General features: G+C 35.8%; 4 protein-coding genes across 5 annotated transcripts in view; 2 read left to right on the plus strand and 2 right to left on the minus strand.

Annotated features, from left to right (window-relative positions):
- Positions 1-18053: 18053 nt before the first annotated feature.
- LOC149426601 (polyamine-transporting ATPase 13A3-like) lies at positions 18054-60647 on the minus strand. The gene is made up of 18 exons (XM_089632084.1): positions 60456-60647; positions 54014-54250; positions 53443-53671; positions 52842-53046; positions 50484-50688; positions 50006-50136; positions 49699-49881; positions 48509-48697; positions 46963-47172; positions 46482-46730; positions 44742-45015; positions 41576-41890; positions 40073-40234; positions 33372-33526; positions 25514-25737; positions 24133-24281; positions 23851-24038; positions 18054-23344 (listed from the first exon to the last, which is right to left on the minus strand). Exons 1-18 carry the CDS (start codon positions 60481-60483, stop codon positions 23192-23194), a joined length of 3486 nt encoding a protein of 1161 aa, XP_089488210.1. The 5' UTR covers positions 60484-60647; the 3' UTR covers positions 18054-23191.
- A 10739-nt stretch (positions 60648-71386) lies between these two features.
- On the plus strand, positions 71387-78148 carry LOC149426602 (uncharacterized). Its single transcript, XM_089637659.1, has 4 exons — positions 71387-71623; positions 71972-72090; positions 76972-77228; positions 77936-78148. The coding sequence occupies exons 1-4, from the start codon at positions 71459-71461 to the stop codon at positions 78037-78039; spliced, it is 645 nt and encodes a 214-aa protein (XP_089493785.1). The 5' UTR covers positions 71387-71458; the 3' UTR covers positions 78040-78148.
- Positions 78149-81361: 3213 nt separating this feature from the next.
- On the plus strand, positions 81362-96633 carry LOC149426603 (uncharacterized). Of its 2 annotated transcripts, none has more exons than XM_089637676.1 (11): positions 81362-81613; positions 82010-83249; positions 83335-83527; positions 83655-84328; positions 84671-84848; positions 85612-85747; positions 86993-87170; positions 87889-87977; positions 88973-89173; positions 92594-92714; positions 93270-96633. In XM_089637676.1, the coding sequence occupies exons 2-11, from the start codon at positions 82150-82152 to the stop codon at positions 93460-93462; spliced, it is 3063 nt and encodes a 1020-aa protein (XP_089493802.1). In that variant the 5' UTR covers positions 81362-81613; positions 82010-82149; the 3' UTR covers positions 93463-96633. The 2 variants fall into 2 exon arrangements, with proteins under 2 accessions (XP_089493802.1, XP_089493794.1); XM_089637668.1 differs by having other exon boundaries at positions 82060-83249.
- A 15001-nt stretch (positions 96634-111634) lies between these two features.
- LOC149426604 (tudor and KH domain-containing protein homolog) overlaps positions 111635-144179 on the minus strand; it is a 34183-nt gene continuing 1638 nt past the window's right edge. The window contains exons 2-12 of the mRNA XM_089632095.1: positions 138742-138955; positions 136530-136754; positions 135931-136091; positions 128192-128363; positions 127569-127726; positions 126779-126850; positions 120556-120792; positions 119588-119720; positions 117574-117721; positions 116765-116883; positions 111635-114105 (exon numbers count right to left, since the gene is read on the minus strand). Coding sequence (XP_089488221.1) covers positions 113687-114105; positions 116765-116883; positions 117574-117721; positions 119588-119720; positions 120556-120792; positions 126779-126850; positions 127569-127726; positions 128192-128363; positions 135931-136091; positions 136530-136754; positions 138742-138916 — 2019 coding nt within the window. The 5' untranslated portion in view covers positions 138917-138955 and the 3' untranslated portion in view covers positions 111635-113686. The remainder of the gene's footprint in view (positions 114106-116764; positions 116884-117573; positions 117722-119587; positions 119721-120555; positions 120793-126778; positions 126851-127568; positions 127727-128191; positions 128364-135930; positions 136092-136529; positions 136755-138741; positions 138956-144179) is intronic.

The raw sequence follows: 144179 nt of genomic DNA on the forward strand, positions 1-144179 counted from the left end.
CATGAGGACGAGTTGGAGCTGTTGGAGCAGGACGAAAACCCCGAGGAGCAAATATTCACCTGGTCCGAGGATTTCTCCACATTCACGGGTCAGCGTGAACATTTTACCGTCCCTCAGCCTGGCCCATCAGCAGATGTGTTCCCTTCGACAGTCGCTACATCTGCCTATGATGTTTTCTCCAAAATATGGGACTTGGAAACAATGTCCTATATCGTGGAGGAAACCAATAGGCATGCATGGAGCGTACTGGCCCAGATGACCACTGAAGATGGAGTACTACATGTGGCCACCCATTCCAGGCTGAGGGAGTGGCGAGATGTTACGGTCCCTGAACTGTATGTATTATTCGCAATATCTATATACATGTCCATTTGTTACAGAGCTAAATTATCAGAATACTGGACAACAGACATATTAGAGATGCCTAAATTTAGAACTCTAATGACTCATGATAGGTTTTGTCTGATAATGCAGTTCCTACACTTTGTTGACGATAATACTATATCTAATGTCGGTTACCAAACAAAGCTTGCAAAAGTTAAACCACTATTGGACATGATGAATGAAAAGTTTTCCAGTTTGTATACTCCCCATGAAGACATTAGCATAGACGAGTCCCTGTTGTTCTGGAAGGGTCGCCTAAATTTTAAGCAGTGCATCCGCACTAAGGCGGCTCGGTTCGGCACCTATGAGCTGTGCGAATCGTCAACAGGGTACTTGTACCGCTTTATAATGTACGAAGGGAAGAATACAGATGTCGAAGAGAACCATCTTGGGTTTTCGAGTAAAACTGCTAAGGTTGTACTCAAACTCATGGATGGGTTGTTTGACAAAGGATACTGCCTCTACATGGACAATTTTTATAATAGCATGCCATTGACTAGGTACCTGAAACAAAGGAATACCGATATTATCGGTACCCTTAATCGCAACCGAAAGATGGTACCTGAAATCATTAAAAGCATGAAGAAGAATGTGCCACGGCATTCGATTATTGGTAGACACTGTGGTGACATGTCAGTCATTGCTTGGAATGATATTAAAGTTGTCACCATGGTGTCTACCTACCACAATACCGACACGGTCATGGGTCAAAGAGCATTAGAGAGATACCAAATGCCTCAATCTGTGGTCAAGTACAATTCCTTCATGGGGGGAGTGGATACCAAAGATTCGCTGTTGTCCGCTTTCCGCATGGAGAGAACGCGGGGTCACAAATGGTACATTAAGGTATTTCTTCGCCTGCTCAATGTAAGCATTGTGAATAGCATGGTGATATATCGGCACAATCACCGAGACACTGTGCCAATTCTTCACCGTGTATTCAGAAAGCAATTGGCATCTGAGCTTATAGCGCTTCACTATCCCTCTTTGCCAGTTCCCAGACCGACCACTTCCAACTCCGATCACATTCTTCCCGCGCATATTAGGTTACGTGGCGTACACTTTCTAGGTGAAAATATAGACAGAGACAGTAGGAATCGACGCTGTCGCAAAAGGTGCGTACTGTGTGCTATGCGTAAGGAAGATAAACAAGTTGATACATATTGCAAAACCTGCAAATTTTTCATGTGTATTTCTTGTTTCGAGGAATATCACTCATTACGACATTTAATTTAATTTTTTTTTACCATAACCGCTATCAAATCATTTTTTTCCGTTTAAATTATTTTTTTTGTTTTCTTTTTTCAAACAAATCTTTAAAAATTGCCATGAAGAGGAAATTCATTATTTCTACTAGTGGCAGTCCCATAATTACAGTTCAGGGAGTGCGTTGTTATTTGTTACTTGGATGTTTTTATTTGTTACTTGGATCTTGTTATTTGCTACTTGGATGTTGTTATTTGCTACTTGGATGTTGTTATTTGTTACTTCGATGTTGTTATTTGTTTATGGATCCTGTTATTTGCTACTTGGATGTTGTTATTTATGGTTTTTTGTTATTTGATGCTTGGATGTTGTAATCTGTGGTTATTTGTGTATTGTCATAAATATATGGTATGTTATTTGTTGCATGGGCATTTGGTATCATTTGAATAAAAGTGGTTACTGAAACAAGTGCATTGTGTATCTTTGCATTGGTTGATGTTCCATGTCAATGCATTTTATTTCCACTGTTGAGGAATATAGAAACAATGTCTAAAAATTTGCATATTTTCCTAATAAATATGTATGTGTGAAATGATTTTTTTTCATAGTCCAGGGCCATGCCTTTGGAAAAAAGTTTAAAAACATGTATATCATGCAGTATAAAACTGAAATAAATACGATGAAAAAAAACCTTTTTTTACAAAACTTTTTTTTATTGAACCCCAAAGCACTTGAATAAAAAAAAAATGTATTTCATGTAATATAAAATTGAAATAAATTTAATTTAAAAAAATCAAAATAAATTGTTATTATTCATGATTTTTTTTTAACCAAAAAATCAAAATAAATTGTTATTATTCATGATTTTTTTTTAACCACTCTGTACTTCCTCTCGTATATCGTCGCATTAATTCGTAGACTGCGTAACTCCAAATTTTTCTAAAATACGTTTGCCATCTGGTGTTAAAATTAGACCCGCATCGACTAGTAAAACTCGAAAATTTAAAAAAAAATAACCTTTTAGATAAACACAAAACAAGAAAAAATTCCTATCTCCCAAATTTTCCGCTAGGTTGTTCATAAAACTGTTCGCAGAAAAGTATGTATCTTTTGTAAAATGCGTATCTCCATTCTCGGTTTTTACGTAAACTTCTTAACTCCGATTTGAAATAGAAAGCCTTAACTTACAAAAGTTTAATGATTGAAAATAAATTTCCAAATATATTATATGTTCGAAACATAAATAAAAAGAATAAGCCGTCTTTCATTTTTTTTCACTACGAGGTTTTTTGTGCCTCCTGTAAAATTTTACATTTGGGAGTTACGCATTCTACGAATTAATGCGACGATATGTATAAATGTTTGGCGGCCATCTTGTCTGTTGACAAGTTCTACTATCAAAATACAAGATGTGAAGTATCATTAGAAAGGTAATTTTATCTAGTTTATTTTGATGCAATTTTTATAATATTTCACTTAAGCAGAGTGACAAAAATTGGTTCGTAAGATTCGTGTAAAAAGTCAAAAAATTTACGTTATAATGAATAATTATATTTTTAGCATTATTTATTTACAGGTCTCTAATATAAAAAAAGTATTATTAGTTACAACAATTGTATAAACTACCAAAACCTGGAAGAATTGTTATCATAAACTTATACAATACGACACAAAAAAATTCTAAAGTGCGAGCTTGGCATACGAGTTTTTTTTTGAAAAAATTAAAAATTTTGCATTTTCAAAGGAGTATCGAGGTCATTATTTCTTTGAAAACACCTTTGAATAGTATTTTTTATATAGGGTATGTATTCAGGTTTGTGTAGAAAGCATAAAATCAGTTTATATTTGTAAAAATATATTTTTTTTGACAATTGTTTCCGAAATGGGAAATATTTTTTTTTTTTTTTTAGCAGAAGTCAGAATCAAGTTAGCCTCAAAATCTGGGCATACAGTGCCTGGTCTGAAGCCCCAAGGTACTTGAAAAGAAACGGGCAGTCTGTTTGATAGATCCTTGGATTGCAATCTTTAGATTGGTTTCTTCAAACCCATGTTCACTCCTTCAAAGACCCTTTACATAGCATCCTCAAAGATGACATAAGCCTTGATGAAAATTATATTCCTCATGGCCTCTCATGTGTAGTAAATATATATATTTTTTTAAAAAACATATAGGTATGTATTACTTTCCAGAGTATTAAACTGGTTATACAGAAAAACTTAACTTAGCCATGTTTATTGACTATATCTGAAGAGCCAAATCTCTGGGTAGTTAGGACTCTTGTGCAGTAATCACATAAAAATATATTTCCATATATACCCCAGTTGCACCAAAAATCATTTTTCTTATCTGTCCTTTTTTCTAAGGACGGGTTGTTTCGGAGAATTTGAACAATTCTTCAAATTTTCAAGTTCTGTTATTATTTCAGTCCTGTCAAGCAGCTAGCCTATAATGATTCGATAACAGAACTTGAATGGGACTTTCACAGAACCCGAAAATGAACGTTGAAATTTGAAGATTTGTTAAAATTCTCCAAAACAACCTGTCCTTATTCATACTAGTTGAAGTTATTGTTTTGATATGTAATAAATTAGTATATTTCTTTATTTACTCATACAGTTTACCATTTTGCTCAATGTGGCTGGAAAGAAGAATATTGAACAAAGTTGATTGGGTGATGGTATGGTACTCTCTTTGAAGTATATGTACACATTTGTAACATTTTATTTTATTCTTCCATTATTATTAATAATGTTATCGATTAGTCACCGAACCTCGGAAGTGTGCAGTCGTGTTTACGTCCAGTGCTCTGTGTTTGACGGCTTGCTGACGGCACGGCGTACAGATAAGCTTTATTTATTGTTACCTTTTCGTATTCATTATTTTTGTTTGTGTTATTGGTTTATTATTTCTATCATTTATTATTTCTAAAATAATAATTGTTGTTTAATTTTTTTTTTTTAATTTGTTGAAATGGAGGAGGACGAAAATCGACCTCCGGACCCTGAGTCCATTTCTAATATTGTAGACGACTACTATTCTGTTGATACCCAGACTTCTGTAACCATTCCTTCCCGAAAACGACGACCTCCGCTTTGCCTTAAGGCGAAATAGGTAGACTTGACCTGAAATTTGGCATTTTTGAGGCCAGTTTTAGACGTATGGACACTTTTCTAGAGAAAAACACAAATTGATTTCGAAAGATCGTTATTTTATCTATTAAAGTAAGATGTTAAATTTTGAAAATTAATATTATTTTCATACCATAATAAAGTGTTACCGTTGGACGATGCGCAGATTTGTTGCATTTTCAAAGGCGAAGTTGTATTATACAAGAAATATTTCAAATCATATAATAATTCAGTATAAACAATCAATAAATTATATATCATATGTATGTATAAGAATTTTGTTTTTATTTCAAATAAAATTACTAATAAATAAATCCGAGGACGCGTTTTGTGACGAAAATCCCTCAATTTGACTATTTATTTATGACCTTACAAATTGGTATAGTTGAGATTTTTTTACAAAAATAATTTACTATGATATTATAGAAACATTAAAAATAATTTATGACCAAGAAATATATTCTTAAAGTATATAATAGTAATTAATTTCGATTCGCGTTTATTGTTTGTTCGTTGTTTCTGATTACCTCGGCGCAAGCCGAAATTTTATCATTCCCCGCTGCGACAGGGCGGCGAGCGGACGTCTATTCCACGCCAGTCTACTTGACAACATTTTAACGAAATTCCTCGTTTAAAAATGAAGAGAAAAATACTATCGGACAAAAGTTTTATAAGAAAACAAAAATTTCGTCATCAAAAACGTACATGGGAGAAATATTTGCAGAAAAAAAAGGGTTAGTCATATTTAATTATCCTTGTACATTGTACGTACTCTATATGCTACAGGGTCGTTCAAACGAATCAGTCAGAATACGCATATATTTTTTATAACATTTAGCGATAATTTTGTGTTGTTTAATTTTCAGGGAAAATAATCACCTACCGATGAATGATTGTGATTCTGAAGCAAAAATTGTCTCTAAAATTCCGTCGGTATGTGTAATTTACATTAATATTATTATTATTTTATTATGTAAATAGGTAATACCTACAATATATTGTGAATCATGGATATTATGGTGACCGAAACCGTCAATATCGGGGTATTTATAAACTAGCAATTATTCCCGGCGTTACGCGAGTTACACGCACAAAACCATACCCTTGTATACATGGTGTCGGGAAACGCGTAGTATATTACTGTGACCGATTCAACTCTAATTACCGCGGTAATTATAAACAAGCATTTACTACCCGGTGTTGCGCGATTTACGCGCATGCAACATTACCACGTGTACACGGTGTCGGGAAACTCGTGGTGAAATTACGGTGACTGAAACCGTGAATATCGCGGTAATTATAAAATATCAATAATTCCCGGCATTGCGCGAGTTACACGCACAAAACCATACCCTTGTATACCAGCGCCCTTGAGGTGATTTCAGCGCCCTTGAGGTGATTTTGCACAAAAACGGCGCTATACAAGTCATCCAATTATTATTATTATTATTATTATGGTGTCGGGAAATGCATGGTATATTACAGTGACCGATTCAACTGTAATTACCGCGATAATCATAAACCATAATTTACTACCCGGCGTTGCGCGAGCAATACGTATGCAACAGTACCTTGTACACACGGTGTCGGGTAACTCGTGGTAAAATGTTTCCAGTCATGGATTCAACGTTGGGATAAGTATATCTCTAGTCAAGCACAGTACTTCGAAGGAGATTAATTCCATTTCCATGTAAACTTATTTGTAATAAAATTTTCTTAGTTACACATTAAGCTGTACAATTTCTGTTTCGAAATCTTCCTCATATAAATATATTTAACTGGCTACAAAAGAGCAGGAAATGCCGCATTTTAGTCTATGCGTATATGATTCCCGTCAAAATAACGGTTTTGATTCGTGATGTGCGATTCAAATCATGTTTTTGTTAATAATTTCTATTCTATTGTCCAATTCCCTATTACATTGGTATAATTCAACATATTTAGTATTTTTAGTGTTACTTTTTGTCAGTTTCATAATGTCATATTGTGAATTGAGCTTCTTGTTTTAGAAGAAAAAAAACGAGGTTATTTTGATATACTTACTTTAAGTATTAGAAATAAAACTTACTGGTAATACCTATCTTACAAACGGATAAATATGTAAGACGAGAGATTTTTTACAATCAAACTTAATGTTAATCACTTTTGTAAAACCTATGTAAAATAAAATTTAAAAAAAAACAAGTGAATAAAAATATTTGAAAAATTAAAAAAAAATGTTTATTCAAATACCTACCTATTTTGTACCTACTATGTCAACGCACTGCATTTGTATTTATTTATGTTTACGCACTCCGACGTATAATTTACAAATATGTATGTAACTACTTATTAGGAAGAAAGCTACAACCGAAAATTCAAACACAATAATTGTTATTTCTTCGGAACCATGCTGTAGGTTTCGACCGCCGCGCGGAGTGTCCGGCTGGCAGTGGAATGAATATGGTATTTCTGTCTCGTTCTAAAAAACGTCCGATCGCGAGACTGTCTTTTGACGAAATTCGAATTCTCGGTCGCTGGTTAATACGCCTTAATATACCTCCTAAAATTAAATCTCTTTCACAATCAAACGAAGCCCCAATCTCTCATAGAAGTTATAATGATACCATTCCTCCAGAAGCAAAAGCCATTGAGCTTATGTATTCTATTTCATCTTCAGCTCCATTTATTGTTAATGTCCAAAGGACTGAACAGGGGAAAATAATTCATCCCCTGAATTTTGGTAAATTTATTTTTAGCTCAAAACTCAATAACCTCTGTATTATAAATGGTTCTATAAAACCGGAAGGTCGATACAAACTATCCATAGAATTTAAATCCGCCACATTAGCTATGATTTTGTAAAAAAATAGGTTCTCTTTCAAATAATAAATTTAAATCTTTCATACCTACTTTCAATTTAACCAGAATGGGTAGAGTAAGAGGTATCCCAACTGATCTGATCAGAAACAGAAATAGTAGACGCTCTTAATGACTCTCAATTAACTCCAAAAGTTTTAAAAGCACGTAGTTTGAATTATTATTTTTTTTTTCTTAGGTTTGTCAACAGTGATTCATATCAAAGCTCTCAAAATACAATTACATTAATTAAACTTGGTTAACATTAACAAACACAACATTGATGAACACAACACTGTAAGTAAAGAATAATGTACATGTATGCACCTACATGCATACATGTATACACACATACATACACTTACATATACATTTCATAACAGCAACAGTAATTATTTTTAGATCAACACGATAGGTAGCTTTAAGTCTTTTTTACGTTTGATTTGAAGGTGGCCAATGATGACATTGACAAATCAATTGGATGACTTTTATATGTCTCGTTAAAATAACGGCACATTCTCGGTAAAGGTGAGTCATACCCCAGCTTAGTTTTATATTTTTTAATATGTAACGGAATATAATGTTTAAGTCGGCAACCAATTCTAGGAACGTTGAACATAATTTGATAGAGTAAAAAAGGGCAGTTTATTAGTGCATTAACAATTTTGAAAAGAAAATTTAAATCAATATATAGGACGGGTTGTTTCGGAAAATTTGAACAATTCATCAAATTTCAACGTTAATTTGCGAGTTCTGTGAAAGATATTTTCTAGTTCTGTTATTATTTCAGTTATGTCAAGCAACTAACCTATAATGATATAATATCAGAACTTGAATAGGACTTTCACAGAACTCGCAAATTAACGTTGAAATTTGATGAATTGTTCAAATTCTCCGAAACAACCGGTCCTTAGTCTTCTCTGTTCAAGGGTGCGTACATTGTAGAAATTTAGTCTATCGGTGTAATGAGGAAGTGATCGAGCTCGCTTATCACAATACGCTAGGTGGTACATAAAATGTTTTTGAACCCGCTCTATTCGCTGAATATGAACATTGTAGGTTGGACTCCATATAGAACTTGCGTACTCCAACACGTTGCGGGTGAAGGAATTGTACAGCGTTATTTTTGATTTGGGATTCTGAAAATTTTTACTATTTCGTTTGATAAATCCTAGCATTTTCAGGGATCTAGAAATAATGCTGTCGATATGAGGTGTGAAAGTTAGTTTTTTATCAAATATTACGCCTAGGTCTCGAATGGTTGTGACTTCCTGGAGTTTAGTACCATCGATAAAATATTGAGTTGAAATAGAGTTGCGTTTACGTGTAAAAGTTATGTGGACACATTTTAAAGAATTCAGAAACATTCTATTGTCAATGCACCACTTAGAAACTCTGTTGATATCATTTTGAAGAAGTATTGAATCAAGTAATCTGTGGATAATTTTAAAAATCTTACAATCATCGGTGAACAATAAAATTTCAGAATCCAAAATAACATCGCACAAGTCATTTATAAAAACAAGGAACAAGATCGGGCCCAAATGGGACCCTTGAGGTACTGAGACGGCACATCTAATCCTCTTGACTCATAACCATCAAATACTACTCTTTGTTCACGGTCAGTTAGATAGGAGTAAAACCAGTTTAACAAGGTACCATGAACACCCATGCGTTTTAGTTTATGTATTAATAATCTGTGATTTACCTTATCAAAGGCCTTGCTAAAGTCAGTGTAGATGCTGTCTATCTGTTGACCTTTATCGACAGCTTCGGTTAAGGTAGTGACATAGCAAAGGATGTAGATTTCTGGGAGAGAAAACCATGCTGTTTTGGAGTAATAAGATTTTTGAGATGATAATTCAGACTTGGACAAATTATTTTTTCGAAAATTTTAGCAAATGAACAGAGAATGGAGATGGGTCTATAGTTTGTGACGTCGTGAAGGTCGCCACTTTTAGGTATAATTTCAAGGATACTTCCACCGGCACCACTATATGGAAACCTTCCCAATCCGTTGTTATTACTTTCGAAGGTCAAACATTACCATCCCGTGTATTTATTTATTATAACGCTCTTCCCGTTGAAATATACAGATTCCCGACTATCCAATGTTTCAACTGTTGCCGTTTTGGCCATTCAAAACATATTTGTCGTTCCCCTCCTCGTTGCTTCCATTGCGGAGAGGATCATCCCTTTGAACAGTGTCAAAATACAACGAATAACCCTATTTGTATTAATTGTAAGGGCAACCATACTGCTGTTAGTGTGGCCTGTCCAGAGTTATCTAGACAGAGAAATATCAAACAGTCAATGGCTGCAGACAACATTTCCTACCTCAGGCCTCTAAATTATTCCCTCCTACAAAAAAATCTTTTGCAGAGATAACGTCTAACGCTTCTCTCTTTCATTTTTCTTCCCCTAAATCCCCTCTATCATCTTCCCACAAAGAAATAATTTTCAATCCGATAAAATTTAATCCAAAATTTATTCCTTCTTTCGATAAAAAAACTACATAATGATCTTTTACTTAACCCGAATGGGAATAATAAATCCCAGGCTCCCAATGGGACTGCCTTAAAAAACTGTTCCACTTCCGATATCTTCCCTAAAGTCATGATTGAAAATTCTTCTTTTATTCAAACTTTAATTACCCTATTAATTACGATCCTTTCAAATAATAATAAAGTACCGTCCAACGCTGCCGATTATATGAAATCTTTACTCTCTAGCCTTCCTGATGTATCCGCAACTGAGCAAAATACTTCAATGGAATAGTAGAAGTCTATTCGCTAACAAAATTGATCTTGTACAGTTACTTGATGAACATAATATTTCAGTTGCTGCCATCTCCGAAACGTGGTTAAAACCCTCATATCAATTTAAGATTCCTGGATATCATTGTCTAAGACATGATAGATTGGATGGCAAAGGTGGCACTGCTCTTATTATACATAATTCTATCCCTTTTAAACAAATCATTTTCCACACTCTCTCCAATAATTTTCAGATAGTAGCAGCTGTTGTATCTGATATTACACTACTATCAATATATATCCCTCCCTCTACAATTTTTGTTGAAAACGAATGGTCAACATTTATATCCCAGATTCGTCCCCCGTATATGATACTTGGGGACTTCAATTCTCATTCTCCTTCTTGGGGCAGTGACTTAACAAACCGTTCTGGCCATAATCTATTAGATTTTATGGATACCTATAATTTATGTATTCTAAATTCTTTATGTATTCTATCTCCAACTCGTTTCACTGCCCCTCAACATCGGAAAAGTGCAGTCGATTTATCTCTTTGCTCATCTTCGGTGATTCCCATATGTTCTTGGAACATTCTTAAAGATCCCCTTTCCAGTGACCATTTTCCTATAATAATTACCTTCCACCATCTATCTTCCACGCATTCCTTTTCGATAAACAATAGTTTTAAATTTAAAACGAAAGACGCGAATTGGAGAAATTTTTCTTCAGAATTAGACTCCATTGTTCAAGCATCTAAGTCTTCCCTTGTCAACACTAGTTTACAATGTGAATTATTTCCTAACATTATAATAAAAGCTGCAGAAAAAACACTTAAAAAACGTAATGTTAACATTAAGATAAAACATTCCACCCCATGGTGGGATGAAGAATGCACTAGTGTCGTTAAATCCAGAAGAGAAGCAATTTCCATTTTCCGTAAATGTATGTCTTTCGAAAATTACCTTTCTGTGAAACGCGCCCAGGCAGAAGCCAAACGCGTTTTGAAAAACAAAAAGCGGTCTGGATGGCGAAAATTCTGTGAACGCTTGTCTCCTGAATCTCCCCATGTATGGTCCAATTGAAAAAAATTCGGTTTGTCATATACTCCGCAGCGTTCCAAACATATTCCAGAAGAAATTATTATAGGTTTTGCTGATAAGATAGCTCCTCCGTCAGTTGCCAGATGTGAGGAAATGCCTTCCTTTATTTCTTATCCATCTCACTCTAGCTGGCTGGACTCTCCTTTCTCAGTAAGTGAATTAAATCGAGTAATCAATTCCCTTCCAGACTCTTCTCCTGGCCCTGATGGAATCTTATATAGTTTCATTAAAGCATTCCCAGACATGTCGGTTGAATATTTTTATCTCTAATTAATTACATGTTCGAAACAGGATTTATTCCGGAAGTCTGGAAAGTTCAAAAAATTCTTCCGATTTTAAAACCAGGCAAAAATCCATCTGAAATCTCATCTAATCGTCCTATTGCTCTTTCGTCATGTTTAATGAAAGTAGCAGAACACTTGATAAAGAACAGATTGGAATGGTTTGTTGAAAATCACAGAATTGTCTCTCCTAATCAATATGGCTTCCGGAAAAAGAAATCAACCATAGATAATTTAAGTGTGTTAACAACAGACATCCGTATATCTCAGTCCCTTAATTCTTGCACTCTGGCCACATTTCTTGATCTTTCGTCAGCTTACGACGATGTATTAATTAACATTTTGAAAGAAAAATTAATTAAAATAAAAATTCCCATAAAACTAGTTCAATTTATTATTAATTTACTAACAGACAGATCCATTATTATCCACTTTTCCTCGAAAACGATAAATCGCAAACTATGGAAGGGGTTACCTCAGGGGTCCGTAATCAGTCCATTATTATTTAATATATATATAAGTGATTTAGACAGTGTAATTCCTTCATCTATATTTTAACCTCATCTAATCAAAATGTTGAGGAAAAATTTAAAAACATTACATCTTCTAAGTTTCCAGAATTTTCACTCATTTACACAGATGGTTCTAAGTCTGATAACAAAGATTGTGGAGCTGCGGTACACATTCCCGAATTCGATTTAGATTTGTCTTATAAATTGCCTAAAGAAATTTCTATATTTACTGCAGAATGCTTCGCAATTGAACAAGCTTTGAGTCAAATCCAGCTTTTCAATATTCGACGAGCCTTACTGTGCACTGACTCACTAAGCGCAGTGTTGAAAATTTCCTCAAATATCCATAAACCAGAAGACTATATTATTTATAATATAAGAAACACCCTTAAATCTTTAAATGAATTAAATTTCGAGACAATATTGGTTTGGGTCCCTGGCCATTTAGGAATTGAGGGTAACGAGAAAGCCGTTTCTCTAGCTAAACTTGGAACAATTTCTGGCTCTAATCCTTTAGATTTTAGAATTCCTATCTCTGATGTCATTCCAATTCTTAAATCCAACATGATTCGCTCCTGGGAAGAAAATTGGACTAATACGAAAACCCGAACTGGTGCTTTTTATACTGGAATACAAAATCATATTCCAAGTAAACCTTGGTTCCACGGCAAGAAAAAATCCAAAAGATTTATATCCTGTATCTCGAGAATGAGAATTGGTCATTGCTCCATTGCATCCCATTTGTTTAAAATCCGGGTCCTAGATAGTCCACTCTGCCAGTGCGGCATGGAAAATGAGACTCTTGATCATGTTTTCTTTAATTGTAAAAATCATTCATCTTTCAAAGGCATTTATCGTTTACTTATAAAAATCACCCACCAATCTCCCCTTAGTATTCCTTATTTACTTTCTCTCAACAATTCTCGCATTTTCTCAGTTCCATATAAGTTCATAGACTTGAATGACTTCAATATTTGAGATTTCCTATTCCCGTATAGATTTCCCATAAAATTATAACCATCTCCCTTAACTTTAACTGGACATAGCACTCTTTTTTGTAATACAAAAAAAAATAATAATGTTATCTTTGAATATATTTTTCTAACATTAATAATTGTGATATTCAAATTGTTATAAAATGAATTATAACTCTGCTGTTCGATATTTGTGAATTTACTAGAACAAATATGATAGAATGATGTACCGTCTCAAGTATATAGCTTTATAATGACATTACAAACATTACACACGTTATTGTCTCACAAAACGTGGCAAGCAACATACACACTTACAGTTTTCAGTAAATTGTTAATTCATGTATGACAAAGATGGACATTTAAAGAATATGTGTGTATGAACGAAATAGATAGGTATCAGTGGCGGTTGGTGACTTTTTTTAGAAGGGATGCTGGACATCAAATGTTTATACTCGTACTTACAGCGTACTTGATATCAAATATGCCCATTTAGACGCTAGCCCATGAACAAGATACAATTAGGTACCGTTTAAAATTATCTCCATAAATCCATTAAGCTCCATAACTCAATATTTCCAGTATCCAGAATAAGTTTTTCTTTCGGGAAGCAATCGAAATAATTGTATTATTTAAAATAATAAGTAATTAATGTGTATTTTCGAATGAAATGTTATTCCTTGGCTTTTACTAGTGTTTGCCGAGTAATGAAAACACTTTCTCATCACACATGAGGGCATTTTACTAGTGTTTGCCGAGTAATAGAAACACTTTCTCATCACACACGAGGGCATTTTACTAGTGTTTGCCGAGTAATAGAAACACTTTCTCATCACACATGAGGGCATGTTACTAGTGTTTGCCGAGTAATAGAAACACTTTCTCATCACACACAAGGGCATTTTGGCACTCATTTACACAGTTTGTTTAGAGATAGTACACGACTTCAAGTATTAAATCGAAGGGATGGCAATTACTGTATCTTTAGCTTGCCACTTTGAGATCTATACAATATATGTATAAGTTTTGTAATATCATATGTCGGGATATATATACATATTTTTATTCTTTCTTTATTTTAAATATTGTTATCTTTAAAATGTGAAATTTGAATATTGTTATTACGTAATTAAGAACCTTTAATTACCTATTATTTTGGTGGTTTCCTTCTAAAAGGGCCAATGTTGGCATTTCAAATTTCACAAAGCTTATGTAGAATTTACTCTTTTCAAGAATTTTTAATTTTAAGAAATCGAAAGGTTCTTCTAGAATTCGGAAGATAACCGAATTTCAATGTGAAATCACAACAAAATATCTATCGACAAACTAACATTGGCCCTTTTAAAATCAAGCCACAGATTTGTCTCCGTGGGTGTTAAAAATAAGGATATTAAATATAAACTAGCATGTAAACACCCGCTCCCTCGGGTTTTTGCTGCTAGGCCCTGAAGATATTTTTGATTGGCCTTCACTCATTGTAGGATGCGTATCTGTTAGTAGGGTTTTACCCATTTTTATGTATTAAAAAACATAGCACCTAGAAGGTGAGAAAAATGTATAACAAAATGACATTGTGACATCCTACATTTTCAATTAAAATTAAAACCATTCAAATGAATATATATTAACGCTTTGTTCATTTGATATTCCGTTTCATACTGCATTTATGAAACCTAATAAATTTACAATTTAGATTTCAGTTCTCCTCCCCCCTCAATTCTTTTGATTTTTAACTAAATTATTGCAAAAAAATTGTTATTGCATAAGATTTTGCTTTCCCCTACAGCAGGGGTTCCCCTGCGCCAAGTTTTTAACAGTAGGATCTTTTTCAAATGCTCGGGAGGGCTGTAAAGGGTGCAAGTGTTGAGAATAGCGATATAATAATATCTACAGAGTTCTGAATTATGTATTACTGTTTTTAACTATCCGTCACACCTAGTGATGTACACCCGACCTGAAATAAATTCCGGAAAACGTTTTATTTTTAATAAAATGGTTTCTACACTTCTCTTGGATGCTTTATTGAGTGTTAGCAAATACCGGTGTCATAATAGCCGAATCAAGAAATTTGGCTCTTCAGTGTGATGGGTGGAGCAATTTAAGAAATAAAAGAATACTGAACTTTGTGGTGAACACTCCAAAACCAATTTTCATTGACTTTGTCAATACAAAAGACAATCGACACACATCCGAGTATTTGTGCCAGGAAATGAAAAAGATTATGGAAAAGTTTGGCCCCAATAAATTTTTAGTTGTGATAGGTGACAATGCGGCCAATATGAAGAAAGCGTACAAGTTTTTACAAAGTGAATATCCGCACATTGTACCCCTTAAGTGCATAGCTCATACAATGCACCTATTGGTGAATGACATTCTTTCTACCAAATCAGCAAACGTCTTCATTCAAAGGGTTGTTAGTATCGTTAAGACCATCCGTCAATCACAAATACTGAGCGCATTACTAACTGAAATAAATACAGCAAAGAAATTGAATTCGACTCTACATCTTCCTGTCAAAACACGCTGGGGCAGTTATTCAAATTGCCTTGACAGCATGATGAAATCTAAAGTAAGCCTGCAAAAATTTGCAGTAAACGAAGCTGCCTCATCTTTACCTCGTAATATGAAGAACAGCCTGTTGGACGATGATGTTTACTGGACAAGAGTGACATCATTAGCCGATGTTCTGCGACCGATTGTTTCCTGGATTACACAGCTAAAGGGAGACGATCCACTAACACACAAAGCATTGTATGCTTTTGAGGATATTGAGAGCAGTCTAAGTAAAACTCTTCCAGCGTCTCTACTGTCACATGCCGAAGAGAAGCAAATACTGGAAAAGGCGGCGCAGCGCAAAGAATTTGCTATTGCTCCAATACATCTGGCTGCTGCCCTACTAGATCCAGGTTCCCAAGGACATCTGCTAAGCCACGCACAGCAACTTGAAGCACTTGAATTCATTGACCAAGTAGCAAGTCATATGGAGACTGTTGATAGTGCAAATGTTCTTGTTGATTTAGCCAATTATAGGGCTAAAGAAGAATCATGGAGCAATGCATTCCTATGGAAGTGTGTCGATAAAATCACGCCAGTGACCTGGTGGAAGGGGATGTGCGGATGTTCTGATTTTTCACAGGTTGCCATAAGAATATTGACTGCTCCCATTACTTCAGCAGCCACTGAGAGATCTTTTAGCACGTTTAGTCGCATTTATACAACACAGAGGAATCGTCTAACAACTCAAAGAGCGGGGAAAATAACATTTGTGGCACACAATTGGAAACTTCTTTCCTCTGAAAGAGGCTCTCAAGTTGCTCCCAAGAAAACCCTTTCTTCCACGGATGAGCAGATTGCTTCGCATCATAACGTTTCAAACCTATCTGGTACTCGCAAACGCAAACATCCAATTGACTGTGCTGAGGAAGAAGAAAATGTAGATAATCCTGAGTCGGCAACAACTTCGTCCGGGTCGGATGAAGAAGAAGAATATGAAGGTGAAAGTGGAAGCGAAGTTGATAGTATCAGTGTCCAATCGGTATCATCAGATGAACAGTAACGATCTGTGAAGTTGTGTCATTTTTACGATTGATTTTTTATATGTACCGTTTACTAGCATAAAGTGTATATAGGCTACTAATACTGTACAGTATACAATTATATAGAGATACTACTAACTTTAAAATAATTTTGATCGGTGTTTTTTTGTTATTTTTCTCTTGGATCCTATTCCTATATATATGGGAATAGTTTTTATGGATCTATCCTGCTCTATATGTACCATATGTGTGTATATTTTATTTTTTATTTAATAAATATTATTCTTTTTGAGGTATTATGTTGTTAAAATCATTGGGCATGTAGAGCGAATGAGCGAAGAAAGGAGTGTAAGGAGAATATACGATGCAAATGTGAATGGTAGCAGAAGTCGGGGACGCCCGAGGAAGACATGGCACGACCAAGTGAATCAGATACTTGAGTCGGGCCATGTCAAGAGTCAGAACAATAGAAGGGTATGTATGAGACGATGTATGAATGTGAATGAGGCAAGGAGTGTGTGCCAAGACCGAGTTGTTTGGCGGTCCGTCCTCTCTGCCTACCCCTGCGGGGAAACGGCGTGATGATTAGTTAGTTAGTTAGTTAGAGGTATTATGTTGTTAAAATCAAAATTCCCCGTCCAGGGGAATATTCCCCAGAAATAAATTCCCGGGAATTTATACATCACTAGTCACACCATTTAGCTCCTGTGGTAGGCAAAAACTCCAGAGGCAGATTTAACTATTCGGAGGACCGCATGACAATTAGAGAAAAAAGTAAAATGATATTAGAAAAAACTACCAAAAAGGCGCTTCCTGATTTTTTATTTACTTCTTAATCGCCAACGCTTACCTGGTGTGCTCCAAAGACACCAATCCATTTTTTACAAAATGAGATTCAACCAAGCGGACTGCCCGTTTTCTGTCAAAGTGTTATTTTTTCAGGTATTTTGGGGCTACGACCAGAGGTGGCTTCCAATCTCAACAGCATAAGGCGCATTTGCGAATGGTACATGGTCAGTGGTTGTGTACTATTATAGTATCTGGGGCTACGACCAGAGGTGGCTTCCAATCTCAACAGCATAAGGCGCATTTGCGAATGGTACATGGTCAGTGGTTGTGTACTATTATAGTATCTGGGGCTACGACCAGAGGTGGCTTCCAATCTCAACAGCATAAGGCGCATTTGCGAATGGTACATGGTCAGTGGTTGTGTACTATTATAGTATCTGCGGGCTCTGTACAATAAACCCAGCTTCTAAGAGGCTAACACAACTCGCATTCATTCCAATATGAAAAATCATTAAATTAAGGAGAAAATAAACAATGCACATCGATAACGATTTAATTTATTGAATTACCTTACTATGCACTGTACATTAATAATGGAACGTGTTTACTTAAAAATAGATGCTGAATGTTGGCCAAGAAAAACCATAAATGAACTGTTACAAAAATAGGAAGTGAAATAAAACATGCAATCATGTGTAATAAATAACACTCATTTTAACATAGTGCAACCAACTTCAGCGACTTTATTCTCAACTGCAGCGATTGCCAATTCCAGCAGTGTTAAGCGTTTTAATGGATGTAACAATTATTAGGTAAGGATTCAATGCAACATACTTGGGCAATCGTAGCAGTTGAGAATACGGCCACAGGTTTCTTATCTTAAACTGTTTTAATACGTCATTGTCTTCTTTTTTTTTATAAGTAAAATGCTAATGCTACTAATTTTATTGCTGTTGCCAAGTGGATGGATAAAATTATTGCAAATATATATTTTTTAAGAGTAGCAATAGATAAACAAAAAGTGCTATTGAACATCTACAGAATACCTGGAAACCTGGAAAATATGAAATTATTTATAGGAAACAGTTCCATTTTCCATCAAGAAATATCTGTTTTAGTTTCACACTAGGCGAGAATGTACATGGAAGTAATTTTACAAAAAAATATAAAATTACTTGCCGTAAATATTATTTAGGGAAATTGCAATAAGTACATAATAAGTATGCTTAGTTATTATTTTCATAAAATTAGTATCACATGATCAACTTGAAATAATGTTTCCGAAACAAGTTCATGCAAACACAAATCTATTGTTAGATTAGGATGTAATTCATAATAATGAAGACTTGTAATAAAATAGGGCCTAAAAACCGAAAACATTTTTTTTTGTGTTGAGCATGAGAAATTGTTCTATATGCCTACGCCAATAATCTAAATAATTACTAAGTCCAGTCAAGTTCGTCATATTGGATGGGACCCTTAGTAAGGACCCTCAATATTACAAATGTGATTCATCACAACGCTACACATTTCATACAAAATGGCTGAATGCAAAACTTGTGAGTCCGACATGCTCCTGATACAAAAGAGGAAAAGAAGTAAGTTTTAAAAAGAGAAAATAAGAAGGCTAAAAGGACAAGGGAAACAATATATATTTTTTAAGTTTTCTGGTACTTAGGCTGTATTTTATTACAGGTCTTCAATTATAACAAATAATATTGTAACGCAGTTCTAACATCCATATTTATGGTACCACCTGGACATATTTTTTCTACTGGGATTAAATATTAAAATCACCCTAAAACTTGTGATATCAGATCACTTTAACATTATTATTAGTTTCTATTATTTAATTGTAGAGATGTGAAACTAGTAACTAAACTACAAGTGTTCTACATCTATTAAGGGTATTGACCACAGACTGAACAGCCTCCTGAAAACATCTTTCTTTTCATTTTTAATGTGTTACAATTTTATTTTATGTTAATACCATAAAAAAATTATTAATTAAATATTTGCTATAAATCACTGATATTGGTTTACTGGATACAATAAATTGGCAAGGTGGTTGGTATTAATATTCCGAAATAATTAGTGGAAATCTGTAGTGTTTTAATTCCCATATTTGCCAAAGTTTTCTCCTACCTGTAAAAGATCTGTATTTGGTTTCATCTTGGAAAGAAAACCCCCTAAACATTGAATTTACAGTGAAAAGATTTGTGTACCTAATCTATAATATTGAGATAAAATTCCCTATTAAAAGAGGTACTTACTAAGTGCATTTTTAATGCAATAAATCCAACAATTTTTCTTATTTCTAGTTACATAAAAAATACAGTAGTTCATAACATTAATAACTTAAATTGGTGAATTTTTTCTAAGAGGATTTCCTCTAATTATTTCAGATAGTGAAACTTTTTGACAATCCGATGCCTGGGACTGGGCTGTTTAATACATAAAACATAATATGTATTATTATTATGATATTATATTCGATAATTCACCAGTACTGCATTAAAAAGTAACAAGAATTTTCACATACATATATATGTAGTATGAAAAATTACTCAATGGTTGTAAATTTGTATTAAAAGTTCTAAGCGCCAATATACTTATGACCGACTACTCAAGAAAGTAGAAGCAAAAAACATTTATATAGTTTTACTTGTAACATAAAGTGATTATACAATAGCCGACATGTACGGCAATTAATCACATTCCTCCCTAAATCAAGAACAAATAACTGACTAGAGTTCATTCTCATTTAAGATTTTCCTTCACTAATGGAGCGTCACATTTGAATTTCTAAATTGTCTAACATAAAAATACTAAGTGATTAGGCATCAATAAATTACACAACATATAGCATTGTTATCCCTTGCCAACGGAAATTCTATAATTCCTGACAGGGTTGGGGGGACTAGGTACCTTAAAATATAAATAATGTTAATTTTAAAATGGTCAGTTATCTTTTCCAGTCACAAGGAAGAGTAAGGACGTGTGGTTTCGGAGAATTTGAACAATTCTTCAAATTTCAAAGTTAATTTTCAAGTCCTGTGTAAGATTTTTTCTACACTTTTAACTAGCCTATAATGGTATAATAACAGAACTTGAATAGAACTTTCACAGAACCCGAAAATGAGCATTGAAATTTTATGAATTGTTTAAATTCTTGAAACAACCTGTCCTAAAAGTCCAATGGGATTGACAAAAATTCACGACTTGAATAAAATACTATCCTAAATGCAGCAATCTTGCAGAGGAAAGACTTCAAGTTTTGATTTTTTTTCTTTTCTTTTATATATTTCTTGTATCTGCACAACTTGACAGATTTAATGAAAATTTTGTCATTGAAGTTAATATTTATGCGCACAAAAAATTTCATAAAAAAACAAATCAATCATAAAACAGACTGAATGAAAAAACAATAAATTTTAAAAATATTGAATAAGTGAAAGAAAAGTGCTTGTTCTTCAAGTGATCACAATGACAGTTTCTAGTCCCAACGTTTAACACCCTGACAGAAAATTAGTAGCGGTATAGAAATTCAGATTTAGGCGATTAGGGATTGCTGTAAATACATTAAGTAAAATAGGTTGAGCTACTTTTTAAAACAAGAAATTTAAGCAAGTTCTACTTATAAACATTTTAAAATAAGGTAGCAAAAAAAACTTGTAAACAATTTGTTGTCGAAATCTATGAAATAAACACTACATACCTACATAATAATAATATTACATCTGTACCTAGGTTTTTCATTATGTACATTGTTTAAAGTTAAGGGGTGAATCCTTGTGTCCCAAATCAATAATAGAAATGTTTATTAGTGACAAAGAACAAAACTACGAATTTTATTTGTGAAGTTAGTGACATTTTCTATGCATGTATTGATTTGTTTTTTTTTTGGTCCCCCTTTTCATGATATTTTTTAATGAATTTAAGCTAATTTGTTTAGAAGGGGCAACCAAATACCTACTTAATATAACTACAGTATATTTTATAAATGTTATGCGGCAATAATTTTTTTGTAAAAAAACTCAAGTTTATAAATCCCAAGATTCATAGTACATACACACTTTTTACTATATACGGGGTGTCCAGGGGGTAAAGTGCACTAATTTCACGAGGTGATTCTACATGATGGTAGAAGTAAATAAGGTAAATAACTTTCTTCGAAATTCCATTGTTTCTACAATGGACAACCAATTCTACTTTTTTTTTTACCTGAAAACTACCTTAAAATGTTGGAATTTCGATAATTGTATTTTTTAGTCCAATAGGCAATACTGTCATGTAGAATCACCCGAATAAATAAATAAAGTAATTAATCAATCACGAAGTGATTGCACTTTACCCTGTGTATTGAAAAGGAATAAGACATTAGCTTATGTAGGATTCAAACTCGATCCATACATAGGAGTCAAACCTGTATGGACCTTGTTGGGCCACTTCCTCAAGAAATATTTTATGGTGTTTACAAATCAATCTTGGTTGGTAGTTCATTAGTACTGACAAGTCATTTTTTTACTACATTTTCATGCTGTTATCCAAAAAGAGAAAAACAACATCAATTTCAAAAGTAGGCAGCTTTCCCGAGATCAACTTTAATACTGATCATTGAATGATCTCTATTTTTGCATTCTCTAACATTTTTAAATACTTTTACAAACCGTTTTCAGACAACCCAATAAATAATAAAACCTAACTCATGCATAACATTTTTAAATCGCTCATATTCTAGGAATATTTCTGAGAATTCATATTGATGGCAATTTTCAATATATTTTCGAGGAAACAGCTAAGTTTATTTCTTAATTAAATGGATATCAGAAACACAGTTTGTTTGAAATATGTGCTATCGATTCGAGTGCTACAATGCAGGGTCATATTCTACGTTTCAAAACATTAATAATATTTTGCCTCAGAGTTGGAAAAAAATCACATTTTAGTTCAATAAAACATTCATAGTTTTACTGCTGATACATGCATGATCATTTAACAAACACAAAAAGTCTCATATATTCGTAAATGTACATATAGGTAATCTATCACAAATCAACTAAAGTCAAAACCAAGCAAAATCATTAAACAAACTTGCTGGAAAACTGTTTGAATATATACAATTGGTACACTAACCATGTTTTTACATTATAACTGACACAAAAGGTTATCAATTTAACAACAAAAAACATGGAAAATATCCAGTAATTGATATCATAACATGTTGAATAATAATTAATAAAATTTTGTGTACAAATAAAGAAATTCATTGACTGCCAGCAACAGAAGGTTTGAATTGAAAAATGCATTTGCTCGTTTACAAAGGATTGCATTGACGGACAGCAAAAGAATGTTCAAATTACAAAAAAAACTAATTTGTTCATTTATAGAGGATTCCATTGCCCTTAAGCAAAGAAAAGGTCGATTTGAAAAATGCATTTGGACATAAAAAGGATTTCATTGAATGTCAGCAACAGACGAGTCGAATTGAAAAATGTATTTGCTCATTTACAAAGAATTTCATTGACTGTCGGCAATGGAAGGATGGATTTGAAAAATACATTCGCCCATTTACAAAGGATTTCTCTGCCTGTCAGCAAAAGAAGGATTGAATCAAAAAATTTATTATGTATCTTTTGTGAATCACATAGCGCTTAACATATTGCAAGTACTTGGACAATATATGTCAGCAGACTGTGGATTCCCCCTTAAGAGACTCCATCCATTGGCTGCTCTCCATCTGTTTCATGACAGTCTTGTATGAGTCCTTGTTCCTGATGTTGTTGGGGGTGAGATTGTGGATGACCGTCTTAAACCACGCTGTATCTGCCAGACAAGTCTGAAAACAGAATTAAACCAAACTATAAAAGATATTTTTTCTTTTGATTTTCTCAATTTCAAACAAAATACGGAAATGTGTCGACACAAATTGAAAAGTTTTGTAAATATATATATATCATCAGCATAAGTCCAAAACCACGAAAGAAGCATTTTTTAAAATGTCCAAGAGAGACAAAAACTATCTAGGGATATACACGCTCTTGCTAGCTTATGTACCGGGGATGGTTCATTGGCGGTATTGACTTTAACCAGTTGACAACCAGTACAAGCAGTCTGACGTAGAAGCTAGTTCTACTGAAAGTGCCAAAAAAACGTATTTTGAAATTATTGGCTCGTACGCAGTATTGAACTTACGCAGACGATATTATGTTTTGTGTGGGACAGCAACATCAAACGAACAATAAAGAATGTTGCTAAAATTTGAATGCATAAAATCAGACGAAATTACATAAATTCACTGAATTTGTAAAAAGTTCTCCCTTAATAATGCTATAAATAAGTCACCTCAATTGCAATAGCAACCATCATGTGAACAGCCGGTATGAGCAGGATATAAATCCTAAAATAATTAATTTCCATGTTTCCGAAATCCCACTCCTTGACCTCGAAGAATTCCGCCATTTCGGGCCAGGGGCACATGAGGAGCAGGGTGGTCACCACAGTTAGCACTATCAGAGTCCCCACCAGTTGATCTGAAGAACACAAATACATATAATGTAATCAGTGAATTAGTAATAATAATCATACATACATTAGTTATTGTGATCTTTATAAAGAGGTGCTTACAGTTGGTACAGAAGGCTTCACGGAATGGTTGACCCTTGGAATAGACGCAGGCCAATATGAGGTACTGATAGCTGCTGACGACAAACACAACTGTGTTCTCCCAGCAGAGCACCTCTTCCACGTCTGGTCCCCCCACCAACGGCTCAAACCTAAAACAATATTTATATGGTTAAATACCGGTGCAGTCACATTCATTCATGACATAATGCTTTAAATTTATTTTACTTAAATAAATATTAATTACATTCAAATAATAACTACACCAACAATATTTATCAATGGTAGAGGCAAGGACTCGATCTGACATTATAAAAGAGGAAAACATTTTTTACTTAACTAAAAATGATTAGATAATGAGAACTCGTATATACTTCTGAGCATTCATTTCTGAAACACATGCTTTGAAATAATAGATACCCATAGAAGATGTACACTTATAGCTAGACTGCAATTGAACGAGGTGTGCAGATGTCGTCTCTTGCCATGCGCAGAAAGGGCGTGATTATTAGTAGTTCGCTAGCATTCGTTAGTGACTTGCCACGCCGCACTCGCTTCCCACACCGCACTTCATTCTGGACGCGCTAGGGAATGGTTTTAAGCTCAAAGCGTTTCTTGTATACATGAATTGAAATGCTGTGAAAAATTATTTCGATTTTAGCAAAAAAGAATGAACATATTCATGTTTTTTTTTTATAAAAGAGATGGTTTAAGGTAAGGAAACACTGTGTACTGGTCCCAATGCATTAAGGTAAGGAAACACTGTGTACTGGTCCCAATGCATTAAGGTAAGGAAACACTGTGTACTGGTCCCAATGCATTAAGGTAAGGAAACACTGTGTACTGGTCCCAATGCATTAAGGTAAGGAAACACTGTGTACTGGTCCCAATGCATTAAGACCCCTGGACAACTTACTATTCATATATTTTCTGTGAAAATAATGCTTAGGAACACATTTGTCACAAGCAACGCAATTCTACACCAATATTCGTTGTCCCGATCAGCGTGGGACCTGTGAAAGGTGAACGGGATGGCCTTCCAACGCATGTGACCTGGGTTTTTCTAGATTTTGTGATGTGCACGATGCGGTTGATTTGACTGTTGATTGAATCACAGTTGATTTCACACTGCTCGTATGTTTATTGCTTATTTTGTTCTTAAAGTGGGAAAAAGAGATATGGTAAGACGTTACAAAATGATCTATAACATAAAATGCATTGAGTTTCGCATTATGTAATACAGCATGGGAGGAGTTATAGTACACACGCCTTTTCTAAGAAAGGAAACGAGTCACTGAACAGAACATGTGTTGCGTACGTATCTGCGTGGATCATATTTTTACTGTTATGAGTATATGTAATGAATTGTGCACAACAATCTCACCACTTCTGGAAGTACAATAAGTGCAGAGCAATCATCTGTGCCGCTAGGCAGGCGAGCACTTGCAGCAGAAGGGGGACAGTGTTGGAGGGCCCCACGAGGGACACGGGGGGGCAGCGGGGGCACAGGGTCTTGGGGGGCCCCGCCCGACCCATGGACAGCGCCAGGGAGGTAGTCACCACCAGGTCGATGTACAGGAACTGCATGTTGCCCAGGGTTGAATACGCCTGAAAATGTCCAATAATAAATTGATATATCATAATACATTCATAATTAGAAGTGGAATGATGATTGTGGAGCCGGGTCATGCATGTCTCTATGACCGAAGGTAGGCTGAAGCACATAGTACCAAATTCAAGAAAAAAAAACATTTTGTAAAAAATGATTTCGAAATTTAGTTTTTGATGTCCCGTGAATTAACGGGGAACTACCGTATACAAGTGGATCCATAGAATTAACAATCACAATTTTAAATTTAAATATCATCTTCTGAATGTTAAAATATACCATTATGTACATATAAGGTTCAATAAATGAAGGTCAAATTTTTACTATACAGGGTGAAGGAATGCACTACATCATTTCAAATAAACTTAAATTGTGAAGGATTTGAACTTGAATTGAAAGAGCAGAACTGGATGAGGGAGTACAGAGAGCCATGTATTTGAAGGTAGCGAATGAGGTGCTGAGTGCACACCTCCCTTCCAGGGCCAGTATTATACAGGCGAATGAATGCATTCATTTAACATGAACTTACATTGTAAAGGATGAGCACAGAGAAGAACTGGATGAGGGAGTACAGAGCCATGTATTTGAAGGTAGCGAATGAGGTGCTGAGTGCACACCTCCCTTCCAGGGCCAGTATTATACAGGTGAATGAATGCATTCATTTAACATGAACTTACATTGTAAAGGATGAGCACAGAGAAGAACTGGATGAGGGAGTACAGAGCCATGTATTTGAAGGTAGCGAATGAGGTGCTGAGTGCACACCTCCCTTCCAGGGCCAGTATTATACAGGTGAATGAATGCATTCATTTAACATGAACTTACATTGTAAAGGATGAGCACAGAGAAGAACTGGATGAGGGAGTACAGAGCCATGTATTTGAAGGTAGCGAATGAGGTGCTGAGTGCACACCTCCCTTCCAGGGCCAGTATTATACAGGTGAATGAATGCATTCATTTAACATGAACTTACATTGTAAAGGATGAGCACAGAGAAGAACTGGATGAGGGAGTACAGAGCCATGTATTTGAAGGTAGCGAATGAGGTGCTGAGTGCACACCTCCCTTCCAGGGCCAGTATTATACAGGTGAATGAATGCATTCATTTAACATGAACTTACATTGTAAAGGATGAGCACAGAGAAGAACTGGATGAGGGAGTACAGAGCCATGTATTTGAAGGTAGCGAATGAGGTGCTGAGTGCACACCTCCCTTCCAGGGCCAGTATTATACAGGTGAATGAATGCATTCATTTAACATGAACTTACATTGTAAAGGATGAGCACAGAGAAGAACTGGATGAGGGAGTACAGAGCCATGTATTTGAAGATAGCGAATGAGGTGCTGAGTGCACACCTCCCTTCCAGGGCCAGTATTATACAGGTGAATGAATGCATTCATTTAACATGAACTTACATTGTAAAGGATGAGCACAGAGAAGAACTGGATGAGGGAGTACAGAGCCATGTATTTGAAGGTAGCGAATGAGGTGCTGAGTGCACACCTCCCTTCCAGGGCCAGTATTATACAGGTGAATGAATGCATTCATTTAACATGAACTTACATTGTAAAGGATGAGCACAGAGAAGAACTGGATGAGGGAGTACAGAGCCATGTATTTGAAGGTAGCGAATGAGGTGCTGAGTGCACACCTCCCTTCCAGGGCCAGTATTATACAGGTGAATGAATGCATTCATTTAACATGAACTTACATTGTAAAGGATGAGCACAGAGAAGAACTGGATGAGGGAGTACAGAGCCATGTATTTGAAGGTAGCGAATGAGGTGCTGAGTGCACACCTCCCTTCCAGGGCCAGTATTATACAGGTGAATGAATGCATTCATTTAACATGAACTTACATTGTAAAGGATGAGCACAGAGAAGAACTGGATGAGGGAGTACAGAGCCATGTATTTGAAGGTAGCGAATGAGGTGCTGAGTGCACACCTCCCTTCCAGGGCCAGTATTATACAGGTGAATGAATGCATTCATTTAACATGAACTTACATTGTAAAGGATGAGCACAGAGAAGAACTGGATGAGGGAGTACAGAGCCATGTATTTGAAGGTAGCGAATGAGGTGCTGAGTGCACACCTCCCTTCCAGGGCCAGTATTATACAGGTGAATGAATGCATTCATTTAACATGAACTTACATTGTAAAGGATGAGCACAGAGAAGAACTGGATGAGGGAGTACAGAGCCATGTATTTGAAGGTAGCGAATGAGGTGCTGAGTGCACACCTCCCTTCCAGGGCCAGTATTATACAGGTGAATGAATGCATTCATTTAACATGAACTTACATTGTAAAGGATGAGCACAGAGAAGAACTGGATGAGGGAGTACAGAGCCATGTATTTGAAGATAGCGAATGAGGTGCTGAGTGCACACCTCCCTTCCAGGGCCAGTATTATACAGGTGAATGAATGCATTCATTTAACATGAACTTACATTGTAAAGGATGAGCACAGAGAAGAACTGGATGAGGGAGTACAGAGCCATGTATTTGAAGATAGCGAATGAGGTGCTGAGTGCACACCTCCCTTCCAGGGCCAGTATTATACAGGTGAATGAATGCATTCATTTAACATGAACTTACATTGTAAAGGATGAGCACAGAGAAGAACTGGATGAGGGAGTACAGAGCCATGTATTTGAAGATAGCGAATGAGGTGCTGAGTGCACACCTCCCTTCCAGGGCCAGTATTATACAGGTGAATGAATGCATTCATTTAACATGAACTTACATTGTAAAGGATGAGCACAGAGAAGAACTGGATGAGGGAGTACAGAGCCATGTATTTGAAGATAGCGAATGAGGTGCTGAGTGCACACCTCCCTTCCAGGGCCAGTATTATACAGGTGAATGAATGCATTCATTTAACATGAACTTACATTGTAAAGGATGAGCACAGAGAAGAACTGGATGAGGGAGTACAGAGCCATGTATTTGAAGATAGCGAATGAGGTGCTGAGTGCACACCTCCCTTCCAGGGCCAGTATTATACAGGTGAATGAATGCATTCATTTAACATGAACTTACATTGTAAAGGATGAGCACAGAGAAGAACTGGATGAGGGAGTACAGAGCCATGTATTTGAAGATAGCGAATGAGGTGCTGAGTGCACACCTCCCTTCCAGGGCCAGTATTATACAGGTGAATGAATGCATTCATTTAACATGAACTTACATTGTAAAGGATGAGCACAGAGAAGAACTGGATGAGGGAGTACAGAGCCATGTATTTGAAGATAGCGAATGAGGTGCTGAGTGCACACCTCCCTTCCAGGGCCAGTATTATACAGGTGAATGAATGCATTCATTTAACATGAACTTACATTGTAAAGGATGAGCACAGAGAAGAACTGGATGAGGGAGTACAGAGCCATGTATTTGAAGATAGCGAATGAGGTGCTGAGTGCACACCTCCCTTCCAGGGCCAGTATTATACAGGTGAATGAATGCATTCATTTAACATGAACTTACATTGTAAAGGATGAGCACAGAGAAGAACTGGATGAGGGAGTACAGAGCCATGTATTTGAAGATAGCGAATGAGGTGCTGAGTGCACACCTCCCTTCCAGGGCCAGTATTATACAGGTGAATGAATGCATTCATTTAACATGAACTTACATTGTAAAGGATGAGCACAGAGAAGAACTGGATGAGGGAGTACAGAGCCATGTATTTGAAGGTAGCGAATGAGGTGCTGAGTGCACACCTCCCTTCCAGGGCCAGTATTATACAGGTGAATGAATGCATTCATTTAACATGAACTTACATTGTAAAGGATGAGCACAGAGAAGAACTGGATGAGGGAGTACAGAGCCATGTATTTGAAGATAGCGAATGAGGTGCTGAGTGCACACCTCCCTTCCAGGGCCAGTATTATACAGGTGAATGAATGCATTCATTTAACATGAACTTACATTGTAAAGGATGAGCACAGAGAAGAACTGGATGAGGGAGTACAGAGCCATGTATTTGAAGATAGCGAATGAGGTGCTGAGTGCACACCTCCCTTCCAGGGCCAGTATTATACAGGTGAATGAATGCATTCATTTAACATGAACTTACATTGTAAAGGATGAGCACAGAGAAGAACTGGATGAGGGAGTACAGAGCCATGTATTTGAAGGTAGCGAATGAGGTGCTGAGTGCACACCTCCCTTCCAGGGCCAGTATTATACAGGTGAATGAATGCATTCATTTAACATGAACTTACATTGTAAAGGATGAGCACAGAGAAGAACTGGATGAGGGAGTACAGAGCCATGTATTTGAAGATAGCGAATGAGGTGCTGAGTGCACACCTCCCTTCCAGGGCCAGTATTATACAGGTGAATGAATGCATTCATTTAACATGAACTTACATTGTAAAGGATGAGCACAGAGAAGAACTGGATGAGGGAGTACAGAGCCATGTATTTGAAGATAGCGAATGAGGTGCTGAGTGCACACCTCCCTTCCAGGGCCAGTATTATACAGGTGAATGAATGCATTCATTTAACATGAACTTACATTGTAAAGGATGAGCACAGAGAAGAACTGGATGAGGGAGTACAGAGCCATGTATTTGAAGGTAGCGAATGAGGTGCTGAGTGCACACCTCCCTTCCAGGGCCAGTATTATACAGGTGAATGAATGCATTCATTTAACATGAACTTACATTGTAAAGGATGAGCACAGAGAAGAACTGGATGAGGGAGTACAGAGCCATGTATTTGAAGATAGCGAATGAGGTGCTGAGTGCACACCTCCCTTCCAGGGCCAGTATTATACAGGTGAATGAATGCATTCATTTAACATGAACTTACATTGTAAAGGATGAGCACAGAGAAGAACTGGATGAGGGAGTACAGAGCCATGTATTTGAAGATAGCGAATGAGGTGCTGAGTGCACACCTCCCTTCCAGGGCCAGTATTATACAGGTGAATGAATGCATTCATTTAACATGAACTTACATTGTAAAGGATGAGCACAGAGAAGAACTGGATGAGGGAGTACAGAGCCATGTATTTGAAGATAGCGAATGAGGTGCTGAGTGCACACCTCCCTTCCAGGGCCAGTATTATACAGGTGAATGAATGCATTCATTTAACATGAACTTACATTGTAAAGGATGAGCACAGAGAAGAACTGGATGAGGGAGTACAGAGCCATGTATTTGAAGATAGCGAATGAGGTGCTGAGTGCACACCTCCCTTCCAGGGCCAGTATTATACAGGTGAATGAATGCATTCATTTAACATGAACTTACATTGTAAAGGATGAGCACAGAGAAGAACTGGATGAGGGAGTACAGAGCCATGTATTTGAAGGTAGCGAATGAGGTGCTGAGTGCACACCTCCCTTCCAGGGCCAGTATTATACAGGTGAATGAATGCATTCATTTAACATGAACTTACATTGTAAAGGATGAGCACAGAGAAGAACTGGATGAGGGAGTACAGAGCCATGTATTTGAAGATAGCGAATGAGGTGCTGAGTGCACACCTCCCTTCCAGGGCCAGTATTATACAGGTGAATGAATGCATTCATTTAACATGAACTTACATTGTAAAGGATGAGCACAGAGAAGAACTGGATGAGGGAGTACAGAGCCATGTATTTGAAGATAGCGAATGAGGTGCTGAGTGCACACCTCCCTTCCAGGGCCAGTATTATACAGGTGAATGAATGCATTCATTTAACATGAACTTACATTGTAAAGGATGAGCACAGAGAAGAACTGGATGAGGGAGTACAGAGCCATGTATTTGAAGGTAGCGAATGAGGTGCTGAGTGCACACCTCCCTTCCAGGGCCAGTATTATACAGGTGAATGAATGCATTCATTTAACATGAACTTACATTGTAAAGGATGAGCACAGAGAAGAACTGGATGAGGGAGTACAGAGCCATGTATTTGAAGATAGCGAATGAGGTGCTGAGTGCACACCTCCCTTCCAGGGCCAGTATTATACAGGTGAATGAATGCATTCATTTAACATGAACTTACATTGTAAAGGATGAGCACAGAGAAGAACTGGATGAGGGAGTACAGAGCCATGTATTTGAAGATAGCGAATGAGGTGCTGAGTGCACACCTCCCTTCCAGGGCCAGTATTATACAGGTGAATGAATGCATTCATTTAACATGAACTTACATTGTAAAGGATGAGCACAGAGAAGAACTGGATGAGGGAGTACAGAGCCATGTATTTGAAGATAGCGAATGAGGTGCTGAGTGCACACCTCCCTTCCAGGGCCAGTATTATACAGGTGAATGAATGCATTCATTTAACATGAACTTACATTGTAAAGGATGAGCACAGAGAAGAACTGGATGAGGGAGTACAGAGCCATGTATTTGAAGATAGCGAATGAGGTGCTGAGTGCACACCTCCCTTCCAGGGCCAGTATTATACAGGTGAATGAATGCATTCATTTAACATGAACTTACATTGTAAAGGATGAGCACAGAGAAGAACTGGATGAGGGAGTACAGAGCCATGTATTTGAAGGTAGCGAATGAGGTGCTGAGTGCACACCTCCCTTCCAGGGCCAGTATTATACAGGTGAATGAATGCATTCATTTAACATGAACTTACATTGTAAAGGATGAGCACAGAGAAGAACTGGATGAGGGAGTACAGAGCCATGTATTTGAAGATAGCGAATGAGGTGCTGAGTGCACACCTCCCTTCCAGGGCCAGTATTATACAGGTGAATGAATGCATTCATTTAACATGAACTTACATTGTAAAGGATGAGCACAGAGAAGAACTGGATGAGGGAGTACAGAGCCATGTATTTGAAGATAGCGAATGAGGTGCTGAGTGCACACCTCCCTTCCAGGGCCAGTATTATACAGGTGAATGAATGCATTCATTTAACATGAACTTACATTGTAAAGGATGAGCACAGAGAAGAACTGGATGAGGGAGTACAGAGCCATGTATTTGAAGGTAGCGAATGAGGTGCTGAGTGCACACCTCCCTTCCAGGGCCAGTATTATACAGGTGAATGAATGCATTCATTTAACATGAACTTACATTGTAAAGGATGAGCACAGAGAAGAACTGGATGAGGGAGTACAGAGCCATGTATTTGAAGATAGCGAATGAGGTGCTGAGTGCACACCTCCCTTCCAGGGCCAGTATTATACAGGTGAATGAATGCATTCATTTAACATGAACTTACATTGTAAAGGATGAGCACAGAGAAGAACTGGATGAGGGAGTACAGAGCCATGTATTTGAAGATAGCGAATGAGGTGCTGAGTGCACACCTCCCTTCCAGGGCCAGTATTATACAGGTGAATGAATGCATTCATTTAACATGAACTTACATTGTAAAGGATGAGCACAGAGAAGAACTGGATGAGGGAGTACAGAGCCATGTATTTGAAGATAGCGAATGAGGTGCTGAGTGCACACCTCCCTTCCAGGGCCAGTATTATACAGGTGAATGAATGCATTCATTTAACATGAACTTACATTGTAAAGGATGAGCACAGAGAAGAACTGGATGAGGGAGTACAGAGCCATGTATTTGAAGATAGCGAATGAGGTGCTGAGTGCACACCTCCCTTCCAGGGCCAGTATTATACAGGTGAATGAATGCATTCATTTAACATGAACTTACATTGTAAAGGATGAGCACAGAGAAGAACTGGATGAGGGAGTACAGAGCCATGTATTTGAAGATAGCGAATGAGGTGCTTAGTGCACACCTCCCTTCCAGGGCCAGATATTTCACACAGGTTATGTCCTGCACTCGGGAGGTAAAGGGGGCGGCCACTGAAAAAGAAATATTATTTTAATTAAAGGCTATTATTTGTCACATTACAGTAAGACATTGCCACCCCATAGGGAGTTTCCGATTATTTATCATAGTGAAAAAATTTTGCCAGCAAAATATTACTAAACAAACAACATCCGATAGCAACAACTATTGAGTTAATAAGAATCACTGGCATGCATTTTATAATCATATGGATAGCAGTGGCGGTCAGTGACTTTTTGTAGAAGGGATGCTGGACATCAAATGTTTATACTCGTATCAAATATTCACATCTAGACGCTAGCCCACGAGCAAGATACAATTAGTTACCGTCTAAAAAATAATATCTCTATATTTCCAGTATCCAGAATAAGTAATAAATGGCCGAGACACAAAACTTTTTCACATTAATAATTCAATAATACAACCACACAATTCACTATTATCATTTAGAACACGTTGGCGAAGTATCCATCTTATTTTGGGTATTCATTTTTATTTATTTAAATTATGATTAAAAAGTAAATCGCCGGTTGATAATATTCAATAAGAATTAGACTCAAATTCAAGCTCAAAGCTCAAAAAACTGTCAAAGCAGCGCGCCCTTACAATCCAATGGATTATTTATTTATTTATTTATACGCCCATTGGGCTTTTACATACATAGTTCATAAAAAAGTAATATTCTGAAGATTGCAAGTTCACAAAAATAATAGAAAAAATACATATAACCATATCCATATAATAACAGCAAGTAAATAGTACAAAAATAAGAATATTCCTACTCCTAAGTTATACAGACTTAAATTAGTTAATAAATAATGTAAATGCTAGGTAGTGGCAGCAGTAACATGATACAATACGACACATAGTGTATGAGGCCTTTGAGTTAGAAAGCTAACGAAATAATTATTGGTAGTATTGTTAACAGATATACTGCATTTGACTGGTTGTAGTGGCCTGCTAAATCGAGGGCGATCGGTCAGCCATTTTACATAGTTTATAAAAAAAAAATATTGTGAAGATTCTAAATAAAGAATAGTAAAGCAATAATATAACATTAACCTTTAGACATATAAAACCAAGCAAAAAGCAAATCTAAACATGATAGTTTCTAGGTATAAGCCTGTTTTGTCAATCTATTGGTAATGATTAGTAATAGAGTATAGGATTCTGTGCATTATACATATGAGCATTAAAGACGGTTTTTGTACGTTGGATGCTGTCATTAATATCGTATAAAGTTGACGAAGATATTGACTTGCGGGTCTTAGTGCGCATGCGCGGAATGAACGCACGTTCTAGCATTCTTGGATACGGTTTACAAATAGCTTCCACACCGCAGTGTGTTTTACGCGTTTCACAGTATTTGAGAATGTATGTGTATTTAGACTCGCTCGCGCTGTTTGTATAGTGTGTGTGTTGTGCGTATACAGAAATGGGATTTTAATAATGATGGAGTTTTACCTACCATTAAAACTCTTATTATGTTGTCTTGCTTATCCAGAATATATAATGTGAGATATCGCGCTTATTTCTCGCCAGCGCCGTCGCATCTGCTGCCGTAATCTTGAATTTCCCGCCTTTCTTTTTGTAACACCCTTCAGTTGTCTATTGTCACCTTAGCAGTTGGCGTCCTGAGACGCCATCTTGATTCAATTTGGACTCACCAAGCAGAGCTTAAGTATATTCTGGATAAGCAAGACAACATAATAAGAGTTTTAATGGTAGGTAAAACTCCATCATTATGTGTGTCGTTGCTTATCCAGAATATATAATGTGAGAAGTGTTTGTTATCGCTTGGTGACAATTCTAAAGCCAAAATTGTGACTATTACTGTATTGCTTGAAATAACTTAGTCAAAGACTGAGAGTGAATGGGGGGATTCAGCACCTCAACATTGAGAACTCTGATTTGCTTTTTATAATATTTCTTGAAAGTGTTTTCTGAACGCCAGTTTCCTCTTTCCAAAATGGTGTCTATAGGGCAGTCTTCCAGCCAACTCCTTGAGGCTACTGCTGATCTCAAACTCCCAGGGGAGGCGTCAATCCCAGCGTCCTTCAAAATAGTTTTAATCCATCCACCAATAACAGTTCTTGAGGCTGGTCTTGCAGGCCCCAGTGTGGGAATAAACAGACATTCAACACCAGCTTCATGTCTCCTGTTCTCACTCAAGAACATAAGTTTTCTCAACCAAAATATAGGATCTATATTACGATCCTCTGCTTTGCAAAGCTTCCAACCAGACTGTCTATGTGTAGAGGTGTCCGTCTTAGAACCAAAAATTGGCCATAATATAATGTGATCATCATTGTCAACAAGATTATCAGGAGATGTATGTAGCAAGGTCAGATCATGTACTCGTCTTCCTGACGCCAGTAGTAAAATAACAGCACATCTACGAGATGCTTCGAAAAGAGTCAGGTCCTTTGGAGGATTTTTACAAAGCCAAGACACCAAGAGTCCTGGATCCCAAGTAAATGCTCTAGGCTTCTCATTTACAGAATTCCTTATACCTCTCATCACTCGCTTGACCAAGGGATGATTACTAGTCCTCAAATCGCCATTGGGGTCACACAAAACCGACACTGCAGACTTGTGAAGCGCTATGGTACTGGGAGCCAAGCCTTTTTTCACTCTTAGGTATGCTAAAAACCGTGCCAGCTGAGATCCCGAAGGGTTATTAGGACAGGTATTGTTAATGGAGCACCATTCCTTCCAGCTCTTCCATGCCATGTGATAAGTTGAAAGCGTAGATTTGCGCCAACCCGCATTCAATAGAGCTTTCTCTTGCTGTGACCAATCGTTCAATGCTTCACTCCACCCCCAATCTTCCACACCTGTAGTTGGAGCTTCTGGACCTGTTGAGGATGAAGTCCTGTCGATAAGTCTATCAAGTTGTCGACCAACATGGGTATTATGTGAGGTTGGTCTAGGGCTCTTTTCTTTAGGTCTGGTAACCAAAACACTTTTGGCCAATCTGGGGCTACAACCAGATACACCCCTGACGACTTGTTCAGGTGTGCCAGCACTCGTGGCATTAAGCAGGGGGGAGGAAAGATCCATGCCAAGGGGAAATGCCAACTCCTGCTGAACGCATTGTGAAACATCGCTCTCTTGTCGTGGGGATCTATCGAGACATACTGATCCACGACGTGAGCCCTCGAAGAAGCGAATAGATCCACTACTGGACTGCCCCACTTGTGAAAGACAGCTCCTACCGCTGGGGGTAGGAGGTGCCATTCTGGTAACGTCATCCCTCGGGATAGATGATCCGCGAGGCCATTGTAGCGTCCCGGCAAATACTGCACTTGTAAAGAGATTCTGTGCTTGTCCAAAAGCGCGAGAATCTGAAATGTCAGATAAAGGAGACCCATTGACTTGGTGCCTCCCTCGTTCCTCAAGTAGGCTACAACTGTCCTGTTGTCTGATTGAATGAGTAACGAAGAACTTCTCAAATTCTGAGTCAGAGATGTTAAGGCATTTAAGATTGCTGTCATCTCCTTCATGTTGCAATGTCCCCCCCTCTGACTGTCTGTCCAACAACCCGACAGAGGTACATCGTCGATCAGGGCTCCCCAGCCGTGATCCGCCGCATCTGTGGTCAGAAAATGTGTTGGGCTGGGAACATGAAGAGTTGAAACATGATCTAAGTTGTTCATCCACCATTTCATTTCCGACAAGACTTCCTTCTTTATCGGAGATTTCTGCTGAGGGGTCAGCTTCAGCATTAACTGCAACTGTAATTGTATCAGTCGAGTATGGAGTCGACCTCTGGGGACCACAAAGGTAGCAAAATTCAACTTTCCTAAAATACTCTGAGCTTCTTTCAGAGTCCATCTTCCCTTTGTCACGAGGCTCTGAAGTGAGTTCCAAAGACCTTGTCGTCTGTATTCGGTTAAGGTCTTCTGATTCAGATGGGGGTTCCAAACAATTCCTAGATATTCCACTGACTGTGCTGGCTGACGGACACACTTTTGGAAATTTACCAACCAACCTAACCGCTCCAATAATTGAAGAGCTTCTCGTGTTTGACTGAGGAGGACCTCTCTGGTCTGATGAGCCAGGAGAAAGTCGTCTAGGTACACAATGATCCTGATACCCCGTCTCCGCAGGATTTCTGCAATCCAATTTGTGATGGCTGCAAAGGCCTGTGGTGCACTGCTCAGGCCTTGAGGCAGGCATGTCATCTGTAAGTGAAGGCCTCCGTAATACAATCTCAGAAAGCAACGGTGAGCTTTTGCGACCGGTATGTGGAAGTAGGCCTGTGAGAGGTCTATTTTTGTCATCCAATCGTTGGCTTGAAGAAAGTGTGGGACCTTGTGGTGAGATATCAGAGAAAACTTTTTCCAAGCTACATCTAAATTGAGAGCTTTTAAATTGAAGATTGGTCTTCTTGAGCCGTCGCTCTTTTGAACCAGAAAAAGTGTTGATAGGAAGGAGGCATTGTCGCCAGCTCTTTCCAATGTACCATCTCTCATCATCTTTCTTATTTCGAGTGTCATTTCCGGGGTTACTTTTGTTTTGAATCTCCTTGCGAGAGCTTGGCTTGGACTTATCAACAAGGGCTTTCGGATGAATGGTATGCGGTATCCCCTTATCATACGTAAGATGGTCTCTGGGGCATCTAGGGTCCGCCATTCTATCCAATAATCCTGTAGTTGACCGGCCCGAAATGGTTGATAGTCATCTGTTGAAGCGGCCACGAGAGGTCTGCCCCCTCGCGCCACGCTTCTGTTCCCTACCCCTACCCCTCGCTCGGGAGGAATACTGGGGGTCTCGCCCGTGGTCTGCCCGCCGGGGAAACGAGGGAAATGCCATCTTTTCCTTTGATGTCTGCTTGGGGGGAAAGGCAACAACCTCCTTAGATGTTGAAGGGCGGTTGTGCGCCGAGTGGCTACCCTGAGGTAGGCGCACTGGACTAAAGCACTTTGTTATACCACCCAGTTTCTGCAACTGTGCGGACAGTGCTTCTTCCCCAAAAAGATGAGTGGAAGAAGGAGGAATTCTGCTGAATAGCTTCCGTTCCACTCCAGTCTTACAGCTGCTCAAAATCTTATCCCTTCTGTGCTGAATGATTTCAGCTCGCTTTCCGCAGGTTATTTGCAAGATATCGTCAGAGCATTTTATAAACTCGGAGTCCTCTCCTAACAGGCTGTCCAGTTGTTCCTCTAAAGCCTCGCCTGACAGAGAACTTTCTGAACTGCTTCCCCATTTAATGAGTTTTTGGAGAGCCTGTTGAAGGCACTCTCTCTGCTTCAATGAGGCATGCGTTACCGCAGCCAGCATCTTTTCCATAGCCGGAAATATTGGTGAGGCGGAGTCAAATGCCAGCACCTCGCAGTTCACCTCCAGCTCCTTGAAGCCTGGATCAGCTACATATTCTTTTAAAGCGGATGCGTAGCGGACATTGGCCCACTCGCTCGAGTTGAAGCGTTGGAGATTCTCCACCAAACCCAGATGTGTTGCAGAAGGTTTTGGCGCTGCAGAACAGTAGAGGGACCCGGCATCTGATACTTCCTTTCAGGCGACAACGAGCAAACGCTCCCAGATGCATGCGAGGGTGCCAATATACTTGGCGTGCTGACAGTGGCTTCCTGCGTTGACCTGTCCATGACAAAATCTTGCAGGGTCTTGACTTGACATGCTAATCTTTTGAGCAGATGTCTGTCATTCCGCTTACGTCTCTTTGTGCGCCTGCGTCGCCTACTATTTTGCGACGCCGAACCGCTAGATTGCGAGCACGACGAACTTGTTGATATTGAACGGCGTCGCCTCTTTCGATCACGTCGTTTAGAGGTTACGTCATCTTCTACATGGTCCTTGTCTGAGGCCATTTTAACCCCGTGCACAAAATGAAGACGCTAATAACTGTCAAAAATGTTCGCACTATCACTTAGCACTAATTTTCATAAAAAATTACGACAATTTGCGGGTAGCAACAGATATTCTTTTCGTTAAAACAATCCCAAACGAAAATTACACGACCGGCGTGGGTGAAAAAACGCCAAAATTGAATCAAGATGGCGTCTCAGGACGCCAACTGCTAAGGTGACAATAGACAACTGAAGGGTGTTACAAAAAGAAAGGCGGGAAATTCAAGATTACGGCAGCAGATGCGACGGCGCTGGCGAGAAATAAGCGCGATATCTCACATTATATATTCTGGATAAGCAACGACACACATAATAATATTTGTATGATTCTTTACAGCGCCATTTTTGTAAAAAAAAAACACATTAAGATCGCTGTAGAAATACTAAAATATTAAAATTGCAGTATTGCTTGTTTACGGTTAGAAGTCCAAATCTTTTTACTCTAAAATGCAAGGAATGCGGAGCATCCACAGCATGTATGGACGGACCGCGCCTGGTGGATAGATCTTTCCACTAGGATTTTAAAAATGTTACTTAAAAAATTTTGAAACTCATAGTTTTTTAATAATAATTTCAAAGCAAATTCTAGTTCTAGAGTTCTTTGAACCGGAGAGACAACCGAAATTATCATTTTTAATAATTTGGATATTAATTATTATATTTTAAAATATTTAGTTATGAACATACCCGAGGCCTCAGCTTGAGAAAGTGATATGCCGATGTGAGCGGCCTTGAGCGCACCGCAGTCGTTGGCCCCGTCCCCGCACATGCCGGCCACATAACCCATCTGCTGCAGGGCCACCACCAGCTGTGTCTTCTGGTCGGGTCCAAATCTGCCAAACACGGTGCCTGGAACGAACCAAACTATCTTTTTAGACACAAAATTGGGACAGATCTATTTCAAAATATCATGTGGTAAAGGGTAAAGAGTATACTATTTAAGCGAGATCTCTTTTCTAAATGTGTACGTACATGTTTGATTTAACTTATACAGTAGAAACCTGTTAATTTGAAAAAATGCCTAATTCGAAATTTTCAGCAAAAAAATATACCCAGTTTTGTACATCATACAAAGTGGTTTTTTAATTCGAAGTTCGTAATTTACTTTTGTCCACGCACGAACATTGCGAAAATAAATTATATAATTTCTTAAATCTGAATCTGTTGGACAGCCGTGGCGGTAAACTGTCTTTTTACGTGGTTATATATTATCATTATGTATTATCATTTTTTAAATCTGCATCGTTTTACACTGGTATGTCGTATTTTTTCAAATTTATTTTGAAGGGCCGGCCGCGACGGTAATTGGCCGAGAAATTTCGATTTACTCTTAAATATATCGTGCTCTTATGAATTTATTTAGAATATCTGAATTTAAACGGCCGGCCGCGACGGAAATCACCGGCGTAATTTCATTTTACACGGAAACATATCATATTTTGAAGGAACGTGGGAGAAAAGATGACATTTGAAATGAATGTCATTGCAATCGTTCGTTTCAGAGATGGTTTTTTAACGCCGGTCTTGTTTCCGATATTTACCTACCCTTACTATGTCGCAGCAGGAAACAATAAAAGATTTTAAATTCATTTTACTTGTGAAATTAAAATACACATATTACGTAGTACTAATAACTATAATAATAATAATAATTGGATGACTTGAATAGCGCCGTTTTTGTGCAAAATCACCTCAAGGGTGCTGTACAAACTTATAATACATTTCTACAGTGATCTATGTTATTACTTAACTATTTATGGAGATAATATACAGTACAATACTTACCTGGTAGGTCACTTGAGATTAACACTTAATTAACATTATCTAATTGTTTATTAGCGAAATTTAGATACAGGATTTAGGACATAATTGGAAAATGGAATATAACTGGACTTTCTCTTAGGAATGGTATATTTAATTTAAGGGTACGACAGCTTAAAAAGGGAAGTTTTTAGTGTATAGTTTAGATCTGAATTCTGTTGATGCACAATACTAGAGTAAATTTCATATTTCAATTCACTTAAGAAGTTTTTTTTGTCCGGTCCCTTGGAAAGCTCCTTAGGAGAGTTTCACTCTAAACATTATATTATGTAATTACTTTAACAATTTGCTATTGTTGCTATGATGTACTTGCTAATGTATATATTTTTCATAATATACTGGTGTAAAACTGTGTTATCAGCAACTAACCTTTCGTCAGTATCCGAGGCAGCAAATCGGGATAGTGTTGTCTAACAGCATTCCACGTCCGTCCATCCAGAGCGAAGCAGTACTTCTCATTGACCAGCGTAGAGGAGATGGTGAGAGAGATGTGGGGCGCCGGATGGCAGCTGTTGTGCGTGTCCCGGGGCTCCCCCACCACCTCGAACCTTAGCGGTGGACGTGGGGCCCCCTCGGCAGCCGCCTGGGCTGCATTGAAGGTGTGCGAGATGAGTATGATCTTCTCATCAGGTGGCACCATGCCGCAGTCACGCGACACGGATATCGCTGTCATTATGTTGTCACCTACATATAAAGATACAACTTAAATTAATGGAATAGAAAAATCATTTATTGTGCTTACTAAAGACAAAGGAGAAAAACCCCAAACTATATATACAGGGTGTCCGGTGGTAAAGTGCAGTAACTTCGGGAGGTGATTCTACGTGATCGTAGGAGTAAAAAAGATAAATAACTTTTTCTGAAATTCCAACTTTTAGGTGTACTTTTAAGCTAATAACGAAAAATTTCTCCGACGTGCGTAGACGGCATTATTTTTTTCGTCGTTGCCAAATCTACAACCCGCGCCCCCCGGGTAACTAATACCCGCTACCCCCGGCACCCGAATTCAGTCGGTCAGCTGGTAAACTGTCCCCCGCACCCCCTCCTGCACCCCCCGCTATTAGTAAATCGTAATTCAGTAAACAAACGTCTGTGCTTTGAATGTAATGTGTCACCTTATTTGACGCGCGGAGTAAACAACTTTGAAAATTTAATTTATCTAGTGTTAAAAGTCTCATTTAAATAAAAACTTGTTAATTTAGTGTCTTTATCTAGTGTTTAAGTCTTACTAAAAAGTACATCTTTATTCGGTGCGTGTTTTCCTTAAACATCGTGTTTTATTTAGTTTATGAGTAACCTAACTGTTAAAACTGTGTTTCTTTTGTGCGTAATTTTAACATTGAATTATTGTGACAATGCCTCGCTTTACCAACGAAGAACGGGCAGATATTCATTATTTTTATGGACTACATGGTGGAAATTCCGAAGCGGCGAGCCGGGAATATGCACGTTGTTTTCCGAATCGTAATGTGCCCAACGCTCGTGTTTTTGTTCAAACGCGAATATTATTCGCGTTATTCGCGAACAAGGAATTGGCCGAAGATCCCGAAACAACAATGCTATTAATTTACCAATAGCGGACGAAGACTTCATCATGACTACAATTGTAAATGATCCTACATTGTCGCTTCGTAGAATTTCCGCAATGACTGGTGTCCCTAAGAGTTCTATCTGGGATCTCTTCAAGACGTACGGAATGCACCCGTTCCATTATCGGTGCGTGCAAGGCCTTCTGGAACGTGACCCCGTATCAAGGATTGCATATTGTCAGTGGCTACTTCGTAAGCAACTTAATAACCCGAACTTCATTGGGAACATCCTTTGGACGGACGAGGCCCAGTTCAACAGAACTGGTGTGATAAACCTCCATAACTTGCATGAATGGGCAAAAGAAAACCCGCGCTCCGTAAGGCAGTTGCACCATCAAGTTCAATTCTCCGTTAACGTTTGGGCTGGAATTATTAACAATCAAATTATAGGACCGAATGTGTTGCCACCTAGGCTTAATTCAATAAATTACCTGGATTTCTTGAAGAATGACCTTCCCGTTCTTTTGGAAGAAGTTGATTTAAATAGAAGACGTGAAATGTGGTTTCAACAGGATGGAGCTCCACCACATTTCGGACTTGCCGTTCGTCGCTACCTAGACGAACAATTCCCAGATCGTTGGATTGGACGAGGGAGTACTTCGCCATGGCCGGCGCGTTCTCCAGACTTGACACCGTTAGATTTTTTCTTTTGGGGTGCGATGAAGGATAAAGTTTACGCCAAAGAAGTAAATAACGTCGAAGATCTCCGGTTACGTATTCACGAAGCCGCAGATGAAATACGCCACAATGTACGAATTATAAATAATATTACTGTACGTTTACATACTTGCCTACAAGCAGAAGGTGGACATTTTGAAAATATTTTAAATTAGTAAAAAGCGATGAAATTAGTTAAGTGTTCAATTAGTTATTAATATTTTTTATAATAAAAAGTGTAGCGTGATTTTAGTGCAGTTCTCTTTTTGAATTTGGTAAAATATCAAAACATACGGCGAACTCTGTGTTGTTATTGTTTACAATTCACTTGCGGTTTCCATGGATACGCGCCACTCACAAATATGCAACGTTGCCACGTTCACACTTGCGAATTTATCGGGTAAGTTTGCACCTACACTATGGCTTTTTAGCAGGTATGTCTTTTTGTATGAAAAAGAAAAAATTGGAATTTCGGAAAAAGTTATTTATCTTTTTTACTCCTACGATCATGTAGAATCCCCCCACGAAGTTACTGCACTTTACCCCCGGACTCCCTGTATATATTCCAAAAGTCAAACAATCTTGAAATGAAAATGCCATAATAAACTTAAATGCCAAAGTACAGTTGACGTTTGTCATATGAGAACAGGTGGCTTCTACAACTTCTTGAGTTAAACAGCTCGGCTATGGAACGATCTCTGTGTTTCCTCTCTCCTACAACATGGGTCTCTACAAGACCCCGGCATAAGCCCTGAGGTAAATTATTTTCCCCAGAGCCACCCATGTGAAAAAAAATATATATCTAGAATATAAGAAATCATCTAATAGAATAATATTATGGGAATTTAAAATATGTAATAGCTGCCAATTAATATTAATATTGCTGATAATTAATATTTCACTGTGAAAATAGTGAAACATGCAAGTAAATATTATGCTCTATCGATGCCAAAATATGCACCTACAATGCCAAAATATATGCCTATATTAAACAATAAAAACAGGAACGCAAACATCTTTTAGAACCCAGTTCTTGGGGATTTTTTTCCATAAGCTCCATTTTCCAGCAAAATTCTGAAGGAAATGGACCAGTTCCTCAAAAAAAATTTCAATCATTTCTAATTTGAACAGCTCACATTTTGAAGAATAAAATGGCTCGAATACGCATTAGTGACGAAAAAGACTCAAATACGCGCTAATGACCAAAAAAGGCTCAAATATGCCTATTAATCCAATGTTTATTAATCAGCAACGGAAAACATAAATAATTTGAAAAGTTATGAAATTACCTGTAATCATCACCATTCGCATGTTTGCATTGTGTAAGTCCCTGATGATGGGAGCGGATTGCGGTTTAAGGCTGTTCTGCATGATGAGCAGCCCCAGGAAGGTCATGTCGCACTCCAGCTGCTCCCTCTTCACCCGCTGGGCGTCCAGCCACTTCATCTTCCTGTCCAACTTCTTGTAGGCCAGTCCGATCACTCGGAAACCGTTTGAAGCGTATTCGTTAAGTACACGACTGAAGTTCTCGGGTAATGAAGATGGACTGCACATTCCGGAAATCTACAACAGAAAAAAATTGACCAAACATCCAAATATTGTAACTTTTTTTTTTGGTTTTTAAGTTTACAGACAATAAATTTGTAGCTTGCTTTTAAAAGGGTCAATGTCAGGTTTTCAAATATCACGAGAATATTCAGAATTGCTCTATTAGCATGTTTTCATTTTTAAGAAAAGCGATTTTATTGTGCAACATTGGCCTCCGAAAATTGAGAAATCGTTTCTAGCTTTAAATTAAAAGATTTTACAATTTATTGACTGAGCGCAGCGAAGTTCTGTTTTAACTCGATCGTTTTGCATTTCGTTTGTCTGTAAATTTCTTTGTTCCGTTCCGTTTCCGTTTCAAGATGGTGGCCATGTTGGATACTACTGTTTTATTCCTCACAGTTTGCATGAGCGTGGAACCTTCTACGAGGAGTCAAATCCGAATAATTTATATTATTATGGTTCCTACCTGCCTTTGGACAAATTCTAGAATTCCTTATATGAAATTTTTTTAAATGTAACTTAAAATAAAATATATAGTTTACAATAAGGTAGGTGACATTGGCCCTTTTAGGAGCAAGCCGCAAATATTAGAGATGACCAACACATAACGTTGATATTTTTCAATAACATAACATTTTCCTACTATCAACCTTTGGAACGCCTAGCTTCCGCGATCTAATATTTCCGTCATGTACCGTCTTACCAGGAATTTATATATTTATAAAAAATAGTACATAATTTATTGTAAGTAGTTTCCCCAGAATAGCTACTTAGAGAATATTTACTATATTTAGAGAAATGTTTTTTTTTCACTCTCATGTTATAAAAAATATTTTAAGAAATAAATACAAAAATATTTTCATTATATTTTCCATAAAGCTAAATACATATATGTTTTTCACAATTGAAAATAAAGAAAATACACAACAAACCCTACAAGCTGCGCCTTAGGCGGGCGTGTTGAAGAATTACGCAATAGTAACTTAGTTATTATTTTTAAATGGCTCCTCTTTACGAAACTATTATCTCATTGCTTATTTTGGTGCCAGTCGATTTTTAGTAAGCTACAAACATTTTTTACGATGCAAAATCCCATGAAAAGAAAGTATGTTTTGAATGTGTCCATCGGTCACGGCGGTATTTAACGGACACAAATTTTTAGTTGGTGATAGGCACTTCTGGCACTCAGAGATAATTTTCCTATAACATAATATTTGTACAGTATATTTCTTTGTAACATCCCTCAACATCTAGACTGACAGCGTCCATTTTCTTTAGCACTGCGGTGGCATTCAAAACTGCAACCATATGACTGAAGAAGTGAAATGCATAGAACGCTATTCCAAGGAGACTGTCTATTTATCTCTTATGCCAGCTATGAAACAGCAAAACATAATGTTTAAAGCGGTAAAGGTAAAGGGTAAAAAGGTAAAGGTGTACGGATGCACATTTAACTGTAGAGTTTATGGATTAAAGTTTACCTTCTCCGGAGCCCCCTTCACGAAGTACAGCATCTGCGGCATGCCCAGCACGCGCGTGATGACGCCCATGGATTGTTGGGTGGAAGAGAAGTGGAACCTCCGCAGCAGACCGATCTCGTAGGGGATCTCCAGCGTTAGGGGGTCCAGGTCCACCTTCAGCAGCGAGGCCTCGCTGGTGCTCTGGGGCTTCACCACCGTGGGGGAGAGGCTGTCGTAGCGGGTGTTTTCTGGACCGGGCTCTTCCAAAACCTGCAATTTTTTAAATTTTAATTTTTACAATTTTACCTGTATCCCTTAGTTACTTACCCTGGAAGCGAAAATCAGACCAGTCAAAATGCATATGTCAGTTTTGGACTTTTCTGAAGCAAAGCACATTTTAGCGATTCTGCACCTATTTGAAAAACATGGCCAGTGCAAGAGGTTCAGCATGCTCATTTGTTAGAACTTATTTGAGTCATTTGAAATGAAAGAAGTTTCTCACCCATCCGGTTGCTTCGAACATCTTCAGGTCCAGGGGGTCCCCGGTGAGCTGGTTGTCAATGCTGGTCAGAGAGTGGCAGGAAGCCAGGGCCTGGGTGATGGGCAGCTTGACTGGCAGCGTAGACACATTGTGCACTGGCTCCCCAAACACTCCGTCGTTGTGGGGCAGAACAGCATACAAGTCCAGACCGTCCTCAGTCAAGGTGCCAGTCTGGAATGCAAACAAATCATTACCAATAAAGCCAGAGCTAACGGCATCTGTCTTTCCTCCATCATTTAATACAAGCATTAACAGTTTTCTTCCTACACCTCTTCCTTGACCCGCCTCAATGCTGCCAAGACTCCAGCAAGACCAGCCAATCAGGGAAAGGGGAACAAAACAAGTGAGCGGAGGGCGGGAGGCGGCTGACCGTGTCCCTTTCTGTGATTTGTCAATAAATGAATCTGAAAGTATACAAGCAACTCGCATTGTAATATCACTATTCAGTCCTCAATTATAAAAACTGCCTAGAATTACAAGTCCTTTTTACAATGGCTCGCAAATCACTGGCTGCATAAAAACTTAAGTACAAATCCCAAACCAGGTAAATAAAAGTTCGAACATATTTCCAAAATTGAATATGTTGTTGATACTTTTACAAATGCGTTATCATTTTCCCACTGACATCGCTATGCCAAGCGGTTCATTTAAAAACTAACATTAACATCCTGGGTAGAAAAGTAACACAATGTACTGCGCTTCAAACCGTTGCTTACTTTAGCAAACTTTACTTTTCAGCGTAGGGTCTGGATATTACAATGTGCGCTCTTATGTAGAACTGATGTCGTAGTTTATTCAAATCATTCTTGAACCTCCTGGTGCCAAAAAATATGGTCAGGTGGTTCGCCTTCAGCTTATAGAAATGTTACCCAGATTTTATGTCAAGGCAAGTCTATAATTTGAATGTCTATGCTCTCCTGTCTTTTCACTGTACGGACAGAGGCGCTCTTTTGAGATATAACATAAAAAAGTGGGAAATTTAAATGTAAAATCTGGGTAGCTCTGTCGATAATAATTGGATTATGATCATACCCCATGAGAGTTTTGTTGTGATCTCTCTTTCCAATACACAGTTTATTCAGGAACAAGAGAGATTACAGAGCTATCATCGGTATGCCCTATAATCATCAATGTTTCAGCACAGCTATAACGTCAGTTTTTGAGGTGCTCAACATCACAATATCTATACATGAAAAGAAATAAATCATGTCTTTTACGATTCCAGGTATTTTTGAACCGTGGTATGCGTCGACCATTCGTCTACGGAGGCAGTCATATTTAAAGGGACATCTTTTTCAACCTTCATATAAATTCTTAAAATGATCCAATTGTACATGATGTGTTACATATTTTGTAAAACTCTTAAAATAGTCTGAGATGTTTAAACTTTGTGTACATGATGTACATACCTAACTAACCATCTCACAGCTTGGGCGGAGAGGTAAACCGCCAAACAACTTGCTTTATTCACATTCACGCATCGTCTCATACACACAATTATACATACCTTATCAAAGCAAATAAGTTTCAGCTTGCCGCAGACGTTTATTCGCAGCGGGCTGATGCAGAAGATGTCGTGCTTCCGGAGGCGGCGCTGGCTGTAGACAGTTCCTGCTGTCATGGCAGCCGGCAGTGCCGGAGGAACCACAATGGTGATTATGTCAAGGGTTCGGAGGATTATTGTCTTTGCACTGCTCTGGGAATAAATAATTATATTTAGTACAAATTAATATTACATCAATTAAAACATAAGTGCCTTGCATCAGAAACAAGTAGGCATTCATACCGATTAAAAAAACCATCTCCATTCGTACAATACGTTAGACAGAATGGTACTAAAATGGTACTCTAAAAAACATTTTAGGTAATAATTTGACACTCAGTTTATAAAAATACGACACACACTTAGGGGGTTTTTCACTATCTCTGATTATGTTCTGACCAAGCACTAATCCGCGAATTAGTCATTTTTTCGTTTTCACTATATCTGAATAACGCTAACGCTCGGGTTAAAGTTAGATTTGACTAATCAGTGCTCGAACTTCACGTTAGGCGCTATTCCTCGAATCAAAGATGGCGTCAAAGCATTCCGAGTTTAACAGCTGAGAAGTGAGTCGAATTTTGTAGAATGAATTTGAATGCTTGTATGATCCATCCTGAATTATTTGATTGTGTTCAAAATAAGAAACAATGTATTAATTCGACACGAATCTATCTAAAATGACGTGATAATCAACATAACATAACCAAACAAATGCACACTTCGCGGTGTGCGGACTGTGACGCATGACAGCCGTGGCAGTAGATGGAGAAACTGCAAACATTTTGCGATGTTGCCAGACTATTTCGAGTGTTATCTATCCGGAAGTTCGAAACAATGGTGAAACGGTCGCCGTTGAATAACGAAGTTATTCTGAACTTTAAAGCCAGCCAACGGATAGCTATTCAGATATTTAGCCCGACATAGTGAAATACCCCCTTAGTGCAAGACAGTCTATAAAATATTTGTGTAACACCACATTTTTTTTTAAGGGAACAATCCCGGATTACGAATAACCTATAACTATTATTTGAAAATCTCCTACTATGTATTGCTTGATATCTATGGGGTGATAAAGAAAAAAAAAATCATAATTAGTCAATAAAATAGGAAATCTTAAAATAAAAATTTAATAAATGTGATTAATATAAACTTACTCCTCTTTCTACGTAGAGCCATATACAATAAGCCATACCAATTGCTGATATGGAAAATAGGAAGATAACAAACTTCACGGCATCTTTGTAAAACTGGAAACCCATCGGCTTGGGAAATAAAATACTTTTGACTAGTTCTCCCTTCGATGTACAAAAACCTGTACGAACAACCTTCGCCAACACCTGAAATTCAAACAGATTATCAGCACTGTAACTTCCATTCCGATTTATCGAACCCAACACACCATGTTGCCAGAGGTATAAGGCAAAGATAAATATTCATTTAACCATAAGAAATCAATCTTACCTTACTGTTCCCATAAAATCTAGTTTGAATGACGTTTGTTCCAGCAAACAGTGTGTGCCTTTTGTGTGTGGCAGTGGAGTAACATTCAGAACTTATGTTTGGTGGAGACTTCACAACGGGCACACTCTCCCCTAAACAATACAAGATAATATTATTAACTAAGTCTAGAAAACATAGTATCATGTCAGTTATAAACATCTGTCAGATTATAGATTTATTAAGGTAATCGTATTGAAAAACTTTATTAACTAATTAAAATTGTCAAAACTTTAAGAGGAGGTACAGGAGAGTGCTGCAACTCACAAATTTGAAATTTGTATGACTTCAATGTTAGCTAATCTTTGCTAGGAAAGGGCAACAAGAAGAATTGAAACTATTGATGTACAAAACATTAATATGTATGAGGTAAATTAATTTTAAATTCTACGGTAAATGTTGTTCTTCATGATTATTACTAAATTCGATAAAATGCACTAACCAGTGAGCATGCTCTCGTTGACGATGCACGTGCCTGTGAGCAGGATGGCGTCGCATGGCATGTTATAGCCTGAGGGCGGCAGCACCAGCACGTCTCCGGGCACTAGGCTGTGTGCGGCCACCAGGCACTCCTGTTGGCTAGGTCGCTGCACCGTCACCCAGTGGCAGTTGGAGCGCTCCACCAGTTCGTGCAGGGCGATGCTCAACTGGAAAAATATAGTAAAAACTAAATAAAAAGGGAGGTGGAGTCCGGCAAAGAAGAGAATGCGTTTGAGGATTAATGCGCAGAAACACTTAAAGACAGGTAAGAGAAGGGATCAACGATAAAAAATTACCAATCACAATTCTAGATTTCTGAATAACTTCGGCACAGCCGCGTAGTACACTTAGGGACGAGCATATTTTTTAGTTTGCCAAGCTCTATGTAGATATGTACTGCTTTTATAGACAATGTTCGCATTGAACTGATCAAAAATGAGGTATGTAGGAAACGTTTTTTTGTCAAATTAGAATATGGTTTCATTGGGCTGATCAAGTGTTACAGACGTCCGGAATGTTGGTGTTTGAAGCTCTCCGTGCAGAACAGGAATGTATGGAGTGGAGGAGCCTGGTTCATCAAGGCAATTGAAGTTGGGATCACCACACTCGGCAATCAGGAAATGACAAACCAAGAAGTTTAAGGAAAAAAGATTGAAGGAAAGGCAATGGGGCCAATAATTGATATTAAACACTGCATGTGCTGGAAAATCTGTGATAAGTCATTGCAATGGCCAGGACTTGATCACCGAGATGTTCTGCTATCCGCGTAGCAGTTCTGAGCAACCAGTTTTGTCCGGTGGAGAATCACCTTTATTTATTGCAAATTAATGTGGTTTTGACACTAAATCGTAAAATTTCCCTGACAGGTGGTGTCGGGAAAATTTTTTATTTCTGCTTCATTACATAATTGCTTAATTTTTTGCAATGAATAATAGTTGATAAATAATGTTGAAACATAATTTATAGTATTGTCAAAAAAATATGTATATTTATTGGCGGATCATGGAAAGATAGCCGCAATAACTCAGTTTAAAGCTGTCACCTGGTTAGCGGAAGTATCCGTTATAATCGCCACAATAATCTTTGTTCTCAAGTGATTTGATAACAAGAATTATATATATCGATATTAAACAACACTATCAGTTATTGATTGCGGCAACAATAAGTTAATAAATCACAGTCACAATTCAATCAAAATTATGAAGACTTTTAATGCTTCTTTAAGACTTTTAAAAATTTATTGTCTGTAAAGTGTTTTTTTTTTTTTGCAATATTTAGCGTACAGTCATCTTTTATTCTAGAAACATATGTTCATTATTTTAAATTTTATATGTTGGTAGTATTCCTAAAATGAATAATCTTTTATTCTGTACATATATGTTCATAATTTTAAAGTTTATATGTATGGCAGTTTTCTTAAAATGTATCATCTTTTATTCTGTACACATGTGTTCATAATTTTAAAGTTTTTATGTATGGTAGTATTCCTAAAATTAATTAATATTAATATTAAAAACTTAAAACAGAAATCTCTCCCTAAACACGAGTTACTCTCAATTAGGGAGTTATTAATTAAATTAACAGCTTAGAACTTGTTACTTTTTTTTTTTGTATTGCTTATATGTATTGAATTTTCATTTTATATTAATTCTTTTTATATAACCTGATCGTTGATTTTTTAACCAGGTGTCCAAGAATGTACCATTTTTATCATCTTTTAGACACTAAAAAATTTATTAATTCTTCGCCATCAATATTTATCTAAATTTAACATTTCTTATGCAATGCAATGAAATATTTTTACTGTGCATTTCTGTCCTTAGAACAGGTCCCACCTAGTGAGGTAGGTAATGTAAAGCAAACAATTAAATTATATAGATAATTACTTAAGGTAATTTCTAATAATGTTAATGTAAAGCAAACAATTAAATTATATAGATAATTACTTAAGGTAATTTCTAATAATGTTAATGTAAAGCAAACAATTAAATTATATAGATAATTACTTAAGGTAATTTCTAATAATGTTAATGTAAAGCAAACAATTAAATTATATAGATAATTACTTAAGGTAATTTCTAATAATGTTAATGTAAAGCAAACAATTAAATTATATAGATAATTACTTAAGGTAATTTCTAAGAATTATATTTCAATAAACGCTGATTTATCAGCATTGAAAAAAAAAATGTCATAACTTTTCAGATAGACATATATCAATGGGTTGTTAGTTTATTGATAGCAAGATTTAGAAATAAATTAATTTTAATCATAATGTGTATTATGTAAATCTGATATTGTTTGTTAAAATAATGTCCACCTTTTTTGTTTGGTACAGTGATGTCATAACAGACACGGAGGACAGTACGAAGACACAGGCTGCGTAGTGGTAATATTCATCCAGAGACCAAAGTGTGATGGAAAATACTTGGAATAAGTAAAATGGATTAAACACTTCAGTCACGAATAGCGACCAGTAACTTTTGACCTCCACTTCTATTCCATTATTGCCATATAACTTAGATCTGAAAAGAGAAAATAAATTTTCACACTTTGAGTTATTATTAATCTTGATGCTAAATAAACACATTGCCTGGGCAGAGATGAGAGATAAAAAATAAAAATCGTGATTATGATGTGAATTTGTGATAAAATTAGATTAAAAAAACTGATTACGAAGAACATTGAAAGGTATGATATGAGATTTTCATAGAGTATTATTGTTATTCATTTTTGGGTTATTATGCCGTGTTTCGCTTCCTCCTTTAGCCAACATTTCGGACAACGTTACAGTTTCCATCAATTCCTGTACAATGATGGACACTGTAAACACAATGTACACTGTATTGGTTCATCAAATAAGGAAAGCATACGGAAATACTAGCTAATTACTAGTGAAACACACTTTTTTGTTTACTTACAGTTCATTCTGTTGTTTTTTATTTAATCCAACACTACTGTCCATGAGAGTAGCTACGGTGGCTTTTTCATTGAGATTCTGGACATTGAGGAAGCAGCCGGTGTCTCGGAGCCAAACATATCTTGTCAGTTGATACAAGAAAAACCTTATCTTCTTCTCAGGAAACTGCGGCAAACAAACCTTCACTTCCTGGACAAACTCAGTCTTACTAGCGCCTTCTGAATTTGTTACTAAATTTCAAAGAAAAGTGTTAAAAAAAAGTAAAACATTTTTGCACATTGAAATAAAATAATTATAATTGTGAGACAATAATTACCCATTTTGAAGAAAGAAGAGGTTATGAGGAAAGGGATTTCGATGGTGGGAGATATTTGGATGTGTGATCAAGGTGGAGGAAACTAAAAATATATAAACAAATAAATAAATGGTAATTTATCTACAAATTGAACAAAAATCCATTTTTAATTCCGATTTAAAATAAAAGATAAATAAAAAAGCAATTTCACGCTCGATTAAAAACAATGCACTGTTAAGTTTAAACAAAAAGTATTGTTATGCCAATTGGTACTTACAAAAAACAACTTCTGCCATTCGTAAACTCGATTTAGAAAATTTGAGCATTCCATATTTGGGATACCAACTGATAAATATGTATGGGATTCCGCAACAGAGAATGGATACAGTATGGAAGAGGAGTCTTCTGAACCAATTGTGCTTGTAGCCATACACCTTCAGCACAAGTTCATCAGTTCCCTGGTGTGCATTGTCTAAGATCTGCCAGTGAGTTTCGCCAATAACTTCATATTCACCTGGAAAAGAATGAAGAGATTGTTAAAGGGAATCATTTAAACAGACGGTATTGGGACAGTTTCTGTAAGCACTCAGGCCATGGGCCATTGTTCTATCTCCCATTTCACACCAATCCCTTAAGTTAGGTCCCTTCGGAAGGGTCTTCCCATCGATAGTCTCTCCACAAGAGGGAATGAGTCCACGGAGGCGGTGTCAGCTCTCCTCTCCAGTCCCCGTTGGTTCCCTGAAGGCCCCAAGAGGGAAGAGTCCACCAAGGTGGTGTTAGCCCTTCTCTCAACTCCCCTTTGTTTCCTTGAAGCCCACAAGAGGGCAGAGTCTACCGAGGTGGTTTCAGCTCTACTCTCCACTCCTCCTTGGTTCCCTGAAGGCCCCAAGAGGGAAGAGTCCACCAAGGTGGTGTCAGCTCACCTCTCCACTCCCCCTTGGTACCCTGAAGGCCCCAAGAGGGAAGGGTCCACCGAGGTGGTGTCAGCTCACCTCTCCACTCCCCCTTGGTACCCTGAAGGCCCCAAGAGGGAAGGGTCCACCGAGGTGGTGTCAGCTCACCTCTCCACTCCCCCTTGGTACCCTGAAGGCCCCAAGAGGGAAGAGTCCACCAAGGTGGTGTCAGCTCACCTTTCCACTCTCCCTTGGTACCCTGAAGGCCCCAAGAGGGAAGAGTCCACCAAGGTGGTGTCAGATCACCTCTCCACTCCCCTTTGGTACCCTGAAGGCCCCAAGAGGGAAGGGTCCACCGAGGTGGTGTCAGCTCACCTCTCCACTCCCCCTTGGTACCCTGAAGGCCCCAAGAGGGAAGAGTCCACCAAGGTGGTGTCAGCTCACCTTTCCACTCTCCCTTGGTACCCTGAAGGCCCCAAGAGGGAAGAGTCCACCAAGGTGGTGTCAGATCACCTCTCCACTCCCCCTTGGTACCCTGAAGGCCCCAAGAGGGAAGGGTCCACCGAGGTGGTGTCAGCTCACCTCTCCACTCCCCCTTGGTACCCTGAAGGCCCCAAGAGGGAAGAGTCCACCAAGGTGGTGTCAGCTCACCTCTCCACTCCCCCTTGGTACCCTGAAGGCCCCAAGAGGGAAGAGTCCACCAAGGTGGTGTCAGATCACCTCTCCACTCCCCCTTGGTACCCTGAAGGCCCCAAGAGGGAAGGGTCCACCGAGGTGGTGTCAGCTCTTTTCTCCACTCCCCCTTGGTTCCCTGAAGGCCCCAAGAGGGAAGAGTCCAACAAGGTGGTGTCAGATCACCTCTCCACTCCCCCTTGGTACCCTGAAGGCCCCAAGAGGGAAGGGTCCACCGAGGTGGTGTCAGCTCACCTCTCCACTCCCCCTTGGTACCCTGAAGGCCCCAAGAGGGAAGAGTCCACCAAGGTGACCTTTGTTTTCCTCCCCACCCCCCAAGAGCACCTAGTTTTTTTGTTTGAATGGTCCATTTTTGATCCCATTAGTATCTAGGGAAATAAATGGCCCACCCCAACAAAATCCCGAGTGCTGGGTAAGTCTCTAAATACTCCTGTTCCTCAGTGTCATTCAGTCTTAGCACGGAAACTCAATCATTGGCTTGCGATGACTATTGCAGGTCGTAATTCCACTCCCTGAGATCTCTGTGGTTCGCCATACTTTCTATGCTACAAGGTAATCAGTACAATACAGCAGAATTTTAAATGACAACTTTTTGAGCAGAACAAGCTGTGATTTAAAAAGCTGGAGAGTGTATACTCAGTGTGTCAATGTAAAAAAAGCGACAGCCCAGCGCTGGCATACAGAATGCCTTTTGGGCTACAGCAGTGCTTTAGAGGATATTTGCCAAAGGCCGCATTTACAAATCCCTCAAAAAAACAACCAAGTGCAACATCATTTGGTACAAATCGATCCATTAACTAAGAATGGCGGTGATTGTATGAAAATTACAACTATAGAATGTGAAACAAAAAGCAATTTATTTTTTCATGGTGGTTTACGTATTGCACAACCATGGTCTTACATATTAAACATAATTTGTCATTATTATTTATAGTGCTTTTATGAGTGGAAGGGGGAGCATGTGCCAGATTTTCTCATTGCGTATGCTCATTGAGAAGTTTCTGGCAAATAACAAGAGACTTGTCTGTGAAATGTGCAGGAGTAATAAATATATGTTCAAAGCTCAAGTTCAACCTTTATCTTAAATGTAGGCCACGATTTAGTTCCATGGAGATTGTTGTAATTACACAATAAAACCGTAGGCAAAATCATCGTTTTCTCTAATGTAACTTTTTTGACTCAATTCTATATGGTTTAAGACAGTCCAACTGTAGATTTTTGTCAGAGAGGCACTGCTGAAAACCAGCTGCATTCCCGGAGAGATCCGGAATGCATAGCTGAGCAGTGACCTTTTTGTCAATAGAACTAATGTTAAAAAATATGTAAAATTTATCTATTGGCAAATAAATGTTTTTATTTTTTATTTTTATTTTATGCTTCCGATTTTGTTGTCCGGGTTAAATCTTCCCCATAGGAAAAACTAAACCCTTCCACTCACTTTTCCACAAATGATCAGCTAGTCAATCAACACTATGCAAGTGCATTATATAAGTAAAATAAATACAAAACAATACAAGAACAACAACACGTCAACTCACCAGAGATCAAATGGGACAAAAAATTCACCGACTCCAGATATTTTCATATCAGAGGGTTCGGCTCGGTAGAACTTCTAACAGGGCCTATAAATCCTACTGATCCCTTAACATAAATATTTAAAAAATCTTTCGTTATCCTACATGTATTCAAAATGACCGACTTTTGCATCTGTATATATAAATTTTTTGATAGATCTAATACGCCTAAATTTTTAATGAGAGAGCTAGGTATAATGCCAGTAGCCGAAATAACGAATGGTAATATTTTTATAGTCTGAGAATGCCAAATTCTTTTTATTTCGTTTCCTAAATCTGTGTATTTTCTTATTTTTTCATTAACAGATTTTTGAATGTTACAGGAATTTGGAATAGCGACATCAATGATATAAGTTATTTTTTTAATTTTGTCATGTAAAACTATATCGGGTCTATTATGACTAATCGTTCGGTCTGTTAGTATAGTTTTATCAAAATATATTTTATAAAATTCGTTTTCTAAAAATGAATTTGGTTCGTATTCATAATATGGTACTATATTACGGCAGTCAATCAAGTTATGTTTAATTACCAAATTTTGGTGAATTATTTTTAAAACTTGATTGTGCCTAAATGTATACTCGGACGGTGCTAGTATAGAACATTCCGATATAATATGTTCAATAGTTTCCGGAAAAGCCAAACATTTTCTACACAAATCATCTATTTGATTTGTATCTTTGATTATATGCTTTCTATAATTTTTAGTATTAATGACTCTATCCTGAATGGCAAGCATAAATCCTTCTATTTCTGCGCTCAACTCTCCAATACTCAACCATTTGTTTGACGAAAATTTGTCAACATACGTTTGGTTGAGATAATTGAAGTGTTTTGAGTGTAAAATTTTATTTGACCAGGAATCTAATAATTCCTGGTTGGGATTTATAAAAATGTTGGCATTCTCATTGTATAAATATAAAGGTGTAATATTTCTATCTGCCTTGCAAATTATTTTGTGCATTTCTGAGCTAAGAGCTTTCCTATGGAAAAAAGTTCGTAGCATTTCTACCTGATTACGTTTCAAAGAAGTTATTTTGACTATATGTATCTCTACCTTCTAAATTTCTAGGTAAATTAACTCGTTCTATAGCTGAATTTGGATGATGGCAATTAAACTTTGTTAGCGTAGTTCTAATAAATTAATCTTTCTAAGTTATCTAAATCTGTATTAGACCATTTAATTATGCCAAATGAGTATGTTAATAGAGTATTAATATATTATTATTATTGATATAAGATTATTGAAGAGCAGTTATTAATTCATACATTGGAAAGTATATGCAATATTTTATCGATTTAACCCTAGAGCATCTTCCAGCTAATGATGAAAACAGCTCGAGAAGATAATTAGTAAGAATCTGAAATCTAGACAGAGTATTATCAATATTGTTATCTCAAGTTGAGTAAACATGTTTATGAGAACGTTTCTAAAAATACAAGGAAACTTTTTCTCATTCCTCTGTAATCTGAAGTAATCCCTTGTAACTAATTTGTAAAAGAATAACCATGGCCAACTATATATTGTACCCGCAAAGTTAGTGCGTAATAGTCACATGCTTGCAAATAAATAATATTTTTAATGTAATTTCATTTTTCAATCAATAATACAATTATGCATTATTTTTAAATATCACAGCTGTCTTTAGCAAAATTAAAAGCAATTTTCAATGTGTACAAAAAATGATTTCAGTCTATGACCTCGGCAGACGCACTACAATACATAGTCCTATTTTCATGTGAGGGAGAATAATCAGGGCCGGCACTGTGCAGGTACAATTGGAGCAGTCCACTCCGGGCGCTGACTTGCCAAGGAACTGATAATACCTAGCACCTAATACAGCGCCCTTGAGGTTTTTAATAGCTCCAGGCGCCGTTTGGCTTAGGGGCGGCCCTGAGTATACCAAGGATAAATTTAACAACTTATCACATATTAATGAAGAAGTATGCAAGCAGTTTTTTGACATATTCCTATGTAATTGTGAAATTCAGCAGACGAATAACAAATATTTTGCTACTAACTAACTAACCATCACGCCGTTTCACCGCAGGGGTAGGCAGAGAGGACGGACTACCAAACAACTCGGTCACACCACACACTCCTTGCCTCATTCACATTGATACATCCTCTTCTAAGAGTATTATTCTGACACTTGACATGGCCCGACTCAAGTATCTGATTCACTTGGTCGTGCCATGTCTTCTTCGGGCGTCCCCGACTTCCGCTACCATTCACATTTGCGTCACATGATCTCCTTATACTCCTTTCTTCGTTCATTCACTCTACACGCCCAAACCATCTAAGCGCCCCTTTCTTAATCTTACTCATTACGCTTACATCAACCTTGCATTCTTTACGGATCTCCACATTTCTCACACGATCGTACATGGTTTTACCACACACAAGCCTCAGGCATTTCATTTCTATAACATTCAGCCTAATTTCATCCTTCCTCTGCCAGTTCCATGCCTCACTGACATGCATCAGGGTAGGAACTAGAGAGGTGTTGACTGCTAGCTTTGCTTCTTTGGACAATTTTTTGTTAGTGTAAACGGCGTTCAGTCCTCCATTAATGGAATTACCTGCATTTACCCTTTTTTCAATATCTCTGTCAGCCTTCCCATCTCTCGTAAACATACTTCCTAAATACACAAACTCATCCTCCTGCTCTAAATATTCATCATTCACAACTATAGCGTGCACTGTTTTCGTACTCTCTCTTACAAACACCATGACTTTAGACTTACTTACATTCATCATTTTAATATTTTGTTTACTGAACAAAATGAATATGATCTATAAATAAGCTAATATTAAGTATTTATGTATCAAGTGACGTATTAAGTAATCACAAACCTTGACACAATATTATATTGAAGTGGTTAGACTTCTTATAATGAATCTTCTTATAATCAAATCCTCTTTGATGCCAAAAAATACTTATGTGAGATGCAAGGACAAAAAAATAGGTACAATTTTTATAAGTAAATATTCGGGATCGCTGGCCATGCTTAGTTAAATTATTGTAAATTGCTGTCATCCCATACAACAAAAGCGAATTTTCATTTTACTTAATTGAAAATTAGAATGTTAAAATTAAAATTTCTCAAATGCAGACAGTTGCCTTTCAATTGCAATTAAGGGGAATAAAAGGGTTATTTTTTAAATTGTATTAAGCGTGGCCAGCGATCTCGAATAATTACGGTTTTTTTATTATAATAATTATTCAAGAATGGAATCAGATCTAAAAGTACAATGATCATGCAGGTGGAGTTCTTCATTGAGTTCGACAAAAACAAATACATTTAAAGAAAATCCATACATTGCTAACCGAGTCATTTATTCTGAGAAGACTCGTCACATTGTTTTATGTTTCACATAAAGGTTAAGTATTGAGTCACACTAGTACAGAACATAATGTGAAATAGAAATATGAATGATTGTAATGATGAACACCGAATTTCATATCATCAGTTGTTATTATAAAACCGCAAATCTATTATTAAAATCGACAGATGAAAGAGGCACAATGTCAGATTTATCACAAATTTTACTCACCACTATTTTCTAGAGAAGCATTATACATTTTAAATTAAATTAAATGTCATCCAGTATTTTCGTAAAAATTATCCTTTAAGTGGGTTTATTTATCCACTTAAAGTATTCACTAAGACATATTGCCTTAATTGTAATACTTAATTAATACACATAGACGTCACATTTAATACCCAGTCTGCCCAGTAATCCTGATCCCAGAAATGACAGCGATCCGAAATCGGATTGAAATTCATAGATAAGAAAATGTGCACCCGCAGAAAAAAATGTGCGCAAAATTTTCCAGAGCTAGTTCAGCTAGTGTCGTTACTGCCGTAACAAATAATCGCTAAACCGGGGAAGGTTGTTTTTACTATTTTATTTATGTTTCCAAATGCACGGCAAGCAATAAACAAGCTAGATAATTAATCACCTATTACATTGCCTATTGCCGAACAATAATTATTTTCTGGCTCGTAATGCCGGCTGTACACACTCGCCGAGAGTTCAGCATGTATACATTCACTGAATCATTTCAAGTGTGGATAGTTGCCAAATGCTCGCCAAGAAGGACAAGTGGTGCGAGATAAATCACCTATTATTGCCTGTTACCGAACAAAAAATATTTTCTGGATCGTAATGTCGGCAGTACACACTCGCCGAGAGTTCAGCATGTATACACTTACTGAATCATTTCAAGTGTGGGTAGTTGCCAAATGCTCGCCAAGAAGGACAAGTGGTGCGAGATAAATCACCTTTTATTGCCTGTTACCGAACAATAATTATTTTATGGCTCGTAATGCCGGCTGTACACACTCGCCGAGAGTTCAGCATGTATACACTCACTGAATCATTTCAAGTGTGGATAGTTGCCAAATGCTCGCCAAGAAGGACAAGTGGTGCTAAATAAATCACCTTTTATTGCCTGTTACCGAACAATAATTATTTTATGGCTCGTAATGTCGGCTGTACACACTCGCCGAGAGTTCAGCATGTATAATGTATACGCTCACTGAATAATTACAAGTATGGATAGTTGCCAAATGCTCGCCAAGAAGGACAAGTGGTTTTAGATAAATCACCTATTATTGCCTGTTACCGAACAAAAATTATTTTATGGCTCGTAATGCCGGCTGTACACACTCGCCGAGAGTTCAGCATGTATACACTCACTGAATCATTTCAAGTGTGGATAGTTGCCAAATGCTCGCCAAGAAGGACAAGTGGTGCTAAATAAATCACCTTTTATTGCCTGTTACCGAACAATAATTATTTTATGGCTCGTAATGTCGGCTGTACACACTCGCCGAGAGTTCAGCATGTATAATGTATACGCTCACTGAATAATTACAAGTATGGATAGTTGCCAAATGCTCGCCAAGAAGGACAAGTGGTTTTAGATAAATCACCTATTATTGCCTGTTACCGAACAAAAATTATTTTATGGCTCGTAATGCCGGCTGTACACACTCGCCGAGAGTTCAGCATGTATACACTCACTGAATCATTTCAAGTGTGGATAGTTGCCAAATGCTCGCCAAGAAGGACAAGTGGTGCGAGATAAAGCACCTCTTAATGCCTGTTACCGAACAATAATTATTTTATGGCTCGTAATGCCGGCTGTACACACTCGCCGAGAGTTCAGCATGTATACACTCACTGAATCATTTCAAGTGTGGATAGTTGCCAAATGCTCGCCAAGAAGGACAAGTGGTGCTAAATAAATCACCTTTATTGCCTGTTACCGAACAATAATGATTTTATGGCTCGTAATGTCGGCAGTACACACTCGCCGAGAGTTCAGCATGTATACACTCACTGAATCATTTCAAGTGTGGATAGTTGCCAAATGCTTGACACGAATGATAAATGATGCTACGTATACATTTGCGAACTGAAGTGTGAACCAAGCGACGAATAAGGGGAAAGGAGTGAAGTAACCGCAAACGGCGAGTAACGCAGCTTTTCCAAAATTTCAGTCGGTTCGGCGCCATCATAAAGCCTAAGAAAGCGGCTTTCAAAGTTCGAACCCATATCTTGCAAGTATGCCTGTAAGAATAATAAATTGTCCTAGAATGCATCATTTTACAGATTTTGCCATTGATTCCACCTCATTTCATATTTCTTAGAACAATTCAAAATTTCAGTTCGTTCGGCGCCATGGAGCCTGAAAAAACGGCTTTTAAAGTTTTTATTTTATTTATTTACTTAATACATGTTACATTGTTTTGAAATTTACATAAAGTAGATATAATGAATCACCATACTAGGCGGCTGCCTGTTTCATGGTGACCAATTGAGTGTAATTACTTTGTATGAAAATGAAATCTAGTGTAAACATATGAAATCAGTAACTATAGATGAAGGTAAAATTTTGGAAAAATTGTAATAAAAAGTAGAAGATAGAAATTAGAAAGGAGAAAGAAGTAAATTAGCATTAGATTGTAAAAATGTACATAGTTATGTATGTAATTTTTAATATGTGTGCATGCAAGCACACATGTGTATATAGCAGCAGACATACCTATATACATATAACAACACATGTATACATACACCCATATGACGCATCCTCACGCATATAAACAATATATACACCTCTATCTGAGTACTTGGAATAGGCTACTAACACTATAACAATCACACATCAAAAAATCCCCGAGCGCTTTCCTGAAACTGTCGTATTTGGCTATTAATTTTATTTCTAACGTTAAATTATTGAATAGTTTTGGAGCAAGAAAGTTAAATTGTCTTTGTGCCATTGAGGTTTTTATTGGGGGAATATTATAATTGGATTTGTTGGAATATCTTGTATTATGGGTCGATTCAAAAAATTTTTTTTTCGTATGTTTGAATTTATAGTAGGAGGATATGTTTTTGACGTATAAGGATTTTATGTTGAGTACTTTGAAGTCGTTAAATAAGTCCTTCGTGGGGTGAATATAGTGTACTTTGTAAATAGTCCGCATTATCAATTTTTGATCTTTAATTAATGGATCTAATATCGTGTTAGAGCATCCTCCCCAGCAGAGGCGGATTTGCCCTTAGGCCTATGTAGGCCCGGGCCTAGGGCGGCCAGATATTAGGGGCGGCCAATCGTGACAAAAAAGTCACAGATGATAACAAAAAATTACTTCCTAAGTACCTAAATATTCTACGTACGAAATAGCGAAAATTAAAACGGTTTTGACCCTAGGAACATACTGAAAAGTTTGGATACTCCTGGTCAATATGATGGGTACTGAGAAAGGGGCGGCTACATGGTCTGGGGCCTAGGGCGGCCAAGACTGCAAATCCGCCTCTGCTCCCCAGACTACTATACCGTAAGATATAATTGATTGGCATAAAGAAAAGTATACCGTTTTTAGTGTATTTTTATTTAGAATATTTCGTAATGACCTGAAGATATATGCCAGTTTCCGTATACGGTTTGTAACATTTATTACGTGATCTTCCCATCGTAGTTTATTGTCAATTATTACACTCAAATATTTATTGGAATCTACTCGTTCTAGTGGATTGCACAGACAACTAGAGTTATCTCTACAAGAATGTATTTTTAGTGTACGATTGATTGAAGGCTGACTCGGAATATTAAGACTAAACGTTATATATTTCGTTTTAGTTATGTTTAGGGTGAGTAGATTATCATCCAACCACTGTTTAATAATTTGCAATGTTAGATCCGCTCTATGAAATGTTTCTTCCCATGTCTTACTTTTTAGTACTACACTTTTTAGTTCAAACCCAAGTCTTGCGAGTGTGCCCGTAAGAATGGAGATTTTTCATTAAATTCTGCGCCATGCAGATTTTGCCTTGATTTCACTTCATATCTCATTTCTTAGTACGAATCCACAATTTCAGTCCGATGGGCGCCATAGAGCCTGAGAAAACGTAAGAAAAGTCTTGCAATTGTGCCCTAAAGAATGATGATTTTTTTTTATCAAATGCTGGTGTATGCAGATTAACTTCAAACTACAATTATATACTTTATAATTATATAGTATATAACTATACAATTACATACTACGTATCACAATTATCTGATCATGATTTGCTGATCATATCAAAGGATTTAGAAAGGAATACTATATTCAAATAAAAATAAAATATTTATCGTGGCAGGTCTTCTCTTGCTTTGTGACATTTTTCTTCTGCTTCAGTTACATACATGACATCAACGTGCAGAACATGTTTTGCGACTGGAAGTTGTGCAGAGGTGAAGGTTACCATTTTTTTCTTCTTTTTTTTTTGCTAAATTTTGGTAATATTCTATTTTATGCCAATGCTTACCAAGTCAACAAACGTGTAGGTTTATGTACCCACTTTTGGTACCCTTCATAAATATTATGGATAGTAAATAATACTAATACTAAATAATATGGATGATTTCCATTGGTTTTCAATCGAACAATTAAGACGGGTTGCTTCAGAGAATTTGAACAATTCATCAAATTTCAACGTTAATTTTCGGGTTCCGTGAAAGTCCTATTCAATTTATGTTATTATCTAATTATAGGCCAGTTACTTGACACACATATACAGTTGTATAGAGCTTAAATGCAAGGAGCGAGGAATAAGTCAGAATAAACTATAAATATGTATATATATGCAAGCTGGAGTGTACCAGGCGGTTCACTTGGGTTGGGAGTTTGGGGTCCCCTTTTGAAAGTCGTAAACCTGTAGGAAAACAATAATCCACATTTTTTTCCAAAATTTTATTGAAGGGGTTCGTGCAAAAGATAGTGAGTGCTATGCCACCTTATCGTGATTTGGAGATATATTACCATTTAAAAGTTTATCGTAATTACATTTTTTTTAATTATCGCTCAATTTTTTTGAATTGTATATTACACAATTTGGGTATATATTAAAATATTTGGAAATACCGCATTTTCATTCGAAAATCATTTTGGTAACACCGCACGTTAATCCTAATTCCTCAATAACCTTGGAGCCTGTGGAACTATGGCATCCCCAAATGGAGTAAGTGGCGAGTTCGAAGGAAGTGGAAAATTAGTTATAGTTATAACTCTCACAAAGACACGAAAAACCGCAGGCGAAGTTTTTTCCATCATATCCCCAATTGGGGTAGGTATGTGGTTTGGGTGAGGGGAGTGAAATATTAGTTGTCTCATTCACAAAAAAATGGAAAAAAATTCTAGGCCGAAGCCCAAATCAATAAATGCTTTCGATTTTTATTTTTCGGAGAGTCAGTATTCCAACAAACCCGTAGTATTTTCTTAAACTGAGGTATGTTAGTATTGTTTTATTGTTTAGGGAGTGAAATTTGAATTATTACACTGAACATACGGAAAAAGCACCGCAGGCGAAATTTTTTCCATGGTATCCAAAAAAACTTAACTTAAAACTCTCTTTCCAATTTAATTTAATAGGGTGTTTTGAGTGTGTATATGTCAATTTGGGAGGCGGGTATGGGTACAATTTATTGGATAGCCAACACCCCTGCCATAGGTCACCCAAAGTGATTCGCTACGTTTGGTGACTTAGCAGCGGTGACCGTGTTCATGGGGTTAAGTTTGTCTAGGTCTTGGCGGCGGATGCGTTGGCCCACATACTGCGTGGCAGGTCGGATTGGGAGAGACTGGTTGAGGGAGACCTTTTAACCTCTCCAGCCGGTTTCTCTCTCGACCCATATCGCCTTGCACCGCAGTGGGAGGGATGGATTCATACGTCCATCACTCCTGATACCTTTTTCGTTCCCAGAACTTTCTCACCTTCCTTTACCTAAAAAGACCGTCTACAGCATTCCCAAAGATGACATAGGCCCTGAGCCAATTTTTTTGTTCAGGGCTTCCTGTGAGGAGCAAATGTAAAAAAATGGGGAAGACGCATTGATGTATTTTAGTCAATGAGAAGACGCCTATGTGGCGTGGGCGGAGGGAGTGAAAGATGAATTTTTATACTCACAAACGAACATTTTGTAAGTCGAAGCGCAAACCAATAAAAAACAATTTTTCAGAGAGTATCCTAAACAATTGTTGTAATGGTGAACGGATAACTCATCAAAATAACAACACAAAACTGCGCTATATAAATGTTATGTTATTAGTTATTACATGTTCTAAAATGGATTTCAAATTCCTCTTAGCCACCCCTGGAGGAAATGTACCGACCATTCAGCAATTGTGAAAGAATGTTTGTTTCAATATCCATTGCATAAAAAAAATCGAAATGTAGACTTGAACACACGTAACGCTGATATTATATCTTTATTTATTTTATTAATTTATTTATTTCACACCTATTAAGGCTTTTACATACATATATATAAAAAAATATTTACGAAATTATACACGAAAATAGTGCAGGAAACGACTATTTAAAACAATTGCAGGGAAATAAAAAGAAAGTCAAAATATCACTGAACTTGATCTACACAGCATGAAAAACAAAACATAAAAAATCCAAAATATTTTTTTCTGTTTCAGTTGACAAAATTATTATGTGTTAGTCAAATTAAATACCTTTATTAAAATATTCCACAAAAAAACTTCAATAGGGTATGCTTATATATTGAAATTGATGTACTAAATATATATGTACGATGTGCTTCATTATTATAATACTAGCTGCCCGCCACACATTGCTGTGGCTCAGTCTGTCTGTGCAGATAGATAAAGAAACAATAGCGCGTAAAACGTCCAACAAATGGCGTAGTTTAAAAAAAATGTTTTTACCTGTCACAGGTGACATCTATAGCATATAGGTATATAAAAACACACGCATATTCGAATGCAACTTTGTGTCCAAATTTAAAAGCAATCGGTGAAGAACTCTGGGAGATGAACAAACGAACTTAAACAAACTAAACTAAACAAATAAACTAAACAATATAATAAATAAATAATATAATATAATAAATAAACTAAACTAAACAAACTAAACTAAACAAATTAAACTTACATATATATAAGGAATTGCGTTATGAAATTAAATTAGTGTTGAAAATTTTGGATGTTGAAACGGAGGCCGTAAATAGGCACCCGAAAGAAGCCAAGTAAAACAAACTGCCATATATTATTTTCTACTGAATATAATAATAAATATTATTCAATGAAACTTATGACAAAACATTATGTGATTTTCCTGGGAGAATGAATGAAACATACATTCTTATTGCAATTAAACTAATACGCTAATGTTGTAATGAATGAAACCAAACAAAGGGTGTAAAAGTAAGAAGGTAGATGCAAAAGAGGAAATGTTTGAATGTATTTGTGCACACCGATGGTATTGAAAATTTAAAATATGATTCGTCAACAACTCTTTTACCCCCCAAATGCCCAAACATAAATGCGACTAACTATGAGTATCAATATATGTTATATTTATGTTTTGTTGGTTTTATTCTACCAAAACAACAAACAAAATAAAATAAAACTTAAAAAAAAGTAAAATAAAATTTAAGAAAAATAAAATTAATATTAAATTAAATTATTTTTATTCATCCAGTGGCTACACCATTACATAAGCGAGGTTCTTTTTAAAACGATATAAGAGTTTGTAAAGTAAGATACTTCTTTATTTTTTTGTGACACTTCAAAAGACCTTCCCTGGCTGTACCGATACCGTCTGATAGATGAGGAACTAAGTAGTTTTGCTGTAGCTGGGTAACGTCTAGAGTCTAGAGAATTATATCGTCGCGTAATAAGGAACTCCAGTTCATTTAAAAAACTCATTATTGACCTTATTCCTTGTACAACCGTATGAATATATTTTTTAAGTTTTAATTTTTGAATGCCGACCAAAACGCACCAAATCTACGGCGTGTCGAGTCTGATCATCAGTCTGCCATGATAAATGTCATGGCGAATACATTTTGTCTTATGACTTATGAGTCTTATGACTTATGAAATATTGGCATACAGAGCTCCGGGCCAAAAAGGCCCCTTTCTCTTTCATCATGATTTTAAAATTGGTTGTAGGATAATTTTAATTTAATTTTGGTTGTTTTTGGAAAATATTTTTGCAAGGTAACATGTCTGCAATATGGGGGGATTTAAGGTTTACGGAGGATTTGTTTGGGGTTTTTATAAGTAGTTATTATATTTTCATCGTACTGTGCGAGGCAGTTGATGGACGCGTTTTCATGGGTGGGGAGGCCCGCATTAAATGATTCCGCGAGACTTAAGATATGATAATACATTTTGTGATTTTAAACTCAATACTGGATTTTGTATGCCAAAATCGGGACGTTTTTAATTATTAACGTTAACCGCTATTAACAGTTGGCATCTCGTCACTATTGTTTTTGCTAAAAATTCTATAACTGCCGAACTCAGTTCCATTTTTCCGTGTTATTGATTGGTCCCGTTCTTATGTTTTGAAAGGTTTTTAGGTTTTCGTTTCAAAACATTATATTATATACAGGATTTTCCAATAAGAGGTGTTATTTTGAATAGCCCGCTATTTCAGTAGATGTTACTTTTGAAGCTGTCATTTTTTGACATTTGACAAGTAAAAACTACGCCATTAATAAAAATGGAACGATACACGCTTCAACAACGCATTGAAATTATTAAAATTCACTTGAGTGAATCAAATTCAAATCATCTTGGGTGATGAGGCCCATTTCCACCTCGGTGGCTTCGTCAACAAGCAAAATTGTCGCATCTGGGGCTCGGAAAACTCAAGAGTTATTGTTGAAAAGCCTCTCTATCCTCAACATGTGATTGTTTGGTGCGGATTATGGTCCAGCAGAGTCATTGGACCTTACTTTTTCGAAAATGAGGCTAGAGCAACAGTAACAATGAATGGATTGCGCTATCGAGAGATGATTAATGATTTTTTATGGTGATAATTAATGGCCGGAATTGGATGGTATTGATCTGGACAAAGTTTACTTTCAACAAGACGGCGCTACGTGCCACACAAGCAACGAAACCATTGATCTTTTACGATTGAATATCAAAATAACACCTCTTATTGGAAAACCCTGTATTATATTCATAGTAAACCAAAACTGAACATAGATAATAAAATTGAACCCCTATTTAGAAACTTAAAGTACACCATAAATAACCATATTTAATATAATCATGATTTCGGTGGTCAGTTGTCGGTTTGACTATGATTATGTCTTATTTCCATCATTAATAAGAGCGTTTTTTTTTATTATTATTCATCAACAATTATAGAGTTTGAAGTTGCCAAAAGTATTTTTCAATTTCGCTAAAACAAATAATATAATGTAAAAAAAGGAAAAAATATCCATGCAAAAAAAACAGTTGTAGTTGTTTTAATCATACAATCCAATACAATTAAAAGTTCTAAATACCTACTATGAATAGTTGAAATATCGTCACATTGGTAAAAAAACTTTTGTTATTTCTTAGACTGTTTTGGTTTATAGTGTCAATAAAATATTGTAAACTAGACAAAGCAATGTGTATGCTTTACTCATATGTAAAGCATTTATGGTGCCGACAGACGTAGCTATAAAAGATCAAAAGATATTTGGCTTGGCGTATTTCGGCATATCGCTCGCCGTACATTTCCAATTGAAATGTATGGCGAGCGATATGCCGAAATACGCCAAGCCAAATAACTTTTGATCTTTTATAGCTACGTCTGTCGGCCCCCTTAAGCATTCAAATGAATCATCAACATAAAAAAGTTTTTTTTTCAACTTGAGGATTTAAAAAAAAAACGCAAGTTGGGCCACAATACGAAGTATGTAAATAGAATACAAATAAATAGTAGTATATCTGTGTGTAAGGATACATTGAGAGTTAGCCTCATTTTTAATGTCAGTGCCATACAAATTTTTCTTAAAAAAATGATAACTCCTTCATTTGTACACGCAATTGCTTCATACGAAATTTTATAGCACAGTAATGATCAGCAGAATCCATTTCTAGCCAAAAAATACCCTTGAAAATTCAAGTCTCTATGTCTATGAAAGGCGAATTTCAGCCCACTGTGCGACGGGGGAAACATACAAATTAATGTCTTAAAAAGTGCTAAAAAAAATACTTAGAAGTTTCCCATATTCTTCAAATCAGTTTTCCCACAGAAAGATACGGTAAAACTAGAAGTGGGCTTATGAGTTATGAGGTATCTTCAGATGTATTATCATGCTATAAACTAAGAAATAATTATTGTATTAGATACTTATCTCCGTTGACACTAAAACCAAAATTATTCATTCAGTTCAGAAAGTACCTATCTATTATCTGATTATAGTTTATACGACAAAACCATGTGCTTATTTTGAGTGGCCGTCACCTAAGTGGATTATGTAATATAATTTAAGTACACTTTTTTGTAAAAAAATATTAATAAATTTCAATGAAAAAGTAGGTAAGAAGTTTAGAAGAAATTATAAATAAAACTCCTGAATGAAAAAAAGTAAAAGAACGCTTTCAAATATTTACAATTGCACGTAGGACATGAAAATAATGTTACCAATTTCGGCCAGTTTGTTTGTTTCTGAAACATGAATAGGTAATAAGAATTATAAAATCCCAGCATAGAAAATAGGTGAAAAAGAAAATAATTATATCAACATATTATCTACCACGAGACAAAAAATTCTAGTGAAAAAGCTTGAATTAGAAACAGCCAATACTTCTACAGAAAAGCTGTTCGATGAATTTGTTTCGATCAAACAAAAATAGCACCACATTATAACAAAAAAATTATAACTGACCTTGCAATTAAATTTTTTTAAATTAGTAAACATTCCATAGGTTCGCGTATTTCAAAATGATTGATTATTATAATGTCAGACTGGCTAAACAATATAATGATATGATAATGCGTACCGTGATGAAATTACACAATAGGCTAATAGATAATAGGTTAATAGGTGTTCGGATATTTTAATGAATTAACCAAGTGATATCTAGTATCTAAGTAAATAAAGATATGATGAAGATAAGGTAAATCCTATCAAGAAATTGCAAATAATATAAAAGCGCGTACTGCCACCCAAGACGAGCGTATTCAATTAGTCAAATTTAGAGCAAGAGGCCGGGAAATTTACCTAAGAAAAGCCTGACATGTTTAAACTTTTGATTTGTACCACGGTTCTGGCTTGTGCCATCTACAGTGCCAATGGCCATGGCATGGTGGTGGACCCTCCCAACAGAGCTTCCAGGTGGAGGGAAGACTGGGAAGCACCAGCCAACTACGACGATAATGGTTTGTTTTGCGGAGGAATGAGTGTAAGTTCAACATATTATTACAAAATAAGGACATTAAATCGGAGTGAGCCTTACATTAGTGTTATTGCTTAAATATTTCTTGATTTGCCAATCCTGGTTAAAAGGAACATTCTTTTGTCTTCGATATAAGATCGTCATTGTTTCTAAATAGCAATAATTCATGTTTTTTCGAAATTTTATGATTTTCAATATTAATGATCCCATAAATGATATCTATTGATAACATTAAAGCGATACGCACCTGATTGTTTAACATGTTTACAAAATTATAGCGGACGTCATGTGGTAGTGAATAATATTTCATGAATCAATTTTAGTTAGTCATTGTTCTTCTTTTCGTTGTTTCAGGTTCAATTCGGCCAAAACGGTGGAAAGTGCGGATTGTGCGGAGACAATTATGCTGATGCCACCCCCAGGACCTACGAACTCGGAGCCACCCCATTCGGTGAAGGAATCATCGTCAGGAAGTAAGCCAACCCCTTTTTATTAACTAGGTACCTACTTACGAGTACTACTTACCCTTTTTACAATGGTAGCAAGTGGCATGCGCGTGCCTTAAACAAGTTTAAAGTTTGTAGTTTTATACCGACTAATAACTTATTAACTAAAAATAACTTTGGTTGTAGACCATGGCGAGAAGTCACGCTACTGTTGCCATATTATTAGAAGAATTATTGACTTCATTCAGTGTTACAGAAATGTTAAGCACAAGAAAGATTTTCTAGTTCCTAAATCAACAAACAAACTTGAACATTTTACCTGTTAAAGCTATACGGTGGAACAAAATAAATTATAATTATATGACATATAATATTTAACCAGCAGCACAAAGAGAAATCGGAACATTTAAAATACTAGATTCACAAACAAAGATGGATTAATAGTTCCGAAAAAATAAAAATAAGTACGTACAGAGAGCGTTGAAAAACAATACATGAACCTGAAAGATATTTAACTCATTGGACAATAATATAAAAGAATGTAACTCTATGAATAAGGTTTAATTTTAAAACACATGTTTGACCTTATTCATAGAATAAGGTTAAACATGTGTTTTACTTGCTTTAATTTTAAAACACATGTTTAACCTTATTCTATGCATAAGGTTAAACATGTGTTTTAAAATTAAAGAAAGTAAATAGAACGATGATTCAATGGAAAGATCGAAATGTATGAATGAGCAGTGATATAAATTGTGTAGATGAATATTATAAAGTATAACAACATAAATATTTAATAATGATCTTTACAAATTAAAAAAAAATAATGATAATAAAGTGAAACAGTACAGTAATTTAGGTACCTACAAAAAATGAGAATGAAAATAACTCTCAGAACTGTGTATATAAATTTTACCTAAATCTAATCTTAACATCACTGAGAATGAAAATAACTCTCAGAACTATGTATATTATAAATTTTACTTAAATCTAAGAATGAAAATAATTCTAAGAACTATGGATATAAATTTCACGTATGTACTTATCTATTATTTAAATACTCATTTCCGGTGAACAGTACACCCACCTTGAATTTGTACATTTGTTATAATAAATTATACAGGGTGTCCGGTGGTAAAGTGAGCTAAAGAGGTGATTGTACATGATGGTAGAAGTTACAATTTTTTTTTCGAAATAACAATATTTATTTTCGCAATCAAAAATATTTTTCTATAGAAGAATATTTATATTCCCATACAAACAATTCAACTTTTTTTTATTTTGTACAATATTTTACATTTCATAGTAAATTCCAGTAATCTTGGCCTCACTGGGTGGCCTACCCGTGCTGAGGCCTCAATTTTATAATACAAAAATTATACATAGAAAATATATATGATGTTGGTGAAAAAGACAAAAAACATAAGATTAAGATAAATTTAAAATAAAAATATAGGTTTAAAATTAAAGTAAAATAAAATTTAAATAAAAAGAAATAAAGTTAAAATCGGTACATTTGTATTATATGTTGTGTGTTTGTGAGTGATGTGTGTTTTATATTGATTTTGTGTGTTACGTGTGGGTTTTATTATTAAATGTTATGAAATTTTGTCTTTTTTTGTTCTTTAATCCATTTTGTAATTTTGTGTCTGAATTTATTTTTGTTTTCCTCAATTTTATTTTCAAGTGGTAGACTTTTGAATGCTTTTATAGCATTGTATTGATAGTGTCTTTGTCCAAAGCTTGTATTTACCGACGGTATTTTTATGTTTTCTTTGTACGCTTGTCTAACTGGTCTGTTAGTGATATTTTGTGTGTGTTGAAATTTGTTTTTTTGGTCAAAAATGTAGTTTAGTAGTGTTTTAACGTATAATTGGCGTATATTATCTAGTACGTCACGTCACAACTGTTGAATATTTGAATATTTTAACCTAAAAACTACATTAAACGTACTATTATGTCGAAGGACCCCCGCAGTAAGCGCAATTTACCCCGGACACTCATTACCTCGGATTACTGTACCTGTACATTTCCGGGGATTTATTTCATGATAAAAATATTTAATTTTTTGATGTTTGGAACACTACATTATGTTTTCACATGCAATTTTGTAAAGGGATTTTGTTTAATCGCGCGATAAATATAATATGCAACATGTAAATTCCCTCAATAATGATTATTATTATATATGGCTATTGTAATAGTGATTATTATTTTTTTATGGCTATTGTAATAAGATTATAGAAAGTACCTATCTATTATCTGATTATAGTTTATACGACAAAACCATGTGCTTATTTTGAGTGGCCGTCACCTAAGTTTTTTTGGTCAAAAATGTAGTTTAGTAGTGTTTTAACGTATAATTGGCGTATATTATCTAGTACGTCACGTCACAACTGTTGAATATTTGAATATTTTTACCTAAAAACTACATTAAACGTACTATTATGTCGAAGGACCCCCGCAGTAAGCGCAATTTACCCCGGACACTCATTACCTCGGATTACTGTACCTGTACATTTCCGGGGATTTATTTCATGATAAAAATATTTAATTTTTTGATGTTTGGAACACTACATTATGTTTTCACATGCAATTTTGTAAAGGGATTTTGTTTAATCGCGCGATAAATATAATATGCAACATGTAAATTCCCTCAATAATGATTATTATTATATATGGCTATTGTAATAGTGATTATTATTTTTTTATGGCTATTGTAATAAGATTATAGATAACCTTTAAAGAAATTCGATTGCATTTGACATTATTTGCATCGTCAAATAATAAATTGAAGTGCTTAATTATTTTACGAGTGTGTCAGTTATCTTAATCCTCTTGCACATAATGTATTTGATCGACGAATGCGACATTTAAAAATAGAACTATAATATTCAGTATTTGTCATTCAAAAATATTGTGGTTGAAATTATTGTCAACCGTTCTATTAATAACGATTATTGTATAGAACTCAAAATATATATTCTTGGTCCTTCGATAACTTACTGATTATAATAACATTATCTATACACGATGTCCGGAAACTCGTAGTAAAAGCAAGAAACTGCTTAATTTTAACTTTTTGATTTTACCTTTCGTTTTCGAGTAAATCGAGCCCGAAGTTGGAATTTTTTAGGTCAAATTCGAAAAAAACGGTCTTTAGGGGGTTAATATCAGCTGTTTAATGTGGTGTAGTTCTGGCTCCAAAAGTTTTTTTTTAACCCTTTAGTAGCAGTTGCCGCTAAAAATATGAAAAAAATGCTCAAATCCATAATAGGAGTTTTTTGGATTATCTGTTTATATTTATTTATTATTGAAACAGTAAAATTCAGTATTTTCATACATTATTTAATAATGTGAACCATATTGGGTGCTTTGCCTGTAATGAGGCCACCATTTTACAATTGAATAAAATAATATAAATAAAAAAATATTTAAAAAAAAGTTAAATAAAAAAGAGATGAAAAAAAATTTTTTTTTAATAAAAATAATAAAGGCGGTAATTAAAAAAAAGGTAAATATTATGAGTTACGGTTGTATATAATGAAGTGTGTATTGTGGTTTACGTATATACGAGAATGTTTTATTATTTTACGTTATAAAATGTTTGTAGTATTACCTTGTAATAGTGTTTTTTGTTTCCCTAATTTTTTGTATCGAGTGAAAGATTGTTGAATGCTTTTATTACCTGATATTCATGGTATCTTTGTACGAATCTTGTGTGTACCGCCTGAGTGTCTAACTGGTCTATTAATATTAGTTTGTATTTGTTGGTATTTTATGAATATTTAGCTTATTTCTAGTACGTCGAACGTATTAAATATTTTGTCTGGATCAATCATTCTATGTTTTTTAACAGTGGTATTTAAGATCCACAATACAAGCTACAATCATGTAACATGTTCACTGTGCAAAGAACTCGCCAAAGTTGAAAATATTAAATATGTTGGTGTTACTATTGACACAAATTTAAATTGAAAATCGAAAATAAATAAAACCATCTCAAAATTAAGATATTTTACGAACCTATTTTAGAGACTTAAGAGAGTACTCAATATTGACAAATTGAAAATGATCTATATTTCTCTTGTGCAATCTGCAATAATTTACGGCATTTTAAGAAGGGTTGGTGCGCTTGATGCATTTATTAAGCCTCTATAAAGAACTCAAAAGTACATTATTTAAGTTATGTATAATAGAAATAGAACATTCTCGACTGACTTATTATACAAAGAAAGACAAATATTTAATATTCGCAAATTATTTATCCTGTAAACCATGAAATATGTATTTAAAATCAAAAATAATTTCGAAAAAAATTAAAATAGAATAAGCAAAAGGACTAATAATGTATTTTACATCCCTAAAATCAATACCAAATTAATGCAAACACAACATTCTACCAAAATAAAGGCTAATAAAATATCATACTATGCAAATTATATTAAATTATGGCTGTGTGATTTAGATGTTGAAACACTGTTCATATAAATTCTTTGCAAACCATCATGTTTCATTTTTCACTACAGCATTACCTTAACTTCTATTTTTACTTACGTGTAAAAAAAATATTATTGGGAAAAAATAAAGGGAAAAAAGGATTTCTATGGGATTTCCGATACCCATGTGATGTAGGTACACCAGTTTCCCGTTTGTACTACGAGTTTCCGGACACCGTGTATAAGTAAACTTTTTAAATGATTTTTCTTTTTATATGCGATCAGGAGGAACTAAATGAACGTTCATCTGAATTGACATTTGGACTCGAATGAAAAAAAAAAACAGTTATGGTAGGCTTCGGGACAAGCAATCAAGATTCGAAGTCAGGCAAATTGTCGCAGATAAACCTTCTGCAGCCCTTTCCACTAAAAATGAATAAAATAAAATAATATTTATAATTTTTTTTAGATACGTTCCAGGAAGTGTGATGGACGTTAAGGTGTTGGTGACTGCCAACCACATGGGATCCTTCGCTTTCAATCTGTGTAGTTTGGACAAGTTCGGAAAGGAGAGCGAGGAGTGCTTCGAGGATATCCTCCTAAAGCAAGTCACCGGAGAGACCAGTTTCACCATTGACGAGAGAACCGGATATTTCGACATCCTGCTGCAGCTTCCCAGTGATCTATCCTGCGAACACTGCATCCTTCAGTGGACTTGGACCACAGGTAAGAAGTCACATATTTACATTATAAATTTAATTAGTTATAAATATTATACCTTTTAAATCATCAACGTACAGCCTTTGTCGGCCCCGAGCCCAACATCCTTGGGTTTTGAGATAATATGATTGTTATAGTATGGGAGGGACCGCAAATAGTGAATTTATAGGACAAGAGGTGAATTTTTTTAAATTATTTGATAATAAAGTCGCATAGTTGTCCTTGATTTTTACATAGTTTTGAAATAATGCATCATCACGATGTGGTTACTGAACTTATGTTTAATCGAAAATAATGTGAAAATGCGAGAGATGGCCAAAAAAAATATTTTGACCTTCCAAATCTGTTTGATAGATCCGAGGTGGGGTATTGTAAGTACTCCAGGTGACTGTGCCAAGGTCAACAAAAATATTACAAAATGTTTACGTTACAGCCGTGAGCTTGCTATAAGCGCTCTTGTTATAACCGGGTTCCACTTACTTAAATCAAAGTTTTATGTATCATTGAAGAACAAGATAATAACGACAGATGAAACAGTAAAAGACACAGAAAATATAAAAAAAAAGATAACGATCACAACTAGGAATCACTCTACCATTGGGACCTAATTATTAAACGTCATATTTAAAATGCAGGATTAACAATAATTATCTTTCAGATATTTTTTTCCACCGTATTTTTATTTGAAATTCAAAAACTTGTTTTCATTCCAGGCAATTCCTGGGGAGAGTGCGGAAACGGCGAGGGACAGGTCGGCTGTGGAAGCACCCAAGAGACGTTCCGGACTTGTTCAGACATTTCCATTCTGGCTGAATAATTCTAGAAATCACAGACATTCATTAATATGATATTGTTTCGATATCTTAAAATGGGAATACAATATTTGATTGATCGACTATAACTGTACTCTGAAGTGTGGAACAGCTTATGATCTAATTATTTAATAAAGATTCAAGTGGACATGTGCTGATTTTGATTGATAGAAAATATCCTAATGATTTTTAATCCCATGACTAATCTATACGTGATTTGCGTAAGTTACACGTTGAACGTTGAACGTGGATAAGCACTGAAAAAACAAAAAGGCTTGGTTTTACAAAAAAATCTTTTTACGTGTTGTGTAATTCACATCCGAATAAAATTCAAAAAATGGTTCCTACGTAACTGTTCGTAGCAGGTACATACACACCTACACTTAAGTATCTATATGAAAATACGTAGAGCTTTATTTCCGTCGGTGGGTAGTTATTCTCACACCCCCTTAGACAAATTGGTGATCAAAAAAATTAAAGAAAAAATCCGTTTATAACTGGCACCAAAACCATATATCGGTTATTTTTTAAAACTTAGATTTCTACGGGTTGATTTTTTTAATAATGTCACAAGTTTAGTGCCAGATACAGACGTAACGCACCGTTTCGGTCAGTGCCGGTCTAGGCCCGAGAGGCCCCGGTCTAGGGTTTTAACCTTGGAGTGGCGGCCCCGGCCAGGCACGGCCAGGGATTTTACTTTTTTAACATTAACTCCACAAACATGGCCCAAACAGGAAATAAGTTCGTTTTAAGGCAAAATATTTCATCTTTGGGGATGCTTTGAAAATTATGCACATTCAATTGAGGACACAAAAATATTTCATTTTATTTAACGTAGCTTGTGCAATGAAGGTAAGACATAGCTGGCAGTGGTTGGAGCTTGCGAGGGTGGGAATCCGACGCATTTGTCCACCAAACAAAACTAAAATATTTCCGTTCATGAAAATACTAAACGATTTTCGTTTAAATATTGTTGCGATACCGACTCTCCGTAAAACAGAAATTGAAAGCATTTATTGGTTTACAATTCCACTCCCACATCACATACGTACCCTAATTGGGGGTACCATGGAATAATAATTTCGCCAGCGACGCTTTTCCTGTGTTTGTAAATGCATTAATTCATATTCAACTCACTTCATCGACATCACATACCTACCCCAATTGCGGATACCATGGAAAAATGTTAATATTTAGTAATTAATTAAATATGTATGCAGGTAATCTACACTCATTTAACCTTTCCAAATACAAAAGAATATTTCATAAGTAAATTATGCAATGCGCAATTCAAAATGATAATGGCCGTATATTGAATATTTTTCAAGTTAGATTTTTTTTATATATTTTTATTTATTCTATAAAATACAGTATAATTATTTAAATTTACATAGTAAGAACATATTTCAAATAAAAATTAACATGTTTACCTTTACAAGCGTCTAAAACTCGTGTGTAAAGGGAGTTAAAGTTAATTTAAACTTTTAAATATGCTCGGATATCACGATTCGATGGCATATCACTGTCTTGCACGAACCCCTTCAATAAAATTATAGAAAAATATGTGGTTTCCGTAGGTTTACGGCTTTTAAAGGGGGCCTCTTCGCAGCTTGAGACGGCCCTGTTCATAACCCCGAGCAACACCGGGTACATATCAGCTTGTATGTAATTTTGTTCTAATTTTTTCTGACTACTTCCTTGTTCCTTCCCTGTAAGCTCCATAAAAATGCCACACCTAGCTTAGAAGCTGGTGAAGCTTCTGTCCTTGGATACGTTTGCGGACTGCCTTTTGAGTCTTAGATTCGCCCCTGATTCTACATACCTACATATTAGCTGAACGGAGAAAATTCTTAGTGAGTAAGAAGCTGCAGGAGCTGAGGAGGCTCATAAAACAACAATTATTATTTGGAGATTTTTTTTTTCAAACTTAACACAACCATCGCCGTTTTCCCGAAGAAAATATAACTAAGTAGGTAGTTATATTTTCCAGACAAAGACAACTCTAAAACATCCCCCGCAAAAAATACTTAAGGCTAACCATAAACACTCACAATTTAGAATCCTGAATATTGCATGTACCTACTTGAGGCACAATACAAAATAAAATAAATTACAATTAGATATGATTTGAGATTTTCACTGCCAAAAGAATAGTCGTGTTCTTTGAGTTATTACTCCGTGTTGCGATTTTTCCCTATCCAACGTTTCGGATAGCGTTACAGTGTCCATCATCATCATCATCATCATCACCATCACATTTGCTATGAATATATGCTACGGCAATACGACAAAATAACCCTAAAATGAATTGGGATAAATTAAACTACCTTATCTTACTATCGAAATGAAGTTATCATTTTCATTCGTCATTTGTGCCAATTTCTTGTGAATGATTAGTAGGATTAAGTATTAGAATCACAGAATATTGTGATATTGTATGAAGACGCTAATTTGCGCTAATACGACTTGAACTTGTGATAAAACGAATTATCACAATCCATCATAAATAGACAAGTGCCTGCTTTTGTGACGAATTTTATGATGAAATTTCATGCTATTTTATCTTTAATAGTTACTACACATGATGTTAGGTCTTACGAATTCTTAAAGTGAAGATGCAAGTAATTCAAAGATGACAAATTATGATAAACGGAGGAGATTTTCGTGGCATAGGAACATTAACTGGTTAGGTGTTAGAAGGTTGTTGACTTGAACCAGGAGAGGATTGGTAGGTATATTGGTCGCAAATATTCCTTGAAATGGGTGTATCCTAATGACGTTAGTACTATAACGTCATTGGTGTATCCCTACAACGTGAAAACATTATTTCCAAGCATGTTTCATCGCGCATACTTTGTTCGTTTTATTGATCGCCTGAATAATGTATAAGGTATCACTTTCTAAAATATCTTACAGGTATTTTCGGTTGTAAACATTTTCACGTGCTGGAGAAGTTGAAGCATGGCGACACGCGTGAAAATGACAGGTGTCATTGAAAATAGGGAAACAGAAAAATCGCTTACGTTTCACAAACTCTGGCGAGAACAGACTAATCTGCGTCAGAAAAGTCCTTGTACGAAATACAACATTTAAAAAAGGAGCTCACTATTTGATCGATTTTAAATATCATCGACTCGGGATATTTAATCTTTTTGATTTATTTGTAGAATTTGTTTCGCTTCCCTGTGGGATCTAGTGAGATGTAGACGGGAAAAAAGTAAAACGGCGCCACTAGTGGTGGCGTGGGGATGTCGTGACTCAAAAACCGGCGCGATTCCCGGGTGTAGCGCCCAACTATTGATTTGTTTATTTCCAGAAAGGGAACCGCGCTCGTCTCGCTGCAGCCTGACACTAATAAATCACACTCAAAACCGAATCCAGAATTTATCAAATTATGACGTGTTGTGTCGTTTTACGTGCCCACGATGACGTTTATGGAAATTAATATAGAATTGCGCGCATCTGCACAGGGTTGCACTTCGTTCGGGAAGGAATCTCTGAATTATTTGGGATTTAAATAGACAACATTGATGTATTGATTCCTCTCAGCTGTTCCCGAGGAGGTTGTCATAAAAAGTCGTAAGTTGAAGTGTTTTCCATTTTATTTTCGTCTCTTGTATATAATTTTTTTTGTATAAATAGAAAAGTAATTCACAATATTATGCTCCATTGATGTAATAATTACATTAAAATAATAATAGTAAGAGTTTATTCCAGAGTGCATTGGTGGTTGTCGATACCGATATACAGACGCAAAAAAGATTTTCTTTGAATGATTGAAAGTCAGATTTTACGATGTTATAATATTTTATATTATTAATGAAATTATGTTTTATGGTTACCCTGTCTATCTAAATAAATAGACCTACGATCAAGACAAAATTTTTAAAAAAGTAACGTTTTTGGCTACACACCTGTAGGATACATATTTTTTTACGCAATTAAGTTTCAAAAAAAAAAACTTTTTTTTTTCAGAACATAATGTCAATATTTTTAATGATTTTTTAAATTGGAATAAAATACAGAAACCTTACTGGATAATAAATAGCCCCTCACCAGGCAGTCATGTTGGAATTGTCTCCTGTGGGCATCAAGAAAGTAGGACTTGGTTTGAGATGGAAGTGCAGCAAGCCAACGGGACAAGAATCCTCGAGCTAGACACAGTTAGAGCCTTGCACCAGACTGTGGTATCCCTCCGAGCCGCTCTCGAAGCTTCCAAAACTGAACTTCATCACTTGAGACACAAGTATGAGACCCACACTGACCAATCTCTCTACACTGACGCTTTACAAAAGTTAACAAGTGAAAACCAACTGTTGAGAGAAAAGATTACGAGTTCTCAAGAATTTAAAATCGAAGATAACCACACTGTTAGACAAAAAGTTAATGATCCCCTTACAGAATCTGTTAAAAAAGTCAAGTTTAATCTGAACACTGAACCATTTCGAGAGAGGCTTGAAGATACTATTAACGTGGAACAGAATGTAGATGGCAGTGAGGAATCGGATGTTATTTGTGAAAGTCCACCTGTAACAAAACAGGAGACCGAGGTAAATTTCAAAGTTGAAACTGAGTCACCTAAATTAAATGTGGAAACAACACCTGGCACCTTGGATGTTTTCTTAAGTGAGGGAATTGTTATAAAAAATAGTGACAATATAACTATTGTTACTGAAAATAATTTTGAGAAACTTACAAAGGAATCTGAACAATTCAAAGGAGTTTTCATAAAACATTCTGAGGAAAATATAGAAAATGAATTAGTCGGGGAGTTTGAGACCAAGATAGAATTGGAATCAAGATTCGATTTGACGATTAAGGTCTCTTCCTCAAAAACTGGGGAATTTCAGCCTATCCTTGTCGAGACAAGCGATAATAGCTCCATAACTTTCTCCAAAGATAATAATCAGCTCAAGAATAATTCCAATTCTAGGCACAAATTTGACGAGGACACCAAAATAACGGTGACTTCGTCAGAGAATGTTAACATAATCAACGACGCAATAACTATTGTTGAAGAACAAACTACATTTGTATTGGAAGACCAATTCGAGATGGCGGGATCCAGAGACTCTGATTCTGTGAACCCTATCAATGAAAAATTCAATATTCAAGTGAAAATCATTTCTGAGGATGATTTAGTTGCCGATTCAAGCCCGAAGAGGGTTTGCAATTCAGATCACCTCACCATGGAAACGGATGATCTGAGCATTAGGTAAATATTAATGAATATTGCACACTAATATTATATTATGCACCTAATAAGAATTATTATAAACATTTGTTGTGTTTAAATGTAGGTCAATATCAGAAGGAGACAACTCTGTGTTCTCTGAGAATGTGGGCGGTGGAGGTGGAGGTGGAGGAGGGATGGGTAGTGGGGGGAAAAGGGTGTGTGAGCAGGACAGCATTAGTGGAAACGATTCAGAGGAAGTGGATGATATAGAACTTATTTTCACCAACGACGATACCAAAGAGCTGACAGGATTTCAGGTAACATCATAATAAGATGTCACGTAGCATATTATTATTACGTGCATAGTATTGTTTATTGCTTTCAGCATCTTTGGTATATCATCTACCAGGACATTTTGAAATCAATATCTAATTTAATCAACAGGAAGACCTAGTGTCAATAACTGAGGGAGATGCCTGGACCGGTGGTCGGAGCGATGCATCCACTCCCGTCTTGTTGCGCTTTAATGTCTTGGACCCCGAAGGCCAGATGCAAGACCGCAGTGGGAACACCGCCTCAACGGAAAACTTTGAAAATGAAAATCAAGAAAACTTCAACCTTCAAGGCGTCATGGCAGATTCGGATATGCATACTCGTAAAGGAATCTTACGAAAGGGCAATGGAAATGATCTGAACGAGAATGCAGGAGAAACCTACGATGATGTCGATGATCTCCCCCAAGGCAGAAGGCCGTACCTAAGGTCATCCTGCACTAAAAACTACTTGGAGGCTCAGGAATCAAGGCATCAAAACAGAAGGAGCTTCGAAAGCAACGAAAGCTGCAGTTTTGATAACCAAAAGTCTTATAGCTTCGACCACACTCCGCAGAACTCGAGCTTTGAAAGAGGGTCAAGCATGGATGCGGAAACCAGAGAACTGAGCTTTGACCAAAGAGATGAAAGTCTGGATCAGTTTGATGTATCAAAATCTACGATGAGGACTCAGTATTCTGTTTACGTGGAAACAGATATTTCCAAATGTGGTGTCATGGAAGATGACGGCTTTTCTGGAAATTTGAATGTGAGACGTAATACTTGCCCAAATCCATTTCAATACAGGTAATAACATATATATATGTACCTACATAAATAAATATTACAAAAAGTTAACAATAATGAGAGATCCATTGTAAACTAGAAAGAGAGCTTCAAACAGATCTCTCAGCGGCAGGCCACTGCAATCTGATTCATAAGTCATACTTTGAAAGATAAAACCAGAGACATGTTTTCATATTGAAAACATATACTATGTGAAATTTTCAGACAAGCCTCATTTGTTGCAATGAAATGTTACCATAGTTTTGTTGGGCACCCTAAGGGTCCAAATTTAAAAATGTACCTATGCCTTTCTTCGTAATTGTACTAAAAAAGTTTAATGAATTGAGATTGCTATTTTTCCAGACCTCTGCCTCACCGCGAAGTAGTGCGCGGTGCTCTTGGCGGAGGGGGTGCAGCGGGAGGGGTGCGCCCCCTGCTGGCACTGCCGGGCCCCCGTGCGCCCCGCCGTAGTAGCGCTGCTCAGACACACATCAGCGCCCTGCCCGGACACTGGCGTTCCGATACCCAACTCTCTAGAAAGGTTATAATTATTATGTATTTTTAACAGCCACCATGAAAGAGTTGTGTGCTGCTTGTCTCAGAACCTTAGCCTTAGTTTAAAAATAAGAAGAAGAAAAAAACATAACTTCATTTTATAAATTGCTCCAACAATCTAACCTATGTATCCTACCCAAACCTCAACAATAACATCTAACTAGATGCATTATTCAATTTCAGAGAGGTAGATACTTCAGTATCTCCCTGTTGATAAACTACCACTCCAATCGAAACATTGCTTGAAATGACACTAGCTATGTTTGGTAACCAAATCTGGATATCCAGGTACTTCTCCACCTTCCTCTTCCCGATCTCCTTCTCCTCCCTACTACCTTCAGCCTCACAACAACCAAATTGGGAATGCCATAGTCTCATTGGCTCCAGACAGTTAGGATTAGTTGAGACTCTATTGCAGTAATCATAGATTAATATTTATACATGGTGTCCGGAAACTCGTAGTACAAGCGGGAAACTGGTGAATCTACATCACATTCAGTGTCTTTTAAAATACGTCAAATGGTAGATCCGGCTCTAAAATTTTTGCATAAAAAACATGGAAAAGGGTGTTTGAAAAATAAATCGAAATGCTCAGAAAGAAAAACAAAACGATTTCTAGGTTCAAATGTAATGTAGATTTACCAGTTTCCCGCTTGTACTATGAGTTTCCGAACACCGCAAATATATATTATTTTTATATAATTTGTAGTTCATCTCTATTTTGGATAATATTATGCAACTATTTGCAGATTCTCCCTTCAGCCCTGACCACCCTCCCCGGGAAGGTGCACATGGAGAGCTTCCCCTCTCGCCTTGTCCCCTCCGCGGCTGCCCAGACCACCAGGAGGTCAGAGGAATCTCGGAGGGTGCTGCTTAGCGACATAGGTAAAAGTTTTTCATTTGATCCTGTCACTCCATTGAACCTGAACCTCTAGTACAGGGGTCTCCAAACTACGGCCCGCGGGCCGTATCCGGCCCGCCAGTGTCTTCCATCCGGCCCGCGACATCTTATGGCCAGTGTCATCAAGGACCCGCGACAGCTAATGGCTGAGACCTTGCTCAGAAGGGGCGAAAACTCCGCGAATTTTTTCGTGCGAATAAATAAATATGCTCGTTGGCGAGGTACTTGGCACCAATACATTGCGTCCACAAGTATCGCGCGAATATATCAAGAGGATTTTTTTGAAAAATCTTTATTTGATCGCAATGATATCAAGGTCTGAGAAACGAGTATCAAAAATTATCTTAAAGCTATATTTTCATCCCTGAAAATTCTATTGTCTACCCCCCCCCCCCCCCCCCCTCCCTAGGACAGAAAATATGGGTGTCTAGAAATTAAAACGGTTTTGGCCCTCCGAACTCACTGGAGTAGTCAATGTGGCCCTCCGGCTGAAAAGTTTGGAGACCCTGCTCTAGTAGATCCATTGGAAGCTCTCTTTCTGTTACATGCCTCATTTATCAGCAGTATTCCTATTGAGCCATTGTAACTTCCATCTGTTGCATGTGTCAGATGAGTGGTTATAACAATGTCATCAGCTGTATTTTGATTTTTATAATATAAGCACAGATTTAATAATATTACATAAAATACTGCGTTACAAAATTGACTGCCCTGAATTGCTTCAATTTATCAATATCCATCCATTTTCCCAAAAAATCGCCGAAATGTATCACCCTTTTATTTTAACAACACCAGGACACTGGCTTATCTAAGTTCCCCGATTCCGAGACTTCAACTTCACTGATCAGGGAGATATATTTTATCTTAAAACTAGTCAATATAAATATTGTTTATTCCATGTTTATAACTTTTATTTGTTTGACACAAATTGGAGTTAGTTTCCATGTCCCTCCGAGGTCCCTCTTTGCTTAGGTTCCTTGAAGGCCCCGCGAGGGACGAGTCCAGCAGGGAGGACTCATCGCTCCTCTCCATTCCCTCTTGGTTCCCCGAAGCCTTCAAGAGGGAAGAGTCCACCACGGTGGCCTCATTTCTCCATTCCATTCCCCTCCCCAGGTGCATTTATTAAAGGTTCACACCAGCAGAGCCCCGAATGCTGGGGTAAGGTCTAAATACTCGGAGACTAGCGACTGTAGCAATATTAACATATATTATATAAATTGATTGTACAGGTTTCACGTCCATGGTACCCGAGCTGTCACGCTCTGCCGAGCCCGTGTGGGCGGGCCTGCAGTCCCTGCCCCCCGGGCCCCCACCGCGTCCCCTCTGCTGCGCCCAACACGCTGCACAGTGCTTCGGGTCGGTGCCCTCTTCACCAACACGAACTGACTCGCAGAATACCAACTCTAGGTAATTTACATCACCATGAGAATACGTGATGATGTTTCCTTGCGACATGTATTTTTTTCAGGAATATTTATTATGGTTAAAGAACTGCCTAAAATGTAAGTGTTGAAATCACACTGAAATGCCACTGTCAACTACAAAGATAAAATAACACTATATTACGTTATGTTACGGTATTCTCACTGTTTTTTAATATCCTTAAAAAAAATTAAGAAAAACAATTTCAGTTAAAAAAAATATATTTTTAATTTGGTGTTGATGAATAAATTTTCTATGATGATTTAAAATGTGCAGTTTTTGATTTGCCACCAAAACGACGGGTTCATTTTCATTTGTGAATTCAGCGGCGTTCGCATCATGCCAGACGACGTTGGTGACAGCCGTCTTTTCAGACATTATCATTTTCTATGTCATAATGACGTTGTAGCCGGTTGGAAACGTTTTGAAATGTGCGATTTTAGATTGTTTTTGAAATTAATAATTATGAATGAAAATATTAAAATTACATTTTTTAGTACAATAATCATAATCAGAAAAATTAACCTTAAATCTTCCACACATTTTTAACAGTGTTCATAGTTTGTGTAATGGTTTTGTAGAAACTTAACTACTTTATTTACGGAGTAATTTTGATTGTCTTTATTTAACTTTTTAACTTTACTTAATCTTTTAACGGAGAACATTTTTAAATCGTTTAATAATGTAATAATTTGTTTTTAAGGTACTGGTCGAAAGGCTCCATGCAGCGTTCCGTTTCTGGTAGAATGGGAGACACCATAATACCCGGATCAAATAGGGTCGGCTTCTATGGTAATCCTTCTTTTAATTTTTTTAATGTGAATACCACACAAGAGTCCCAACTGCTCCCAACCGTCTGGAGCCCGTGACACCTATGGCATCTTCAATTGAGGTATGTTGTGAGGTAGAAGGTAGTAGGAAGGGGAAGGAGATGAGGAAGAGTAAGGGGGGAAGTATCTGCCCATTCAGATCTGACCACCAAACACGGCTAAAGCGCTTCAGGCGACGTGTCAATTCTGAATGATGGTCTTACACCAGGACGATACTGAGAATATCTTCCACTTTTGTTTGAAATTAATGAATCGCATTTTATCTGAATAAAACACAATAGTTAACATTATAGTGAACTTGGTGCAAATGTTACGAGGGGATACCCAAAAGAAACCGAACTGATGTTGCTTCCCCCGTCAGTATGCCTACGTTGCGCTGGAGAAGTTGTCCTTTTGGCCGGTGTGAATTTTTTGGTGTTTCTGTGAACAGTGTAGACCTCGCACCAAAAAAGTACATTTCTAATTTTTTTCTAAATTCATAAGATTTGTAAGTAGGTACTTAAACCATAAAAATTTTAGGCTAAATTTTTTTATCTCAAACACAGAATCATACAATTTGTTGAAAGAAATACTTTTTCTCAACGACAATTCTTTTTTCTTTATTAATTAACTTTCTTCAGACAGGTAGGTACCATAATATTGATTATTTCGATTTGATAGCTCATAGAAGGTACCACGATCATGCAAACTCTGGCGGGATAAAAGGTAATATCCAACATGTCCACCATCTTGAAAGGTAACTGGAATGTAATAAACAAATTGAAACAGACAGATGAAATGCGAAATGGTTGAGTTAAAACAGAACTTCACTACGCTCAAGTCAATTAATGGTATGATAATGAATTATTGATGAAAATTGTTAGAGTTGGCATGTTTATGAAGCGGTGAAACCTTTTTACCATTTTAGGTGTTTTTAATAAAATCAAATTTATTAACCTTACCTAAATTTTCCTTCAGCGGAGCAGCCTTTGAAGTGGCGGGGCTCCCTGCCCGAACTGCGGGCCCCCACATGCCCCCACGGAGGCCACGGGGCGCGCCTGGCGCACCGCCTTCCCCGCTCCGGGGACAGCGAGGACTCTACCGAGGAATTACTGGACGAGGCGGAGCGCTTCCTACGCAGCTCTATTGACTGCCTGAGCGTTGGCAGGGTTCCTGATGGTGAGACTAAACAAATTGCTATTGTTTATAATAATTGTTCATATTAATATTTGATAGGTTATGATTTTTAAGGAAAGACGAGTTACGAATAAACTATCAATATTTGAATTCCTTTAACTAATATTATTATACTAGCTTCACCCTGCCATGTGTTGGCGCTGTTTCCAAAAAAGCATGTTTTTACCTGTTACAGGTGACATCTATTATCTATATAATATTGGTTTACTAGCAGACCCGGCAAACGTTGTTCTTCCATGAATGTATTGTAAGTGTGTGGGGATGCCGAAGGAAAACAAAAGACGTTGCGGCCCAGTGTTTTTGTTTTTGTCGAGGATTTAGCTAGCAGAGGATTGAACTAGTCCTGGATTGTTCATGAACTACCCGATAATTGTAACCCGATCACAAACCATCAATAATCAATTGGTTACTTTTTCAAAACAATTTCATCAGCAGGGTGCAGGGGTGGTGAGCGACAATAGATGTTTATATTTTGTATACCAGGCATCTCAAATCAGGTTCTCACAACAGACAAATAGAGATCGTAGCATTGGTCTGCCTGTATTAACTACCTAATTCAAACAAAAGTACCTGATCAAAGATCAGGTGATGGGTACTCGGTTACGACGAGTGTTTTCAACTTACGGCGGCTGGCAGCGCATCAATCTTTATTCTCTATGGCATTTCTATATTAGTAAAATACCTGATCAAAGAGCAGGTACTCTCGACTCAATCACTTCGTCAATGGTCATGTAAAATCGATCGACCCAGCTCTGGATGGAACCCGATGCATTTGATCATAAATATTATCTTACAGATTGCAGATTTAATAAAACTGCCATATCGTCGCATTAATTCGTAGACTGCGTAACTCCAAATTTTTCGAAAATACGTTTTTAATGCCATCTGGTGTTAAAATTAATCCCGCATCGACTAGTAAAACTCGAAAATTTAAAAAAAAATTAACCTTTTAGATAAACACAAATTAGGAAACTGCGTAAAATCATGGTGCCATTTTTACTCGCGAATACTTCGTAACTCCTTAATTCAGTATTGGCCGGTGAGCCGTGCACGCTTGTTGTGTTTTTGACTGAGGAAATTTATTTACAGTGTAATAGTTTTACCGTGAAATTAACTGAGATAAGTTGATTAATCAATTTTGAACATTTTATAACCTTAATTTTAATTGTGAAGTCACGAATAGTGTTTTGTATCTGTAGTCTAAACTGACGTCTTCTGCACCGTGTGACGCTCTGCCGTAGCTCTCTTGTTTTATGTGCTTCTGCGGTTGCGTTCACCACTTTTACAGTGGTACCTGCTTATCACCACACGCCTTCCTGATGTCATCATCACTGCACGAATTGATTTAACTAACCCGGAGCCCTTCGCGTCCTACCTAATAGGTCGTTGTTCTGTGATTATCTCTTCTTCAAGGTCACCATCTCTTTGCAAGTGGATCTCCTCCTGATGCATATCCGGATCCGGTTCTTCACTGTCCTCTTCAAACAAACCCAAAATATTTACGGTGGAACGTGCGGCAATTCCATCTCGTCTCTCCTCAGACACAGTCCGTTCTCTGTCAGGCATCTTCCGCGGGTCAAGCACATGTCTTGGTATGCCATCTACTTCGATGTTGTTGACTGAAGTAAGTCCTGTCACCCTTCCATGCACGATGTGCATCTCCCATCTACTGGCTTAACCGCAAGAAGATCGCCCACTTAGAACTCAGTCAATACTTCCTCTTCTATATTCACTTGCGCAGAAAGGTGTCTCCACGAGTAAGTGTAAACTATACTAGACAGCGCAACACCTTGATCATCCTGACTTTTTGCAGCCAAAGATTGTACCAAAACACTGCCTGCAGGGGATCGCTTACACTTCTGGCTGCAGTTCTCTTTATTGTTTGATGATGTCGTTCAACTATACCGTTTCCAGCTGGTCGGTATGCCGCGCGAAATCTTTGACGAACATTCCATCTCTTACACTTATCTGTAACACTGTAGGAATAAAATGCAGTACCATTGTCCATGAGAACTACTTTGGGCGGGCCTCTTTCCCGAAACACTTCTTCCAAATGTCTGATAATCGAAGCTGTATTATCTGACTCGATTTCCCGCCACACGGCAAATCTACTTGGACCGCAATCGATAAATGTGTGTAAACATTTCCTACGGAAATGAGTAACATCAACTGCCAAGCGACTCCAGGTTGTCAGAACATTAAGATTACCCGCTTCATGGGATGATGGCGGAGGGTCAATTGTCCTGCATTGTACGCAGGAACGCACGCATCTATCGACGTCCTTTCTTCTCGCCTCGGGATCGACCAGCCGGGCAAGATGAAACGTTCACTTTACTCCAAAGTGATGCTGAGCATGAAGAGTTTCTACGCTTAAAGCACATGTTTGCTCACCAGTTCCACTTTCAAGTCTCTCCCACCTATCTTCACACTCTGAGGAGTCTCTTTCACAACGTTTCCTGTCATGGCTACTCTTTGCCCGGGCCTTGCAAACCCTAGTAAGTACATCAGTTTTATTTCTACAGGACAACAAGGGTGATCGACAATGTCAGATCAAATTCTTCTACAATCTCCTTCATCAACCTCAAGCGTCACTTAACGAGCATCTCTGACACGACTACTCCCGGTCAGTGTAGATCTCACCCAGCACAAAACCGTCGCCGAATCTGTAATGATCTCCAGAGTTTGAAGATTTCACTTGAGAGTCAGATTTAATCCCTTAAGGAAGGAAAAGTACCAGCATTTACAAGACTTAAAACAGACTTTAGAAAAGGATTACCACTCCTTTTACGATAACCTTCCGCATCATTAAAATCATTAAAATGCATCTAAATAGACTGCCTCGACATATACATACATTGTTGTGTTTTATTTTGTGAATGGAAAATTCCTATCTCCCAAATTTTCCGCTAGGTTGTTCACAAAACTGTTCGCAGAAAAGTATGTATCTTTTGTAAAATACGTATCTCCATTCTCGGTTTTTATGTAAACTTCCTAACTCCGATTTGAAATAGAAAGCTTTAACTTACAAAAGTTTAATGATTGAAAATAAATTTCGAAATATATTATATGTTCGAAACATAAATAAAAAGAATGAGCCGTCTTTCATTTTTTTTCACTATGAGGTTTTTTGTGCCTCTTGTAAAATTTTACATTTGGTGGTTACGCATTCTACGAATTAATGCGACGATATATAACAGGTAGGTACTTTATCGCTTGTTCAGTTTTGAAAAATTTCTTTTTATGATTTTCTCAGCACATCCATCAGTTCCAATTATGAAAAGTTCACACTCGACAAAAGGAATTTATGTTTTTAACTAAAAACTACCCAACTTGATACCTTATGTCAATTGATATGGCAATTATTTTGATAATTTAGTAAATATTAACATTTTATATTTGCAGATGAGTTCTGTCCTTCAAACTACAGTCGTCCCTACCTTCCCTCGGGCCCTCGTCAACTGCGATTGGGACATCTGGTGAAGGTCATTGCTCCACATGGAAAAATTGCTCTAGGGAAAGTTAGGTAGGTATCTTCTAGAAACATTTTCCTTACAAAAAAATCAAGCACTATTTGCAATTATTTGTCACCACAATTTCAAAATAATCATTGGATGAAAATTTTAATTCTAGTAAATATTAATTCTAATATCCTACTTGATTAATAAAAAAATATATAATTCAAAGTGCCAATAAATATGTATATACTTAAATGTTTCTGCAATGCGATTTTTTGTAAACTGACATGTATTATCCGTGTGTTCCTGAGTTACAACACTATTTTTTCTTACTGTGTCTTGTCTTATTTTTTGACAGTTAATGGATATTTCAATCTGTCATGGACAGATCTTCTAGATGTGAAATTTTTTTATTATGATCGAAGTTCTGTAGAAATTTTTGCAATGTGATTTTAACCTTTATGCTTTGAAAACTGTATAGAGAACAAATCACTGTAATAATGTAGCCTCTTTGAGAGTATTCTGAGGATTTTCTGCTTGTTTTTCACAGCTCATGATGGAAATATCTAATAAGGAATTTTTATTTTATTTTAAAACGTGGATTGTTTATTATTGTTTACCAGATACGTGGGTGTGGCAGGTGGCCCTGTGGGTCCCGGTGGCACGACCCCGACCTATGTGGGGCTCCAGCTGGGGCCGGGAGCTTCTGGCGGAGGGGACGGGTCCTTTCGTGGCCGCCGCTACTTTCACTGCGAGAAGGGGCGCTCTGTCTTTGTGCCCTTTTCCAAAGTGGTGATGGCCTGGGCAGACTGTTAAACTACTGCACTTTCTGGAACCAATTACAAACACTTTATAAGGGGAAGTAACTGAAGCAAATGTGCATTGATAATAATTATCAATGTGAAACGTAGTAAACTCTCGATTGACAGAGTCAAAAAATTTCAGCTCAACAAATTTTCCAGTTTCAAAAATGTTAAAAATTGCTCTTAATTTTAGGTAAATGTCTATACACTTGATACTTACCACACAATATAATCAACCCACCAAAGAAATTCACCCTCTGGTCAAAGTTTGTGAAAAAAACACTTTGGCTGCGCAATCTGACCCAGAGACTGGAATATCTTCCGCCTTTTGCTGATCTGATAACAAAAGCTTTATCAAGATAAGATAATTAAGATCATAATCTTCAGATGTTGATATTTGGACGGATGTAATTATTATTGAGATCAGTATTTTTAACTTATTAAAATATTTGGGTCTTTAAAACGTGAATGATTCGAGAGTTTACTGCGTACAATGAAACCGAAGAAGGTCACATAAAAATTGGTGTGATTTTATGTTATCATTGCACCCATACATCATTTTCCTTGAGAGTTTTAACTTTATTGTTCTCAATAGCTATTACATAAATGTTTTCTGCAAAAACTATCAATAAAGCCAAGCTCGCATATACATATACATTCTTTAAAGAACAGGTTTTCTTTGAGATCTTCTGGTTACAGTGAAGACAATTGCTCTATGTTTAATTCTGTTAGGTATTGCAAGCATTCTATTAAAACATTATTTTTATAAGATATCTGTACTTTCCTTAGGGTTATTATTTTATTCTATTCTTCGTAAATAATATCTACTTTCAAGTTACTCTTTTGGATGAAGATCACTAAAGTTATCACGACCAAGCATTAAAGAATGCTTTTTGTTCATTGAATTGGCCTAAGGTCTGTAAAAGTATTTTTAACAATATATCCATTCAATGGCACTAACTTGTAAAAATATTGTATGTATACCATTAATTAGTACTTATACATTTACAAATATTTGTCGTTGAATTAATGGTAGCGTTATTAAGATGCATTATTCCCCGTTAGTTCATTCAAGTAGTCATAATATATCGTGTAATTTTGTTATTACAGAACTGCGTCGTTTCTCACATGATGAATTCAAATTTGTATTTTACCTGTTAGTACAATCAAATGCCAGATGGGCTAAAAGCCAATACAAGGTTGTGTCTGCGTTGATCTACAATGTCAGCTTTGACTGTTCGCAAGCATTGTTAATATATAAGACTTTGCGTCATTCAGCAGCTGAAAATAATTATTTTTATATAAATATAATCAACATTGTTGGTGTTCTGCGTTATATTTAATGTTTAGGCTTCTATTTTGTCTATGGAAACTTACTTATTATAATGATAGGAATCATTATTTTTCTATATTCAATGCAAAAAATGTATTTCAATTCAGAATATAATATCAGACTTGGCAGCACGTATTGCAACATATTCATCTTCCCATTATCTTTCTGGAGAGCATGGACCAAATTTTTGACTTTTTAAAAACAAATACAGATGGTTGAGAAGAGGTGACACTTTCCAGCATATCTTGCGTAAAGTTGTTATTTGTGGAATTAAATTTTTTTACTGATTTAATTTGCTGTTCTTTTGGGTTAACGTGTTGCACATTGTGTATTAAGAAACTTTTGCAAGTGACTTGACCAGTAAACAAAACATAGTACATTACCAAATTTAATATAACACGCAGAAAGGGTTAAAAGCTATGTCGAAAGTGCTCCATATTCATTACTCATCCACATAACATAAACTCGTAATTTGTATATTCAATTATATGCACTGAATGTTTCTTAATCAAATGATAACACCTCATGGGTGTCTCGTTACCCAATATTCTTAAATTAAGTCTCACAGTTTATTAATAAATATTCTTTTATTTGCATTATCTATTGTGGGGTAGAGAATCATCGAGAAATTCTACTAAGCCCGTTGTTCCGTGGGTCGGTAAGCAATCGACATAAACCGAATGCGGCAAGAAAAGTTCCACACTGAACTGCGCTCTAGACCGTTACCTTCCTATAGCAAACTTAATTTTCTGCGCAGGGTATTGCAGCATTCCATTGATGTGGATTGCTTACCAACCAGTGGTACGATGGGCTTAGTTGTTAAAATCTGCTCAGAGTAACACTTCGAAGCAGTATCTTATAAATTTAATTATATTCACATTTCAAAGCTAGTATTAATCACTGTATAACATTACATTATATTGAGTATTGACTGCTAAGAAGTATTATAAAAATATTGTATTATTTCCTTAGGTAATATGTTGGTGTAAAATTTGTACATAGGAGTGTGAAGGTAAATCATTACGACATTTTATTGATCGTTCGTTCGCAATTTATACTCATTTATTCTAGTTGATACTAACAATGAAAGCTCAAGCCTGACTTTTTGAAGCCAAATCATTAAAAAATTAACTCACTATAAATCATAGTTTCATGAATTTGTCGTAAAAGCAAATCAACTGAAGTTTTTCCCAACAACTGATGAAAGACCTTTTTCTATAACTTTCTCAAAAATCACTCTGCCATGTTAAACCTGCAAGCAATGATTTCAAGATAGTCTTAAGAGATTTGATAACATTAAGCTTGTTGCCTCATAGGCCACTTTTATTTTATGACTAGGTTATTTCAAAATTGAATTTTTATAGAAGTTTTTTTTCTCGAGAAGCACAATCTATTTTATAGCCACTCCTGCACAGCTCACACATAGTATAGTCCCAGAGATAGGTCGTAAGTGATGTCATCGTTCTAGTATACTCAGTCTTTAATTTTCGTACAAGACGTGTGAGCAGTAAAATTTTTTATGCATTTTAGGACGATTGTTGATGACGTTACGTACAACCTCTCTTTGGGACTACTATATCTGTGAACTGATATATCATTATAATATGTAAATCACAATGAAATAATCAAAGAAGTATCTATTTAGTTGCATTTATGATTGAAAAACTTTATGAGAAATAACTCTACTTTTCGTTTTGCAGCTGATGCATTTTTCCCTGTACAGTTGTTGGAATTTTTAATTTCTGAGATTTTCAATGACTTTATTTTGACCCAAATATTGAGAGTTGAACTTTCAGATAATATCTTAAAGGTGCATTTTAATTAAATTCATATTATGCTTAAGCATGTAAAACATATAATGAGCTTAAATAAAATGTATTATTACTTATTATTCTTGTTTCATAGGGTGCTAAGAAATTATGAATATCTTGTGGGTACCAACATTTCTTAATTTAATATTTTTAAGTAGAAATTAAGATTTGATAACTTTTATGCACAAGTACTATTAAAAAATATCCCAATATATTCTGTTTACTTATTTGAATCACACAATAAATAAAATTACTTTTTATTTCTAATTGTTGATTTTTCTCTGGTGCTTATTCTGTATCTTATTAATGAATAATATAATATTGTATAATTGCGGATAAGTGATCCCTTGGTCTAGTTACTGCGTATGTATTATCATTGCATGTTCTGCTCATTACTACAAGTAATTAATTAATGTTACATGTTAGAATAATGTACCTAGCTTTCGCGACATCCGCACTGTAAAAAAATAACCAAAGATGAGATTGTTTTGTTGTGTTCACAATGTATTATGTATTATGATGTAGATTATTAACTAATAAAATGTCTGAAATAATTCGCAATACTTCTCCAATAATTGCTAAAACTACCTACTTACCTAGACCTACACAAAGTGAAGAATATAATTTGGGGTGTTTATTGAAAATAGCTACTAATACTAAGATTATTAAGTAAAAATGGTTGGTTAAAAATAAAAAAGCATTAGGTAGAACACAAGAAGGTAAGTTAGTTTTATTAGGCCAAGAAGAGAAACAACAATAATGAGTACTAGAACAGTGGGGAACAGAAAATTGGTTTATGTAGGTATTTACTTAGGTTTGTTAGATGAGAGAGATGTAAGAACAGAGTCGATGCAAGAATAAGTAGATAGAGATAGTTGAGAAAGTAGTTAAAGATTAAGAGGCAAGATGGATACACTGGTACAGAATAAGTCAAGAAAGAGGGAGATGTAGGAGGTATGTATCAGAAAAGAGAGAAGAACTAAAGAGAAAGTCTTAAGAAGTCATGCATAGGTTGAAATAAATTTATAGTAAAAATAAGAAGAAAATCTTTGGTAGTTCTTATAAATAAAATCCATCACACAGCACAATTCAACCATTGGTTAACCTTCCGCAAGTGCGTGCTCGTCATGGTCCAATTACTCCAATGCCTTTAAAAATAATTATCATTTTTCGTGACAACTTTCTACGGTTACGTGAATTAGCCGCCGAGTAGGTCGTTATTATTGCACCAACGGAAATCGAAAGTTAGGTAAGAACTGCGGTTTTTTACCTTACGCCTGTGAAATACGTCAGTATTCCAATGTTTTAAATTCAACAACCCAAAAAATCTCTGATTTCAATCTCAAGAATAACCTTTCAGGTATCGAGAATTTCCCATTTTGAACTTTTCTCGATATTATTACGATAGGGACATCTCAATTATAGTTATTTGAGTTTAAGGATTCCGATCAAATGAAAATGTATTCGGCGAGCAGATGCTTTGAGAGGTTGACGAGTGGATTTTTCTTGTCATGTTGTTTGATAGTTTGTTGTTAATGTCCCTGGGTGTAGACGGGGTAGTCGGCATACCAGCCAAAGGCTCCGTGGTGGCCGGTGTGTGCGCCATAGTCCACGTGGTCATCGTGATCTCCGTGATGGTCTCCATGGTTACCAGCTTGGCGCACTAGACGCTCACCGGATGCAGCCGTCTCTATGTCGTCAGCTGCTATCATTCAAATAATAAATGGTATTTTAAACATAGTGAGAAAAGGCACATAGGTACTCCTTCTTTAAAAAAAACACGGTAATACATGGCGACACGATTACACGTGCGTAGGCAGAAAGTACAAGAAATATATATAAATTTTTCTTGATGTTGTATACCTAAATGTGTTTATGTAAATACGGTAATAGTGGCGTATTTATGTTGAGGAATAAATATTCTATAACGATTTAAGATATCATGGCTATCACGTAGGTGGTCCCGGGTTCTGGTGACAGCAGCTGCTGCTGTATATCTGAGTAAGAAGCGTTTTTTCGATTTTAGATCGTTTTTTAAAATCAATGAATATTAATGAAAACGTTAAAATGTATCATTTTTAGTGCGACGATATGAACCAGAAATATAATCTTTAAAAAGTTTTTTACAGTACCTATCCCTCAATTGAGAAAAATCTACATTTCTTGAGGGTACTATGTTCCTCATAGTAACCGGGCAAGTCATGGCAGTGGCAATTCACCGCCCTGTGTTGAATTGCCACTGCCCTGAAGTATCATGGAACCGTTCTTCATAAACCAATATTTTGTAATGTTTAATTTTTTTAAAGATGTGTTTGAACCTGACATTTAAGATGAACAAATTCCGGAATTTATTTCTGATATAAATTTACATTGTCTAATTTTAATATTAACATCACCGACATTGCAAATTACCTTAAAACACTTGAACCCAAATTAAGTTCCGGGCCGGATCAAATTCCACACATTTTGATTAAAAACTGTGCAGACAGCCTATCCATTCCGTTGTTCATATTAAGTCTCTGTCAACGGGAAATTTCCCAAAACTGTGGAAAAAAAGTTACAATATTTAAATGCGGGGATAAATCTGCAAATTAATCGTCCAATTTGTATCCAATAATCCATACCCAAGCTTTTTGAAAACTTGATTCTTCTAAAGATAAACCCCAGCGTGAAATCCATCATTAGATACAACTTGCCAACATGGTTATTTTTCAAGCAGATCAACCTGTACGAAAATTATATAACAATGCACTTGCTAATAGACAACAAGTCGATTGTATTTAATATTTATACTGATTTCAGCAAAGCGTTTGATAAGGTTTGCCATAAAATTCTTGTAAACAAACTGGCGAAAATTGGCATAACCGGTAACGTACTATCCTGGTTTAAGAATTATCTGTCTAATCGAGAGCTTACTGTCTGCATCAAATATCAAAAGGTCGCGTGCCCCAGGGCTCACATCTAGGACTCATTATTTTTAACATATTTCTAAATGACGTTACAAATGTATTTAAACGTGTCTTTATTTTGATGTTTGCAGATGATATGAAAATTAACCGAATTATTGACAATATTAATGACTGCTTACTATTACAATCATATCTTATTAGCTTTTCAGATTGGTGTATCCTTAATAAATTAACCCTTAATGTAAAAAAAGTGCCAAGTCATGAGATTTTATAGGAAGAAAAAGCCATTGATTTTCACATACTGTATTAACAATCAAGTCTTAGTATCTGTACCCGAAATAAAAGACCTGGGGATAATATTTGACACCAAATTAACATTTATCTCCCACATTAACAATATAACCACTAAAGCGATGCAAATGTTGGGTTTCATATTAAGAACAACAAAATATTTAAAAAATTTAAAAACTTTAAAAATATAGTATTCATCCATTGTCAAAAGCCATTTAGAATTCAACTTAGCCATTTAGAATCCATTTTACAATATTCATGAAAAATCTATCGACCGAATCGAATAATTTTTTACGAAAAATAAATTATAGATTAGGAATTCCTATTGAAAACATTAACTACACCTCACTGTTGAAAGTCATGGACATTGCCACTTTAAATGAAAGAAGAATATGTTCTGATCTATTTTTTCGTTATAAAATTGTTAATAACATGTTTGACTCCACCGAACTCCTTAGGCTGATTGACTTTCATGTGCCTAGTAGACCATTGTAACATTGCAGGTAACAAAGCAGAAATAATTTCAGTAATGAACCGACTGCACAGTGCAGGGAATAAATATCACATGAGCACCAACGGAACTGAATGTCTATCAGCCTATAAAAAACATTGTTATTAAATCTGTATGTCTATCTTGATAGCTTTGTAATGTTTATAAATTTTCAACGTATCTAAATTTATAGGAATGTGCAACCTATAGTTTACTCTGTTTGTTGCTTTTAAATTAATAGTTTTATACTTGGTACATATTTTAATTGTTATATCTCTTTTACTCTCTGATTATATCAAATGTATTTTTAATTGTATCATATGTAAAAGCCCTAATTGGGCGTGTACAAACAAATAAATAAATCGTTGGGGTAAAAATAAGGATATTCGAAATATTGATTGTTTCAAGGGGAGGGGGAAAGTTGACTTTGGACAACCCCAGAAATTTTTTAATCGCTTTCAAATATCTTTGATTTAAAAATGAACATTTGGTACCTTCTTCGGTGGCGTACGCCCCGCTTGGGGCTTCGTAGGCGGCCTGTCGGGTCACGCGGTGGTGCTCCGAGGGGGAGAGGCTCAGGAACTGGATATCCTCGACGGGGATGGCGATGTACTTGGGTCGGGCGGAGGCTGCGGCCACCAGGAACAGCGCACAAGCTAATACGAGTGTCTACAAAAATACACGTAATATATTAGTTATTGTGAATAACATTCCCACGGACAAAAATCATTTTGTTATATCTTTTTTTTTAAATTAAAATTAAAAATAATCTTTTATTTCAACGCCACACAGAAGAGGATCTGAGATTTTACTCAGGGCCTATTAAGAGTAGTAATCTACGAGGGTATTTTTGGAAAAAAAAGTATAAAGCCTAGATCCATGTTTTCGGAGGAAAGACTCGAAAAAAATTCACAGCTGAGCTGTTGGCCCAGGGACGAATCGCAAAACCGACCAATTTTAAAACGGGAAATATCAACTTTTGTCTCCCTGAGCACAGATCACCGGTGATAGAGGGAACAATGACATTATTTTTTCGAAGCACCTTGCACTGAAATACGAATATAACATCCACAGCGTTATTAACTCATGTCTAGTACGTTATACAAACTGTAATCCGTCCGCAAATATAGGGGAATCTTTCAAAGGTTTTCCAGTTTTCAAACATTAAAATAATATAGACTGAAGCATTCTCTCGATATAAGCAATAAGTAAACATTATTGTTTTGGACTCACGGGTTTCATATTGAGGTGTAGGTATCAAAACAAATGATTTTCAACTGACGAATTGAACAAGATAATGATATTATTTATACAAATCAATTTCCGCAATATTCTAGGGGGGGTTCGGCATTCAGCTTGAGGTAGGTAGGTACGTAAAGATTTTGTCTATTTTTACCGTTTTCCGGTACATTGATTGGATTTTGTCAGACGCAACCAGAGGCGGTCAATCTCGCGGCGTCTCTCCCGACTATATCTATCTATTTATTAAATCTTTCTTATAAATAACTAGATACATATAAATCCACAATCATTTCGGATACTGAGAATTCATTGGATTCACCGAAAAGCAAAAACAAGCTAAGCTTTTACCCGATTTAGAAAAGACCCATCTTCTTAAAGTGAATACCGCAAAAGCATGAACACGGAACACCGTCAGTGATGGTATCATGATTTGGAGGTAGGTTTTGGGACTGAAAGGAGTGAGAAAGAAAAATAAATGAGGAAGCAGAAGGTTGGGAAATACCTGACTATTCACATCTGTTCATTAAACACGGCTAAGGTCATATCAAGAAAAAATGATATTCTGAATATATCTTTCACCAGGGTCACAAAACTTGAACAATATAATCAAGTTTAGCAATACACAATTTAGTATGACCCAAATAATATGAAAAGAAAATAATAGATTATCGTGATCAATCAATAATTGTGCCTCCGTTGCAGGTGTACCTTCATTGATACACCTGGCAGGTAAAAGTGAATTAACGCAAAAAGTGTTTATAACACGCTGTAAATTATTTTTATTTAGTCACGGAGGCAAGAAGTCGCGTATACTTTTTATTTATAACAAAGAAAGACTGGTATTGCACCGATTTTTGAGGTTTATTTGTTTTAATCCATGGGCGTAAAAAATATTATAAATCTTACCTCAGCGTAATATTTGTATCACTCAATGTTTTTCCTAAAATGGAGTCAATTTTACTGAAAATCGTTCAGAATTTAGAGCAGCATTCTGGAATTCGATACTGTTTAATAAATAAACATTACGAACGATAAGGCGAACGACAGCAACTTTGACAAAGCCCTACGAAATAAAAACTTTCTACCGTTATATTTTTATTTTTATGCATCGCTTCATTTGACTCTCGTTTTTCTTCCGCCGTATTCTGGCGACCGTTGCAATCAATTTCAATATACTGAAAAAGAGTGTTTCCGGAGTTCTGAATAAAAACATGGTGACAAATATTATGGTATTAGCATTTAAAAAAATGTTCTCAGGTTTTTGTCGTACTGACCAGTCTGTAGAAATGAAAAAAAAACATTATCACACTATAATGAGTAGTGAGTTGTTGCAGGGGTGTCGCCAGCCTCCTAGCTGGGGGGCAGCTTAATTTTTTTTATATAGCTTACAAGGAATGAAAAAAGAAGTAGTCAGAACAAACTAGAAATATTTACATGCAAGCTTACGTGTACCAGGCGTTACTCGGGTTTATGAACGGGGCCGTTAATGCAAAATATTATTTTGCATTGGAAATATCAAATAAAAAAATATTTTTATCACTAGATAGATAGAAATATATGGATAAAAAACACCTTGAAAAGAATTGCGAATATCGCACATTAGTCCCAATTCCTCAATGATCTGGGAGCCCTGTCGACATATGGCGTCCAGTGATGAGAAGGGGGTGAAAAATTACTTACAACTCTCACAAAGAAACGGAAAAGCTCCGCAGGTTATTTTTTTTTTCATGATATCCCCTTGATTTAGTGTGGATGAAGTTGGAATTTATTTATGTAGTACAGGTATATACCGAAATTATATACTGTTATATACAGAAAAATGTTTTGTCTGTCCAACTGGGAGAAATTTTTGTCCTATAAAACTAGTTTTAGGACAGGAAAAATTCCGTCACGGGTCACGTCCATATATTTGATGCGTTTTCGGGAGTAGCGAAAAAATAAATTATTGTAACTATTGAAACTAACTATAGCAATAAAAATACTGTTATTTAAGTTAGAAGGTTTATTGATAAAAAAAGTAACAAATGAACTGGAAGCGAAAAAAAATTTAGGTCGAAGCGCAAAGCAATAAATGGTTTCTTATTTTATTTTTTTGCAGTCAGTATTCCAACAATATTTAGATGAAAATCGTTGAAATTCGCGTGCTTAATTACGCAACCTAAAATTTTTCGTATTTTAATGTACATATTTATAGCAAGTAATGTCCAGTATATAAATCAACAGAAAAGACAGGCGGTAAAGAAATAAACACATATTAGGGTGCGTATAAACAGGAACAAAAATCTACCCTACGGATATTTACAAAAATATTCTTATTTCCAAAACACTTAGGACGGGTTGTTTCGGAGAATTTGAACAATTCATCAAATTTCAACGTTCATTTCCGGGTTCTGTGAAAGTCCTATTCAAGTTCTGTTATTATATCATTATGGGCTAGTTGCTTGACAAAACTGAAATAAAAACAGAACTTCAAAAAATATTTCACAGAGCTTGAAAATTAACTTTGAAATTTTATGAATTGTTCAAATTCTCCGAAACGACCCGTCCTTAGAGAAACACTACGTCAATCTTACCCCACAAGGGGGAAGACCGGCATACTAAAATTATAAATGGCCTGTTTTTGTTGTAAATAAACAATTAAAATATTACAGAGGCTAATTTGGCAAAAGGAGTAAGATCGAAGTACTTTTGTTTAGTACATCTTATGGCTAATATGTTTTAATGCGATCTTTAAATGAAGTTTTGTTTGGCAGTTTTTAGGTGTTTTACGGTGTTATTACTCGATAAACAAAATAATACTAGCATAATTAAGAGCTGAAGAACATAATAAAATTAAATCCTTTGCTCTGAAGTAGATTCCGTTTGCACCGTAGATTCTTCAATAAAAAATTCCAAAGTTGACAAATGTTCATCTGATCGAAAAATCACACGGTCTTACCTCAACTTACCTTAAATATTATTTTTCAATATGGTTGGATAATCAAGGTTTCCCCACAAAATAGGTTCTCCCGCAAAAACACTACTCTTGAAACAGCTTACAACATTGGGAATTCTCCACGAATTGGCAAAATTGTGGATATATCTTGGACCTAAAAAGTCGGACAGAGAGCTGAGTTGACCCCGTTGAAATAAAAAGTAAACTTTTTTTGACGTCACATGGGTCCTTGTGACGTCACAGACGTTTTAGAGGGCAATGAAAAATAAAAACTTAGAAAATTATTTTAACTTTTAAAAAATAACTATAAAAATTCCGGTTTTAAGTTAGAATGTCCTTATTAATAAATAAAATTTAAAAAAAGGACTGGAATTCCTTATTAGTTATAATAACAAAAAAAAAATTCGACTACAGTGCTCCCCCTTATCTGTGTCTGGGGGAGATGTAGCTAATTTTCCACTCTCTTCTCAGCTAGGGATGCCACAGTTATTATAGTTCCACAGACTCCGAGGTTATTGAGAAATCGGGACTAATGTGCGGTATTCGCAATTTTTTAAATATTTATTTTATTTTATTCAATTCATACATTTTTTTAGTAACATTGCAGATTGGAGTATATTGTATTTGTCGTATTTGTAGTGACACAAAACTTGTAAGAGCGTTGTAGGAAATGCTCAACATATCGATATTTTGATTGGTGACCGGTAGGGAATGCAATCCCGCAAGAAAATGTCAATCCAGGTATTTGCGGGACTGAACAATCTTAGTCCCGCTGGATCCAGCAGAGTGGACTTAGATATCTAATCAATCGTATAATAAAGACCTAATACCTCGATCTACCAACCTTGTTTTTAGACTTTTAAATTTATACTTATAATAAAACAAGTTCTTTGGGACATTTTAAATGATTTATTAATAGGTATACCTTTAGTTAGACATAGGTAAAGTTTAAGTCATAAATTGGCAAAGAATAAGATAAGACATAAATTTACATAACATACCCGCCTCGGAACAGACTTTGTCTAGTGAGATGGGTAAAAGAAATCTATGTACACAAATGAAAATAAAATCAAGAAATTTTTGGCCTAGTGGTTTATTAGGTAATATTTTTCAGTTTGCTAATAACAAATTTGAAAGTGGTTTCCGCAGTAATCAAGTTTGACTCTCGCCTACATAAAACTTCGACTGCTAATTTTACCGGCTGTAATATTCCTTCCAGATCGTTCAGCACACCATATTCCTCTTCAGTGAAAAAGTAGTCAAGATTTGCATCGAGCCCTAAGTCAACCAGACTTTTCGATACGCCCAATCTTACTTTGTTAAATATTGATATCATTTCGCACAGGCTTGACCACCTTGTTTTACAGTCCAATAATAAAGCAATATTTTTTCCCATGTCTTTTGTCATGTAAGTCTGCAGCAGATCGTTCTTTGTGGGCGAATTTTTAAATGTATGAGCTGCGCTTCTTTGTAATCGCGCCAGTCCAGCGGGATCCCGCAAAATTTTCGACCGAGATTAGTCCCGCAAAATGTCTGCGGGATCTCGGTATTTCGGGATCCCAGTATACCGGGATTGCATTCCCTAGTGACCGGGTATGTCACCAAAATGACAATTCAACATACCTGCAAAAAGTGATATAAAGTCATAAAAAGTGATGAAAAAAAAACTAGGTTACATAGGTAACTATTAAACCTAGTTATTGTTTCATCACTTTTTATGAATCTATATCACTTTTTAAAGGTGTGTTGATCAACTATAAGATACTTTAGGAAATACGTGGCTGGAGAGTAATACCTATTTGTTCATCAACTTATCTGGGGAGCCACAGACAAATTGGTGTGGCTCGGACAGACCTGAGGAATTTGTTTCCTTGGGGCCTCCTGTTTGATGTCAAGTTTTTTTGGTGAAATTCATGTTAAAATTTGGCTTATTTCAGTATAATTATGTTGTATTGTAAATAACCCCTGCAACGCTGGGTACACGTCAGCTTGTATGTAAATATTTCTAATGTATCCCCCCCTATCAGTGGCGGCTCGTGACTGTTGGGTGTACTAGAGTACTAATACTACAAATAATTGCGTCATTGACGTTGTTGTAGCCGAAATCGTCTTACTTTTTATTCGAAAATTTGTTTTTGTATGAAGATTTTCAGGAAATGCAAATTATCAGCCCACGCAGTCATGCGCTGATAATAAATATATATAACTGTTACTGACATTACTGTATTGCATCTGGACGGGTTGTTTCGGAGAATTTGAACAATTCATCAAATTTCAACGTTCATTTCCGGGTTCTGTGAAAGTCCTATTCAAGTTCTATTATTATATCTTTATAGGCTAGTTGCTTCACAAAACTGAAATTAAAACAGAACTTGAAAAAATCTTTCACAGAACTTGAAAATGAACGTTGAAATTTGATGAATTGTTCAAATTCTCCGAAACAACCCGTCCTTAGTCTAGTTGTGATTTAACGCAATCTTCACTGCTGCAAATCTTAACACTGTGACCACAAATTGGAAAATCCTTAACAGAACACCTAAAACAAAAAAAACAATAATTTTCCTACTCAGTCCCTCAGTCCTTCCCATCCAGCTCCGATCTCTTCCACACGGTCAATCTACGTCTTCGTCAGTGCTTCCACTCTGCACCCACAGTCCCTATTTCATCTGGCAATCTTTCTACACATCCAGCCTATCGCAATCTTTGGGACCTACATAATCTTACGATGGTCCCATGCTCAATTGTTTTTCTAGTTCGTGGTTCATTTGCCCTGCTGCGTCGCAAAACATTTTCTCATTTATTATTATAATCAATTATCCTGCTCACTTTTATTGTTAAATAATTTCTGCACACCTGCTATGTGTTACGAAACAGAGTGTTTAATAATAATATTATATTTCTTGGTATACCTACTTACTAGATGATTATGAAACCTTTTTTAAATTATACCTACAAACATCTTTCTTTATCCTGCTTCCATATTTTTTCTAATACCTACTGCTACACAATTCAACCTCTTTTATTTACATAGTGGATTACTAACAAAAGAGCCATTTTGCATTTTAAATGCTTTTCTCAATGCATTTTCCATTTTAAATGCTTTTCTGCAACATTCTTCCTACTATCTCCACTCAACTTTTTTTCATAAACCCCAAAAATCAGTCGGTCCTCAACCTCGCTATGAGAGATAATTTACATTTGTCAAGTTGCTCCCTGGTAGGAGCCCTGGCAATTGAGTGATACCATTACAAAACATACTGAACATGGGGTCGTGACGCTGTAATATTAAATGTTAGATAGCAGTTTCTATGTTTTTACGTTGGCAATATTAGTATCGCGCATATTTTTTGTAGTTTCATAATCTGTAGTCGTGGTGTTTTTGGATGTACCATCATGTGTTATAACAATATGTTTGTTCTACATTGATGTCCATTATTAAATGACAAAATTGTTTAAAAATTCTATAATTATTTTAATTGTTTGACCTGAGAAACCATTTTGCATTTTCAATGCATTTTGAAAATAGGTATTTTGCATTTTGCATTTGAAATGCTTTTCTAAAAACCATTTTGCATTTTCAAATAGAAAAGTTTTGTCCTATTTCCATTTTGCATTTCAAATGGTTTTGGGTACCCATTTTGCACATCTCTGCTGGTGACATATCACAATTAATCTGCGAACATACTAATTTACTAAAAATGCTGTGGGAGGTGGTGAGTATGTGATGCACCTCCCCCCTTGGCGGCACTTACATCTGATGTTGTGGCAAGAAAGCTTTACAAGCCACTGCAGGACGCCCATATGCTGGTCTTGCACTCTCATGCTAACTGGTAATGGTGTTGGATATGGTGAACATTAGTGCTCGGGAGTGCAAACGCGTTTTCAGGGCGGGGGCGGTGTACTCAAACATATTTATGATAAGTGAAATGTCCATAGCGACTAATATATTTCCCTACTATCATGTATATAAATATAGATACTAGATGTACCCCGCCACACGTTGCTGTGGCCGAGTCTGTCTGTGCAGAAACAGAAACAATAACGCGTGTTGCTTTTACGTCCAACAGATGGCGCTGTTTTTCAAAAAAGGAACGTTTCTCCAAGATATGGGTGTGTTTTTTACAAAGAGCATGTTTGTTCGGCAGATGGCGCTGTTTTTCAAAAAAACATGTTTTTACCTGTCACAGGTGACATCTATATAATACAGGTATATAAAAATACACGCGTATTTGAATGCGACGTTATGTCAAAATTTCAAAGCAATCAGTGAAGAAGAGATTTAAGATTTTGAACAAACAAACAACTACATTTTAATTTATATACATAGATATATAAAGAAGAGTGTCGCGGTGTGGGTTTTAATTTTGAACAAGTGTACCCTTGTTCATCTATGCTAGCAAATTCAGATCTAATTGCTAAACATATCAAAGTCACTATAAAATAAACAACATATAATTTCACACAGGATTTGCAGGTAAGAATGTTAAACAATCCACTTTTATTTAAATTTATTGCTTTTACATATAAAAATTACATTTATTTTAAATAAAAATTTAATTTATATGTACATACAACAATACCACTATTAATGAAAGAGTGATAAACTTAAGTATTCTTATGGTAATAAAATATGTTAGAATATAAACAAGTCACCAAAAAATGTTTTGTTAAAACACTTGGTTCAGTAATGCCACTGGAGATTCGGCAGGAACAATCAATGGTATAAACCACCTACTCTGATCAAGATCCATTCATTCTTTAGATACTTAACATTTACTTCTAAATCATATTTTGCACATTTATAATGACACGATGCAACATTTAAGATTCAGTGCAGTGGTATGCATACCTAAAATGAAGAGATAATTTTTCATTAAGTACGCAATCAATATAGAGTACTCTCTCACTAATCCGTCACCCCGAAAGCGGGCAAGTATCCAATAAGTAAAAGCGGCGGATTGTGGTGTATGTATATAAACAAAAAAAATTAAAATGTGTTTCGTAAAAATACGCTATCGAACTATCGTAAAATTTCCATTTTTTTGAATTAAACTTAACCCCTTCAGCATTTTACAGTTTCCTTACAAATTATCCAAAAAAACTAATGTGGTTTCGAAATATCGAATTCTCTCATTTTTTCGGTGATAAAATTAAGTAAAAATGTGATAAGCGTTTTTCAAGTTTGATATTAAATGCATACAACGGAAAGATAATTTTGTATAGTTTCTAAAACAAAAAATAAGATGTATATAGCGCGTTTGAAATACACAGAAAACATTGCAAACTGAACAAACGTGATGAAAGTACTAAGTAGAAGGGTTAAGGTGGCATGTTTATGATTGCAAGAAGACTCCACTTTGTTATTAACTTATTCAAACAAAAAAAATGTGGCAGGATGAAATCAACAGAAACACATGTGACGGTACATGCATATAATATACATAGGACTAACCGAAATGTCCTAAAATAAAAATATTAACTCTGGCGACCGCTAAAATGGTCAGCTCTAGCAAGCTAGACGGCGGTATAGTAACTGAGTGTGTAAGAGTAAAATAACCCAGCCCGTCGGCGTACAAAGTATGGCGCTCGAGTCTAAGCATGCGATGGGCTACTGAATTTAATAATTTGAATTGAAATACGAATTATAGAGTCTGATTTCGTGCTTTCAACTAGTAAAAATAATGGCAGATTACAGGAGTTGTTCGATAGTCGAGCGGCGGATTACTGAGAGATTTAGAGTATTTATTTATTTGAAGATTCTGTTGATTGTTTTTAAATTTTTAATAAAAATTTCAAAATTTGACATTCATCCAAAACACAGATCTGTAACACAACAAAGAGACCTCTATAAAATCTCTTTTGCCTGAACTTAGACAACAATACATGACAAAGCATTCCCCGAAATAGATTTCCATTTATTTACAGACCTGAAAACTAGTAATAAGTAATTGACAAAAGTTTTGCATGTGTGTTGGTACATACATACATGGTGTTGTAGTTTTTTTACAACCACTCTGGCATTCTGTGCCGGCAATTTGTAATTTTATTCATAAAATAATGGCAGGTAATCTGAATGCTCCAAACGGACGTTGGGGCTAGTGAGTAGTGTAAGTTTCTAAGAACAGTTTTCAATGTTGTATTGTGCCTCTGTGCTTCTTGAGAATGTCTGGATGTAGGTTTCCAAGTGATGAACAGTTTTCAATGTTGTATTGTGCCTTTGTGCTTATAGAGAATGTCTGGATGTAGGTTTCCAAGTGATGAACAGTTTTCAATGTTGTATTGTGCCTTTGTGCTTATCGAGAATGTCTGGATGTAGGTTTCCAAGTGATGAACAGTTTATTTATTGTGCCTTTGTGTCTCGAGAATGTCTGGATGTAAGTTTCCAAGTGATGAACAGTTTTCAATGTTGTATTGTGCCTTTGTGCTTATCGAGAATGTCTGGATGTAGGTTTCCAAGTGATGAACAGTTATCAATGTTGTATTTTGCTTCTCGAGAAAATCTGGATGTAGGTTGTCAAGTGAAGAACAGTTAAGAAAAAAGTGGGTTGTGCCAAAAAATAGTTATAGATATATATCAATAAAAAAATTCTCATATTTGCAATAAACACTTTGCTCCATCAGACTATGTGATGCCTCTGGAATCTCTTCCAACTGTTAAGTACAGTCTAATGAAGTTGTCTTCTAATTTTTTATTATGGTGAAAGTGTATTATATTTAAAAAGTTAACCCTCCCACACCTTAACCTTTTAAATGCCAGTAGGTAGAAGTGTAGCTGTGCACAGCAGGCCGTGAATTTTTAATCAAAATAAATCATTTTTAAATCTTATTTTTAAAAATTAAAAACATTACACCTTGTAAGGATATTTAAATGAATACCCAAATTTATTCAATATTCGACGTTTTTGCTTCCCTTCACTTAGATAAACATATTTTTAAAAAAACGGGACATATGTATGATACAGAGGCTCAAAGAAGAGCGAGTAAACTCGCTATTTTTCTATGGCTGGCCTGCTGGGCACGGCCAAGAATGCGAGTAAACTCGCTCTTGGCACAGAAGCGGTTAACCTAAGTTCTGGTTATACATAACTTACTAAGTAGTCCCTTTTCCCAATGATTTTTTTAACTCCTTGACAACCCAAGCACCATATTATTTAAAAACCTATATTGTTTATTGTTTTTAAAAATGCTTTTAAATCCTTAAAACAATACCTTTAAAACCGTATCACATGGCTGTCATACAAATGATATCCAACCACACCAGCACCATCTGCTTCAAACTTTCCAGATTACCTGCCATTGCTTTGAAAATATTTTTTTAATTTAATTTTTTTGAATTTTAACAACAAAAAAACTGCTTACACTATAAAAACAATGAGAGAGTATAAGAAACAAAAAATGTATGTAAGAAAGCAAATTATAATATTTGAGTCATACAGCAAATAAAAAGTTGATTCACTTAACTTATATGTAGGACAAAATGCAAAAGAAACTCTATGTTCAAGATCAAAATAGTAAAATGCAGAACCATTTAAAAAGCTTCAGATCACAAGAGATATTCAGGTATACTTATATAACAGCATGGGAACCCAAATTAAATTTTATTTAGCGCCAAATAATCTACTACTTACATTAAGTCCTTCCAACCTTCACTGAATTTTCATGGGCAATATCTAGAAATAATATACTCAAAGTTGGATGAATAAAAAAAAAGAAAGAAGAATTATGACAGCAAAATTGCACTGAAATAAAAAAGACATGATGTACAATGTATGTACCTACAAGTAGTAACTCTAATTTGAAATTAATTAACACATGAAAAACCACATGGTAACTTTCGAAATTAAAGATTAAAAATAAATTCGAAAATAATATTATTCAGGTACCTAATTTTTAATCTCCAAAATTATTGTAATTCGATTAATTGTCTTTACTTCTTTTTTCAAATTTTAGAAAAATAAACAGATTTTCAGAATAAATTTTAGAAAATATATATCAGTTTTAACTTCTCAAGCGAAAATCCACTAAACGGCCGGCGTACCCAATTGGTAATTTGAAATTTTTTTTTCTGTTTGCGGGATTTTTACCCTCGGCAAACTAGTCATAGAGGCGTACTAATATCTCATTGAAATGTGTTCCACTATTATCATGCGAGTAGCAGTGCACAGGGAACGCATTCGGTAGTTTCCGGTCGTTAGGCATTAGAGCATTGTAGGTCAAATTGGAAGTAAAAAAGTGGAACAAATTTATTCGCTACGTTTCTCATTTAAATATATGTAGTACATAAAGTGGATGGTCTAAATTCTTGACAAATCAGTTACAATTTAGAAAATGACAATTAATAATTTTCTGTTAAAAATATTAAATTAAAGGTAGGTACTTTATCGAATTCTCCAAACAAAACACTTCCAATTTTGACAACAATGACACAATTTTAAGCAAAGGTTCTAGAGTTAGTTGAACTGGAGTTACAGAGGCAAACAAAAAAAATTAAAAATAATAAATTCAAAAGTCTAATAAAAATGATTCCTCACATATTTACAATAAATAAGAATCTATAATACTAGCATCAAACAACCAATCTGTATCCTCGCCTTTCTTTTGTACTCTTCACATTAACCGATATGTTGTCATTGCGCTGGTAATATTTATGCCGCAGAACTTTCAAGAGAGTGTTTAGGAGCTTGATTGAACCTGCCCAGTAACATTAAAAATAGATATTACAGTCGCGACAGCAGTTAATGAATTAGCACTCAATTTTATAACATATATAACTGGCCATGGTGACATCAAAAGATGATGTTACCAGGGTAGCACACATTTCATGTTCCTCTGGTGTTCAGAGCTGGCCCATGATGACAATCCCTGATACTCTTCACAAGACTCCAACCAACTATATAATACAACACAAGGACTATGTAGAATACAGATAACGATAAGTAAAGGGGAGAACCTGAGGACTGAAATTATTGAGACCATACTATGTGCCTTTCTCGATAATGGATAATGAAGTTTTATATATCTGAAAGGTTAAAATCTGTCACAAAACAATATTTGCATTTCCTGGAGGAAACATGCATGTCACAGATTAGAATGTGTCACTATAGATATCTGTCAAACTTCCTCTGTGTGCTAAAGCAGTTTATTCCCCTCTACCTCTCAAATAATCAAAGGAGACAACACTTGAGATTTATCTTAAAGATTACGAGATATGTATGCCGTCGCTTGTTTATTTTGGAGGACTAGCGGCAAGGGGAGTTGGGGTAGGGATGTGCCGGCCCAGAGTTTCTAGGTTGCCGTGGTGAGAGTCAACCCTGTTCATCTTGGCTTTCAGCTCATCTTTGGGATCTGCCGAATGCAGAGGGTGAGCTTTAGTGAAGGATTCAGGGTTGTGTTTCAAGCCCTCGGAAGGCGGTGACACGGCGTGCTCCCTCTCAGCGTTGATGAAAGCTCCATTCTGCTTGTTGTGGCTTCCATTGGTTACATGAGAGGAACCGTTGAGGTGGGCGGGGTCTTGCGTGGTGTAGGACAGCTCCGTGATGGAGTCTATTCGAGGCGGAGAGGAGGTCTTAAAGGTCTTGTGGTGGTCCATGCCGGCCGCCAGAGAGGAGGACTTTCCCTTGGAGTCACCGCACAAAGCGCTGTCACCTAGAGTGTTTAATTTAAGATTTATTATTTAAAAAAAAGAATACTAAGATAACTCTTGAGGCAATTTGAAACTAACCAAGGAAAAAGCAAATACAAGATCGAAAGTCTGTATCGAACTCGTGCAAGACAAATATAGGTTACAATCCAAAACTATGACTAGTCTCATGGTAAGCAAAAGTATTTATGCTCAAAGAAGAGATATAAAATATATATGAGTCAGTTAAAATATTAGCTGTTCAAAAGATATTACGGTTTAAAATTGTATGCCAAAACCTATTGTCGGATTCTATATATAAAGAAAAAGTAAATCACACACACAACACAAGATTTAGTCAAAATGAAGGTATGTCCATTCCAAAAATTATACTAAATACATCCAACGAACATTTACTTATATTGTGCCTTCTATATTGAATAAGATGCCAATGAATGTAAAAAAACAAAAGCAAAAAATATATCAAGATTTTTCTATGTTAATATTTTATCATCTTAATTGATTGTATGGATGTAATTGTATAAATATTCCTACGACAGTCTTTAAGTATATTGTGTGCCTTTGAGTATGTGTATGCCTATGGTATGTTGACTGTGTTGGTGTGACGGGTATGTCATCAAAATGACAATTCAACTCACCTACAAAAAGTGATATTAAGTGATGAAACAAAAACTAGGTTAAATAGGTTACATAGGTAACTATTAACCACTTAATACTCGTTTTTTTTTAACAAAAATGAAACTCAAAACATCAGGTTATTTTATTTTTTATAAAGAGTTAACATAATTTAAAATTGACCAGTTCAAAAAAAAAACAAAACAGAAGCAATAAAAAATGTAAAAAAACTTAACCATATTCAAAAAAATAAAACAAGACTAACTATAATAAAAAATAAAAACAAAAAAAAAATCTGGCGAGCGCAGTTCGTTTGTTTATACAAGTCAAAAGAAGCGAGCAGTGTTCGGGTTGTCGCGGTACGATACACGCGCCGTCCGCGAACACCGCTCGTTCAAAAGCATTAAGGGCGTGAGCACACAGAGAGCGGTCAGAGTTCTGCGTTCTAGTGACCGTTGACCGCTCAAGAGTTCCAACGCACACAAGCGGCGTTCAAATTCTCGCGTTCTAGTTTCGTTTGGGTCTTTGCATATGCAACATGTCACTAGAAAGTTCATCATCCGTAAAAATATATTGCTCTTGTGGAGCTTAACAGCTTCTAAAAATAAAAGAAAGTATTGGGTGCACCCAATCAACACAACGCGAGAAGAACAAGGCGAATTTACTAATAATAAAATTTACTTAAAATTTAAATTTACTAGTAGCAATTTCAAACCAAGCTTCGACTTTTTTTTCGCGTTTTTTATAATTTACATCACTTAAATCGTATAACAAACTCCTTTCCCTAACCAATTCAATTAACTTTTCTGTGTTTGTAACCTCAAACATCGCGGCGTTCTGGCGTTCTCTGCCTCGGCGGCAAAAGAACTCTTAGAACGCGGCGTTCCGTTTTGACCGCCGCGGTCTGACTGCCCGCTGTGTGCGTTGTTGTTATAGTATCAGTACATTCTAATGAACGCCGAACGCGGAACTCGGAACTCCTGACCGCTCTCTGTGTGCTCACTCTCTAAGTGGTTAAACCTAGTTTTTGTTTCATCACTTTTAATGACTCTTTATCACTTTGCAAAGGTGTGTTGAATTTTAATTTTGATGAAATATCATGGAACTGACTGTGTTATATCTATCTGTCTATGTATTTTATGTCTTTGAATTGTAGTCACTTGAAATTTTATTCTTCTGTATCTATTTTGTGGCTTCTCGTTATGTGTGCTTTACTGTATGATTAATACTGTGAAAATGACCTGCTGACAAACTGCTTCGGCAGTTTAGCGGGTGCATATAATGAAGAATAAAAAATAAAAATAAATTATTTAGGTGTTTTCACCAGACCCGTATATACTGCATACTCGTAAATACCAGACGAGTTACCCATTTGGGATATTTTGGCAGCGTTCGGGTGCTCCGTAAATGCCCAACAATATGTCAGCTTTTTACTTCTCTTTTAATCAGTATTGTTTTAAAGTTCAAAGGTTGTGTGTTGTTTTCAACGAGAATAGTCAATTTAAAAAATATATATACAAATATTGAATACCTGTTTTAATTTAAATAGTAGGTAATTCACACTGTCAAAATATCCCAAATCGATAACGCATCTAGTATTTACGAGTATGCGACCCGTACAGCGCTATTTTGTAAATATGATGCATGAGGGTTAAATTGGTAAAGTCACAATTTTTTGAAATTTTTTCAATCGCAAACTTTGGATCTATTATCTACCTTAAATAATATCATAAATATTCATATTGTCATGCTACACACTTTTTGATTGTTTTTGATTGAAAATCACAATTGTTATTAGTGGACTTGCAATATGAAGATTCGTTTAGTCATAAATGAGAATGTTTTTAAATACTTTTTAAGAACAGAAATAATCAATAACCATTTATTATTTAACATGCAAAACAATTTAACACCTGCATTAATTTAGTTTACTTAGGAAAAGGTTTATAGATACACAGGTTACGTGTTTAGTGTCAGTTATTAGTATGCATTTGGGCATTTTATTGTAAGGATAGTGTAGTCATAAAAGGCTATGCTTTTTGTAGTTACCTCCAGCATTCCTGTCTGGCAGCGGGGAGTCCCTTGGAGAAACTCCCCCGTGGGGGAGGGAGGTGGCTCTCTCTTCTCGCTTCTCTGTCATTCCACCACCCACCAACATACCCAGCACCCTACATATAAGTACATATCTAATTAATTCTTCTACAGAGTGAAAGCTTTCAGCAGTGGGATCAAAATAATTGACCGAATGTTGAATGTTTTCAACAAAAATTAACTTTTCAACATTGAAAAAAATATAATAATTATAAACTAAGATCATACCAAGAAAAGATGATTCATGTGAAATATACATGACTTAATTCATCTAGAATATGTATTAACATTAAGTGTGTAATTTAACTAACCGCACTTTGATCCTTATATATATTAAACAATACCACTTTCACAGTGCTCTTAAAACATTTGTGCAAACACTTAAAACATCATCGCCCTTGAGGTGACTTTACACGAAATATAAATCAGCCAGATATAAAATATTATGATTTTGCCTTTGATATAATATATACCTTTGATTTAATGCTTGAATAAAGTGTTTTTAACAAAAACAAATCAAAGATTCTTCAATTAAATAGTCATACACACTAACCAAAAATTTATTCCAATAAAATCCTTCTAGAAAAGTTCCTTGCAGCAATAAACAAAAAAGCAAATATTATAAATATTTGAGAAACAGACCATATTAATACTTCTAGACATTTAAATTAAGGCAGGTTTCTAGAATTTTCATAAATATAATAATTAACATTTTTCCAACCTCAAACCTTAGGCATTCAATTATTCTTAAATAAATGTTTATTTACCTCGAGGACTCCAAGTCTCCAAAGGTAGGGGGGAGGAAGGCAGGCATGGGGGTGTCGGGGGGGACTATGGGGGCGGGGGGAGTGGGCTCCTCTAACACGGCACCCCATCCCTCCTTCACCAGCACGTCTCCGATATCAACGTCCTGGCCTGTTCGGGACAGTTACAAAAACAACCTTGTTAATAATATACAGTGAACCTCTCTTAACATACTATGTTTTTTACATGAATATTATATACGAATGTCTTTGTAAAGTTCCCAAGTATATGTACATAATTATGGAATTGTAATACAAGTCTTCTTTTTATATTTATCTACGTGTCTATCGTTTAAATCGGTATTTCAACAAAAGGATAGTATAATAATTAGATAACATATTTTGTTATTGTAATAATTCAATTCCTGAAATGAGGGTTTTTATGACCGTGAAGCCTGATTCGAATTTCTATCTCTGTTCTGCACCCACTCAACTCCTTCCTATGTGCAAGCAAGCGAGAGATGTCAGGCGCATTTAAAGAAAGCAGGTATGAGCAAATACCGATAGGCTGACTGAAATAAATATAATACAAGGTTAATTGAGTTGCATTTCAAATAATATTCGATTTTCGTTTAGTACTTTTATAGCTTGGGTATGCTGAGTTACTACGTAGAAATTTTTATTAAAATATTTCAATTATTTTCGAAGATATAGCGATTTCAAACAAATAAAAGAAATTCGCGCGGGACCTTTATTTTCGCCTGGAAACAGCGTAACGCCAGCGCAAAAAATACTCGCCAGAAATGTTTTAAAAAATTTTCTAAGGGATAGGAAAAAAAAATCTTAATAGGAAAACCTTGTAAACAATAATTGTGGGTTAAACTGAGCCATTTTACAAATTTCTTAACCCCTCAAGCTAATTTGTTCGCTATGTACAATGGCGTTTGTATGCAGTTTGGCATTTTCAGCAATTCCAAAAATGCTGCGTTTTAATCACAGTGCGTGCGCCCACCTAAAAAAAGAAAATACCACGCTTTATATTCAAATCTAGAAGTTAACCACAGAAGAATTAAATGTACAGCACTATGAAACCAAAGGTTCCAACCGCAATTTGAGGAAAATTTATGAAATTTTGTGAATTTTTTATTATTTATTTTTCAATGAAATGAAAGAAATGAGGTGACAATAATGTTTATAGTACAATTGTCTAATAAAATGTGTATTTTTCATTATCAGTAATTTCAGTTCAATGCTTAGACGAATAAAAGTAGGTAAGCCATATTTAAAACATTTTTAAGTTTGCATTTAAAATTTTAACATTTCAAAAATGATATGTTTATTTCTAATAGTTAAATTTGAAAGTTATTTCATTAGTTATCACTTTTCAAAAATAGTTTTTAGTTTTCGGAGACTTTCAGAATTATTTAATTTATTTGGATTTTATTGCAAAATGGAAATACTCCAACCTTCTGATAGAATATGCCAGAGGCCTTGAGGGGTTAAGCATAAAAACTGCTAAAGTGAGTTTAACCATATTTGCAATAAGCCCTTTGGCCATTTTACAGTGAAAAATGTTTCATGAATGGATTTATTTAGACCTTGAAAGTTTTTGTTTCAGAATGTTTCCTCTGTCATTGTCTTTTGCATGATACATCGTAAAAGGAAAAGGATAATAGGATCGAAGGTAAATTTCCTGTGTGGAGCTAATGCAAAAAAAAAAATCATTTATGTACGCATGAAATTAGTATGAAAGTAGACCGAATGCCATAACGATCATTTACTACCGCGTGAAAAACTCAAGAGATTCGCAAAGAATGCAAGGTTGATGTAAGTGTAATAAGTTAAATTAAGAAAGACGCATTTATATGGTTTGGGCATGTATAGCGTATTCCGCATTCTTCAGGAGTAAAGCAATGTACAGTTGTCAAAGTGGATTCCACTACTGTTTAGTTCACAAATATCAAAGTCGTGATGACATAAGACCATTTGGAAAAATGAGTGTGATCTCTTTTGCGCCACTTTATATAAATATTATTACCATCTTGCACATCATAGAGTTTGACCCCGGGCACGGGGGAGCCTTCACGTCCCCCGCGGGGAGTGGTGGCCCCTGTTGCCTCGCGCTCCCTGAATGCACAAGTCCGGGACCACAAACGTTTCCAGCGAGCAACCTGGAAATAAATGAGCATAAGTATATAAAATTAATAGGAATGGTGTATGTTGTCTGAATTGTAAGCAAACGTGTGAAACATTACACTATTTTATATAATATTAAAATCAGCTCTGCAAAGCAGGCCCTGAGAAAAATAATTTCCCTCGGGGCCTATGTCATCTTTGCGAATGCTGTGTGGAGGGTATTTTTAAGGAATGTAAGAAGAGTAAGTTCTGGGAAGGAAAAAGGTAGGAATCCATCCCTCTAATTGTGGTGCAAGGCGATGAGTCTAGATACTCTGGCTAGAGAGGTCAAAGGGTCTCTATTAACCGGCCTTTTTTGATTCGGCTCGCTATGCAGCTGGCGAGCACATGCATCAGCCGCCAAAACCTGGACAGACCTCACGCCATGAATCTGGGCACCGAACACAGCGATTCTCTTGGGATGGCTTATGGCAGAGATGCATGAATGGTTCCGGGGGCGGCGACATCCACACTCGTCTCCCAAATTGATATACACATAAAATTTAATGCCATGGATTTTTATCAGAATTCACTGTATTATTAATTATCCTTTTTCGGCTGCATGGTGAAAAGCAGTTTGTGAAAATTTACATAAAAATGTTTTTCTTAAATAGGCAGTGTTGTAAGATTTAACTATTTAAGGACCCAGAAAATTTTTGCAAATTAATGAAAAAGAATTTCATTTTATTTTCATTTTATCTAGACCGTAAAACATTTTAATTTTAAAATTTGGCAAAATTACCTTGGTAAACGCATTTTGAAAGAAATACGTAAGTGAAAACTTACACATATTTCAAAAATTACAATTACAAAAATGTAACACAACATTACCTGCGTCAATTCCTCGAAGCGCTCGATGCCCCGCGGGTCCCAGCGCTCCCCGTGCTGCGCAGCAGGCTTCACCCCCGCCAGGAAGCACTCCACAGCCTGGAAGCGCAACTGCAGCATGTCGGTACGCAGCCCAAACAGTTCATCGCGCCCCACATACTCGTTGTCGCCGTAGTCCACAAAGTGCACGTCGCACACCTGCTGGTGTCCGTCGAACTCGTTCTGTTTGATCTCGGCCACCTGTGGAATATTATAAAATTTAATTATGTGCTTATAAAATTGGGACGACTTTACTAGGTGGGACATGTAGCAAGGATTGAAGATAGTTGACTACTACAATACAATACGAATATACACATTACCTACGTGTTTGAATCAGCTCCTGCTAAAACATTAAAAAAATAACTAATTTAAATAGATCCTGATCATAAGTAATACGTTACTCTAGTGCTACTTTAGTAACAGAGCAGTGAAAGTAGTGCATTACTCCACATACGTGTTGTGTTAACTCAAAACCTAAGTTTATTAAAAATAATCCACCATTACCGCTATTAGGTACCTAATTCCACCAAGCGCGACTTACTACTCTAGTGTGACTGTGTGCGTGTTCGTACTAGCCGCTCAGCGCAAGTACTCACTCCTTCCCGCCGACACAACTCAGGGCAGCTAAACCCATCTCGCCAGCTACTTTATCATGGACTCCTGCGATGCATATGCATTGATCACATTAGCAAACAATATTATACGTGATTTAAATACAACCATCATGGGGCCAATAATAAATTTACTAAAGAACAAATGGGTAAATTAACGCCTCAACTCTCAGTGCTACTAGGCAATATTAGTTTGGTTTCCACAAAAGTGGGTTTTCTTGAAGGTGAATTGAATGCCTACAGGAACATTTCACCTAATCATTCCAAACATTTGTCAACTACCAACATCGAAACGGAACAACTAACAGGAATTTGCGAAACTTTGAATGAAATGGACGAGAGAAAATCGCGATCTAAAAATGTAATAATGTTCAATGTTCCTGAAAGCTCGGGCAATTCTCAAACTGAAACAATGAGTGAAGATCTGAATAATGTCAAGAATATTCTTAACAATGTTGATAATGTAGATACCTCGCTAATTAAAGTGTATCGATTGGGTAAAAAGATAACTAATAAAACACGCCCCATCAAGGTCGAACTGTCCGATAAATATCAAGCCAGAACTGTTCTACAGAAAAAAGGAATACCGTATGGAAATGTAATTATCAAGACCAAGAACGACTTAACAATGCTTCAACGGCAAGAAGTACAAAACTTGTGGAAGGAGCTGGAGGATCGAAAAAGCAAGGGAGAAAATAATTTAACTATTGAATATATCAACAATAGACCTAAAATTATAACCAATATACCAAAAAACTTATAACCGCCCCACGTTATATCTTCTACCAGAACGTCAGGGGACTTCGGACTAAACTCAGTGACTTTAGAACTAATGCACCCACCATCACACAGGACATCATCATACTCTCTGAGACCTGGCTGGAACCATCGATATACTTAGCGGAGCTCGGTCTACCTAACCACAGTATCTACCGAGTTGACCGAAATCGGAACATCAGCTCCAAATCAAGAGGAGGAGGCGTCCTGATAGCAGTAATTAAAAAAATTTCATCGAAATTATTAAAAAACAGAAACAATGATGTTGAGCAAATTTTTGTAATATTAAAAGAAACTATCATCGGATGTGTATATATTCCACCAAATTCTAATTAAATATAATAATGTATAAAAATCACTGTGAAGATGTCGAGCTACTCAAATCTAACCACCCTAATTACAATATTATAATTTGCGGTGATTATAACCTACCTAATTGTAAATTTAATAATTTGGATTACTTACCATTAACGGCGTGCGAGAGAGAAATCTTAGACATGTCGAACTATTTAGGTCTATTTCAATGTAACAATGTGCCGAATTGCAGTAATCGGATACTTGATTTAATTTTTTCTACTGATGAGGATATAAAAGTCTATGAGTCAGCCGAATCCTTTGACCCAATTGATAATCACCACCCTCCACTTACAATACTAGTACCTAATACAATAGAGTGTGACCCCCTAATTAAAAATTGTAGTCGTAATTTCATTAATGCTAATTACCAGGACATTAATCATGCACTTAACAAAGTAAATTGGTCTGTTCTCATGGAAGGTGATCTCAACTATAGCGTAGAACTATTTTACTCTCAACTGAATAGTATCATTTCCGACACAATTCCTCTAATTCATCATAAAGTACGAAAGTATCCGATATGGTTCAGCAAAGAATTAATTCAGTTAATTGTTATTAAAAAAGAAACAGAACACAGAACAATTCCCAACTATAAGGCATTCAACAATATTAGAAGAGATTGCAAAAAAATTACAAAAAGAAGTTATAAAAATTACATTAATTCGGTTGATAACACGATACTTCATGATGTAAAATACTTTTGAAAATACACAAAATCAATGAAAAACAATGATGCTGGTATTTCTGGTAATATACGTTACAGACAAAACAGCTCCAGTAAAATTTATGAAATTTTTAACATGTTTGCTGATTACTTTAAGGACGTGTATGAACCTGATATTCCAGATGACTTAATTCCGTACTTCAATTCGGATATAAATTTACACTTATCGCAAGTACACATTGATATAGAAGACATTATAGTCTGTATTAAATCACTTGAACCCAAAACAAGCTCGGGACCTGATAAGATTCCTTCCATCTTACTTAAGAATTGTGTCCAAAGTTTATCTGTTCCGCTTAATATACTGTTTAACAAGTCACTCTCCACAGGACACTTTCCACAAATATGAAAACTTAGCTACCTAACTCCTGTATTTAAAAGTGGTGATAAATCCTTTGTTGAAAATTATCGGCCTATCTGTATTCAATCGTCTATACCTAAACTTTTCGAGAAATTGATTCTTAAGAAAATCAGCTTCTTTGTAAACTCTTGTATCGCAACTTGTCAACACGGCTTTATCTCAGGCAGATCAACTTTGACTAACCTAACATTATATGAAAATTTCATTTCCAATGCACTTGCCAATAAACAACAAGTTGATTCTATATATACCGACTTCAGTAAGGCGTTTGATAAGGTCTGATATAAAATCCTCATTAATAAACTTTTGAAACTCGGCATTAATGGAAACCTTATATCTTGGTTTAAGAGTTACTTACTTAGGCGTCAGTTAACTGTCTGTATTAATGATCACTTATCCTACATGTTCGAAGCTACCAGTGGCGTACCCAAAGATATTAGAAGAACGAGATATGCTATGTTGGCCGCCGGACCGTAGCCGGAGTACTACCTAATTAGGGTACTTTGAACGGTATCGGGACGTGTATGCACAGAAATCTGTTCTATGTATTAGTGCGGATACCTTAGCGCAAGCGAAGGTGTGCAGTAGTATTGGTGAACAAAACCGGCGACACTCGCCAAAACAATTCCACTCAGTACGAACTGCGCATAGCACATCTCGTTCTTCTAATATCTTTGGGCGTACCCCAGGTCCTTTACTTTTTTACTTTGGTCCTTTACTTTTTAATTTATTCATTAACGACGTAACAAACATATTCACCCGTGTTCTCATTCTAATGTTCGCTGATGATATGAAGATATATAGAATTATTGACAATATCGAGGACTATCTAACACTTCAATCTAATATTAATAGCTTTTACGATTGGTGTCTTAAAAACAAATCAACTCTTAATGTAAAAAAATGTCAACTTATGAGATTCCACAGAAAAAAAACCCATTGTTGTTCACCTACTTTCTCAATAATCACCCCTTAGTATCTGTTGATGAAATAAGAGACCTTGGTATAACCTTTGACACTAAATTAACATTCATTAAACATATTAATAATATAACCAGTAAAGCAATGCAAATGTTAGGATTTGTCTTACTGATTTCAAAGGATTTTAAAAATTTAAAAACTATCAAATTACTTTACACTTCACTTGTTAGAAGCCAACTAGAATTTAACACCACCATTTGGAGTCCTTACTACAGTGTACATGAGAATTCCCTTGAGCGAGTCCAACATAAATTTTTACGTTATATTAATTTTAAATTGGGAATATTCATCGAAAACATTAATTACCCTCTCTGTTACAATTATTGGGACTCGATACATTAAAAGAAAGAAGAATTTGTTTTGACCTATTTTATTTATTTAAAATCATTACCAACCTGTTGAACTCCCCTGAAATTCTTTCGTTAATATGTTTCCATGTACCTAGTAGATCAGTTCGTTTCAAATTACCCTATCATTGCAACAATATAATTTTATAATTTTATCTCGTCGAATTTAATGTTTCAAAGACCCAATCCTGTCTGATTACGTCTAAAAGGGATCTAAATGATAATCTAGTCTCCTTCAACGGAAGCAATCTTCCGAACAGGCCTTCCATTGATATGCTTGGTGTAACTATAAGTGACCAGCTCAGGTATGGGGGCTCCATCGAAGCCAGAGTAAAGCTGGCCTCTCAGAAGCTGGGCGTACTGTACAGGGCCCGCAGATACTTTAATAGTACACAACTGCTGACCCTGTACAAATCGCAAGTGCGCCCTACTGTCGAATATGGCAGCCATCTCTGGTCCGGAGCCCCTAAATACCTGAAAAAAACCCTTGACTCTGTGCAAAAACGGGCGGTCCGTTTGATAGATTCCCCAATCTTAACAAACGGACTGCAATCTTTAGAGCACAGGCGTCAGGTAGGTATGCTGTCCTTGTTCTATCGGTATTACAATGGAAGATGCTCTGAGGAACTAGCGTCATTGATCCCTTCGGCACCGGTGCGTAGTCGGGATACACGCCAAACGCGTGCCCAACATTTGTACACGGTTGACACTTGTCACATGAGAACGGGTCGCTTCTACGATTCGTTCTTAAGTTCAACAGCTCGGCTGTGGAACGAACTGCCGGCCTCTGTGTTTCCTCCCTCCTACAACATGGGACTCTTCAAGACCCATGTTCACTCCTTCCTCTCCACAAAAATACCCTCCACACAGCATCCCCAAAGATGACATAGGCCCTGAGGGAAATTATTTTCTTCAGGGCCTCCTGTGTGGAGTTAATATAAAAATTAAAAAAAAAAAAATACAGGATCTAACGCTGAACTCAATTCCATAATGAATCGCCTACATGTACTTGGAAATAAATATGTTTTGGATGAACCTATAAACATTGCTAGTTTAACCTCATACAAACACTAATTAATTAAAACTGTCTGTCAGCGCTTCTCAGATTGACTATAATCAAATATAGTTTTAAAGTATTAATTTCTTAACACTCATTACATAATATCCGGGATTTATAATATGTTGTATTGTATTTATAATAACCTACTCATTGTACTTTTTTATGTTGATACTACTATTTCTATTGTTCTCTTTTATGTATTTTATATTTATATATTTTTTTTATCTATGTATATTCTGTATTCATATGTAAAACAATTTGTTATTCTTTTGTAAAAGCCGCTATAAACGGCGTTAATAAATAAATAAAATAAATAAAGTGATTTCTTTAAGGATTGGTCCCACAGAGCTTTTTCGTCACTACTATTTTAATAGTAGTGCGAAATAGCTTTGTCTAACAAGGAATTCACTACGAGTAACTCAATTAGCAGCCTTTAAACATAGTGACGACTCGATTAGAACATATTTAATTCTGGTTGCGAGAAACCCGCCAATTTGGTCATAATGTGGCCTTGTTGCTGGTCATCTGACCTCTTCGCCGCTCCCCGGCGCTACTATCACCTCCAGAGATCTCAGATCACTTATCACGAGTTGTTGAATGTTTTTCGTTTCATTAGCTTTCATTACATTTTCACTAACTTCGTGTGACTTGTCTACTAGCGATTACAACACCGCGGCAACGTAGGACCAGCGAAATCGCTCTGACCTGAACCTTTATAATATATAGCGGTTGCCTGCATGGTGTACACCCATGGAACACCCCTTCCTTAGATTATGAGTAACTGGAGAGACAGCGAGAGACTGGGAGAAATGGGTTTAATTTCCTAGAGAAGGCCAGAAATTTTCAAGTGTCATAGTACCGATGATGATGAATGATGTTATTTAAAATGGGAAGTTTATTTCTCCTTGCACTCTGTTCATTTATTTAATAAAGCAAATAGAAAAAAAGGGTATGTTGTGAACTGACCTTCGCTCGGTACCACTTGCCATCGTGCCTGTAGACAGTTGCCACCAGTTGTCCCACTTGGACATCAGACAGCTGTAAACCAAGATAAGTCAGCATTAATAAGATAAAATAGGATCCATATCACAAGTTATCAACAAATTTATTTTATGTAATATCTTTTCATACTCCAATCGGGTCAGTTACAAGACAGTACCTACCATATTATTGTAGCAATTCTACATCAACGTCCCAATATAACACTCCTATGCGACGGATTCAACAGCTAGGAAACAAATACTCCGATGTTGTTGATATATTTAGTACATCAATTTCAATATATAAGCATACCTTATTGAAGTTTATTCATCAAGTAGGGGAATATTTTGATAAAGCCATTTAAATTGACTAACACATTACATAACAGTATTTTGTCTGCTGAAAGAAAAAAAAAAATTATATTTTGTACATACATATTGTGTGGATCAAATTCAACAATATTTTTAACTGTACATATATATTTTTGTGCGAGTGTTTTAAACAGTCATTTCTTGCACTATTTACAAGCATAATTTCGTAAATATTGTTATATATGTATGTAAAAGCCTTAATAGGCGTAAAATAAATAAATAAATGAATCAACAACAATTTAGCCTGATCTATGTGGCTGTCCCAAATGCAATCCATCATCAGCAGTCTCCATACTCAGGATGTCTCGTGATGGGATAGATTCCGTTGAACAGGTTAGGTTAGGTTAAAAAGGTTAGTGTTGTAAAGGTTAAACAACAAGTGTCAAGGGCAATATGGTGCTAACCTTGTGCAATTCCCTGTTGTCGGTGTTGGTGTAGTATTCGGTCATTTCGTCCACCAGCTTATCCAGCTTCTGCACCTGTGGCCCGACTATCTGCATCCAGAAACGGGCCGGCGAAGACACAGCCGACACAAAAACTTCCAAGAGGGCGCCTGCACCTTCTGAATAGATTTACATATTCCATTAATACCTTGTTGCGTCAAAGTATAATTTGTATACGTATTAAATAATGTTATTTTGTTTGAACCACAATATTTTTTTATATACGACGACCGCTTTCGGAACAACCCTTCCTCAGGGCAAAATATACTAGCTAACAAGTAACATTGTTTCATTTATTTTAATGGATAACCACTGAGTTGTACTACATTCAAAAGTATGTGTACATATTGTCTAAAATTATAAGATCGATTAGTAGTGCACAAATGCCGGGTTCCCACCTGGACGTTGCGAGTTCAATCCTTTGTTAGGTAAGTTCTCGATTATTCAATGATCAAGCAACATTTTCCCTTATAATAATGAAAATAGGAGGAATTCAAATACTGTTGGGTTATTCGTAACCCGGGAATGTTATTTGAAAATTGGTATCATCTCCAATTAAAAGTGTAAAAGGGGATTTGCTCTACCTGGAGTAAGTGGTGCTGGGGCAACTTCGTTAGCAGTGGAGATCCTGGTCTTGCTGGTGGCAGTGGAGTCGGATGGGTCAGTTGTGGTGGAGTTGCCACCGGGGCCAGCAGCTGCATACTGTCCACGGGGCTCACGCCTCGAGTTTTCTCTTCGAGCTATCTCGGCTTTCACCTATGAAAGAAATTTACTACTTCATTAATTCATGGGTCATAACAGCGAATATGAAACAATCCCTTTACTTTACTTCAACAGGAATGGAATCCTTAATTAGTTTCTTTATCGGAGAGGCTGTAGCAAAGTTTAACCCTTAAGTGGCCTTGTGGGCCCCAGGGACGCCTCTTTCTCATTCTATTCACCGTTGGGCCCCGTGTGTCTCAGTATCCTCCTACATTCTGACAGAGATCTTGCAGAAGGATAGACAGCTAGCTCACATAAGTACAAAGTCGACTTACGAGTTAGTTTTGTTCATCAAGCCACTTAACCCTTAGGATGTCAGCTAAAGTTCCGGCTAAATCGGCTGACAATATTTTCGTAATAACTTACTTGTTTTTTACAAATGATATTCTTGTAAATTGTGCCGTCTTATCAGATCATGTGTTTACATATTTATAAAAATCGAATTTATCTAGCCTACATACGAGGATAGTCCCAGAAGTACCCAATCTGACTTAGAGATGGCGGTCATTGTTTGAAAAAAATTCCTGTGGTCTAAAGTACCAACCTTATACAGGGTGTTAAGGGACGTACTTGACTTACTTTGACCAGCGATTCCTGACATTATTTGGATTAAAAAGTGAAATGAAATTTTGGTCTCCGATGACATTTTTGGTGTTTTTTTTTTCAACAAAAACATAGTAAATCAGTAGGAATTGGACGGCTAGAGTCGATGTGGAGGGTTGGGCGGTTACTCGGCTGGGTGACCAGTGACGACATGTGGAAGAATTGTTTTTGAAATAAAAATTTTGAAAAAAATGTATCAAAAAGTCACCAGAGGCCAAAATAACATTTATATTTTTTACTCTAAATAATGTTAGGAATCACTAAAACTGTAAAGCTTAAGTTCGAAGAAGACGCTACGTTATTTTTGTTTGACAGTCATAATAGTGAACGCTATCAGTGATTTGAACATCGAAAAAAATTATTTTTATTTGATAGGTCTAACCAATATCAAAGCCGAGCTGGATTACAATCCAGCTTCTATCTTCCCTAAAGTAGACTTTAGGGAAGTCTGCTCCTTCATTTACAACAATAAAATGGGGTGGCAGAGTTTAAACGAGGCAGTATGTGCAAACAAAAATCTTTTTTTGGTGTATCAAATATAGTTCTTGAATATTGAGGAAACATCTCACTCTAATGTGGATATCTTATTAAAAATATTTAGGACGGTTTGTTTCGGAGAATTTGAACAATTAGTATAGGATCCCTTAAAGAACGACCGTCACCGAGATGTTTATTTGATGAAACGTATTTTATATTTAATTTAATATGTCAATAAATATATTGCATATCGGTTGCCTAGCAAATTTTAGTCCAGGGTATGATTAATTAATAATTTAAAAAAAATTTTTTTTTAAACATTTCACCGGTTTGATTATTATACAAATTCTATACCAATCGAAAGTATGAAACCCATAGAATATGCAAACGTTAGGTTGCCTACTCTTTTCCGGTCACAACTCTCAGGTTGCCATGTATAAACAGGTAAATCGAAAAAGCATTTTGCACCGGTCTGATTATTGAATAAAAATTATATGAAATTAAAGATTATTTCATTATGAACACGATTGTATAAGGTTGCCTGCTAAAAATCAGTCCCGAATTCCGGTTGTCGAATTTTGAAAATGAATGAATTTTGAAATTGAATTTTGCAAGGTACCATCTAGTCTAGAGTGCACAGAGTGCACGAGTCTATCGCTATCCTTTTCATTTTCAAGAACAAATAGCATGCGCACTCTCTTTGTTTTAATGGACGGACAGCTGCTATGCTTTGTCCTCTTCTATCGCATGGGATGGTTGGTTGGGACCTCTCAGTCGCACACGAGAATTCGCAGCATGTTTTCAAAAAGTTTTAGTTTTCAAAATTCGATAACCGGAATTCGGGACTGATTTTTAGCAGGCAACCTTATACCATCGTGTTCATAATGAAATAATCTTTAATTTCATATAATTTTTATTCAATAATCAGACCGGTGCAAAATGCTTTTTCGATTTACCTGTTTATACATGGCAACCTGAGAGTTGTGACCGGAAAAGAGTAGGCAACCTAACGTTTGCATATTCTATGGGTTTCATACTTTCGATTGGTATAGAATTTGTATAATAATCAAACCGGTGAAATGTTTAAAAATTTTTTTTTTTTTAATTATTAATTAATCATACCCAGGACTAAAATTTGCTAGGCAACCGATATGCAATATATTTATTGACATATTAAATTAAATATAAAATACGTTTCATCAAATAAACATCTCGGTGACGGTCGTTCTTTAAGGGATCTTAGACTAAATTCTCCAAATTTAAAAGTTAATTTTCAAGTTTTGTGAAAGATTTGTTATTATTTCAGTTCTGTCAAGCAACTAGCCTATAATGAAATAACCGACCTTGAATAGGACTTTCACAGAATCCGAAAATTAATGTTGAAATTTGATGAATTGTTGAAATTCTCCAAAACAACCCGTCCTTAGATATTTGCCATAATTCGCCTTCCCCTTGTAGCTTTTAATGGATTGTTTCTATAGAAGACAACTGAATAACGAGTTTCTTTTCTTTTCCATTAAAGAGAAAGAGACGAAAATAACATTGTTTATACTATGTTATTTTCGTTTATAGAATGATTTTAGCCTTTTCATTAAAACTCAGACTTGTTTGATAATTTGGTCGACCAGAGCTCTCGTGGTTTACATTTCGCAGCTGCAAAAACTACAGTGAGATTAAAACAATTTAACCTTAATTTTAACCCAATAAATAATGATAATTCAATTGTTTTGCTTTAACGAGTGGTTCTGGAATTCACTGTTTTGCCACAGCTTTTCCATGTACTAATAATTTGTGTTAGTGTTTGCTTTCTTCGATGATTTAATAATAATATTGTCAGCCATACTCAGGCAGGCACTCTAAAACATTTTAAAGACTGTATTATGTAGTGCCGCCTACTATACGAACTTCTCTACAAATGAACTACTGATTGGAGAAATACTGAATGGTAAATGCTGTCTTAGGACGGGTTGTTTCGGAGAATTTGAACAATTCATCAAATTTCAACATTCATTTTCAAGTTCTGTGAAAGATTTTTTTAAGTTCTGTTTTTATTTCAGTTCTTTCAAGCAACTAGCCTATAATGATATAAAAACAGAACTTGAATAGGACTTTCACAAAACCCGAAAATGAACGTTGAAATTTGATGAATTGTTCAAATTCTCCGAAACAACCCGTCCTTAGGATTTAAATCGCTCATTCAGTGGATAAGCAGATGAAGAAAGAAAAGAATATATTATATATTGGTATTAAATATTTATTTGTAATAACATACAAGTCACAAATGATGAGCAACTTTAAATTTTATTCACTAAACCTATGAATTATTATCACATTTGATTGGGATTATAGGCATTTGCTGCAATTTAACTATGTATTTCAATACAACTTGTTGAATTGGATTTGATAAGGTGCATACTTGTTGTGCCGGATTTGAGAACTTTTCTGTACATGTCATATTCCGTGAGGCTGAATTATTTCAATTATACTACATATGTATCTATAATTTGTTTTAACATATTAGACCTAAGATTATATCAGTCTTCAGTGAAACCTGAAAATAATGGTATGTGTGTAAAATAAATGTAACATGATGTAAATATTCTCTAATTATGCTAAAACAGAAATAACTATACTAGCTAATATTAGCACCACAACTGAACACATACATACACAACTAACAAATTATAAAAGAGAGATTTAAAGATTTTGGTAGTTTCATCTCTTTTGAAATTATTGTAAATATTACAGTAAAATAGTTCATTTCGTCAAATTACACAATTACATTTGTCATAACTAATACACTTTTGACCGAGTACATAATATTAACACATTTCGGCCGGGTATTTTTTGCACTGGCACAACCCTGAGTCCGGGCGAAAATAAAGGTCCTGCTCAAATTTATTTAATTTGTTTTAAATCGCTATATCTTCGAAAATAATTCAAATATTTTAATAAAAATTTCTACGGAGCATACCCAAGCTATAAAAGTACTAAACGAAAATCGAATATTATTTGAAATGCAACTCAATTAACCTTGTAAAATGTTTATTACGGTCTGCCTATCGGTATTTGCTCATACTTTCTTTCTTTAAATACGCCCAACATCTCTTCGCTTGCTTGCACATAGTAGTTGAGTGGGTGCAGAACAGAGAAAGAGATTCGAATCGGGTTTCACGGTCATAAAAACCCTTATTCCAGGAATTGAATTATTTCAATAACAAATAGAATAATATCTTTTTGTTGAAATACCGATGTAAACGAAAGGCATAAAAAAAAATATAAAAAACACACTTGCATTACGATTCGATAATTATGTACATTTAGTTGGGACCTTTGTAAAGAGATTGGTATGTATATAATATTAATATAAAAACATTGAATAATTCTGTCTTTTCTGCCATTGAAATGAGGACCGAGCAAAAGGTAGAACTACCCTTCATGGCCTTAAACGTCAATCGACCGAACGGGTAGAACTAACTTTCCCGGCCGAAGTGTGTTAATGTCAGTTATTAATGTCAGTTATTGATGTCAGTTATTGAAATTTTGCTTTTTTGTTTCAAAACAATTACAATACACAAAAGTAAAATATGTACCCACCTAACTTTAGTAAACTGATATCAAGGAGTCATTTTTAGTAATAATAGAATAATAATAGAAGTAGGGAGATTTTCAAATACATGTTTTCAGGTTATCTGTAACCCAGGTATGTTTGTCTTTCTTTAAAAAAATAAATAAAATCACACAAAAAAACATTTTTGTAGTTACATATCGTCGTTGCTCTTGCAACACCAGCTATGCGAGTTTCACGATATTTTACAGGGGAAGTAAAAAGGCTTCCCAATTTTCTATTCAAATACGTCAACAAACGACATTTGAATGGGTATTGTGAGATAACAGTTAATCGATGCACGTAGCCGAGTTTGGGCCCGACTCTTTGATTTTTTTTTTTTTAATTTTCGATTAAAAAAACCTTTGGCTGAATTCTGGCACATATCAGTTTTTACAAGCGCAACAATGATATTTAACTTCTCAAGTGCAGAAAGTACCCATTGGATACGAAAAATTTGTATCTCTTGACCGCCGGCATATCCATATGGTAATCTGACATTAATATATTTTGTTTGTGGGATTTACCCACGTAACACTACGAAAGTATTGGTTCGTGGGATCTCGGCGTTCCGAAGATTAACGTTACAATCACCAGACAGATAATCCCTAGAAGTGAGATCTATACCGATTTAAAGAAAAGTGGTTTAGGCAATTTACATAAAACTTTTACACACCTCGGCCTACGGGCCAATGAAATTAACTACCAGTTCAAAAACAGAATAAGTTGAAACTGAATGTAAACAAAACAAAATACATGGAAATAGGCAATAAAACGCATAATGTTGGGTTAAATGTGTCAATTAATGATTAAAAAATAGAAAAAGTAAATGAAATCAAATATCTAGGTGTAATATTGGATTAAAAAAAATAATTTACAGCTAACTTTGAATATGTGCTGAAGAAGGCATCAAAAAAGGTAAACTTTTTTACCTCCATTCGTTAATAAGCCAGTTATTTTTCATAACAAACGACATTATCCAAAAAGTTGTGCATATGGACAGCTTATCCAACACCTTGGAGGCCACATTGTAAATAGCAACGACTTTTTTCTACCGATTGTCCAAATCGTTTTCTAACCGTGCTCGCAAATATCGCTAACTGACCATAGATGATGAATTTCGTTAATATCTTATTGACACAGGGCTTTATCGAACGTCCGTGCTAGACCTCCAGGAAAGGATTTATTCAAAATTACTTACTGTTGCTATTTCCTATTTTTTCATTACAGTAGAACCCCGTTAATGGAAATCCACCGACATCAAAAATCAAACTAAAAAATTGTACAAAAATTTAAGAAAAATAAAAAATCACCAAAAATTAAGTTTGTCGGCCGGCCCTTCAATTTCGAGAAGTATCTTCGGAGTAAATTTCTAATAGTACGACTTATTCCCGTGTAAATCGAATTGTCACAGCCGATTACCGACTGATTTAAATAAGACATTTTTCCCCAGAAATCGAAATTTCGCAACCGATTACCTTCGCAGAAGGCCCTTCAAATTCAGTATTGAAAGTAAATTCGTAAAAATACCACATATTTCGTGTCGCGGCCGGCCCTTTAAACTTCGATATTCAAAGTAAATTCGTAAATATCATAAATTTCGGCATAAATCTAAATTTCGATTTCGTTGAGGCCTGCCCTTTAAATTCAGATATTTAGTAAATTTGTAAAAATACGGTATATTTCCATGTAAATATAATTTTTTTTAGCCGACTTCCTCTACTGAATTTGAAAAAATACAACTTTCCTGTTTACATCGATTCAGATTTACAAAATAATAATACGGATTAGGACGATGTATAACCACGTGAAAAGACATTTACCGCCACGGCTGTCTGTTAGATTCAGATTTACTACATTTTATGATTATTTTCGCAAAAATCAAATTGTTTCGAATTATGCAAACAAATTTTCATGCGAGGACAAAAATTTCGAATTTCGAATTAAAAAAACATTTTATGTGAAAAAAAATTTTATCAATGAAAATTTCAAATTAGGCATTATTTCGAATTAACGGGGTTCTACCCTACATAGTTATTTTATTATTCAAAAGGGGAGGAGGGAAAGAACACTTTCTGATGTTGTTACTATTCTGTATTTTCTAGTATTTATTATTCCTCTTCCTGCTTTTCATCATTTTGTCCATACTACCATTAAATTCGTCTCTAGCTTTTGCAACCTAAAACATACAAAAAACAAAAGTTGTAAATGATTGCAAACATTTAAATATCACAAACTTTTATTTTACATAGCAGGATAATATTATAATAAGTACCTGAAGAGTATTAAATATTTTCCACAATAAGTAGTAGCACTTCAAACGCCGAAAAAAAATTGTCAAATTTCATTAATTAATAGGCACATACAATACAATTAATATACAAATACATACATACCATTAATATACAAATAAATTGCCATGTGAATAGACATTAAAAACATAAAATAATAAATTAATAATAATAATGGTTCACCCACTCCACATAAGACACGACATTGGATGAAAGATTTGTGATAAATGTAATCTTTACTTTTAATGCTTAGGACGGATTGTTTCGAAGAATTTGAACAATTCTTCATATTTCAAAGTTAATTTTCAAGTTCTGTTTTTATTTGAGTTCTGTCAAGCAACTAGCCTATAATGATATAATAACAGGAGGTGATATCTCACAAAAGCGGCGCTATACAAATCATCCAATAAATAAATAAATAAACTTGAATAGGACTTTCATAGAACCCGAAAATGAATGTTGAAATTTGATGAATTGTTCAAATTCTGCGAAACAATCCATCCTTAGAAATAGATATTACGATATGTATGATGATCTCAAATCAAAGAAATAGACAAGTACATAGTAGATAAGTGTCTCTTACCACTTGGTCGATGATCTCAAGGGCCAGCTTGATCTGCTCTGGAGTGCCCTTCACGGTGACCTTCCTGTTGACAGCATTGTCCAATTGCAGCCCCTTGTCCTCCATCTTGACCTTGGCTCCGCTGGTGTGGCAGATGTCTCGAATTACCTCACCGCCACGACCTAAGTGCAAGTAAACAATTGAGTCACTAACTTACAATGATAGACTCAAGGAAGATTGCAAACAATATTTTGAATAAACACATCATTTTGAACAACTTATAAGATAATAAAGACATAAGGAGAAAAAGGCAGTCATTTTTAATTAAATAAGTGGATTGTACAATATTATAATTATTAACTTACTATTTGTCACATAAACAAATAATGAAAAAAGAATATGCACATGAGCAGCTAGTATATTTATGAGGAAAATAAAATTTACATGCATAGCAATAAATTGTATTTATGAGAATGACTCAACATACAAAGCAATAATATTTGCGAGAAAATCTATACTTTGTTTTATTTGCAAAATTTTGTTCGCCTCTTTCAGAAGTAATTAAAGGAAATTAGTGTAATCAGAAGGAATTAGTGTATTTTATTTATGATGATACTGACCGATGATTCGGCCCACAGCCCAGCCAGGAACGAGCATAAAGGACTCCTCTGCGGGCACGTGACTGGCCACCGCCTCCTGGATGAGCCCCTCCGCCACACGGATGGCTGAGGGCTGCCCCCGGATGATGCAGATCCTCTTCTCCGTGTTCCCGGCTTCGGCATCCTTGAAGCTGATGCGGGCACCGCTCATCTGCTGCAACTCCTTGATGTTTGATCCTCCCCTGCCTGGAAACAGAATTGTGATTAGGATACATACACCGTTAATATTATATTCATTATACAATATTCGTAACATTCAAACAATGAAATAGAAAAACATGCAGAAGAGAAGAGATTTCAATAGATTCAAGATAATACATACATATTCTCTTCCGCAAAAGAGAGACATACGTATTCTCTTCAGAAAAACTTTTTAGGCCTTATAAATAATATTTTGTTCCATGACAAAACACACACTTACGAAAAGTGAAGAAAAAAAAACTAACCTAGCCTATTATTTTATCAAGTTCTATTTTGTCCGGTTACCATTAAACGTATTATTCTTCCTGACAACTTCTATGGGATAAGTAGTAGAATGTCGAATATCTTTAATCATATCTAGAGACACCCATTCATAGCATTAACAATATTTTCGCAAATTAAAGCGATAAATGGTGTTTTTAGCGATTATAAAAAAGATTTTTTAGTCGCTATAATCTTATATTGACAGATCGTAGAACGAACATGACACACTCTACTGTAGAAACGTTTCCATAATAAATCAACACAATGACAATTCAACACATCTTTAAAAATTGATATAAAGTCATTAAAAATGATGAAAAAAAAAATTTAACCTAACCTACTTAACCCAGTTAATAAATTTTTTGTTTCATCACTTTCCATGACTTTAACTTTTTAAAGATGTGATGAATTATCATTTTGATGACTTATCCGGTCACCGTAGAAACATGTTCCATGTTGAGTTTCAATCAATAATACAATAAACATGTTTCAAGTGATTGTGCTAATTTAATTTTTTTTCCCCTCTTGCCGACTACCATTCCTTGACGTTATCCTATTTAGCTATAAACGCTATGAAAACGCAAAATTAAAGTTATAAAAGCTATTTTTTCAATAATTAATGCTACATTTCTTAAAAATTAAAGCTATGAATGGGTGTCTCTAATCATATCTCTATAGACTTTTCAAGAACTTATGTTTCTTTCAAATTGTATAAATATTATAGTATTGCCAGTTATAAAAACAAGCAAAAAATTTCATAAAATGCACACAATGGTAATAAAATTTACTCAGGATGAGGTAGACATTTAACATTACATAATTTACAGTATAAATAATATGATATTAACATTATAAAATAGCTTTCCAGGACGAATTATATCTAGATTTGTAACACTTATAGTAATGAAATGGTTAAGTGACCACACAATTTTGAACATAGGAACTTTTAAAACACTAGAAAAAAAATATATATTAAAACAGGGCGGACCTGGTCGGCAGATGCGACTGGGGGTGGGTGGAGGGGGGAACATTTAGCGGCGGGCGCTTGCCTGGGACTGACGGGCTGAGTGCTAAAGACTGACTTGGTATAGCGACGAAGCTGCTTTATATAGGAAACACTTGCGTCTGGTAGAATCGAGAATCTTCCCAGCCACAAGTAGCTCGGCGCGTATCTCGTAGGTTCCAAATGCGATGAATGTTGCACTAGATGTTCTAGAACTTACTAGTAGTAGCTTGCCGCTACATGAGTTTTAAAATGGAATAATCAAGATAAGTGCAATGCAAGCGCGATGCCAACTCAGCCACTGACCGATCATAAACAAAAAAAGTTTATAATCTCCCTCGCGCATTTGGATCCGGGCCCTGTATGAAGCATCTTACATTTAGAACATTGAAAGAATTCATAAAAAATTCTTACTTTTTTTTTGCACCTCCATGGAACATCCATATTTTATAATATAATTTTGTTTGTTAAAATTTAATCACTAGCCATGCCATAGCGAACAGTTAGATTCTGGTACAGATCAATTTATTTGTGCCGGAGTCTCGCACTCGGGGATGTCGTCACAACTTGTTGCATTGTAACGAGATAAAACAGAACAGTGACAAAACAAAACATGATAAAATAATAGGTTAGCTTAGATTAAATTTTTTTTTTCTTAACATTTCTTCAATGTTCTGTTTTATCATTGAACCGTATGAAATGTACCTATCAATCCTGGAACCACATTGTTGGGAATCACAATCTCCTGATACTTGTCCATGGAGGATCGCACCCCTTCCTCCTCGTCCTTTCGCAGCAGGAGGTACAGGATGGCTCCCGACACCCCGCAGAGGGACACGGCCACAAGCAGCGGCACCACCAAGTTGCGGCCCATCATCATCTCGAATGCAGCTGTCCAACAGGTCGTTTAGCTGGAATCCTGAAATAAATTAATAAATCAGTTACGATGACTAGATATTAAACACCAATTACGAGCAGTGAATGCAAGCAAAGAGTCAGTGAAAATATTAAATACAAATTATGAACAGCCAGCGTACGCACAGAGGAAGTAAAGATAGGGTCAATCCGCACCAAATCATCCAGAAAATTTTGGATTTTTCACCCACCATCTCAGATTTTGATGAAACTTTAAATTTTTAATCCTTCCATATAGATAAGAAAATATACCAAATTTTACCTTCCTACCTCAACTCGTTTTTTTTTATGGGCAGTTGAAGTTTGGACAAAATAAGCGTTTTTACATATTCCGAGCACTCCGGAAGAGCTTGTACCTTCAATGAAAAAAAATTGTATCTTTGTCATTTATAGTGCAAATGCAATGAAAATTTTCAATATTATCAAGAAAACTATGCTGATTGCAGAAAAAAATAAATAAACCCTTTACATTTATCTACTTGACTTTAAAAAATTACCAAAAGTAATTTTTTAAGTAATTTTTGGGACGGAAAAGGTACTTTACAAAAAAGCAATATCTCGGGAAGGTACAGTGTTAATGAAGTAATTTTTTTTTTTATTCATATCTACAAATAGCATAGAATCACATACAAAAATAAAATTCATGGCATTTTACTTGCTTTAATAAATAAAATCCATTTTAAACTTTTTTCAAACTTTTTGTAATTTTTTTTTTATTCTTATCTACAATAAACATAGTACAACCTAAAAAAATAAAACTCCTGGTATTTTGTGTGCTTCACAGTGTAGAAACGTTTTTAAAATGAGAAATCTTAATCATACAGAATTGTTCCAAGTTTTTTAAAATCTAGATACTGTATTTGCAAATAAAAAAAGTCAAACTTATTCGGTCCTTTACAACATGCTGGTAAGCTTGCAATGTAAGCTTAAGGCACCAACAAAATAATGTACCTTGTTCCTTACCCTGAATGCATACACCATAGCAATATTTTATAACAAGATCAACTTTTTAACTCTTTTCAATACAAAGTTTAAAAAACAAATACAATAAAAATAAAACAGGCAATGTAGGATTAGGTTAAATGAAAGTACATTACAATAATATTGTTTACAAATAAATGTTCAAGTTCATTTTTTACTTTTATTCTTGATCTGACCCATAAGATGGTTGAACTTTTGATCAGCATGATGAACGTCTTTTTCAAGAAAGTAGTAAGCTCTTCCTGAACCTTTTGTTGTGGGAGGGTCAACGATATTAAAAATATTTTGTAGTGGAACAAAACAAATATCTTCTTTTTGATGTGGCCAGTAAAAGGATGGAGCTGGGCCAAAAGGATGCATAAACTTGATTGATACATCACACTCGTCTTCATCTTTGGAAACCACAAGTCCAAAAAACCAATGGTTGTCATATACGCAAGCTACATAAGAGTTTGTACAAATTTGTACCATACTTAGTTGCTCAGAGCGATTTCGTTCCCCACTGAAGTTAAAAATCAAAGCATAATCTGAATCTGAACTTATCCTTTTTGTGCCAACTTCATTTTCAGACAGAGGAACAAAGCAGTGGAAACCTCGAGTGCCTGGTATTGTTTTAGCTTGTGAAAAACGCTGCTGTAATTGTTGCCTGCAAGTGAATAAGCTTTCTTTTCTCAGCAAGTAAAAATATATATTTTCTACTCTCGACTGACAAAACTTAAAAGTTTTGTCTACAGTTGTGATAGTGTTGCCAGGGCCAAGTTGCAAACTTTCTCTAGTTAGAAGACGTTTTACGTTTTACTGTTCCACCTATTCCATCACAGGGAGATTTCCCATGACTCGTAGCAAAAAACGACCAACATGCTTTCAAGTTGAAGTCTTTTTGATGGTGACACAGATTTAAAAAGTTTTTGCAGTTTTTATATTGCGCTGCGCAACCATCAGTAAAATAATGAACACTTTGAATTTGGGGAAATTTTTGATTTAAAAATTGAGCAACAATTTTTTGAGTTTCGTAAACGAAACTTACATCATGTTCCAAGTCATCTGAAATTACACACAAGCTTGACACTGTGAGATCTTTGCCAGGCTCTTCACAAGTGTAAATTACCACTGGGTGGAGTGAACAACTGTCTTGCGTCCAGTGGTAACCCTGGACTTCATTCTGGATAACATAGGAGAAGTTTTCACTGAAGTCTAATAACACAACAGCTTCATTTATCTGAAGCTGTGCTTTTAGGGACTCTTTGAGATATTTTGATTGAGACTTTGTTATAAAAGAATGAGGAAGAAGTTTTACAAGACTCTTCACAAGATGTTCTACATATTCATGAAAGGGAACTGTAACTGAAACCTGCTGTGTTCTATCAGTAGTTACCCATGCACTGTATGTAATTTCATCTTCTTGGTCCCATTCTTCAAATTTTTCTAACAAATGTTTCTTAAGATTTTCACTAGATGTTGAACACTTATCGCAATGTCGAAGCATACAGTCTCTATTGTTCTTTGAGCACACTAAGTAGTCCATTAAATCATTGTACGTTTCTTCACTGTCACAAGCATTAAGAAGCAACACTACATTTTGATGAATTGCACAAACGCAGACAGAATGAGAGCCTGGAGAACCTACTGGCACACACCATTTGGGACGCAACCAACAAAATTTCGAAATCCCAATTTTTGAAGCAGGGTATTCAAACTTGAAGGTAGCATAAAGTTCATTCAGGTTACAAAGCAATAGTCTTTTTTGTTCATAAACATTTTTGGTTATGCTAACTTTATCTTTTTTCCCTGGCATAACACGAGAAAATTCATCGTTTTGGTAGAAATTTTTAACCAAAGTAACTGTTCCTTGGTCTAATGGTTTTCCTTTTTTTGGATCAGGTAAAGCAATGATACCATTTTCATTTAGTAGCTCTCGTGCTTTACGAACTGAGTATTCACCAACACTGAATTCTTCAGCAACCTTTTTTCTACTCCACGAAGTTGGAGCGAGAGTTAGAAGCTGAATTCTCTCACGGCGTGTAACTTGTGTTTCCAATTTTTTTTTAACCAACTCAACAAGCCTGTCCATGTCATTAGCTTTTTCTTGAATACATCTTGGTATTTTTGCATCACATTTTACTGGGGAAAATTCTTTTTCTAAAACTTTACTTACTTTTTTCTTTAAGGTTGAACAAGCAGAATCTAACTTCCGTTTAGCGTAACTAGACTTACTGTGGGATGGTATTGCATGTAGTTTAAATGGAGATTCTCCAATGTCAGTTAAAGAAGTGGTGATTTCTTGTAAAAAAATTTCTTTGTTTAAAACATTTTCAACTTCACTTATGTCTTCTTGAAAAGTGTTAAGCTCTTCAATTTCATTGTTAAGGTTTTGGCTCTTACTAATTTTTGCTCTGCATGCATTACAAATTTTTTGTCCAGGGATTGCTTTATTAGTTACTTTTAGAATGGTATTAATGTTCTCTGAAAATTCCAAGGATACTGTTCTTAAAGTTTTTGTAATTTTCCTTTTGTGGCTTTGGAACGGGTCAAAACAAGCTTTTTGAAATGTTTCATATTTATTTAAGTTAAATATTCTGTGGTGCTCACAAATGTTGAAAACCAAGTCTGTAGATACAAAACTTCTTTGTTGAATAAGCTTTTTTTCAAATTCACTTAACAAATCCACACTCGTTAATTTCTCTGACTTAGTATAACTTTTTTTGTGACATTCAGTACCATTATGTTGTCCCACACTACATTTAACTAAACTTGTTTCGATTAGAGACATTTTAACAACGTACACCATAACATGAAACAACTACTGTATTTATATAGATGATCACTGCTTTGAAGCTGACTCAGAACTAAGCATGTCAGAGGAAACAAAGCATGTAGTATCCTGCAAACTTAGTGATGAGGCAGATAGTAATTTTCATTTTCTGTCTTGTTCTTGTTGCAGATACATCATTTCCATGTAGTGACTTGTCTCTAGGACTGTTTCTTTGATATTAGTCCATTCATTCAACCTATATTACAAGCTATATACCTAAACTATAACTTGCCCAATTACAAACTAAAAATAGATATAAAAAAAATCACAAAAAGTTTGAAAAAAGTTTAAAATGGATTTTATTTATTTTTGTATCTAGATTTAAAAAAACCTAGAACAATTCTGTATGATAAAGATTTCTTATTTTAAAAACGTTTCTACACTGTGAAGCACACAAAATACCAGGAGTTTTATTTTTTTAGGTTGTACTATGTTTATTGTAGATAAGAATAAAAAAAAATTACAAAATGTTTGAAAAAAGTTTAAAATGGATTTTATTTATTGAAGCAAGTAAAATGCCATGAATTTTATTTTTGTATGTGATTCTATGCTATTTGTAGATATGATAAAAAAAAATTACTTCATTAACACTGTACCTTCCCGAGATATTGCTTTTTTGTAAAGTACCTTTTCCGTCCCAAAAATTACTTAAAAAATTACTTTTGGTAATTTTTTTAAGTCAAGTAGATAAATGTAAAGGGTTTATTTATTTTTTTCTGCAATCAGCATAGTTTTCTTGATAATATTGAAAATTTTCATTGCATTTGCACTATAAATGACAAAGATACAATTTTTTTTCATTGAAGGTACAAGCTCTTCCGGAGTGCTCGGAATATGTAAAAACGCTTATTTTGCCCAAACTTCAACTGCCCATAAAAAAAAACGAGTTGAGGTAGGAAGGTAAAATTTGGTATATTTTCTTATCTATATGGAAGGATTAAAAATTTAAAGTTTCATCAAAATCTGAGATGGTGGGTGACAAATCCAAAATTTTCTGGATGATTTGGTGCGGATTGACCCGATAATAAACACAAAATTACGAGCAGCCCAAAAAGAACAGAGACTTTCACACACAAGGTTTTTTTGTATAAACATTTTTTTTAGGTTTCATGATAAACCAGAACAGTGAAAAATCAGAACACTTGTGAAAAGAGATATAAAATGACGAAAAAAAAAATTAATACCCCAAAAGCCTAACCTTGCCCAGTTTCTTGAGTTTTTCTTGACTTTATATCACTCTTCAAAAGTGTTGTAATGGTAATTATTCGGGCTGCCATGGCTAATACAAAATATTTTTAAATAAAACTTTTTGATTACCTCAATTAATATAAAAGGAAACTAACTGCATTTGGGAAATTTTTAATTTTGGCATTTTGATTTTTAATTACGTAAAATGAAAATTCGCTTTCATTGTATGGGATGACAACCAAAATAA

Source organism: Hesperophylax consimilis, chromosome 1 (assembly GCF_061612785.1).
Source record: "Hesperophylax consimilis isolate HC1 chromosome 1, BYU_Hcon_1.0, whole genome shotgun sequence".
In the NCBI taxonomy this organism is placed as follows: domain Eukaryota; kingdom Metazoa; phylum Arthropoda; class Insecta; order Trichoptera; family Limnephilidae; genus Hesperophylax; species Hesperophylax consimilis.

What these genes read in the sequence shown, in the direction of transcription:
- LOC149426601 (XM_089632084.1), bottom strand. Translation starts at nt 60,483, where the DNA reads ATGTATAATGCTTCTCTAGAAAATAGTG. An exon ending in GGCTCTACGTAGAAAGAGGA is followed by an intron (nt 48,698 to 49,698) that starts GTAAGTTTATAT and finishes ATTTATTCCCAG; the next exon opens with AGCAGTGCAAAGACAATAAT. An exon ending in TTATTGTACTTCCAGAAGTG is followed by an intron (nt 24,282 to 25,513) that starts GTGAGATTGTTG and finishes ATATTGTTTTAG; the next exon opens with GTTTGAGCCGTTGGTGGGGG.
- LOC149426602 (XM_089637659.1), top strand. Translation starts at nt 71,459, where the DNA reads ATGTTTAAACTTTTGATTTGTACCACGGTTCTGGCTTGTGCCATCTAC. An exon ending in TGTTTTGCGGAGGAATGAGT is followed by an intron (nt 71,624 to 71,971) that starts GTAAGTTCAACA and finishes TCGTTGTTTCAG; the next exon opens with GTTCAATTCGGCCAAAACGG. An exon ending in GAAGGAATCATCGTCAGGAA is followed by an intron (nt 72,091 to 76,971) that starts GTAAGCCAACCC and finishes AATTTTTTTTAG; the next exon opens with ATACGTTCCAGGAAGTGTGA.
- LOC149426603 (XM_089637676.1), top strand. Translation starts at nt 82,150, where the DNA reads ATGGAAGTGCAGCAAGCCAACGGGACAAGAATCCTCGAGCTAGACACA. An exon ending in AAGAGCTGACAGGATTTCAG is followed by an intron (nt 83,528 to 83,654) that starts GTAACATCATAA and finishes TTTAATCAACAG; the next exon opens with GAAGACCTAGTGTCAATAAC. An exon ending in AAATAGGGTCGGCTTCTATG is followed by an intron (nt 87,978 to 88,972) that starts GTAATCCTTCTT and finishes ATTTTCCTTCAG; the next exon opens with CGGAGCAGCCTTTGAAGTGG.